A 144,179-nucleotide genomic window follows, 5' to 3' on the forward strand; every position below is an offset into this window, starting at 1 on the left:
GGAGGAAATGCTAGTTCAACTTTAACTCTTGGTATTATTTATATACATACATACATACATATATATACATACACACACACACACTTATATAGATATATACACACACAGATACACATACATCCCTGGACATGGCACCTACCTGCTGAAAACCCTTCCTTAGCTTCCCGTTGCTCTGGGGGCAAAAGCTAAAATTCCCATCATGTCGCGCTGGCCCTGTACTCTTGTTGTTGTGTAGTCGCTAAGTCATGTCCAACAGCTTTGCAACCCCATGGACTGTAGCCCGCTAGCCTCCTCCATCTGTGGGATTCCCAGGCAAGAATACTGGAGTGGGCTGCCATTTCCCTCTCTAGACAGCCTTGCATGATAGAGCCGTATTTTGTTTACCATCTTACTTTGGACCACACTTTGTCCTCTAACCACACAGACCTTTCAGTTCATCAGTGATATGTTCTCATTTTTTCTACAGAGCCTTTGAGATAAGCAAGTAAAGCCTAAAGAAGTTAGCATGTTCTCCAAGGTTACACATGGATACTAAGTGTGCTACCCACTCTAGAGTGCCAGCCTCCTAGAATACCGCCTGACACGTATGTGTTCAGTAAATATTTGCATGAGCTTGTCAAATGTGTGGTTTTAAAGCAAGAAATGATGTGACCAGAATTGTGCTCGAAGGCTGATTCTCATTTGAGAGGCCGAACGACTTTTTCAGGCTGTATCCTCTCTCCATTCCTTTCCTATCAACTCCTGCCAAGTAAATATTCTCAAATTGTGATCCATAGACCATTTAGATCAGAACCACAGGGATAGGGCAGGGACCTGAAGCTCACTTGTTTATAATTCAGATTCCCAGAGCCACTGTATTCTAGCACATCTAATTGATATGTAACATGGAAAGCACATTTCGTTCATTTTAAAACTACCCCCAAATATTTATGGAGCACCATGTTAGGTATTGTAGGCCAGAAAACATTTAGTTGGGCATACTAATCTTGGCATTTACAGTCTAGGGGGGAAGCTAAGATAAATGTAGAAGATAATTCTACATTTAGAATGTAGAAGAAAAAATGTAAGATAATGTAGAAACTACTAAAAGCCATAGGAGGGATACAAATAAAACATTGTTAGAGTTTAGAGGTTGGGGAGAGCCTCAGTGGTGTGATCAGGGAAGTGTTTATGGGAGACAGGGCATTGGAAAGTATCACAGTCTTCTGTGATACTGAGTTTGAAAGTAGATAGTTGGAATTGAAAGGCATTCTCATGGAGAGAGCTTTGAGTGAAGACAACAGAAAACTCTATAGTCAGAATGATGACACCCTGGGCCCATAGAGAACTGGAAGTGGGGAGCTTGGTTCAGAAGTTAGAAAGGTGGACGGGAGCTATTAGGAGATCACCAGGAGTCTTGAATGTTAATTTAAGGAACTATAAGATTAAAGTGAGCAGTAAGGAGCTATTTCTTTATATATATATATATATATATATATATATATATATATATATTTGTCTGCACAGGTCTTAATCGTGACATGTGGGATGTTTAGTTGCAGCATCAGGGATCTAGTTCCCTGACTAGGTATCGAACACAGGCCCCCTGCGTTGGGAGCTTCAAGTTTTAGACACTGGACCATTAGGGAAGTCCCAGGGAGCTATTTCTTTCCTCTCATGATAGTAAAAGTTCTTGAAAACCTTGTCAGTATCTCCAGGTTCTCTCTCCCATCCTCCTCCTAACCCATCTGCAGTCAATCTTTGACCTCCTGCACTTCATCGAAGCTGCTCTTGTCAAGTACTCCGTGTTGTTACTTCAGCGTTAGCTCCAAGTCCGTCTTACAGAACCTACAGCAGCATCTAACAGTTCTTCACCCAGCCTCCAGAAGCGAGCACTCCTGAGTTTCCTCCTCATCTCGCTGGTTGCTCTTGAGAGCCTGACATCTCCTTGCTGTTTTTCCGCCCCTGCTATTTCATGCTGGAATGTCCCAGAGGCGAGTCCTTGATCTCCTTGCTCTTTATCTAAACTCACTTCCTCTTTCTTGATAATCTCATCTGATTTCGTGGTGACATACACCCCAGGTTATTAACTCCAGTTCAGACTTCTTCTCAAACTCCAGACTGTGTACCTGATGTATGCACGTCAACATCTAATAGTAGGCATATTAAAATTCACTTGTCCAAATAGAAACTGAACTTCTGATTTCTATCCTAGGTCCACCTGCACAACATAGATTTTTAAAAAAATAGATAAAAATAAAGCATAGAATACATTTTAAAATAAGTGAATAAAAAGTTTATTCCCTACCCTCAGTGTTCTTTGTACCCATTGATCAGAAATTTAATCCTTTCCATTACTGAGGCCAAAACTTCAGAATTTTTTCCTGATCACTTTTCCCCATAATACTGCATATTCATTTCTTTGAGAAATCCTACTGGCTCTATCTTCAGAGTATATACAGAAGTGACTCGTGGCCACCGTTTTTGCTGTAGCCCCGAGTTACATCACTTCTTGCCTGCATTACTACAGCCCTCTTGTTTGGTCCCCTTGCTTCCACCCTCACCCAGTTACAAGCAGTGGAGTAATCCCTGTACGAGGCAGATTGAATCACAGCACTCCTGAGCTCAGGAGTCCTCCAGTGGCTCAACATGTCACCAGGGGAAGAGGCGAAGCCCTGACTGGCCTGCAGGGTCGGGCTGGCCGCTTGCCCTGCTTCCCCCTTGATCATCCCACACACCCTGCACACTTCTGCCTCAGGCCTTTCCCTGCCTGTTCTCTCTGCCGAGACCGCTGTAACCCCAGAAATCCACAGTGCCTTTCCTCCCAGCTTTCTTTGAAATGTCCGCTTCTCAGTGAGGCCTGCCTTCATCCGCATTTTGACAGTTGTAACATCCTTTTCTTGCCCTTTTCCTCCTCTTTGCCCCACACTACGTTTTCCCCCATAGCTCTTACCGCCTTCTAACATACTGTGTTATTCATTCATTGTGGCCACTGCATGCTGCCTCCCTCTCCACCCCATTAGAATATAAGGTCTGTGAGGGCTCTTTGTTCTGCTCACTGATGTGTCCTAAGCACCTAGAACGCTGTCTAGCACGCAGTATATATTCAATAAGTATTTGAATCAATCTGTTGAGTGGAACTGAAGGGATTTTGAGCAGAACATGATGTGATCCGGGTTGTGTTTGAAGACTGATTCTCAGTTTGGGGGCATGTGGACTTTCTCAGGTTACATCCTCTCTGCTTCACTCACCAACCCCTGCCAAGTTCGTGTTCTCAAAGGGTGGTCCACAGACTGTTCACATCTGAATAAGGGGCTGCGGTGGGAGGAAAGGGTGGTGTCCAGGGATAGTGTGTTGAAAATTCAGATGTCTCATCTCAGACCTTTTAAGTCAGTCTCTGAGAAAGAGAGTCCTGGAATCTGAATTTTTGTCAGGTTCCCCAGGCGATTCTCACACAGACATGCTGCAGTTTGGGAATCATTTGCTTGAGGAATCTTACCCCCATTATTCTATTTTGCCACCTCCCTCAGGTATACGTGGGTGTGAAAGTTACAAAAAAGCTTGGGCATCTGTTTTATACTGGGCACCCTGGGTTTGTATCCTGAGTATATCACTTGTAAGTTACTTTTCGCCTCTTTGGGCACATGTGTTCCTAGTGTCTCAGTTTCATTGTTTGTATTCTGATTGGTTATAGTACAGTGCATACCTCCAAGTATTATTATGAACACCTCCAAGTGTTATGATGAGGATTAGCGGAGTTAATCATATAAAGTGCTTAGAATTGTAATTGACACATAGTAAGGGCTCAGTCAATGCTGGCTATTCAGAAATCCTTGTAAGGAGAGAAGCTATTGGTAGGGAAATGTTACCAGTCTGCCTCTCTCTTCTACATCGTGCGTCCACGTTAGGACTCTGAAAACGATAATCTCTTTGCCAGCCGACTTTGTGTTATGTTCTGCCAGCAGGCTGGAAGGAGGAGGGGAGAAGGGCCTGACTCCATCCTGCCCACCAGCTGTTCCCCTCAGTGTTGTTCAGACAATGGCCTTCACCCCGACGGTGACAGCTGGAGTCAGCGTCTAACTTTAGCTCCATGGTGCCCCTTGGAAGCGACAACTGTCTGCAGACCAAGGCTCTCCTCAGAGGCCTGACTCCAAGCCCCTGGGAGCGCTGTCCTTGAGGCATGTAGATGAGGGTACCACCACCTCTTCTCTTTGTTTCCCAGCCCCAGGGATAGTGGAGCTGTGTCCTGTATCCCTGTGTTAAGTCAGTGTGTGCCTTGTTAATTTTTCAAAAGTCTAAGCACTCGTTTAGCCAATTTCTGTTATTTTCTCTCTTTTTTTTTAAAAAAATAGCGTGATTTGTTTTTCTGACTGGACCCTGGCAGGTAAAAATTGTTAGAGATAAACTTTTAATTGTGGTCTAGGTCACAAATAATGAAGGAGCAGGAGAGATCCAGCCAGCTCCATTACTGATTAAATGTAGGCAGAAGAGGAGGAGCCAAAGATGGCTTTGCAGTGTTGAATCCAGTGAATGACGGGGGGGCAGTGGTGCAATTTTGAGAAGTAAGGAAACCAGTGCGGAAAGACTGGGGGGTGAGTTTGGTAGTTGGGTCTGTTTGAGGTGCTTGCAAACTATCCACTGGAAGAAGGTAAGACAGCTGGAAAGAGGCCAGGGCATGCATGGGAGTCACCTGTACAGATGGGTGAGATTGTCCCAGGAGAGAGGTAGAAAAATGAGACGGAAGTAAAAAGGGAGTCCCCTCCCAAAATGGGAAGGTCAGCTCTAAAAATGGACCAAAGATGAAAACCAGTGAAAGCGAAAAGAGAGAGGAGGACAGGAACACGACCTTAGGGAATATGGATCTAGGGAGCTGGAGAAGAAGGGGATGGGCCGAGAGGAGGTTGGATAGGAGGGTAATCAGGAGACGGTCATAGCATTCAAGGGGGGAGCCTTCAAAGAGAGAGCAGTGGTCAGGAGCTAAGGCGAGGCTGAGAACAACTGAGGCAAGACCAGAGAGTTTGGGATCAGTGCTGAGGGGGAATTGGAAACCATATACCGAGATGCTAAGGAATAAATGAGTCTTAGTCTTAACAGTTTGGCCCTGAAAGAGAGGAGAAGGCTGTAGGTGAATAGCAAGGCTTTGTTTTTGTTTGGTTTTAACACCAAAGCAAGCCCAATCCTGTGACTCTTATGCTATCTTCCCATAGCTTCATTTCTTTTCCCAAATGCCTGTATAGTCACACTGGAGATGACACATCTGAATCATTTTCACAAATATTAGGCAAAATCCTGATGATGCTCCCTGTGACTGAAATGGATGAGATGGACACTGACGGTGAATGTCTTGGATGCAGCACATCCAGTATTTCAGGGACGTATTTGTCAAGGGAGTGAACACAATAATAAGCATCCCCCAAATCTCAGCGGCCTAACACAGCATCAGGTGTAGTCTCCCTCTTGTCACAGTCTATTTAGAATTAGCAGGTGTTCTATGCTGGGACCCAAGCTGCTTCCCAGCTAATGGCTCCACCATTTCCTAGGGCCTCAGTGTCCACCAGACTTTCTGTATCCACAGATGTGCGAAGAGAGTGGAGATTTTCCTGGGGGTCTTGGGGGCTGGGCCTCCATTGGCCAACTCTGTCATGTGTCCTAGCTGCTGACTGGGAGCCTGGGAAATTCAGCAGAACCACGTGCCCAAGAAGCAGAGGAGAAACACAAACCCTGCCAAACCATAATAGAATTCTTGCTTTTTTTTTTTTTTCATTTCCAAGCTCCTTTGCTCCCATATATAATATTTTGTTCTAAATTTTAGCAGAATTTGCTTAGTTCAGCCTACAATCTCTCACACATCACTCACTCCACACGTTTATTAAATGCCTGCTATTTTTTAAGCACAGTGAATGCAAGTGTGTCATTCTAACAAGGAGGCAGATCGAAGTTTAAAAATTCAGTGCAGTGAGACAAGTGTTATGTTTATTACAAACCGGCTGTGGGAACACAGAGGTGGATTCATTGGCATTTGATCTGTGGCTTGATTTCTAGGAGTTCACCAGGCTAAGGAGTTGGGAGTGGGTTCCATGTTCTTGGCATTCCAGGCAGAAAGAATAACATTTACAAAAGCATGATGGGGTGGGGGAATCAGTGTATTGAGAAAGCTTTGCATCTTTGAGTGTAACTGGGCTCACATGGAAGAGATGGTCTAAAGCTAAGTTGAATGAGTTAAGTCTGAGGCAGTTCGTGTCCTTTATATGACATACTGTTACAAACAGAACGGTGCTCCCCACCCTGCCCCCCAAATTCTGTGTTCAGGTCCCAACCCCCAGTATATCAGAATGTAATGTATTTGGAGATGGGGTCTTTACAGAAATAAGTCTAAATGAAATCATTCAGGTGGTCCCTAATTCGAAATGACTTGTGTCCTTATAAGAAGAAGTAGTTATGATAATTACAAAGCAGACACACGCAAAGGGAAGGCTGTGTGAAGACACAGGGAGATGACAGCCATCTACAAGCCAGGGAGAGAGACTTCAGCAGACAGCGACTCTGCTGACACCTTAATCTCAGACTTCTAGGCTCTGGAACTGCGAAAAATAATTTCTGTGGTTTAAGCCACCTATTCCATGGTACTGCTACTGTAGCCCCAGCCGTATATCAAAGAATGGGGATATCATATCAAACATATCAAAGAATGGGGATAGAGGGGGTGTATTCTAGGGACATTTTGAAGTAGAATCAGGGCGGCTTGGGGAATGAGGCAAGGAAGGATGTCAGAGAGGGCAGAGCTGAGGATGACTGAAGTTTTTAGCTTTTTTTAAAAATTATTTTTAAAAATTTTAATTGGAGGCTAATTACTTTACAATTAGCTTTCAGCCTCCCAGGTGGATGGATAGAGATGCTGGTAACTACACTGCAGTGGAGGAGAAGGTTGCATTGTCTGGTAATCATTTCATGTGTGTGTCACCCCTCAGCAAACCTGGAAGTCCCTGATATGGGGGACTTCCTAGTGAAAGGGCCAAGGTAGTGTATGGCTTTTAAAGTCACTTCATATTAAAGAGAACTTAGTTTAATTAATTCAGTTCATCACTGGCGTTTTCGTTTGATTGACAATGATGGGAACTCTGATAGAGCTCTGGAAAAAAGTTTACAAATCAAAAATACACTGTCCTGGGCTTCCTTCCCAGAGAATTTGGAATGTACAATATTTCTATCCTCAGGCTATTTGAATGGAACCCAGTGGCTGAATCACCCCAGCAAGAATCTCTGGGTGAGTGAAGCATCCTTATGTATCACTTGTTTGAGGGTATAATGGGATGCAACTCCTGCCAGCTGTTTTTCTTTTTTTTCCTGAACTGTTCTGTTTATGCCAATCAAACAAAATGTATTTGCATTGTGAACGTCAGAAAATAGATAAATAGGTAAATAATGAAGTCAGTATTATGAAAAGCTGGCTTAAAACTCAACATTCAAAAAACTAAGATCATGGCATCCAGTCCTGTCACTTCATTGATGGGGAAACAATGGAAATTGTGAGAGACTTTATTTTTTTGGACTCCAAGATCACTGCAGATGATGACTTCAGTCATGAAATTAAAAGACGCTTGTTCCTTGGAAGAAAAGTTATGAACAGCCTAGTTAGCATAATAAAAAAGCAGAGACATTACTTTTCCAACAAAGGACCATCTAGTCAATGCTATGGTTTTCCCAGTAGTCATGTATGGATGTGAGAGTTGGTCTGTAAAGAAAGCTGAGCACTGAAGAATTGATGCTTTTGAACCACGGTGTTGGAAAAGAGTGTTGAGAATCCCTTGGATTGCATGGAGATCCAACCAGTAAATCCTAAAGGAAATCAGTCCTGAATATTTGTTGGAAGGACTGGTGCTGAAGCTGAAACTCCAATACTTTGATTGCCTGATGTGAAGAACTGACTCATTGGAAAAGACCCTGATGCTTGGAAAGATTGAAGTCAGGAAAAGAAGGGGATGACAGAGGATGAGACAGTTGGGTGGCATCACCGACTCGATGGACATGAGTTTGAGCAAGCTCTGGGAGTTGGTGATGGACAGGGAAGCCTGGCATGCTGCAGTCCATGGGGTCGCAAAGAGCTGGACATGACTGAGCAACTGAACTGAACTGAATGAAGTCAGGGCAGGGCCTTGTCCATGACAGCAAGTTTGCAGCCCTGAGCAAATGCTCATTTTAAAAACATCTCTTTGGGTCTTGGAGCACAGAAAGCCCCACAGTTTAGTCTCATGTTCCATAATTTTTGTCAATAGATTTTCATTTGCTGTAAAGAATTGAGAATTTCACGGTAGTGGTAGAAATGCTGTGACTGTTAAAAGTGGAGGTGAGAAAAATACCCCTGCTTGAGCCGCCAAGGTCTTGCTGAGGAGGCAGAGGCAGACGTTTTTAAATGGCTGCATTTCATTTGTGAGGCTGGCAGTTCGACAGAAGTTTTAAGAAAATTGCTAAACCTTAGGGAGTTGCCCTGGAATGAAAGAAAATCATGCTCATGTTGTGTTTACCACAGAAGCAGACTCCACATTTTGTTGCCATGGCTGAGTCTTCACGAAATGTGTAATATTGCAAAGCCCGTGGTAAGGAGAAAAGGATGAGGTCTTCAGCAGTTTGATTAGTGTGATATTCCTTTTAGAATTCACTGCCACGTTGTCTGTTTCCTCGGGGACCCCCTACTTTCTTCTCCATTCGTGCTAACTAGAAAGAAGCTTAGCTGACAGATTCTAGAAGACTGCTTCCCGCTGCCTGTTGCCTCCTCCTCCTCTTCACTCCGTCCTCAATTGACGCCAAAATCCATTACATCCTCTGCACAACTTGTTAAAAAACTTTGTTTTATTTTTTTTAATGTCCCCCTATTCGAAAGAAAAGATCCAGAGACATACAAGGTGTCACTTAAATTTTATTTCTGGTCTCTCCCACCCCAGGTATCATAAATAATAAAGCATCTTGTTTTGGACTTGACTGTTAATAATTTTCTTCCGAAGAGCTCTTCTTTTTTTGGGTGGGGGGGAACCTAGTTTATTTTTTATTTAATAATAATATTATTTCCTTTTTTTTTATTGGAGGCTAATTACTTTCCAATATCATATTGGTTGGTTTTGCCACACAGCTCTTCTAACTTCAGGTAAAGACTGTGATCCCTTCTGAGGAGAGATACTGTTCGGCTACCAAGGAGGGAGGTTGGGGTGGGGTTTCCGTCTGGGCAGGGTTACTGGGGAAATGCTGTAGGCTGGTGAGAGACCTGAGACTTGGTGCGGGCGCTTCAATCTTTCTTTTCCACTTGGTGCGTAAGGCCCCCAAACCCGATGCCTGTAGGGCCAAAGTTTTTGGCATAGCACACTGTGAATGAGAGAGGGGAGGGCGGGGGAGGATGGGTCGGTCAGCACCATTAGTTCGGTTCCCTCCATCTGAGCACAGTTATTGCACCTGGGGCAAGCACCCTTTTTTTTCTTTTTCAGGCATCCTTTTGATAAATGTGTTTATAAGTTACCTTTTCAACAAACTGAACTGTATTTTATATCTGCTTATAAAACTGTTGAAGCACCTTTGCACTCTCCTAAGTGTGTTCAGAGACGTTTTCTCTCGAGTCCCCATAATCTGGCTGCCAGGTGCTTGCCCAGCCCCGTTGCTTCCCGCCTCCTGCATCCCTCCCTGCACTCCAGGCCCACACAGTACTCGAAGTGCCTGGAATGAGCCATGATGTCCCAGCCTCGGTGCCTCTGCACTCACTGTTCCCTGTTCCTGGGACACCCCCTCCCAAAGCCAGAGGAAGCTTCTCTTCTAAGAAAGCTTTCCTGCATCACTTTCCCCCTTGTGTGCCCTGCATTAGAGCTTGCAGCACTTGGGAATGCAGTGATTACTACTTCTCTGCAGGTTGACCTCCCTACCAGCGGCCACAGCATTTTAGAGTTTTCTGGCCCATGAGTGCTGAGGACCCTCTGTGTCCTATGCTACCGGGGAGCAGGCAGTCCCTGTCAGGTACTGCATCAGCTTCCACCCGGTCTCATCCTTGGAGAAGCCGGGCCACCTGCGGTCTTGATGAGCAATGTCCTCCCTCTCACCCCTCCCCAGCTCTAACACACACATTCAGAGATCCTGAGACACCATCATTGCGTGAAAACGGTGAGAGGGCCCTGTGGAGACGCAGAATAGGGCTAGGAGAGGCCCTGAGGACGGGGACACACTGCCATGGCCCTAAAGCATCCCTCCTTCTCGGCGTCAGGAAGGAGCTAAGCCTCTCTTCCTCTCTGCAAGACAGAGGGATGATGGAGGCAGTTTGGGGCAGACCTGTGAGGACCAGAAGGCAAACCAGCTTGTCAGTAATGTGTGATCACTAAGTGATGTGAAACTTCAGAACCAGACACGTCAGGAAGGAAGGAGGGAGGGAGGAGACACGTGTGTCTTGATAAATTCAGCAGAGGCCAGACAGAGCTCATCCTCCCCAACCTCCCATCAGCCCATCTGCCAGTGATGTGGACAGAGCATTCGGGTTTTTGCAAGGGAATGTGATGATTTTGTCCAGACCTGAGGCCCCTTCCAAGGCCAGTCAGGACACTGCTGCCTCCTTAGCCTCCCTCCCGCCAGGTGCCCAGATGCCCTCAACTCCCCTGAGCATCTGTGAAGTGTCAGGTCCCCCCACATGTTGCTATGGAGGGGGCCAGAGGTGGGTCAAGCGGGAGGTTACTTTCCTTTTGCTGGCCGGCTTTGCCCTGCATCCTGGGAGCCCAAACCTGGGTCAGGCTGAGAAGCTACGCTTCTAGGAAGGCGCAGGCCTCTCAGCAGGGACACAGCCTTCCCTCCCAAGGACCGTCCCTGGGAAAATGTCTCAGGAGAGTCTCTGGAACCACTCACCTTTGCAGTAAAGCTCCCCATCTTTGTCAGTGACGTTTGTGGACTCTAGACTCTTCCCACAGATGGCGCAGCGAAAACAGGTCTTGTGCCAAGGCTGTGGGGCACAGGAGAGCAGGGCAGTTGAATGTTTAATAGGGCAGGCAGAGCATTTGCTTCCTCGTTAAGCCTCCTGACCAGCAGCATAGAAAGGAGTGCCCTTGTCTTAATCATTGACCCACCTAATTGGCTCCCAGAATCATTTTTCCAGGGGTTTGAGGAAAATGAGATACCAAGACTTGGCCAGCGATTCTTAGGACCCCTAAAGCTGGATTTATCAAAGGGATTTCTATATATATCCCTTCAGAACAGACTAAATAGAAGAGGGATTCCTCTTTATAGAAGATAAAAAAAAAAAAAAACGGGACAGAGGGGAACTTGGACTTGAGGCAGTGGGTAACATGCTGAATATAAACTGAAAAAAGAAAGGTGAAGAAATGGGCCATCATCTAGGGAATTCAGCCTCATTTTTAACTCTCTGTACCTCTTCTTTTTTTACTGGAGCAAGTTGATTTACAGTGTTGGTTTCAGATATGCAGCAAAGTGATACGTGTGTGTGTGTTCTTTTTCAGATTCTTTTCCATTATAAGTTATGAGATACAGAATATAGTTCCCTTCTTGTTTATACAGGTAGGTCCTTGTTATTTGTCTATATATAGTTGTGCCTGTCTGTTCACCACAAACTCCTAATTTATCCCTCCCCACCCTTCCCCTTTGGTAACCAGAAGTTTGTTTTCTGTGTCTGTGAGTCTATTTCTGTTTTGTAAATTCGTTTGTAACATTTTTTTTTAGATTCCACATGAAAGTGATATCCTCTGATGCTTGCCTTCTCTTTCTGACTTAGTATGATAATCTCTAGGTCTATCCATGTTGCTGCAAATGGCACCATTTCATTAGATGTCTGAGTAATATTCCATTGTGTATGTGTGTGTGCATTTGTTATCCATTCCTGTGTCGGTAGACATTTATGTTGCTTCTGTGTCTTAGCTATTATAAATAGTGCTGCAATAAACTTTGGGGCGGATGAATCTTTTTGAATTAAGAGTTTTCATCTTTTCTGACATATGCCCAGGAGTGGGATTGTGGGGTCATATGGTAACTCTCGTTTTAGTGTTTTAAGGAACTTCCCTACAGTTTCTCAGAGTGGCTGTACCAATTTACATTCCCACCAACAGTGTAGGAAGGTTCCCTTCTCTCCACATCCCCTCTGGCATTTGTTACTTGTAGTCTTTTGGGTACTCTCCTTGTATTTCTCATGGAAGAAAGTTGTGTGGCTTAGATGATCCAGAAGATTGCCTGCCTTCTGGGTATTTGCATGTCTCCCATGCACAGCCCAGGGTCCTCACCTCTATTTAAGTGGCCAGTCCTGGGGTGGAGACAGTCCCTATATTTGGAGTCAGACACTTTCTGTGGCCTTCCTCCCCCTGTTTAATATAAACAGGATCTTTGTCTGCCTTCAGGCTCATATCCTTGGGCGAACACCCTGGCTTCAGGCCTGAAACGAGCTTGTGGACAATGCGTTACTGTCTCAGATGTCGAGGACTCTCCCTGATGCCACAGCGTTTCTGAGTGAGGATATTTCTAGCTGCTGTGGGGTGTTTGCTGTGCCCATCAGTGTGGTGCCAATAGCAGGCTGAGTTATGCAGTGGCCTCAGCTTCCAGAACTGACACTTTTCTGAAGGATTGTGGATACTGAAGACAAGGGAGCTCGTGTATCTTTGTATCTCCAGAGCTCCTAGCTAGGTGCCTTCCCTCTAGTGAGTTAATGCATATTGCATCAAATTCCACTAGGTCTGGTTTCCTAGGGCACTGCAGGGTGACAGTCACAGTCCAGGAAGGCAGGTGAGGATGAGTGGCTCCTAAGTGGCTCCTGGGAGCTAAGGAGGGTCTGCCTCCTTCTCTCATTCCTCCCAACCCAAGGGGTGGAGGTAGACACATCCCCATCTGGCTCCTGTGGAAGTTCTTACCTTACCACCTCCCATCACCTTCTCAGCAGCATAGACTGACTTTCCGCATCGAGGGCACTTCTCTGATTCTCCAAACTTCGCAAACTTGGAAGGGTTGCTGCTGGTGGTGGCTGAACGTGCCTGCTTTGGGGACCTGGTGGAAATAGACAAACGAATGAAACCTATAGACTTCCCTTGGCAAATAGTATGAGCTGTGTGACCTTGAGCAAGTTACTAAACTTCTCTGTGCCTTAGACTCCTCATCTGAGAGTGGGAATAGTTACAGAGCCTTCCCCACTGTAACCTTCCTCACTGTTGAGAAGGTTAAATGAGGCCAGGTAACTAATGCACTTGGAGCAGCACCTGCCTGGCATGCTGTAAGGGCTAATGAATGTTAGCCAGAATTCATTTACATCTTTCGTTTCTGTTGTAAAGCACTTAGCAAGTGTTCCATGTATGTAGCGTATATTATTGCTATTGTTGTGTTATTATCCTGATTGCACATTTAGGGTTATCTGTACCATCTGGAAACCCACAGGTCTGCTTTCCAAAATGAGTAAAAATATTACGAGGCAAGATAGCATCTTGACAGTTGATGCTAAACAAACCATAGTCCAATGAGCTGAAGCATTCCTTGTCACAATTCAGATTGCCACCCTGCATCCAAAGGTCACCTGCCCTCTTGAGAACCATGTCTAAGATAGAGGCACACTAATAACCCTGCATTTCCTTATCTTTTGGTGTTTGTTTCCTTGTACATTTATCATTTGAGTCTCATCATAACCCCCTAAAGTAGGTAGGAGTAGCTGGAGAGTAAGGGCCAGAGGGGTAACTGCCCAAGGTCAGCAGCTCATAACTGGTGGAGCTGGGATGAAAGCCAGGTCTCCATACTCTTTCTGTCTGCACAGCACCCCAGAAAAGCCCTAGCATAGAACAGTGAGCTTTGGGTAATGTGAAGCAGAGATTGCAGCTGGTAGCATCTTTCTTCTTTAAATAGCATCTCCAGTTGGAGTTGAGTGATGGGAAAAATTTAAATGACAAATCACACATCCCTGCACTTTTACAGGCTCTACCATGGGCTGCGCTCTTTGAAAGGGACCAGATGACTCTTCAGATGCTCTCACTGATCTCTGGGGGACGCTGCCTCCACTGGGCTGGGCCTTTCTGCCAGTCCCACCGCAGAGCTGAGCCCGGGTACCAGCTGGCCAGACAACAGCTGCAGGCCAGTGACTGTCAGTCTATATACTCAGTTTTGGGCTGGAGGTCAGCACGATCATCAAGTAGAACAGACTGGTAGATGGAGGTGGCACAGTGTGAAATCCCTGCTTCCCTAGGATAATGCTAGGGAAACCTCAACACTGTCCTGGTAACAGACAGGGCAGCTAGGAGACCTGCAGAATAGCCATAATTGATTGTTTGCTCAGCGTAGTCCATCCCCACAGACCCACTCCCCGCTACAATGCAGACATTAGTCATCTTACAACCCAAGGGGAGAGATCTTTCAGCAACACACACACAGAGAAGGGCCATTGCGTCCCTGCCATCTATATGTAATTTACACAGAAATACTCAGAGGGGAAGGAAAGAGACTCCATGCAGTTTTGTAAAGGTCAAACAATAGGACATCTGTACATTCTGGGTTTTCTCTTGACATGCAAACCAAGAGCTATGGTGTAAAAGTAACTGCCCTTTAGAAAGGCAGATAATTTAAAGAGAGTCTTCGGAGAGATGACACATTGTTAAAACTTGGTCAGACTGAGTATTCCTGTTGTTGGCAAGCCAACAATGGGGTCCATTCTCCCATCTCCAAAAATGTTGCCATGGGAACAGAATGAACTTCCCTGGGAGCTGGGGCTTTACTGGCAGGGAGAAGTGGGGCAGTAACTCACTGTTGGAACTGGAGGCCCAGGTGTTCGCCTGTGTCCGTGCTGAGGCAGCCAGCGCCTTGTCCATACCCGATCCCTTTGGGGCCGTACCTGCGCCCGTAGCAGACCTTACAGTAGATCTCTGACTCGTGAGCTGCCACCGTGGTGCTGTCCAGCGCCTTCCTGCAGGCCACTGCCAGGAAAAGGAGGGTCAGGGAGTTAGAGCTGTGATTCTTTCCTCCTTCCCTGCACCACTAGCGCAAGGGCCCCCTTGCCAAGGGCCAAAGTTTCCAGCACAAGGGGCCCCCCAAGCCGAGCACACAACTTTGATTCCTGACCTGTGCATCTGTCCTGAGACATAGATTTCCAAGACAGTCCTGTTTCACAGATGAGGAAATGGGAGCACAGAGAAGGGAAGTAGTGTTTTCAGCGGTGCCCAGCTGAAAGAGGCAGCAACCAGGACTAGAACCCAGTGTGCGGTCTCAGACCAACTAGGAATAGTTGTCCTTGAGCGTGGACAACCTGCGTTTCCAAGTGTCTCACCCAAATGACATCAGGAAGTATGAGTGTTTATGTGGGGGTGAGCAGGGGTTGACCTGCCTCTTGAGAAACCTGTAGGCAGGTCAGGAAGCAACAGTCAGAACTGTACATGGAACAACAGACTGGTTCCAAATAGGAAAAGGAGTGTGTCAAGGTTGTATCTTGTCACCCTGCTTATTTAACTTCTATGCAGAGTACATCATGAGGAATGCTGGGCTGGAAGAAGCACAAGCTGGAATCAAGATTGCTGGGAGAAATATCAATAACCTCAGATATGCAGATGATACCACCCTTATGGCAGAAAGTGAAGAAGAACTCAAAAACCTCTTGATGAAAGTGAAAGAGGAGAGTGAAAAGGTTGGCTTGAAGCTCAACATTCAGAAAACAAAGATCATGGCATCTGGTCCCATCACTTCATGGGAAATAGATGGAAAAACAGTGGAGACAGTGTCAGACTTTATTTTTTTGGGCTCCAAAATCACTGTGGATGATGATTGCAGCCATGAAATTAAAAAATGCTTACTCCTTCAAAGGAAAGTTATGACCAACCTTGATAGTATATTAAAAAGCAGAGACATTACTTTGCCAACAAAGGTCCATCTAGTCAAGGCTATGGTTTTTCCAGTGGTCATGTATGGATGTGAGAGTTGGACTGTGAAGAAAGCTGAGCGTCGAAGAATTGATGCTTTTGAACTGTGGTGCTGGAGAAGACTGTTGAGAGTCCCTTGGACTGCAAGGAGATCCAACCAGTCCATTCTAAAGGAGATCAATCCTGGGTGTTCATTGGAAGGACTGATGCTGTAGCTGAAACTGCAATACTTCGGCCACCTCATGCGAAGAGTTGACTCACTGGAAAAGACTCTGATGCTGGGAAAGGTTGAGGGCGGGAGGAGAAGGGGACGACAGAGGATGAGATGGCTGGATGGCATCACCGACTCGATGGACATGAGTTTGAGTGAACTCCGGGAGTTGGTGATGGACAGGGAGGCCTGGCGTGCTGTGATTCATGGGGTCGCGGAGAGTCGAACACGACTGAGCGACTGAACTGAACTGAACTGAACTGAAGCAGGGGTTGTGGCAGGGGAGGAACTTATTTTTTTCTTAATCACATCAGAATCGGCACTGAGCAGTTTCTCTATTTAAAATGGACTCTGAAGAGCACTGTTATATTCAGGGAGATAATTACTGCTGCGACTACTTTTGATCCAGTTCTGGAAGCAGGGGACGTAATGAAAGGATAGACCTGCTCTTAGGCTTCCATTGACTCAAGTCACTGTGTATCTACCTAATGTAAAGTATGGGTGATACTTTACATTAGTATGGTTATTACATATATTATACATAAGACTATTTTTCCAAAAAGAAGATTCATAGAAAATCTTCTATTAATTAAAATGTTCAATTGATAGAAAAAAATTTTTTGTCAACTTGAATAAATAAATGTTTAAGGATGTAAATGAAGGTGTCAAATACCCATTTATAATATTTAATAATATAAATAAAAAATATATTGCTTTGGAGACATTACATTTTTTCTAATCTAATACAAATTCAGGAAATAAATTGCATCCAAATTATTTCTCTGCTTCTTCACCTTCAACATCTCCCTTCTCAACAGTGTCTTCCTGAGGCAGCTGATCTAGCTCTCCAGAGCAGCTCATCCCCACAGCTGTCTGTTTCTGAGAGGCAGTCCTGTCTCCTTGAGCAGGAGGTTGTCACCTTGAAATCTGTGTCTTAACAAGAAGTACCTAATAGCAATAATTTAGGGCAGTTTTAAAAGTATATAGGATTTCCACAGCTTAATACCTTGCTGCATCGCATTGTAATGATGAGCCTTAAAGACTGTTTACGGTGATACGCAGTGCTTATAATAGTGAGGTCATATCCCCAGGAATAATAATACATGTGCATACAATTTGTTTGCCTCCTTTTTAGAAAACCAGTTCCATTCAGTGACCTCTATAAGCAATCCAGCATTTAATGAGATTGTTTCAATCTAATATGTCTTTCTCAAATGGTGATTTTTTTTTAAGTAAGTGAATACAAGAGAGAGAGAAGATAAAGTTGTAGAAGTGGTGGGGTTGGCCAGAGGTCGGTGTTTATGTGGCTGGAGAAACAGGCATATGGGAGATCATTAAATAATTATCTCAATATTATGTGTGTTAAATTTTCTGATTAAAAAAGTTTAAATAAACTGAGAGACTGTCCTGTAGCAAGAGAGACTTTATGAGGCTTTGAAGCCAAGGTGAACCCTTTCTGTGAGGAATAATTTGGGAGGGGAATGCCTCATATTTCAGCATGTTAGGTATATACCTATCTCTGCCCTTCTTGTCGCTCTCATTCCTAATCTCCAGAACAACTTGTTGAATATTTATTGATGTTATAGACTGAGTTCTTTGAGGGGAAAAACTGTTTTAATATCCCCAGAACACAGCACAGAGCCTAGTCCAAAGTTAGTCCTCTGTAAACATTTGTTGAGTGATTGAGTGAGTGAATTGATGCATGCATATCAGTGACTTGTCTGTGATTAAACAGCAGTAAATTGCAGAGCCAGCCTCAGATCCCTCTGACCCTACTCCAGTGCTCATTCCCATCACTCCAGGACTTCCTGGGCCCTGTCTTGTCCTGGCCAATTCTGTAGCCACTCCCTGGCTTCTGACCAACTTTCACACCCAGGCACAGCAGAGTTGTGCTTGGCAATACCATAGCCGCCTGCCCAATACATGAGGTAATAATGTGTGTATTGGTGACACATTGAAATTATTACTTTTTATATATTGGGTTGAATGTTTAAAATTTTCGCCTGTTTCTTTTTATGTTTTTAAAAATAGAGTTACTAGAAAATTTTTCTATATGTGGCTTGCATTATAGTTTTTTTGGATAGCACTGGTAGGGAGGATTAAGATTTGTCTAGAAGTTTGGAGAACACTGGCCAAGGGACAAACTAAGGTAGACTCTGCCTCTATTTCCAGCAATTACAGGGTGACCTGTGAACAGCTCAGTCTTGGATAAAACTATAGAAAAGCATGCGCTGCTCCAGAATCCTTCTGTCTACCACTGCTGAAACCTGCTCAGACCCCCATCCCACCCGCGAGTTCTAAGGAGAATATTCAGGGGTTGAAAGGGATATAAATGCTCACATCCTTTCTACACGGTCCATTAAACAGGGCATCTTCCTGCTTCCTGGGAAAGACAAGACACCCCTCACCATGGAAAGCATTGCTGTCATTGTCTGCTCCCACTCAGATATCCAAGTTGATGAAAGGAATATAAAGGCCTACAGAACTGGACTTCAGGTGAAGAACCCCAGCTTTCTTCTTATAACAACTTGTGTGGCAGGTATATACATCTCTGTTTTATAAATGAGGAAATTGAGGCTCACCAGGAAAGTTATGACCAACCTAGATAGCATATTAAAAAGCAGAGACATTACTTTGCCAACAAAGGTCCGTCTAGTCAAGGCTATGGTTTTTCCCGTGGTCATGTATGGATGTGAGAGTTGGACTGTGAAGAAAGCTGATCACCAAAGAATTGATGCTTTTGAATTGTGGTGCTGGAGAAGACTCTTGAGAGTCCCTTGGACTGCAAGGAGATCCAACCAGTCCATTCTAAAGGAGATCAATCCTGGGTGTTCATTGGAAGGACTGATGCTGAAGCTGAAACTGCAATACTTTGGCCACCTCATGCGACGAGTTGACTCACTGGAAAAGAGTCTGATGCTGGGAGGGATTGGGGGCAGGAGGAGACAAGGATGACAGAGAATGAGATGGCTGGATGGCATCACTGACTCTATGGACATGAGTTTGAGTGAACTCCGGGAGTTGGTGATGGACAGGGAAGCCTGGCATGCTGTGATTCATGGGGTCGCAAAGAGTCAGACACGACTGAGCGACTGAACTGAACTGAACTGAACTGATGGTGAAATGACTACATGGTCACACAGTTACAGTGCATGGCAGGGTTCAGACTCAAACCCTAGTCATTTTTACTCCAATTCCAATGTTCTTTCCACTATTTCTTATCCCTACTCTTTTAAAAGAACATTCGCTATTTTGGACAAAAGTCAGAGGGTAATGGAATAAATCCTCCTGAGCAATGACTTCTGGATAATTGTGATGATCATGGTGAATCTGATGGATGTGTATAATGACTTAAAATTAACTACCCATCATTAAAACCTAAAATGTTGGTAAATTCGCCAATCCAATCACTCACAGCAGCATTTTCCCCTGTTCCTCGGTGAGAATTATGTTTGTTGTGGGAGGTACAGGATAATGGAAATTTCTGCAGCAGATAAAACATTACTGTTACTGGTGATGAAGGGTCTCTATGCCTTAATGGATGAAGCGCAACACTTGAAGTTCTGTTTGAAACAGTTTGAGGCAGCGTGATGCCTTGTGGCTGCTGGGTAAGACGTGGGGGTGGATGGAGCACTAGGCTGGGAGAGCATCTGCCAAATGTCGAGGAAGACTAACCCTTAAGCCAGACCTACTGGAGGGAAGCAAAGAAGGTGAGTGCCCAAAACAGAACTGCTCTCTTAAAACAGGAAAAAGCTGCTAGAAGACTAGAAGGCAGTCGGGTTGAGGAGACTAGACTGGGAGTCTGAAGGTACAGACTCTGCTCCTGGCTCTGTTGCAGATCCCTGTGACCCAGGCTTAGAGATGAGAAATGACTTGTCCAGAGTCACATGAGTTGGGCAGAGCCTGACCCTCGGGTGGACCACAGAGTCTTAAATGTCCCCCTAGTTTTGACATTTGTGAAACTGTGTCCAGCAGGGGACAGTAAAGATTCCCCTTGTCAAGTTGATGGCACCCCAAATTCTTCCCTTTCTGACCCTTCTAGAATCGGCCCCTGCTGTCCCCTGCTGTCCCCTTGCCTGACACTGGTTTTTTCTTAGGAAAGGCCCATTGCAGCTGGCTTCAGCAACCTCTGGCCTGTGGGAACAACCCATTGAGCCAAGTCCACCCTGGCTACAGATAAGTGATGGCTTCCTTTCTCTGCCAAGTCACACTTTGTAAATGTCACCACGGGGTCAGGGTTTTCACCACTGGGAGCTTGTTCTGATTCTGAGCTGCAGGGAAACTGCCTCTGAGCTGGGCACGTGGTTGGAGAGGGTGTGCTTAGGAGAGCACCGTCCCTTCTTTAGGCCATGCCCCAGCATGGTAGTCCTAACAAGGTCCCAGGGGATGCTGATGCTGTGCGTCCCGGGGCCATCCGCTGAGAACGGCTGATACACAGTATCTGTGGCTAAGGGTGAGCTTTGGCATGCCCTTGGTACGCTGAGGGACTGTCATGGTATTCACATCCAACTCACTGCAGTGGAAACAGGTCTTGTGGAAACTCCTCCCATTGCACTGGATTTCTTCCGCGTGGTAGACGGTCTTTTCGCAGGCTCCGCATTTCGCTCCTCCACCCCAGTTTGGCATCTTGAAGACTCTCTGATCGAGGTAAAATCTAGCAGGATACAAAGCAAATACCCTAAGTTTAGGTGGCCTCCAGAGTGAACCAATCATGGCCTACATATACACACTGCTGCTGCTGCTGCTAAGTATATATAAAATAGATGGCTAATAAGGACCTCCTGTATAATACAGGGACCACCACTAGGACTCTGTAATGACCTGTATGGGAAAACAGTCTTAAAAAGAGTGGATTTATTTATAACGGATTCATTTTGCTGTGCAGCAGAAAGTAACACAACATTGTAAATCAACTGTACTCCAATAAAAATTAAAAAAAAAAAAAAGTGAACCAATCCTTAGTAGTGCTGTGGTCTGCAGACCAGGATCAAGCCCCAGGTTGTTGGTGGTTCATTCATTCATACAACAAACGGTTACTGTGCGCACATCAACAGATAAGCTCAGACACTAAGAGCAAGCACCGAGCCAGTCACTTTGCTCCTGTGGGTCTCAGTTTCCTCTTTTGTTAAAAATTAATAGTCCCTCTTCCTGAGAACCTCACAGGGCTCTCAGAAAGAATGGATAAACTGGTTTTGTGTATCTGAAATTGTATGCAAATATTCAGTATTGTTATTTTCCTCCATCTAGGTGTTTTTAAAACTGTTCCATCAGAAGTGGGAATAACCTATGAGAACGGGATCTTATCTAGCTAAGTGTTTCTTAAGTCACCTTGGATCTTGCTAAGATGCAGATTCTGCTCTGGTTGATCTGAGGAGGGGAGGAAGTTCTGCATGTCTCAGACTCCAGGATGAGCTGATGCTGCTTAGGAGTGAACCACCCTTTGGTTAGCAAACCCTTCGCCAATCTTGCATGTGTGCTGAGTCACTTCAGTAGTGTCCAACTGTGTGCAGTTCCATGGACTATAGCCCGCCAGGCTTCTCTGTCCACAGGATTCTCCAGGCAAGAAGACTGGAGTGGGTTGCTGTGCCCTCCTCCAGGGAATCTTACCCACTCAGGAATTGAACCCACATCTCTTAGGTCTCCTGCATTGGTAGGCAGGTTCTTTACCACTAGTGCCACCTGGGAAGCCCAAATAAAAATATATATACATATGTAATATTTTAAAACTCTCTTCAGATTCATTTCATCTATCCATTAATTCCTTTTTAAGAAATATTGCCCAGGCAATGAGTTGTATTGGTACCACACTAGGATCAGTGGTTTGGAAACCTACCTCCTGCCTTTAGTGCTACCGACAACCTGCCGTGTGCATGGAAATGAACTTCATAGGGTCTCTTTACATCTGTTTCCCCACCTGTGCTATGAAGAGAGTCCTTCTTTTTTTTGCTGCTTCACAGTGTTGTTTAGAGGATGTGCAGGAAGGTACTTATCACTGCTCTCAGGGACAGGTGTGGTTCCAGGAGCCAAGTGATGTTCCTGTGAGTCTGCCCGCATCCTTTAAGCACCTTCTGTTGCCAGGAGCTGCTGCCAGCCAGCCCCAGGCCACCCTTGTCCCCTCACTAGAGAACTATATTTAAGAGATACCAGGCTAGGAGAGACATCAAGAATTTTTTTTTTCTCTTTCCTTTTGTGTCTGTGTATAAGAATGAATCCAGTTTTCAGTTTCCCCAGAGCAGAACTAAAATAAGCTCTCAATGCTCAGTGAAATCTCTGAAATCCTATCAGTCCTAGGGGCCTGAATTTTCTCTGGGATCCTTTGGTTTGTAAGAAGCCTGGGGTGTCATCTTGTCATTGGCACCAAGCACTATCAGACCATTCCAAGTGGCTGCTTCGACTTTCTCCTTCCCTTCCAGGAAGCCAGTCACCTTCTTATAATAGTTGGCGATTAACACTAAGCCTCCTGGGTCACCTGGTATGGATTGTGTCTTCCAGCCTCATAACAGAGACAGGTTTTGCTAAGAAACAGAAGGTAAATAGCAAACAGATCATGAAACTCAATACTAGGACAAAAGGGAGACTCCATCTAAACGCTTTACAAGCAGCTTTCCTTGCTTCCAAAAATGGCTTAGGTTGGCCAGAAACATCCTACTTCCTCTCAGAGAAACAGGCTCTTTTTTTATCCGATAAAATGTTAGAAAATATAACCACACCATGAGGTCTGTGGGATCTGAGTTCCCCAACCAAGGATTGAACCCTTAGCAGTGAAAGCGCCAAGTCCTAACCACTGGCATGCATGCATGCTCAGTGGCTTCAATCATGCCTGACTCTTTGTGACCCCATGGACTGGTAGCCCTGCCAGGCTCCTCTCTCCGTGGGATCCTCCAGGCAAGGATACTGGAGTGGGTTGCCTTAACCTCCTCCAAGGAATCTTCCTAACCTGGGGACTGAACCCACGTCTCTTTTGTTGCCTGCATTACAGGTGGTTTCTTTACCCACTGAGCCACCTGGGAAACCCCCTAACCACTCCTCCAGGAAATTCCCCAAAATGTTTTTTAAAAAGGAAACCTTTAGTGCTATTTCTATAGTTCAGGCTGTTTAATACAGTGGCAAGAGTAGTGGATTTTTAAATGAAAGGCTTGAGGTCAAGTCTGCATTCATTCCTTTAATGACCATGCATTTACTACCACCTATCATGTGTCAGTGTATCATGTGTCACGTACTGGGCTTCCCTAATAACTCAGTTGGTAAAGAATCCACCTGCAATGCAGAAGACCTGGTTCAATTCCTGGGTTGGGAAGATCCTCTGGAGAAAGGGATAGGCTACCCTCTCCAGTATTCTTGTCTTCCCTTGTGGCTCAGCTGCTAAAGAATCCGCCCACAATTCAGGAGACCTGGGTTCGATCCCTGGGTTAGGATTATCCCTTGGAGAAGGGGAAGGCTAGCCACCCCAGTATTCTGACCTGGAGAATCCCATGGGCTGTATAGTCCATGGCGTCGCAAAGAGTCAGACACAACTGAGTGACTTCACTTTTACATTTCACTTTCCGTCATACGTCAGACACTGCACTAATTTCTTGGTGAGGGAATCAAGGAGGAGAAAGCTTATAAAGATAGATACTTTGTGTCCCATTCCCTAACCTTGAGAAGCCTACATTCTAGGAAGGTATCTAGGAAGACAGGCAAGAACCAGAATACTCTGTACCAGAGAAGAGTCTTCTGGGATATGCTATGCAAATTTAAAGGAGGAAATGACTTACCCACTTACCTACATTTAGATTGGGGAAGAAAGCAGTGAATTGTTAGAGGATCACAGAAAACATCACATCTACATGGGGATTGGAAGGTGAATAAGAGTTTACCAGACAGAGAAAAGGAAAAAGGGCATTTCAGGCAGAGAAAAGAGCACACAGAAAGGCTTGGTGATCTTAAAACACCTTGAAAAAGCTCAAATCGTTTGTATTTTACTTTCAGGGACAGAATATATTTTTAATATTGCAACCTCATGTACACAGAAGATGAGGCATAAAAAGTAGACATTTGGGGGTAATATTTTAGCCAGCTTCTTTTTCCAAGATCCATCCTTCTCTGACTAAAGATGATACATTTTTGGAAAAGGATAGAATCATGTAATTTTGCTTGTGTTCATTTTGATCCTGAGTGTCAACATAATATAAAATAGAGAACAAATGTATTGCATATCTAGAAATACGACTTGTGAAATTAATGACATGAAAATTTTCAATGAAAACAACCCCAGGTCAAATTTTTCATTTCACATCTTCAATGGAGATTTCATTGGCATGTCTTGCAATTTAATGGGAGACAGAAATGCCTCTTAGGGGGATTGTGTGTGCGTGAGCGTGAGTGTGTGTGTGTTCAGCAGTTGTCTACACATGGTACTTTTCAAAGTAAGTATAAGATTACAGATAATAGCTAGTCACATGGTAATGGAGCCTGCACAGGTTATTTTTAAGTGATCATAAATATCTGACATACATTTATCAAGATGTCGGGACACAAAATGGAAATCCATAAGCGTTCAATTAAACAGGTGCTCAGGTCCACTTCTAAAGATGGAAGTGTAGCTAGGGGGGCTTAACGTAAGAGACATCTCTGATTTCTTCTTTGGATGCTCAAAGGCCAAAAGGCAGTGTGTGTTGTAAAGCAGCCTGAATGGGAAGACACAGGCTTTAATCTTGACCTTGCAGCCTTGAAAGTGGGAGAAAAATGACAGTGTTATGTCCTGCACTTTCTTCACAGGATCCTTGTGAAGGTCATGGAAAGGTGATGGAAGTTAAAGCAGCATTGAGAAGCTGTTCAGTGGCAACTCATTGTTACCCACTTCATTTCAGGTTATTCAACCTCAATAACCATCTGCTAATTAAGTCACTATGATTTGAAAGAACGTTTAGGTCTTGGCTTACATACCTAACCTTCTCAGCCTCTTGTGTGGCTTTGGAATTCCTGTGTCTCATCATTCCCCGAGCCAGGCCTGGAGTTCAAGTTTACTCTGGCAAGGTTCAAGGGGTGGGCCACGTGTTTATCAGCGTTGCCTGGCACAGGCAAGGGTCATTGAAGGTGGGATACCAAATATAGGCTTGCCCGTCACTCAGCCCCATTTGTCACCTGGATCAGAGTCTCCATCACATCACCTGGCGCTACTCCCTGGGCCAGCCCCAGAGATGGTCTGGTCTGTGAGTCAGGATTAAAACGGGGGACAGTCTGGGATTTAGGAGGCTGAAAGAGAATGCCAGACCCTGCCATGTCAACTAGGGAGAGGGTGGACACCAGACTGCTGAATACCCAGTTCCCAGTGAGAGCTACCTGGGTGGATTTCTTAATGAATAATGCTGTGAAAGAGATTCTACTGGGAATGCACTGTTGTGGGGACTGGAGAAGAGAGGAAACCAGATGCAGGAGGCCAGAGTTCTGGTTCTGCCGGGCCTTTTCGAAGCTGTGTGATCTGGGAAAACCATGCAGGCTCTCTGAACTTCGATCTCGCTCTCTAAAATAGGCATGATAGTCTCATCTATTTCACTCTTTCGGGGAGGATGGTAGTTGTTTGAGTGAGTGAAATTGCAGAGTATTATAAAATGTGAAAGCTGATGAGTCCTGCAATAACTCGAAGTTGTCACATATCTATCTTAATTTTTTAAAATACTGTACTGTGTATTTTGGGCACATTCTTCCTAATTCAATACTTGCTTTTTCTTTTTTTAAACTACCAACTGTAGAGCTGAAAGGTGACACCTTGGGGCAAAAGTGGGTGGGGTAGATAAAATGGGTGCTCAGTGATTGTTTTTTCTTTATTAGGGTTCCATTAACGAACCAGGGAGGGAGCCTTAGGCCACGGGCTTTGAGCAGACACCACCAGTGACAACGCTGTTTTCATCTCAGCGTTGGCTGTTCTGTTAGAGGCCTGATTCCACATAGTGAGTTAAATTGTCTACACTGACTGAAGCAAAGATTTTGGATCATAGAAACACATATCTGGAATCTAAGTGATAATCAGTACTAATATAATCATGTTGTTACTGAGTCAAATTGTCTGGAGCCTGGCCCTTGGACCAGGCCCTGTGGCAAAACTCATTTAATCTTTACAGCCACTCTTCAAGATAGGTGCTTACAACATTCACTTTAGAGACAGAGAAAAGGAGTCTTAGGGAAGTTGCATTGCTCAGGTGGCTCGTGGTTCTGGCCATACTTGGTTGGTTTGTGTCACATGGCTAGGTTGGAACTTAGGTGGCTCTAACTCCAAAGCTGTGTTCTTCTGTTAATCTTAGCTACTATTTATTGTTTACTGAATGTCAGTTGCTTTATATATACTACTTTTAATACAACAGCCCTGTAGAGCAAATGTTGTGATTCCCATTTTGTAGATGAGAGAACCGAGGCACATAAAGGTACAGTGACGTGTCTGAGGTCCCATAGCTAGTAAGCAGCAGAACCACAGTTCAAACCCCAGTTAAGCTGGCTCGGTGTCCCATGTCCCTGCTTACAACACACTGGAGAGGGGTCCAGGGTCAGCAACTCCATTAACCAAACTTCACAGGTGATAGGAACTGGGGTCTTCCAGACCTGTCATCTCTCCGTGGGGCAGAGAGAGTACTCACGGGTGGGAGTAACGGGGCAACGGAATTCAATTCAGTAAAATAAAGGATTTTCTTAGAGTCAGTGCTTCTCACACATGGAAAGAGCTCCTTCGGGGCTGGAGAGTTCTTTCTCCCTCTTGACTTAGCTTGGGATGGATGGCCAAGTGGCTGCAATGTAGTGAAGCCCTTTCAAGAGTACTTCAAACCCTGAGACAGATTTAAGGATCTGATTGGTGACTGGAACCTCACCTGGCAGAGAAGCTGCCCAGAGGTATTTCCTCTTAAATACTGCCTCTTTAGTTTCTTCATCCAGGTAAAACAGATAATGTGGGAAAGCAAGGGCTTTGGAAAGAACCAAACCAGGGTTCAAGAAACACTATCTATTCAACTGTGGGCAAATTACTCAAAATCGTTGAGCTCAATGTCATCATGTACATAAAGAGAGGATGAGAAGGCTTTTCTTAGAAGGTTGTTTTTGGTTAAATAAGACAGCAGTAATAGCAAAGATACTATATATAAATGCTTACACATAGCAGGTGTTTAGTAATTTTAGTTGCTTTCATTATTACTGTTAGTGTTTTTAGTCTCCAGTTTTAAAATCCATTTTCTTTTCTTTTTTAAAAATGTATTTATTAGGTCGAGTCAGATCTTCGATCTTTGTTGCAGCATGCAAGATCTTTAGTTATGGCCTGGGGGATCTAGTTCCCCAATCAGGGGTTGAACCTGGGCCCCCTGAGTTGGGAGCACAGAGTCTTAAGCCACTGGGCCACCAGGAAAGTCCCTGAAATCCATTTTCTTAAATAAATCTGTCCCACTCCTTCTTCATGGCTCTTCTGTTCAGACTGTGAACCCACCCTGTTTGTCAGCCTTCAGAGTGTGCTGTATCCAAGAACAGATGAAGCCTCTTTGGGGGGCAGGGAGCCGGGGGGCAGGATGCCTGGCACCAGGGACAGCACATTGGCAGGGTCCTGCCTGTACCCCGGGTCAGCCACTTCCTCACTTGGGCAGTTCTGGTGCCTAATACCCTCTGACCTTGCTGGTGCTCTGGACTTGGAAGGGAAGCAGTGAACCCAAACGGAGTCCCTGTGGCCCAGGGAGACTGTGGCTCCCTCTGGGTAGGACACTCAAGGTCAGCAGCCTCCTGCTGAGCTTCTGAAGAGATATATGAAGTCCCCCTTCCAGAGGCCCTTTCTCAAAGCCTGGGGAGCATAGGTCACTTAATCCCAGTACAAAAATAAACCCAGCTCTTTTAAAATTCAGACAGAGTAGACACACCTGCCCCTCAAACTAAAGCTGTAGCGCACGGGTCATATTCTATCTTTTCTGAAATCGTCTCTGAGATGTGGCCGACTGTTACTCTAAGAAACTCGCTTGGTTCACTCCTGACCTTTATAATTTGTTTTTAAAGACCATGTTGCACCCTCGTTTGCATCCTGATTCAGCCACTTCCTAGCCATGTGACCCAGAGTGATTACTTTCCTTCTTTGAACTTCCGTTACTTCCTCTGAAGAATGATGTCTGCGGGACTTTTGGTGACAGTTAAATAGGCTAACTTTGTTCCACACTCGCACAGGGCAGCAAACAACCAGCAAATCATGATCCTCCCCCTTTCAAGTGATGCGGTCCCTGTTCAGGCTCAGAGAAGCTTCTGTCTTCTTTGGCCCCAATAATAAGACAATGATTGTCTCTTCTCCCGCTTTCCTTCATCTCAGTGAGTAACTGTGATTCTTCACAGTTGAAGGCATCCCATTTCTCTTTGGCTGTGAAGTCCAGCTCTTGAATATAGTACTCCCGAAAATCTGAGCAGTACACTTATAATTGGGAGTCTGCCTGCCTCAGGAGTTCTACTTCCTGTGTATGATATTCCTTGTCTGTATCCTTCCTCTTGTAAAACAGATTAATAATCTAACTCTTGGTCAGCTTGTTATTTGCTCCGACCTCTATCATCACACTTGTAGTGGCTCAGATGGTAAAGAATCTGCCTGCATATGCAGGAGACCCTGGTTCGATTCCTGGGATGGGAAGATCCCCTGTAGAAGGGAACAGCAACCCACTCCAGTATTTTTTCTTGGAGAATTCCATGGACAGAGGAGCCTGGCAGGCTACAGTCCATGGGGTCACAAAGAGTCGGACACAATTGAGCAACTAACACACTTGTACTTAGCAGGAAATCCTCTTGCAGCCCATGGCGTTTGGCCCTGTGCCTTTTCTCCGGGGCCTTGACTATTTGTACAGTTTTACTAAGCTTACAGACTAGTTTCTCATACTTTATTCTATTTGTTTCTAACAAATGCTCTTGGGATAGGTGGCCTAAATTTAATTTTTACTGTTCAGAAATGGAAACTCAGAGAAGTGATATTCAAAGCTAGAATTTGAACTGCTTAGGCTCTTCATTTGTTTCTATTTCCTTTTTCAAGTTCGAAGAATTTCTTTCTTTTTTTTTTTAAACATGAACTTTTTTCTTTTGGCTGCACTGGGTCTTCTTTGCAGCACGCAGGCTGGCACAAAGTTTTAGTTGCCCTGTGGCATGTGGAATCTTAGATCCCCAATCAGGGATCAAATCCACATTCCCTGCACTAGAAAGCAGACCACCAAGGAAGTCCCCCAGGATTTCTGAATTTGTATTCTCCCAAGAGTCTGTCTCTTCTTCTTCCAGGAGGACTGTTGTAATTTGCCTGTTGAAAGATCCTGCTCGCTCTTTCCTTCTCCTTCTCTGCCCCCCAATCCCCTCCCTCTCCAGTGGATGGCTTGTGTGGGGGCTGCAGAGCGCTTGTCTGCCCGTTAGAGAGGGTGCTGAGCCTAGGGGTCACCTGTACCCCTACCAACAGGCAGGGCTTGTTTTAAGGACTGAGTTGCTCAGAATGGAACCAAAGTCAAGCCAGAAGAATCTCTGACTTTTTCTGGGTCATAAAGAAGTTTTACATAAATTGCAATGAATTGAATGTACCCAGCATTGCAGTTCAATCCCCAAAATATTATGAACTGAGGACACAGGTGTTCCCCATTTTCCTGCCCTTTCTGTATTGATGCCCACCTTTCCTTGTGTTCAGGAGATGGTCAATACAAGCTCATCAATGGCAATGCATTGTAAATTGTACTGCAGAGACAGGGGTCCTCAGACCTGTTCGCCAACCCTTCCTTCTTGAGGAGTCACCACCTTGGCTCAGTGAAGGGAACAGGAATTAGAGGCGGTGGCTCTGACCCGTGGACGGCACTGTTACTTGCTTCTCATTCTTAGTCACACTCATGCCTGTCATTCACTGGGATGTAACAACAACAGCGACAACAAAATCCTGCGCTGAAATCTAGACGAAACAACGGGGATCACCCCTCAAGCCCCAGCTGGGAATTATCTTCCCAGTAAACAGAACTTTTAATGGATTTTCAACACAGCCATGTCTTTCGGGGGGATTGTTTTGATTAGTTTCAAAGGATTAAGAGCAAGCCCGTTGCTGAACATCCTTGGGATATAAAATCAGTTTAAAATCAATGACTCTTTTGAGTTTTACCGAAGTGCAAGACAGGATAAGGTGAACTGTAGAAATCTGAGTCACTCACTCACAGCTTTTGAAAAAGAACAAATCCTTGTATTTTAAGCACTGGAAAGGTGGCTTCTGCTGTAGCGTGTCTTTTGTAACCACTTTGTGCAGTGCTTTACAGTTTAGGAAAATGTCACCACATCCATATTGATCCTGGCAGAGGAGACCAAGACCCTGAAGGCAGGAACTTTCTCAAAGTCGCACGTCATTCATTATGTGATCCTAGGACTAGAATGCACATCTTTTGACTAAGACAATAAGGAACAGTATTCCATCAAAATAGTTTTAGACCAAAAATGATCCCTTACGCATTCTCTGTGAGCTTTCCTTACACCCCCAAATGCTAATCACCCTTTGAGGAGTGTCCTAGACAACTGGGTCTACCCCAGAATTGAGCATAACTTGAGCCTCCTCACACGGAACCAGAGTGGCTGGTGGTGCTTGAAAGAAATACACGCTTACTCTATGAAACACACCCTTATTCTACGGGACCCTTCCTAGTACCAACGTGCCCCCCAGGCCAGCCCACCCCCAGGCCTGATGCCCTTCGCTCCACTCACCTGTCTGTGTGATCTCTGTCAGCTCAGCTGCATAAGGGGGCTCACGTCCGCTTTAAATACATGGGGGCCGTCCCCAGCCTTGGCCCGCAGTTCAGGGAAGGGGAGGGAGGCTGAGGGGAGGGGGTGAATGAGACATGAGTAACACAACTGCTATCAGAGGCCGAAAATAGCCTGTGACCAAAGCCCTGAGTGTCGTTCCCCCCACACCAGCTGCGAGGCCCTTGGAGAACCATATTGCCTGGGTGTTGTTGTATTTGCCAATCGCCTTTGGCACGCGGGGATCAATTTGTGGAGTGTGCATTTCCGATCATTTGGTGGGAACAGCAACAAAAGCAAGGAAGGATTTTACACCTGAAATCATTTTCCCAGGCTCCCACTCCCCTGACCTTCCTGGAAATCAATGCAAACTACCTGCACATGAGTTATGAACCATATCTGGGCGCCCTCTGGAACTCTAAGACACAGGTCACTGTTCTCGTGAAGGAAACTCAGAGCTAAAAATAAGAGTGATGGGTGTCTGGAATGGTACTTAGATAATCTCTTCAGAGCAGCTTGGGAAAATAAGGTCAGCTTAATCATTCAAGTCCTGTCACTTCATGGCCCGCTATCTTATGCGGAAAAGTTTTCTCTCCAAAGTTTTTAGTTACTTTGTTATCTTTTTCAATTTAAGAATTTAACATGGCTGTGCTTCCTATTTAAGGTAAGTCTTGACAAGTCTCTATAAACCCACATTTTCTTTGGAGGTCTAATATCTCGCTGCCTGAAGTGCTCATATGTTTTGATCAAGCATCAGGACTTAATGAATGATAGAATTTGATAGCTGACAAGCAGTTCAGACAAATAGACAAATTGCTTTCTTTTTTATAAATTATATATCTATATATTATATAAACATGTATTTATTTGGCTACACCAGGTCTTAGTTGCAGCATATAGGATCTAGCTCCTTGTCCAGGGATTGAATCTGGGCCTCCTGCATCGGGAGCACAGAATCTGAGCCAATGTGAACACCGGGGAAGTCCCAATAGACCAAGTCTTTATGCTATGCCTAAAGAAACAGGTGCCTAACTTGTTCAAGGCCAGACCATAGGGTCTGGCCATGAGGTCAAGGCCAGATCTAGGACTTCAGTTCAGTCGCTCAGTCCTGTCCAACTCTATGACCCCATGGACTGCAGCACGCCAGGCTTCCCTGTCCATCACCAACTCCCGGAGTTTACTCAAACTCATGTCCATTGAGTTGGCGATGCCATCCAACCATCTCATCCTCTGTCGTCCCCTTCTCCTCCCGCCTTCAATCTTTCCTAGCATCAGGGTGTTTTCAAATGAGTCAGCGCTTCACATCAGGTGGCCAAAGTATTGGAGTCTCAGCTTCAGCATCAGTCCTTCCAATGAATATTCAGGACTGATTTCCTTTAGGATGGACTAGTTGGATCTCCCTGCAGTCCAAGAGACTCTCAAGAGTCTTCTCCAACACCACGGTTCAAAAGCATCAATTCTTCAGGGCTCAGCTTTCTTTATAGTCCAACTCTGACATCCATACATGACTATTGGAAAAACCATAGCTTTGACTAGATGGACTTTTGCTGGCAAAGTAATGTCTCTGCTTTTTAATATGCTGTCTAGGTTGGTCATAACTTTCCTTCCAAGGAGTAAGCGTCTTTTAATTTCATGGCTGCAGTCACTATCTGCAGTGATTTTGGAGCCCCCCCAAATAAAGTCAGCCACTATTTCCACTGTTTCCTCATATATTTTCCATTAAGTGATGGGACGCCATGATCTTAGTTTTCTGAATGTTAACCTTTAAGCCAACTTTTTCACTCTCCTCTTTCACTTTCATCAAGAGGCTCTTTAGTTCTTCTTTGCTTTCTGCCATAAGGGTGGTGTCCTCTGCATATCTGAAGTTATTGATATTTCTCCCGGCAATCTTGATTCCGGCTTGTGCTTCTTCCAGCCCAGCATTTCTCCTGATGTACTCTACATATAAGTTAAATAAGCAGGGTGACGATATACAGCCTTGATGTACTCCTTTTCCTATTTGGAACCAGTCTGTTGTTCCATGTCCAGTTCTAACTGTTGCTTCCTGACCTGCATACAGGTTTCTCAAGAGGCAGGTCTGGTATTCCCATCTCTTTCAGAATTTTCCACAGTTTACTGTGATCCACACAGTCAAAGGCTTTGGCATGGTCAATAAAACAGAAATAGATGCTTTTCTGGAACTCTCTTGCTTTTTTCTATGATGCAGTGGATGTTGGCAATTTGATCTTTGGTTCCTCTGCCTTTTCTAAAACCAGCTTGAATACCTGGAAGTTCATGGTTCATGTATCGTTGAAGCCTGGCTTGGAGAATTTTCAGCATTACTTTATTAGCGAGTGAGATGAGTACAGTTGTGTGGTAGTTTTAGCATTCTTTGGGATTGGAATGAAAACTGACCTTTTCCAGCCCTGTGGTCATTGCTGAGGTTTCCAAATTTGCTGGCATATTGAGTGCAGCACTTTCACAGCATCATCTTTTAGGATTTGAAATAGCTCAACTGGAATTCCATCACCTTCACTAACTTTGTCATAGTGATGCTTTGTAAGGCCCACTTGACTTCACATTTCAGGATGTCTGGCTCTAGGTGAGTGATCACACTATTGTGATTATCTGGGTCATGAAGATCTTTTTTGTACAGTTCTTCTGTGTATCCAGGACTTGGCAGATCCTAGATCAAAATTCAAGTTATCTGTTTCTTAGGGAAAGGTACTTTCCACTAGTGTTGATCTGGATGTTGAGATTAGGTGTGGGTAATACCCAACCAAGAGTTGTGTGAAATCCAGCCCTCCAAATCAGTTGTATTAGCCTGTTAATTACATGACCCAAAGCTGTTGGTTAATTGATGGAATACTTCACTGTAAAGAAGCTTGCAATAATTTCACAAATATGAATACAGCAAAACTCAATATAAGATTTCCTTAGTCTGTGTTTTCATACAAAAATGTATTTGTTATCGTAATGGTAAGTACTCTAGGATGTTCAAGTTAGAAGGAACTTAGAAGTCATCTAGGGAAAGCAGCTTCCAGACTCTGGTGTGTCTTTTTTAGAATTATAATACTATTTTCTATAAATAGTGTTAAATGGGACACAAATACAGTTAGTGAAAGTCACTCAGTGGTGTCTGACTCTTTGCGACCACATGGACTGTATAGATCATGGAATTCTCTAGGCCTGAATACTGGAGTGGGTAGCCTTTCTCTTCTCCAGGGGATCTTCCCAACCCAGGGATCTAACCCAGTCTCCCACATTGCAGGCAGATTCTTTACCAGCTGAGCCACAGAGGAAGCCCAAGAATACTGAAGTTGGTGGCCTATCCCTTCTCCAGGGAATCTTCCTGACCCAGGGATTGAACCAGGGCCTCCTGCACTGCAGGCAGATTTTTTACCAACTGAGCTATCAGGGAAGCCCCAGTGGGACATAAATATATGAATCAAATAAAATAGGAACTTCACTGCTTGAAAAACATAGGTGATCTACTTACATAGCCTTTCTCCGAACCTTCAAAATAAGCTTCTAAAATATTTCTTTGAGACAAAATTTGAAAGTCAGCAATGTAGTCCACAACTTTCATTTTATCAGTCCAAATATTAAGGCTTAAAGAAGAGATTTAGTTTGTTCAAGGGGAAATGCAATGTGTAGAGTAGAGTAATTTCTGGAGCCAGAAAATCTAGGTTTGACTCTAATGTTTCTGATCTTAAAAAAAAAAAAAATGTCTTCTAATGACACAAGTAACACAAGAATGTATTTTTATTGTGAAAGACTAAATGATAAAGATGTAGTTGGGGTAAATAGTAAAAGTGCCCTCCCAGGACTTCCCTAGTGGTCCAGTGGTTAAGACCCTGTGCTTCTACAACAGGGGGCACAGATGCTATCTCTGGTCCGGGAACTAAGATCCCATCCCACAAGCTGTATTTATGGTACAAAGGCCGCGAATGTGCTCTCCCACAGTCCTCCTCTTTTTCCCAGAGTTAACCCGTGGTAATATTTTGGGTTTTACACATAATTGAAAAGGTCTGTGTATTAGTTTGCTAGAACTGCTGTAACAAACATACACTGGGTGGCTTAAACAGCAGAAATTAACTTTCTCACAATTCTGGAGCTAGAAATCCAAGATCAACGTGTCAGTAGGGTTGGTTTCTTCTGAGACCTTTCCGCTTGGCTTGTTGATGGCCATCTTTCTCACATGTTTGCAGATGGTCTTCCCCCTTGTGTGTCTGTGTTCTAATCTTCTCTTTTTAAAAGGATACCAGTCATGTTGGATTTAGGGCCCAGTCACAGGACCTTATTTTGCTTTTCAAGGCCTTATCTTCAAATGTAGTCTCATTCTGAAGTTCCAGGGGTTAGGTCTTCAACAGAAATTTGGGAGGAACAATTCAGCCCATCACAGTCTCAATTTTGCCTATACCTGAATGCTAGCTCAGCAGTCTTCAGAGTTGTACGGTCCAATACAATAGCCAATAGTCACCTGCAGCTGAGTTGAAATTATTTAAAATTAAACAAAATGAAAAATTCAGTCCCTCCGTCACAGTAGCCATAGTCCAAGCACTTACGGCCCACATGTGGCCCCTGCCTACACCTTGGACAGTGTAGGTATAGAGTGTTTCCATCAGTGCCGAAGTTCTGTTAACTAGCACTGCTCTAGAGTTTCTTCGTCTGAAAAATGAAGCAAACACCTTTTGGATTCTGCAAGGACTAGATAATATTAAGCCTGCGTTGGATACATGGCTGGGTATCCAATCAATGCTAGCTGAGTGTTGACTCAACAGTGAGTAAATAGTAATACAAGGATCAGAACCCACTGTTCCCGCTCCATTGTTCCCCCAGAATAGTCATAAATGACTCACTTGTGAAACATAGAACACAAAGAACATTAGGCAAGAGATGGGGCGATGATTTTAAACACACTCCTGGAAACACTGTCTCTATACCTAAATCAGGATAAGCTGTATTTATTTAATTCTCTCAATGACTTTGTAAAGCAGATATTTCTATACCCATTACTATACCCATGAGTGAGGAATGAAATAAATACAGCTCTTGAAAGCTACTAAGTGACTCCCTCAAGGCCAGACAGCAGCGTCAACAGTGAGTCAGTAGCAATATCGGGACTAGAATCACTGTTTCCTCCCTTCCATTGACCTAGGATAACCAAAAACTGAGAAGTCATTGGGAAACAGATCTCTAAGGAGACAGGAAATTCAAACCCAGATTGAATTTCAAATCCCTTCTACAATGTTGGTTCCCAGATTCACTGAATCATTGTCCCCTCAGTAAACATTTTTGTTTACATGCTTGCTGCTGTGGCTAAGTCACTTCAGTCGTGTCCGACTCTGTGCGACCCCATAGACGGCAGCCCACAAGGCTCCCCCGTCCCTGGGATTCTCCAGGCAAGAGTACTGGAGTGGGTTGCCATTTCCTTACACACACATATACATGTAAATTATAGATGTATTACTGTAATATACAATATAAAACACACTCCATGAAAAAGTGTTAATCAGTCAGTAATGTCCTACTCTTTGAGACCCCATGGACTGTGGCCCACCAGGCTCCTCTGTTCATGGAATTCACCAGGCAAGAATACTGGAGTGGGTGGCCATTCCTGGTCTTCCCGACCCAGGGATCAAACCCAAGTCACTTACATTGCAGGTGGATTCTTTACTTTCTGAGCCATTGGGGAAGTCCCAACATATTACTATCATATGTACTATAAAACACACTCCATACCATGCACTTAAAATCATAAAAATAAATGTTCTATTCTTTTTCTCATGCTCTAGTATGTCACATGCTCTCTAGGAGGCTGGCCTCCCTTCCGCTTTGGAAACCACTGTTCTAAACTATGTCAAACACAGAGAAAATATGCAGTAGGAGAACTTACAGGCCTGGGAATCTTAGCTTCCATCTGCTCCTCCAAAGCACCCGGAAAAGAAACATAATTGGACTATAATGTATTCAACCTCAGTCACATTCTTAGAGTAAATAGGGCTTTTCACTATTTCTCTGCACCAGTGGTCTGACATTTGTCATTGGCTCTTATTTCCAAGAGAGAGTTAATTTAAAACTACCATTCAAAGGTTGCCCCTGGCCATGTGGTTCTTTCATGAAAGGCAGAGAAATGGGCAAAGCAACACTTAAGGGCACCAAGATGGTTCCTTTTTCCCAAGATATATATATATAGCCATCCTCACTGCAATGAACTGAGACTTGGAGAAACAAATAATTGATGTACTTGCATCATTCAGATTTTTTTTTTTACTGGCCTCTTTGTTCTTATGGCCATACATCACTGCTGATTGTAGTGATGACAGGGTTCCTTACATAATGCTTTTAGCTTAAAGGCATCACTGAGCGTTTGATTCTCTCTCAGATGTGATTCTCCTCTCTGTCCCTTTCTCTCTGTTTATCAAGCAATGGGAGGGTATAGGTAGGTGTTATTATTCCCTTTTCTCCTTTTAAAAATATTTATTTTTATTTATTATTTGTCTGTGCTGTGTTTTAGTTGGGGCATGCAGGATTTTTGATCTTTGTGGTGGCATGCAAAGTCTTAGTTGCATCATGTGGAATCCAGTTCCATGACCAGGGATTGAACCTGGGCCCCTGCATTGGGAGTGAGGAGTCTTAACCACTGGATCACCAGGGATGTGCCTATATTATTCCTTTTTTTTTAACAGATGAATAACCTGGTTTGAGAGGTGAGGTAAAGCCAGTAAATGGTAAAGTAAGAACCTGCTCCAGGTTCTCTGCCTCAGAGCCAACGCCCTGAGGGAAGTTTCAGCTGATCTGATAGCACTTTGTAGTTGGGAGAGAGGACAGCGCAGGGGCAGGACCCTGCAGGTCAGAGCAACCCTGACGTCAAAGCACCGACTCAACCTCATCTCGCCCTGAGAGATTAGCAGGGCTTAATTTGCACCAATGGTCCCCGGGATTCATTACAGGCTGTTGTTGTATTCACTGTTCAGCCAGGACAGAGCCTCTAGGAGGAGCCCGAAGCAGTGCAAACCTTTAGGTGGGTCTCACAGGGCCAGCAAATTGACAAATGCAGATTAACACATGGAGGTTCAGAAGAGGATCAGTGGGATGATTTTAGGAGTGATTGCTATGGCTTGAGTGGCATCTAGCACTGCTCACATGTATCAACAACTTGATGTTGCTGTTGTGTTGCTAAGTCATGTCTCACCCTATGGATTGTACGCCACCCAGGCTCCCCTGTCCATGGAATTCTCCAGGCTAGAATACTGGAGTGGGTTACCATTTCCTTCTCTAGGGGATCTTCCCGGCCCAGGGATCAAACCTGCATCTCTAGCACTGTAGGCAGATTCTTTACCACTGAGCCAGCAGCGAAGCCCTTGTATCAACTATAGAAATGCTTTTGAATCCAGTTTTTCTTTTTATCCCTATCCCTGCTTCTCTTGCTGCCTTAGCTCAGAGGTCTTGCCTAGCTTTTTTTTGGAAGCTTCCTGCTCAGTTTTCCCCACCTCTCTTCCATCTTTCATGCTGCTACAAGAATGTCTGTCTGGAAACACAGATCTGAGGATGGCAACTTCCAACTTAAATACCCCTGCCCCCATTAACACCCCATTAGTCTGAAGTCATATTAAAAACTTTGACATAGCATTTCAGTTTCTTCTTCTAGCCGCAAATTAACAGTCCAACATTTTCTCCCACCACCCGACTTTCCTTTATCCTATCTTCCAGCCTCTCCAGGCTAATCACTCTTCTCCAAAAATAGCCAGCCCTCTATCGGACCTCTCTGCTTTGCTCACGCGCCATCCTCTGCCTGGAATGTCCTCCCCTCCTTACCTGCCCCCTCGGATGGAATCTTCCTCGGCCTTCCAGAAGCAACTCAAGTGCCGCCTCTTCAGTGCGGGCCTCCTCACCTGCCCCTTTCCAGGTGGGATATGCCGCTCTCTGGGCTGGCCCCCAAACACTCCTTTCACGTGCCTCCTTCAAGGAATTTTGGTTGGTTTGTCATATGTCATTTTGGCTCATGAGATGGTGAACTCCTTAGGGGAACAGAGAGCATCATATTTATCTTTGTGTCCTCTGTGTTGGCACCTGCATGCATTTGAAAATTTTTGGTTGAATTTATTCATCTAACTGAGTGGTTTTGAGAAGTCTTAAAAGGGCTACACTCCTTCCAGATCTTAGATAAACAGCGAAGGACGCAGCGCAAAATCAGCAAGAAGAAATTCCTTATTTAAGCATGTAGCCACTCCATACAGCCTGACGTTGAAATAGCACCAGGTTGGAATGGACTCTTGGGTTTCTAGTCTTACCTCTGCCATGAACTGAGCCGTGTGCCCTTTGGCAAGTCAGTCCCCCTTTCAGATTTCTTTATTTACAAAATGTTCATGCTGGGGATTCCCTGGCAATTCAGTGGTTGCGTCTCCATGCTTTCACTATCGAGGGCAAGTGTTCAATCCCTGGTCGGGGTTCTAGGATCCTTAAAGTCGCACAGCACAGCCAACAGTTCATGCTGGACAAAATGACATTTAAGGTGTCTTCTAATTCTAAAATTTGAACACTCTTCTTCTCTAGTTAGGGAAAGTAAGTCTTTATTTCCTTTTGTGTCTGATGGTCCCTTAGCAACAAGAGCAGGCATTCTATATTGTCATAGAAACACCTTTCTCCTACTGTGGCCCTATTACATAAAATGTAGGTACTAGAGATAGTACCAAATATTTTATGAAGCAAGAGTTCTTGATATAGGGTTAAAAAAAAAAGCAGAATTAACTAACAAAAAAACTCCTTACTGACAAAATGTTAGGGCCTTGGTCCTTTGACGTTGAAAGGCCATGCATAGGCCAAGAAAAAAACCTCAGAAAGATTAGTTGATCTGATGGGTTCAAAAAGATGGAGGGGAGAATAAAGTAGTTGGGTCATACACAAAGATGGTTCGGAGAAGGAGAAGATGCTTGGAGGTGGGGTTTTAAACTCAAGTCTTTGGGGAAGGCAGTCTACAGTATGTCATAGGGGCAAAGAGAATTGGAAATCCTCAAGGTGGAGAGTGAAGTGATGTCACTGGCATCTGTTAGGTGCTGTGACAATTTCCTTCTGTGTACAGGAAACATGAAAGTCCTCTAGTATTCTGAGATGCTATTTTTTTAAAAACTAGGCTTTATTTCTTAGAGGAATTTTAGGTTCATGGTAATGTTGTGTGAAAGGTACAGAGAATTTCATATACATGCACAGCCTCTTCCAATACGTGTCCTGCACAGAGTGGTGCATTTGACTGAATCAGTGGACCTGCACTACACCTCATTATCATCCTAATTCCATAGTTTTACATTAGGGTTCACTCTTGGTGTTTTATAATCTATGAGTTTTGACAAACATATAAGGACATGTTCCCGCAGTAATATTTTCATACAGAATAGTTTCGATGTCCTATAAATTCTGTCTGCTATGTCTATTCAACCTCTTTCACCCACTAACCTCTGGAACTTTTTATTGCCTCCATAGTTTTGCCTTTTCTGGATTGTCATGTGGTTGGAATCACATAGTATGTAGCCTTTTCTGATTGGATTCTGTTACTTCATAATATGCATTTAAGCTTCCTTCATGTCTTTTCATGGCTTGATAGCTCTTTTTTTTTTTTTTTAACGTTGAGTATTATTCCATTGTCTGGATGTACCACAGTTTATTAGCCATTCTTCCACATCTTGAGTGCTTCTAAGTTTTGGCAGTTATGAGTAAAACCACTTTAAACATCCACGTGCAGGTTTTTAAAGTCTTCAGTTCTTTTGGGTACATACTAAGGAGTGCAATTGCTGAAGCATATGGTAAAAATGCATTTAATTTTATAAGAAACTGCCAAACCATCTTCCAAAATGGTTGTATTATTTTGCATTCCCACCAGCAATTAATGAGAGTTCTTGTTGTTCTATATCCTTGTCAGCATTTGGTGTTGTCAGTTTTCTGGATTTTGGCCATTTTAAAAGGTGTATTGTATTGATTTTCAGTTCCCAAATGACCTATGACATTGAGCGTCTTTTCATATATTTATTTGCCATCTGCATGTCTTTATGGTGAGGTGTCTGTTCAGGGCTTTTGCCCATCTTTTATTTGGGTTGTTCATTTTCTTACTGTTAAGTTCTTTGTGTATTTTGGATAACAGTCCTTTATCAGATATGTCTTTTGCAAATGTTTTCTTCCATCTGTGACTTGTATCCTTATTCTGTTTTCAGTGTCTTCTGTGGATCCAGTCTCATTTTAAATAGATCTATTCAAGCAAAATTCTACTTTTAAATTGTTTAGCAGAAATCCTTTTTATCCAGAAATTTCTTTCTAACCTGTAGAAATAGACTATTTTTATTTGTATTTCCTTGATTTAGGAGTTATAAATAGAAGTTGCGAAAATTATCTGTCATCAGATTTGAGTTATAACTTGCAGGGTGTGTTTCAAAGATCTATTGAAGGGATGACTTGTAGTTGGGAGACTTCAACCCAATTTCTTTTTCTAGAAGATTGTATTAACTTATTTTTGATTGATTGATGGATGATTGCTTTGTAATATCGGTTTGATTTCTATCATACATTAACATGAATTAGCAATAAGTGTACGTATGTCCCCTCCCCCGCACCTCCTACAGTTTCTCGCATCTCTAGGTTATTACAGAGCCCTGGTTTCTGTTCAGTTCAGTTCAGTCGCTCAGTCGTGTCCGACTCTTTGCGACCCCATGAATCACAGCACGCCAGGCCTCCCTGTCCATCACCAACTCCCGGAGTCCACTCAAACCCATGTCCATTGACTCAGTGATGCCATCCAACCATCTCATCCTCTGTCGTCCCCTTCTCCGCCTGCCCTCAATCTTTCCCAGCATCAGCTCTTCACATCAAGTGGCCAGAGTATTAGAGCTTTAGCTTCAAAATCAGAGCCCTGGTTTGAGTTCCCTGAATCATACAGCAAATTTCCATTGGCTATCTGTTTTACATATGTTAGTGTGTATGCTTCCATGCCACTCTCCATTCAACTCACCCTCTCCTCCCTCTCTCCCGCCTTTGTCCATAACTCTGTTCTCTATATCTGCATCTCCACGCTGCCCTGAGAATAGGTTTATCAGTACCATCTTTCTAGATTCCATATATGTGTGTTAATATGCGATATTTGTTTTTCTCTTTCTGACTTACTCCACTGTGTGTAATAGGCTCTAGGTTCATCCACCTCATCAGAACTGATTCAAATGTGTTCCTTTTAATGGCTGAGCAATATTCCATTGTACATATGTACCACAACTTCTTTATCCATTCATCTGTCAATGGACATCTAGGTTGCTTCCATGTCCCAGCTACTATAAATAATGGTGCAATGAACATTGGAGTACATGTGTCTTTTTCAGTTTTGGTTTCCTCAGAATATATGCCTAGAAGTGGGATTGCTGGGTCTTATGGTGGTTTTATTCCTAGTTTTTTAAGGAATATCCATACTGTCTTCCATAGTGGCTGAATCAGTTTACATTCTCACCAGCGGTGCAAGAGTGTTCCCTTTTCTCCACACCCTCTCCAGCACTTGTTGTTTGTGGATTTTTTGATGATGGCCATTCTGACCAGTGTGAGGTGATATCTCATTGTAGTTTTGATTTACATTACTCTAATAATGAGTGATGTTGAGCATTTTTTCATGTATTTGTTAGCCATCTGTATGTCTTCTTTGGAGAAATGTCTACTTCGGTCTCTTGCCCACTTTTTTGATTGGGTTATTTATTTTTCTGGTAATGAGTTGTATGAGCTGCTTGTGTATTTTGGAAATTAATCCTTTGTCAATTGTTTTATTTGTTATTATTTTCTCCCATTCTAGGAGTTGTCTTTTTGCCTTGTTTATAGTTTCCTTTGCTATGCAAAAGCTTTTAAGTTTAATTAAGTTCCACTTGTTTATTTTTGTTTTTATTTCCATTATTCTAGGAGGTAGGGTATCACTGAATCGAAGGACATGGGTTTGAGTAAACTCCAGGAGTTGGTGATGGACAGGGAAGCTGGGTGTGCTGCAGTCCAGGGGGTTGCAAAGAGTCAGACAAGTCTGAGCGACTGAACTGTTTATTTTTGTTTTTATTTCCATTATTCTAGGAGGTGGGTCATAAAGGATCTTGCTATGATTTATGTCATACAGTGTTCTGCCTATGTTTTCTTCTAAGAATTTTATAGTTTCTGGTCTTATATTTAGGTCTGTGATCCATTTTGAGCTTATCTTTGCGTATGGTGTTAGGAAGTGTTCTAATTTTATTCTTTTATGCTTGGTTGTCCAGTTCTCCCAGCATCACTTATTGAAGAGACTGTCTTTTTCCCATTGTATATTCTTGCCCCCTTTGTCAAAAATAATCTGGTACCCATAGGTGTGTGGGTTAATTTCTTAAATCCATTTTTGTTATATCTGAGGTCACAGACCAAGGGATTAAACTAAAGTCCCAAAAGCCCACAGTAGATAAAATTTATTTCTGACTAAGTATATATAATATTAAGGCAATGTCTGTCAGCTGGAATGTGGGTTAAGTAGATGGTGAGTTGATGTGAGTGAGGAACAGTTTCCTAAGAGGATTAGCTGGAACCCAAGAAAGGTCTCCTGTTTCCTGGACGAGAGGAGAGCTTTGCCCCATGAGTATTTGAAAGAAAGGGGTCAGAGCAATAAGGAGCTCTAGTTACAGAATGACACCGTGGTGGAGGGTGGCCAAGTATATGGTGTGACAACTGTGGATCTTTTTATAGATGTGGATCCTTTTATAGATGCTGAGATATGGTGCTGGTGGTTATGTTGTAGTTATTGTTGACTTGCTTGGTGATATTTTGAGTCTATGAATTCCTTCTAGTGAGTTGTCTCCAAATGCTAGAATTTGAAAGTGCTCCAAGAACTCGTAGAGGCCATAGAGCCAGTACAGTTAAACCACAAAACTCGAACATCGTGAGACACTGTAGTATTTTCAGTCTGCAAAGAAAGATTGCAGTATTCATTTTCTGATGGATATGGGAAGATAGATAGCAGGGGACCAACTTCAGTAAAAAATGTTTTCCTTGTAGATCCTACGCTAGCTGAAATTTGAATACCATGTTCTGGAGATTGGGAAGCAATACTGAAAATAAAAATCATGTTCCAGGAGGTAATAAAGAATCTTAGAATGTGCCATGTGAGGAACAGCCCAAGGAACCAGAGAAGAACTGGTGATTGTGGGAGCAGGAAAACATACAGCAAATCTTCAAATACCTGATGATCTTCAATATATATAAGGAAACAATACATTTGTTTCAAGAAAAAATTAGGACCAATAAGAATAGACATTATAGATAGGCTGATATTGTTTCAATGTATAAAAAATCTAATAACAGTGCATCTTTTTTAACTTTATGGCAATTATAGAAAATGAAATAATTTTTACAGCTCATTGTTGAAAAGAGTGGTTCAATGACTCCCGCCTGCCTGAGGGCTGAGATGTTTAATATCTTGACAACCTGTAATCCATTCATAGCACATTTATGGGGAAATTCTTTAATAATATGATCAGTGGTCTCTGAAAAGAGTAAATTCCTCATCATAGGAAATCTTCAGGCAGAGGTTGGAAACAATGTAGATGGGCTGCTATAATGGCAATTTTAAAAATTATTTAAAATGTATAAACTTTTTATTGTATTGTTTTATGAATTCTGACAAATGCATAGACTCCTACAACTACCACAACAATTAAGATACAGAATCGTTCAGTTCAGTTCAGTCACTCAGTCGTGTCCAACTCTTTGCGACCCCATGAATCACAGCACGCCAGGCCTCCCTGTCCATCACCAACTCCTGGAGTTCACTCAAACTAATGTCCATCGAGTTGGTGATGCCATCCAGCCATCTCATTCTCTGCCTTCCCCTTCTCCTCCTGCCCCCAATCCCTCCCAGCATCAGGGTCTTTTCCAGTGAGTCAGTTCTTTGCATCAGATGGCCAAAGTATTGGAGTTTCAGCTTTAGCATCAGTCCTTCCAATGAACACCCAGGACTGATCTCCTTTAGAATGGACTGGTTGGATCTCCTTGCCGTCCAAGGGACTCTCAAGAGTCTTCTCCAACACCACAGTTCAAAAGCATCAATTATTTGGCGCTCAGCTTACCATCCTTCAAAATTATTTTGTACTTGCCCATTGTAGTCAAATCAACACCCATCCCTTAGCACTGGCAACCACTGATCTGTTCTCTACCCTGAAGTTTCTACTTTCCCAGTGAAAGTGAAAAGAAAGTGAAAGTCGAAGCCACTCATGTGTGTCCAACTCTTTGAGACCCATTATGGACGATACAGTCCATGGAATTCTCCAGGCCACAATACTGGAGTGGGTAGCCTTTCTCTTCTCTAAGGGATCTTCCCAACTCAGGGATTGAACTGGGGTCTCCTGTATTACAGTTGGATTCTTTACCACGGAGCTATCAGGGAAGCCTGGGACTTTCCCAGAATGCCATGTAAATGAAATCATACAATATCCAGCCTTTTGGAATATGTTTCTTTCCCTCAGCATAGTGTATTTGAGATTCATCTGTATTGTTGACTCATCCAAGGTTTGTTCCTTTTTATTCCTGAGTAATACTCCATTGTATAGATCTACCACATTGTCCCTCCATTCACCAGCTGAAGAATATCTAAGTGACTTATGTTTTCCAATATGGCATGTAAGGTGCTTGGAAGTTATGTCTCCATTCTAACAACAATTTAAAAGCTGAGCAAACTGAAAATCAACAACTTTTCTTATATTCATCAGAGAATTGAGATCACAGGAAAGACTACTGCCCCTGAAATTAAAGAGAGAGATAGGTGGATACAGAGAATCACAATTTATTGAAACAGAAACCTACAAGTAGTGACCTTCATGAGAATGATTACTGGGTTTCTTTAACTCAGTACTCATATCCAGCTTTCGACAAAAATTACAAGGTATATCAATAGGCAACAAACAGAGTTTGAGGAAACAGAGCCAAACTTAGATATGGCAAGAATGTTAGAACTGTCAGTCCAGGAATTTAAAACAACTATGGCTCAGTGGCTCGGTGGTAAAGAATCTGCCTGCAATACAGGAGATGCAGGGTCAACCCCTGGGTTGGGAAGATCCCCGCTGGAGGAGAGTATGACAACCCACTGCAGTATTACTGCCTAGAGAATTCCATGGACAGAAAAGCCTGGTGGGGTTACAGTCCATAGGGCTGCAAACTTTAGGAAGTGACTAAAGTGACGGAGCACACATGATTAATATGCTAAAAGCTTTAATGATAAAAGTGGACACTATGCAAGGACAGATAGGTGGAAATCCAGAGATGGAAATCCCAAGAAAGAATCAAGAAGAAATGCTAGAATTCAAAAATACCAATAGAAATGAAGAATGCCTTTAATGGGCTCATTAGTAGACTGGACACAACTGAGGAAAGAATCGGTGATTATGAGAACATGCTAACAGAAATTTCCAAAACTAAAGCAAAGAGAAAAAAGATGGAAAAAAGCTGGAACAGAATATCCAAGAACTGTGGGATAACTACAAAAGGTATAATGTACCAGAAGAGAGAAAGGAACAGAAAAAATATATTTGAAGCAATAATAACTGAGAATTTCCCAAAATTAATGTCAGACACCAAACCACAGATCGAGGAATCTCAGAGAACATCAATTAGGATAAATTTCAAGAATATTTGGGTTGTTTCCAGTTTAGAATGAATAAACTACTAATATTACAAGCATTAGCAGCATATAGGTTTTTGTGTGAATGTAACTTTTCACTTTTTGGAGTAAATCAAGGAGAATTTCTGATCATAAAGTAAGTCCATATTTAATTTTATAAGAAACTGCCCAATTGTTTCCCAAAGTAGCTGTACGATTTTGCATTCCCATCAGCAATAAGTGAGAACTCCAGATTCTACATCCTTACCAGCATTTGGTATGATCAGTTTCTTGATTTTAAAATTTTAGTCATTCTAATAATGGTATTTTAATCAGTTATGCTAATAAGTGGTTTTAATTTGCATTTGAATAATGATGTTGAAAATCTTTTTATGTGCCATCCATATATTTTCTTTGGTAAACTGACTGTTCAAATCTTTTGCCTATTTAAAAAATCGGATTATTTTCTTATTGAGTTTTGAGAGTTCTTTATATATTCTGGATGTAAGTTCTTCATCAGTTATATGATTTTCGAATATTTTTGCCCAGTCTGTGATGTTCTTTTCATTTTAAAAACATTTTTAAAGCCTTTTATGAATGTGTGTGTGTGTGCTCAGTTGCTCAATTGTGTCTAACTCTTTGTGATGCCATAGACTGTAGCTCCTCTGTCCATGGGACTGTCCAGGAAAGAACATTAGAGTGGGTTGCCATTTCCTCCTCCAGGGGATTTTCCCAACCCATGGATCAAACCCTTGTCTCCTGCATTGCAGATGAATTCTTTATTGCTGAGTCATGGAGGAAAGACTTTTTTTTTGTCCCAAAAGCCTTTTATGACTCCGTATTTTTCATTTTTACCAGGTTAATAATAATGTCTTTTGTTACTTATGGATGTTTTAGGGGTTGTATTTAAGAACTTATCCTGACTCAAAATAACAAAGATTTCCTCCTATGGTTCCTTTAAGGTGTTTGATAGGTTTATACTTTATATTTCAGCATATTATCCATATTGAGTTTATTTTTGTATATGGCATAGGGTGTACATTGAGGTTGACTCTTGTGGGTAGGGATGTCTAACTGTTCCATCACTACTTGCTGAAATGACTATTCTTTCTCCATTAAAACTTTTTTGCACTTTTATCAAAAAATTGTATTGAGTTAATTGACCATATTTGTAATGGTCTATTTCTGATCTCTCTATTGATTCTGGGTACCTCTAAAATCTCTGGAGAATGTTAATTTTTGTTTGTGTTATTGAGCCCATCCAGTGAATTTTCTCTTTCTAAAACTATTTTAAGGGTCTAAAATTTCCACTTTGTTCTTCTTTATCATTTCTATTTTTCTGGTGAAAACATCTATATTTCCATTCATTTCAAGACTGTCCAACTTCATGGAGGATGGTTATAATCATCACTTTAAAATCTTTATAATTCCAGCACCTGGACTGTCTTGGGTTTGGTGTCTGTTGATGCTCTTTTCCTTTGAGAATTGAGCAGATTTTCTCTTTTCTTTGTTGCTTTTTTTGTGAGTCAAGTAATTTTGAATTGTATTCTGGAATTTTGAATATTATGTTGTGAGACTCTGAGTTGTATTAAAATCCTCTGGAGAACATTAATCTTTGTTTGTTTATTTTAGTAGGCAATGTACCTGGTTAGGCTCACACCCCAAGTTGTGTTTTGCCTTCTGAGAGTGGTGGTTCCAATGTCAGTTCAGTTTTCAAAGCTTTTGCTGTATATGTCTACCCAACATATACACCATTCAGGTGTTTATCTGTTCCTTGGGCAGTGATTTATATCATAATTTAGTTTTCAAAACCTTTTCCATTATTCTTTGGGTCTGTGTTGTACAATGTGAAACTCAGGAGTGAGTCTGAGACTGGTAATAGTTCATATTCAGAACTAATGGATTTCCTTCTCCAGCTTTCTCATTCTTGGACTTTCCCTGATTCTCTCTGGCTCCCCAGTGTCCTTTTTGGCAGTCTTCTGGCTAGAAACCCACTGTTTCTCCCAGAATTTTAGCCCATGCACTTTCTGAGCACCCGTGGTGCTTCCTAGGCAACATGAAGAGAAAGAAGAGAGAAAAAAAACAGGAATCCTGCCACACTCTTCAGACCATTGGACCTTCCTTTCCCAATTTTGTGTAAACTGAGAGATGGTTGTTTGAGTTTTAGGTGCTCACACCTCTGCGGCCACCATCATGACAGTGAAGCATTGAGGTCTTGGAGGGAAAGAAAAAGAAAAAGGGATTCTCTCCCATCTCCTTTGCTTGACAAGCACCCTTTCCTGATCCTCCAGTTAGAAAGGGGGCTTCTTTTTGATTTTTTTTTTTTCTTTTTTGCAGTCCTGGTGGACAGTTGCAGGACTTAGCCCATCCTTGGATCAAAGCCAAGAGATACAGGAAAGAAAAACCAAGTAATCTCACTACCAGTTGCCCTTCAGATTTTGACTTCCCTTCTCAATCTACTTGCTACTGTTCATTTTTCAGAGTCCTCAGCTAGTGGCCACTGTGTTTTCTCCGGAGGTTTTAGCTATAATCAATGGGAGAGAGAGGCTATAATGGGCTCGTTGTCTTGATCAGCACCAGAAGTTCTGTAATGACAATTTAAATGCTGAATGATGGTCCTTCCAGAGAGTTATTCTCAAACCTAGCCACGAATTTGAATTAGCTGGCAAGCTTAAGAAGAAAATTCCAGAGACGCAGACATAGAGCACAAGTGTATGGGTACAGGGGGAGGGGGAAAAGGAAGATTGGGGTTAGTACTATTGCTACTATGTATAAAATTGATAACTTATGAGAAGCTACTGTATGGCATAGGGAACTCTATTGTGCTCTGTGGTGACCTAAATGGGAAGGAAATCCGAAAAGGAGGGACTATATGCAAACATATAGTTGATTCACTTTGCTGTATAGTAGAAACTAACGCCAATAAAAATGAAAAAAAAAAAAATCCCAGACTCATCTCTTGAAGACAGGAATCTAAGAATTTGTAAAAGATGCTTCTGAGTTTCTGATACAGTCAAACTGGCACCAGTTTTGGGGGTGGGGCTCTCAGATTTAGGATCTGAGCTGGAAGTGTGAGAAGCCCTGGATGAGATGATTTCTAAGGTCCTTTTCAACCCTGAGATCCTCAGGCTCTATGTTGAGAATATTCCATTGAGAAAGCTGCTTGTTAAGGGAGGTGCCTGTCTGTCAATTTCCCTCAGATACGTAACTGTTGCTCTGGATCACATAGGTCGTCTCAAATAATGCCACAGAACAGACCAAAAATACGTAAAACTGATAGGCAAAATCAAATAGTAATACCAACAGGAAAACGAACAGACTTTCAACCTGTAAGATGAGTTTCATTGGAAATGAGAACTTCTTGTAATAACAGCAGTAAAAAATTCTCAATCTGCTTTATGTGGTGTTAGGAGGGGAGACCATGTATTTTCAGGTCTGAGGATTAGTAGTTTCATTAAGTGGCTCCTTTTCTCTCTAGGATTATCCCTTTCCCGTATATTTGACAAACTTCTTTTGGTTGAGTGCAGTTTCTGCTTATGTGCTAGGAATTGCTAGTGACTTTCAATTTGCTTTTCATAACACACCTTCAAAATTTATTTCTAAGGGACCTCAGAAATCATTTCCTTGGGCTTACACCTCTAATGATACAAGAGGAAACCAGGCCTGCACAGTTATGTGTCTTAATTAGGGGGTCAGAGCTGGGGCCAGAAGCCAGCCGTGGGCTCCCAAGCCACGTATTTTCTGTCTGACTGAGCTGAGGCAGGTGAGATCTCGGATGCAAAGTCTCCTGGCATCGTAACTGAGCCGGCTCAGATGCTTCAGTGACTAAGTTACATGCAGTGCATTTGTAAAGGGCACGTTGACCTAAAAATGCTTTAGCTCCTGGATTTGCAGTTACGAAAATCTTGGCAACCAAAATGAGCCACAGTTTATAAAGTGCCAACATACTGGCACATCCTATTCTCTGCACACTGGGCACTAGACAGCCCTTGTTCACCTCTGGAACTCCCCTGACCCCATTTCCTTTTAAATGTGCTGCATAGTGTTTTATAGTCAGGTTAAATCAGAGAAGCAGAACCTCAATAGGAGATATATATATATATATATATATTTTTTTTTTTTTTACAGGAATTAGACCTTGCACCATTGTAGGAGGAGCTGGGAGAATGAAGGTTTGAAAGGGTGAAATGGAGAATCAGGGCTGGCACCAACCAGACAGTCCCAGGAGCCAAGCACTCCTCTTTTGGTGAACTCAAAAGCATAGCCATTACATGAAGGGGTTTTTGTGAAATGGTGTTTTGGCTTAAGCAGCTTGGTACAGCATTAATCACTATAGGTAGGGAGCCTAAAATAGAAATAGCTGTCATGCTTTGAGAGTAATGTTCCTGGCTCTGTTCTCATTTGTCATGAACGATCTGGAATTGGCCAGTTTCACCACAGTCTGAAAATGTGTGACAGCTTTAGTGTGACAGAGCACTGGGACATGGGGCCCTGGCATCAGAATAGCTTTGTCACTGGGCTGATCTGCACGTGCATGCTGGCTTTGCACACTTACTGTGGGATTGGAGCTGTACTTTCTGAAAAGCTATGTATTTGCTTTCTCATTTGTAAATGGGGCCCGTAGTAATCACCCCATAATACTGATTTGGTGTAGGTATACTAGTAGATGCTCTAATAAAAATGATTCCTTTTGTTTTATCCAGTTCCAACCTTTCCCCTAGTACATCTAAGACATATACTATTTCTTAGAATATCTCCATGTAGGAATGAACTTATTGTCTAATTATTGGATTTTGATCATGAATCTAGGTATATAATTTATATTCAGCATTCCTGGCACTCCATCATGTCCCAGATTCTTAGTATCAACAATTTTGGATTTGTATCAACAGTGAAAGGACCACTATTTGGCAAGAGAAACATCTGATGAAGCTCATGGACTTGACCCCACAGGAGAGAAATAGAGCGCTCTGTAAGTAGTTAGGAATCTATTGACTTGGCTTATTTATTTTTGAACTTTTTATTTTGTTTTGGGATATGGCCAATTAACAATGTTGTGATAGTTTCAGGTGACCAACGAAGGGACTCAGCCATACATGTACATGTGTCCATTCTGCCCCAAACTCCCCTCCCATCCAGGCTGCCTCATAACACTGAGCTGAGTTCCATGTGCTATATAATAGGTGCTTGCTGGTTATCCGTTTTAAATATAGCAGTGTATACATGATCATTCCAAACTCCCTAACTATCCCTTCCCCCTGGCAACCATAAGTTCATTTTCTAATTCTGTGAATCTTTCTGTTTTGTAAATTAGCTCATTTGTATCATTTCTTTTTAGATTCCACATCTAAGGGATGTCATGTGATATTTCTCCTTCTCTGTCTGATTTACATCACTCACTGTGACACTCTGAGTTCATCCATGTTGCTGCAAATGGCATTATTTCATTCTTTTTGATGGCTGAGTAATATTCCATTGTGTATATGTGCCACATCTTTATCCATACCTCTGTATTGACTTTGTTTATAAAAGTAAGTGGGGTGACATCAGCTCCCCTGGAATCCTTCCATTTTCCTAGATTAGGAGAGATTCATTATTCATGAAGTTAGAAGGAAAAGGCAAGTTGAAGCTGATATCAAAGTTGGAGAAAGAGAACCAGAAAAACAGAACTTGAAAAGCATAATTATTCTTTAGCCATTAATTTTAGGAGGATACAGACCGATATATTTGATAGCCCTTGGGGACATTACTGTATTATAGATGCCCAGAATTGTTTGTTGAATTTGAATTTAATAAAATAATGCTCATGAACTTCTAAAACATGAAGAAAAGTCTTAGTTATATTCAAAGTACTCTGTTTAGGAATATGGAAATATTATCATTTTAGAAAGACTTTAATTAGTAGTAACTAAAAAAAAATTTATGCAGGATAAACTTTTAGAAGAGTCACAGAGGATATTTTATTATCGAAAGTAGGATAATTGGCATTGTTTTACCATAACAATGCTGAGCATATGGTAAAAATTGAATAAATGCTTTTTGGGGGGGGGAATGAAACCTGAGATTGAACTAGAATAATGCTTTTAAAACAGAAATCAGATTATGCAGGGCAGATTGGACTCTGAACTTAATTCATGGAATATGGAAGATTCTCTTGAAATCTCTCAGAAATGTAGTTAATTACCTGACTGTTGAAGGACACTGATAATATATTCCCTACCTACTTTTCTACAAATGTTGACAATCACAATAAATCTAATTTAGTTACTGATCCAACTGAGCAAGTAATTGACCTGAATGCCCTCAACAGAACTTTGAGATATAAAATCACTCTCTATAAGTTGATTAAAAGGTTGACACTTTTTTTTTCAACCTAGAATAATGATAATTTTCTTTCCAGCTTATCTTTTATTTTAGGTTCTCAAGATTTAAAAACTACCAGTCAGTGGTAAATACAGTAAAGAGTCTGCAGTCAACCCATACTCTTCAGTATAATTAATAGGATTGCTTAGGCAGCTTATCTGCTTAAACTCTGAAAATCTCTTTATCCTTTATCTGCAGAAACACTAATCGCTTGAAAAGGACAAGGCTGAGGAAAACTTGTTTTAAAGCTGGGTTTAAACAATTTTTTTTTCTGCAGCAAATTCTGTTGCTCTAATTCCCTGGGTTACTTGCATCTCTTCTTCATACTATCTCTACCCTCCTGGGTATTTTGAACAGCATGTTGCATTCATTTGAGAATATGTGAGTTGCTTATGTTTTCTGGTGAGATAAGCATTTCTTAAAGTGAAAATGTAGTTGCTCAGTTGTGTCCACCTCTTTGCGCCCCTATGGACTGTTACCTGCCAGGAATTCTCCAGGCAAGAATCCTGAAGTGGGTTGCCATTCCCTTCTCCAGGGGATCTTCCCAACACAGGGACGGAACCTGGGTTTCACGCATTGCAGGCAGATTCTTTACCATCTGAGCCACCAGGGAAGCCCAAGCATTTCTTAGGGTCTCTTCTACTCAGCCTTTGGCTGGATTTCACCAGGCCCAGGGAACAGGGAACTAACTGGTCTGGGAACTGGGATACGCTCTGAGTTTCACTCTGTGATTTGATAAGGGTCCTTTGTTTGCCAGTCACAGGTGTGATCAGTAACTTGCAGCAAAGGAAATTTCTTGGAAGGATAGCAAAGATGTGCAGAACCAGCGGAAGACTGAAAATCAGGTTTGCACTCCAGCAGGTGTCGTGGCTTTTCCAGAGGCTGGGAAGCAGGAACCCAGCGACAGTCTTGCGGTGGGGACATAGTAAGGACGCTACTGCAAGGATGGAATGAATGTCAAATTCCAGGGAGGTTGGTTCCACTGGGTGACAAGCCTGCTCTTAACTCGATATGGGTTGGGAACCCGTTACAGTCTGCTGGGCTCCACCCAGTAATTCCTTAAGAGGAAAATTAGGAGGCAGTTTGAGGAAGAAATTTCGTGCTGGGCAGGAAACTTTATCCACACTACTATCTGGCATCTTTAAAGTTGCTTCCAGCTTTAAAAATGGAGAGTGATTCTCCCATGAAACCCTTTGGGGTTTCCATGTCCCAGTGATGTTTGCTCCTATGAATGCCTATAAAACCAGTGAACAATAATAAGATAAACAGGAAGAAGACATTTAGGAAGACCAGTGGGTTATGTAGCTGTGTTGGTTATCTACTGCTGCATGACAATATCACTGCAAACTTAGTGTCTTCAAACAGTGTGATTTATCTCTTAGCTTCTGTGGGTCAGGAGTCTGGGAATGGCTTAGATGGGTTTTCTTATAAGGCTGTAGTCAACGTGTCATGGCTGAATATTCATTGGAAGGAATGAGAGTTGGACATGACTTAGCAACTGAACAACAATGCGTATGAATAACAGATACACTTTGCTATACACCTGAAACTAACAACATTGGAGGTCAACTATACTCCAATAAAAATTAAAAAAATGAAAGAAAATCTTCCTTCTTAGCTGGACTTGGTTGTTCAAACAAAACGTATTTGAAAGGGGTGAGTTTATAAACATTCAGATTACCCTGAAATGATGTGCCTGGTTCTCCTAGAGCTGCTGGGCACACATCAGGAGGCAGATGGGTCATAAATGGATAAAGACATGGGTTAAGTCCTTGCATAAACTCACAGTGTGACCCTGGGCTTGCTGCTTGAATCTCTGGTAGCCTCAGTGACCTTGTCATACTAGCTTGTAGAGATAATGCCTTTAAAATGTGTAGGGTGATGCCTGGCATGTAGTAAACATGCAGGAAATAGATATTATGATGATCCTTTAAGAACCCCAACCAGAGAAGGTGCGTGTCAATTCTTATAGTACAATTCGTCACATAACCAGAGGATCAAGAAAATGCATGCTAAACACATTGTAGCTCATTCCTTCTCTTGAAGCTCATGGAGGGTTTGATGCGGTAATTCCTTGTGTGTATAGGATTCGAAGTCAGAATCCTATTTGCCCATCTCTGGAGCTGGGCCATTTGGAAAGAGGACTGTAGCTGCAGCTCCTCTTCTGTTGACAGTGGGAGATCCGGGGTGGATGCTGGCCAGGCCAGGGCAGGGCAGGGAGCACCCAAGCTCCCACCTCTCATTTCCAACCTCCCAGGGTGTGGTGGAAAGCACACAGGGCTAAACTGGTTGTCCTTGGCCAAGCAGCGGGCTTCTCTGAAGCCATCTCATTTCTGTAAAAGTGGAGCCATACGCAGGATCAAAAGAGGGGAAGAATATAGGGGATAAGCTTGGCATATCTAAGGGGAACCAGGATGCATGCTCCATACCAAGACTTTCTTCCAACAGGCCAAATGAAGATGGTAAATACATTTTAGAAAAGTTTTAATTTGAACAACTTATGATTAAAAATACATTTTATAAATAATTTTTCCATAGACTTGATTAAGGATTGTTGCGAACTTTACAAAAAGCCATACTGTAACAACAGCGGAAAGAAATTACAAAAAAATATAGCTGCAGTCCTCCCATTTAAAAATACATTATACATCACAGCATTTTCTTTGTGCAAAGTTGAAGAGAGTGCTGTGTTAGGCCTGTCACAGGTTCACCCAAAGGGAAGTAAACTTTAACACAGTTACTCGACATAATAGGATAGGCACAGCTGAAAAAACGAACCCCTGCCCCCAGAAGTTAATATATCTTAGTTCAACATTTTATTTTGTAGGACTGATGGCTGAACTTAGCTTAATACAAATATATATTTATATGTCTGTGTGGATATATATATATATTTAAGTATGAAAATAAGTGTCTGTTTTGCAAATAAGTAAACCCTCAACGTATTTACAGTATTTTCAGAGAATGTGTTCTCCAAATCAGTCTGAGGCTATCTTCTCTGTTAAACAACTCTTCAGAAGATTAAATGAAGCCAAATATGTCAATTAATGGACATCCTCCGTTGAGACTTCCAGTTTTCGCTGTGGGACGAAGAGAGTTCCTATGGAGGTGTGATTAGCACCATCAAAATCTATGCAGGTGGAGCCTCTTGGCTTTGTTGGTCCACCTGGAGTGCGGAAGAAGCTTTCGGCCACTGGCTGGGACCCTTTGGGTGTCACAGGAACAGGCTAATTGGAAAGACAGGAACGGAGAAAAGTCAGACCCAGACAGACAGGTACATGTCCTGGCAAACTCAGCAGAGTGGACTGGAAGGATGTGTCACATGATGGGAACCTCGAATGCCCTGAAATCTGCTCAGTGAGCCTGCCTGAGTTTCACACTCTCCACTACTTTTGTTAAGGGGAAACAAAAGTCCATGATAACCCCATAATCTGGACTCCTTGAGCACTCCTGCTGGATTTACAAGGCAGGCAGGCCTTTAAGCATTTCCTTCTCATCCTTTCCTTGTCCGAAAGCAGAAGTGAGTCTCCCATGATACTGACATTTGGGACTTAAGAACTAAAAGAGAAAAAAACATCAATGAATGGACACCGTCTCACCTGTTGTGCCCCTGTCCCTGCAAATGATTGTCCATTTGTTTGGTTCTGGCTCAGGATGGATGCGTCACACTTGGTGGCCCTTCCTTGCTGAGTGCCTGCATTTTCGGGTGTGACGCTAACAGCCTCTATTCTTGGCGACACGGCAGCAGTTCCGGGTGCAGGGCTGGCGGACACCTGCACCCCAGGGGAGATGAGGCCCAAGTGCTGCAGGGTGAAGTTTACAATGGCTGAGCTTGGGTTCTGGATGGGAACTGGGTGGCTCGAAGAGAGAGCCGGGCTGTTCCCGACAGGGACGGCTGCCATGGAAGTTGGTGAGACCATTAGCTTCAAAGGTGTTACATGAAAAGAGGGAAAATTAACAGCAGTGAGTTCAGATGATGTCACTGGAATAACACCTGGAAAGAAAAGGCAGGAGAATATCTTAAAAGCACAGGCATTTGTCCAAGAAGTAAATAAGGCTCAAGTGAGCTTAAGAATGACTGTGTTTGACGGATGTTTTTAAGTACACTGACCTGCAATCGGGGAGCTGTAGATCCTGTGATTTGGGGAAAGTGTACCTGAGTTTTCATTACTGGAAAGAATGGACTCTACCCCCAGGGTTGAGCACTGGGTGAGAGGGATTAGGTATCCTGATGGGAACAACGTCTAGAAAACAAAGAGGAAGGGTTTATTTGACACACGAACACAAAAAAAAACAATGGAATCAGTGACTTTATTTTCTTGGGCTTCATAATCACTGTAGATGGTGACTGCAGCCATGACATTAAGACGCTTGCTCCTTGGAAGAAAAGCTATGACAAACCTAGACAGCATATTAAAAAGCAGAGACATCACTTTGCTGACAAAGGTCCGTATAGTCAAAGCTATGGTTTTTCCAGTATGGATGTGAGAGCTGGACCATAAAGAAGGCTGAGCACCAAAGAATTGATGCTTTTGAACTTTTGGTGTTGGGGCAGACTCTTGAGAGTCCCTTGAGCAGTCTTCCTGGGTTTGCAAGGAAGGTAGGCCTTTAATCACTTCACTCTCCCATCCTTTCCTTCTCCTGAAGAAGGCGCTCAGCCTTCTTTATGGTGAGACAAGTCAATCTTAAAGAAAATCAATCCTGAATATTCATTAGAAGGTCTGATGCTGAAGCTCCAATACTTTGGCCACCTGATGAAAAGAGCTGACTCATTAGAAAAGAGACCCTGCTGCTGTGAAAGGTTGAAGGCAGGAGGAGAAGGGGACAACAGAGGACAAGACGGTTGGATGGCATCACCGACTCGATGGACATGAGTCTGAGCAAGCTCTGGGAGATGGTGAAGGTCAGAGAATCCTGGCGTGCTGCAGTCCATGGGGTTGCAAAGAGTCGGACACAAGTGAGTGACTGAACAAAAACCTCTTCTGGGACAAATATCCCCTGGTGGTTGTTTGTCTCATCAGACCAAAGGCTCCAGTGGTTTTAGCCACGGGCAGGCCCGCTCTATGACTCTGTGAAGACAGTATCCCTCCTTCCCATCCCAACAGCTGTCCTGAATAACCACATATTTCTTAAATGCTAGCTGGGGTCTTAGAAAGTGTCCTAAAGTTAGCACTGAGTCTGCTTAAGGGCAAGATTTACCTAGCACCCCCCACTACCCTCAATGTCCTAAGTCCGCTTCCAGACTTCTTGGTATGATGTGGTGCTGTCAGAACAAGCTGAATGCAGCTGGACACCGCAGTGGCACTGCTGTGTTATTATCTGATTGTTCTTGAGTTATGTGGGATGGTATTTCCCAGAGACTATTCTGAGGGACCCTCGTTCTTTCTATGGGATGCAAACAGGTACAACTTGAATCATAGTTAAATTATGTTTGGGGAAATGCTGAATTCAACAAAGGAAAATGGAATCTTTATGACAGAATTTCTAAGGGACTTTCACGATGGCATACAATGTGAATCTCCAAGAGAGTGTTCATCATGTAACATTTCCCAGGCTATTCAGCAACTAAATGTTTGGTAGTATTGGTATTTAAGGGAAAAAAAAAACAAACATGTTAAGAAATGTTGATCTAGAGAAAGGGAATGTCGAACCACAGGCCCAAAATATAGCCTCTTGGCTGTTTTTGCAAATAAAATTGTACTGGAACATAGCCATGCCCATTTATTTACATATTGTCTGTAGATGCATTCCTACTTTTTAAAAAATTTTTACAATGGCAGAGTTGAATAGGTATAACAGAAACCATGTGGTACACAGAGGCCAAAGCATTTACTCTCTGGCCCTTTACAGAAAGCTTCGCTTGTGGCTCAGTTGTTAGAGAATCCGCCTGAAATACAAGAGACTGCCTGCAATGCAGGAGATGCGGGTTCAATCCCTGGGTCAGGAAGATCCCCTGGAGATGGAAATGGCCACCTAGTACAGTATTCTTGTCTGGAGAATTCCATGGACAGAGGAGCCTGGCAGACTACAGTCCATGGGGTCGCAAAGAGTCGGGCACGACTTAGTGACTAAACCACACAACCTGTACAGAAAAGTTTGCTGACTCCTGATTTGGAATAAAGGAATTATAGAACTATAGATCTTTTCCCCCCTAGTACTTTAGGTTCCAACGATACCAAGCAAACACTCTTATAATATACGAATGAAAGGGCAGGGTACCAGGTTTCAAAAATGACAGATAAGAGAACTGATTAATTCATATTAGATATCCAAATATCATGCAGAAAAAGCTTTAGGGAATAAAGTTACATTCCACATGGAAATGGCCAGAGTGGTGGGCTGTGTGTGTCTGCAGCACACCTGCTCATCACGGTACTTTTCCAACAGAGCCTACATGGGTGGCTGAGCCGCCTGCAAAGTCTGATCGGTTTTACAGGAACAGGACTGGTAAAAGCGAAAAGCAGCTCTTGTAAACCAGAGGCCCACCCTTCATCTCCCTGCAGATCTTTCTTCTCACCACTGTCAAAACAACGACCTATGCTTTGATCTAGCTGTTAATAGGTCTGGTCAGAATCCCCAGTGCTAAGGGGTACCACAAACTTTCAATTTTGTGTCTTAGTTGCTTGGTTCTGTTCGATATCTTTACTAGCAGATTCCTTGAAGCCTGCAGGAATAGAGAATTTTCACGGGGTAGATTTAGGTGTTTTACCAACGGCTGCTCTTTGGCATCTTACAGTACAATGTTTTCCGGTTTAACTATCTTCAAATCTCCAGCAAAACTCTAATAATAATTGCTTTTTCTTTTCCTATAAACTATATTCATCACAAAATTGTTTCATCTATAATGCCAATCCCTTTTTTAAAATTAGAACTATTAAAGTAGCAGGATGAAAATAATTTGACATATTGACACTTGTACGTCTTCTCACCCAGACTATGCACCAGCACTCCTACCCCTCTTCCGAGGACACGATCCTCTTTTGTTTTTGCTATATTTCTCACTATTGACTGCCTGATACGCTTGTGTTTGTTTGTATACTCTCTTCTCTCCACCCCTAGAAGTGTAGGTTCTCAGTAAATGTGTGTCGAATGAATTCACATGTGAATCTCTCCCTTTCTTTGTTCTGTTCAGTCCATGCTAAAAAGAAATAGTCAAAATGAAGTCAGACATGAAAAAAAGGAGCAGGGGGTGTGAGGAATCTATCCAGTGAAAACCCTAATCCTGAATTACTAAGTGAGCAACAGGAGACCATTATTAAATCATACCCATTGCCCCAAAGAGATTATAGACCTCCCAGAAAATCAAATCAAGCTGAAGCCTTGTGATTTTCCCCCTAGCATGTGTATTAAATGCAAAATGATACTATGCTAAGATAATGGATGTTTTGAATGGTTACCATGAGGCCATCCTCAGGGAAGATCTGACAGACGCTAAAGCCTCCTTAATAACAACAGTTACAGATAATAGCCTTCAGCTTCTACAGTGCCTTGAAAGGATCACACACCCCTTTATATATACCATTATGTAATAAACTCACTTAACCTCACAAAAACTGTAAGATGGCCCTGGGGTAAGTGCTCAAAAGCAATCATCCCCAAAGGCAGGTGCTGATTTGATCCAGAGCACCAGTGCTTCATACTCAGTAGACAATCAGGAAAAATTGGCAGAACAAATTCTTTATAGATGTGGGAAAACAAGATGGAGAGAAGTAAAATAACCTGAGTTAACAGCAGGGAGAAAATGAGAGATTAACTTCTGCTTCCACGTTTAGTGATGTTTGTTTATCTGGTGATGCTGTCTTTCATATACAATTGTCCCGAGAGTGGAAAACGAGATAACGTATGCACCTAACACTTCTGCCACCTAGTATGTGGGTAGGCAGCCAATACATCCCGAATTAAACTCCAACCAGGAAAAAAACTGTCTAGAACATCAAAACATCTAGAAACCAATGCATCAAATACACCTAAACCCTGCCAAGCTAAGTCTGAGTTTTCTATTTGCACAACATGGAGATTTTGGTTTAAATTTGACGTAGAAAGTAAAAACAGGGGGGAGCCATTTCTCTGCTAGGCCACAGATGCTAATTACATGACGTCAAACAAATATTAAGTAATGACTCAGAAAGCAGGAGTTAGAGGAACCCTATGCGTCCATCCATTCATTTGGGGCCACATCTGCTTGTAAATTATTTAAGACTTTCATGGCAGGTGTTTGCATTCCAGTGTGGGACAGAGAAATGGACTTAAGGACAGCCACCCACAGTGCCTTAAAAAAAGAGCAGATAATCCCTTCCTCCAAAGGTTAAAAATGCCCCTGCCGCCATCCCAGTCAGGGGATTAGCTGCCTGAGGCCTTGTTTGGATTATGGGACGCTAAGGAACAGTTCCCTGTTTTCTGGGAGACTGCTCTTTGCTCTGGTAAATTTCACAAGCCAGCAGAGTCCCTCCTAATTAACTGGGGAGTACGTAAAACTTTGCGCAGTTCAAGGTGGTACTTACTGTGGAGGCATTTTCAGGTGCTTTCAGGTCTTCTTTAAATTTCTTTTTGGAACCACTGTCCTCGAGCATGCTCACCCTCTTGGAGCCTTTTTCTCCAGCTGGCTCCCTCTCTCGGTTCTTTGCACCTTGTCTTTCCGGCCCTGGCAGCAAACTTCCAGGCCTGGTGGATGCACTGGACTTGAGGGCGTCACTGTCTGCATTCTCGCCAGTGGCATCAGTGGAGTCTTTGGATCTCATAGCGTTAGAAGAGGTGGTGGGGCAGATGGTGGGGCTCAGGCCTGGGGGTGGCGTTATAGTTTGGGGCTGGGCAGGCTGCAAGTAGATGGCATATGGTGGGCCCGAAGGGGTCTGAGGTAGGATCACGGGCACTGCTGGTGACAGCGCGCTCGGGAGGAGGGGGAGCACCCCCAGGGGCTGGATGAGGGACGGTGCCGTCATCTCTAGCTCAGCATTCGCTGGAGTGTCCAGAGGGGCCACTGGTTTGCAGTGCCCAGATCCTGCCAGCTGTACTTTCACTTTCTTTCTGGGTTCACTAAAAGACAAGATTGAAACATGAGACAATGGAAACACATGTTCTCTAAAATGTTCTACCATTTTAGATTGCCTCAGATTGAAGCTACACTTTTATGAAACTAGCAGATAGTTTCTGTAATGATTCCATATTATGAGTTACAGAGAAGATTCTCTCACCAGTTTCCAAGGTTATTGCCTATTCTTACATGAAATAAGTAATCCTAATGATGCAATGTAAAGTAATGCATCCTGTTCCTGAAGAGCGTTGCCCACCTACCTTGATTGCTCTTCTAACTGCATTTTGCAGATAGCTGCGAGCTGAGCCATTTTGCTTGGGAAAGGTGCAGAATTCTGAGTGCTCTCAGCTGGCAAAAGAAGAAGGTGGGGGAGGGAGTTGGTCAAAGCAAAAGAATGAATCTTCACAGGTGAAACACCACTGAGGTCAAAGGAACAGAAAACATGCACTGCTCCCTCCCCCAAATCACACAGCAATTAAATGATAAACCCCATGATTCACATTTTATCCTTTAATTCATATGTAAGTTGGGCTTCAAGTGTGTTTGGGACTATGCAAACAAACAATTCTCTAGCAAGTCCCGAGGGATCAAGGAAGCTAAAAGTCAGATGAAGACGGATTCTTTCAAGCAGAGCCCTGACATGATAGTAAACATACCTTTGTGGGTTTTGATAGGGCTACTGGGAGCAGAATTTATCTTTCTCCGGTCACTCTCTATGCTCTTTACCAGTTTGATGAGAGATGGGTGTCGAGTGAAGTTTGGTTTCCCACGTGTGGAAAAGAGGTTTTTGGCACAGTTCTCTTTTGAAGACCGCCTCGCTTCCAAATCAGAGGCAGCAAAAGGAAGGACTGGGCTGAGACCTGAAACAGGAAAGGGCAATGTGTTAAGACATGAATGGCTCAGCCTCCTTCTGTGGGGTATGAGGTCAGTGCGTGCGCGCTCGCTCGCTCAGTTATGTCCACCACTGTGTGACCCTATGGACTGTAGCCCGCCAGGTTCCTCTGTTCATGGGGATTCTCCAGGCAAGAATACTGGAGTGGGTTGCCATTTCCTCCTCCAGGGGATCTTCCTGACTCAGGGATCGAACTGGCATTTCCTGTGTCTCCTGCATTGGCAGACGGGTTGTTTACCACTGAGCCACCTGGGAACGGTTCTAAAATGATTTCAGATTAAAGTGGCAACAGTTATGTGCCTACTATGTGCCAAATACCATTTCAAGGGCTTTACCTAAAAAAACCCTGTTAATCTTATTCTCAATGAATTCTGAGATAATAATTCACTTTAACATCTCTGAAAGACTTTGTCATCTTATAACCAGTGGTGTGCTCTCAGGGTGACTGTCAGTGGTTTTTATTTCTTATTGAAATAATAAAACATCGGGTATCTCAGCATCAGTGGAGACTTCATCTGATGAAATAGGGTGACCCTCCCTGCTATGGACTGAATGTTTGCATCCCCTGCCCCATCCCTTCTCCTCAAATTCACATGTTGAAACCTGATGTCCAATGTGATGGTACTGGGGCCTTTGGGAGATGTTCATGAGGGTGGAACCCTCTTGAATAGGATTAGTGCTCTTACAAAAGGGACTCCACAGAGCTCTCTAGTCTTTTTCCACTATGTGAGGTTACTATGAAAAGACTAGAAAAGTCTAGAAAGTTCACCAGACACCGAGTCTGCCAGCACCTTGATCTTGGACTTCCCAGCCTCCAGAACAATGAGAAGTAAATATATTGTTTATTATCCACCGAGTCGATGGTACTCTGTTGTGGCAGCATGAACAGACTAAGACACTCTCTACAACTCAGGCAGGTACTTCTCAGGAAGTGCACCCCCAATTCAGAGACATTTCAGACATTAACTAACTGGTTCAGGGTCTCTCAGCTAGAAGAATGTGGGCCTGGGATAGGAACTTGATCAGTCTATCCCAGAGCCTGTCCTCCAAATCCCTGTACTGAAGGACCTCTCATTGAGGTTATATCCAAAACCAGAATAACCTTGCAAAGGCGCTGTCATTCTTCCTACTAGGGGTGAGGAAACAGTCTTAGAGAAGTCACCTGCCCAAGGCCACACAGCTGGAATATGTGACAGAGTTGGGACTGGAACCTAAGCTTCCCTCTGCTTCCGTGGCCCGTGTTCTTGCCATCTTCCAGAACTGCTGTGTGTGGGGTCTTGTTAGGACACAAAATGTAAGAATCCCAGAGTTGAGATGGAGACAGAATATTCATTCTGGAATGAATCCATTTCATATTCTCTACATGCACAGGCTGTTTCAGCTTTGTCAAATTCTTTTACACACAGATTCTACTTCTTACACGGGAGCTATGGTTACGGACCTTGAATTGCTGATGGAACCAAGGGCCAAACTTTCTATATTGGTGCTCATCTTTGTCTTTTCAGTCACTTATATATATGCTCTTCCCATGTGGGAGTATGGGTAGGAAGAAAAAGGAAGAATATTTCCAAATGTGCATTAATTCAAAGTAATGAAGCAACGAATAAAAGGAAATAAATACATACCACTGGGATTTGGACTGATTTCTGGGCCTGTCCATTTAAAAGCTGGTTTTCGGCCTCTTTCCTCTGTAACGTGAACTTTCTTGATAAGATCCAGGCTACTCAGAACATTAGCTATATCATACAACCTCCTAATTTTTGCTGGGGGAAAAAAGTATATATATCGCTTAATGGAATAATGAAAGATCAAAGGACTTTGCTTCCTAAGGACTTCATGTGTACAGTGTACACTCAAAGAGCTATCCTAACCATCAATGTCAGAGAAAAATGTGACTTTTCTTGAGTTATTCTAGTAATACTGCTTTAATGAAACCAAAAAGAGTTTTAAATATTGAGACTCAATTACTGCTGATACTGGATTTTGAAACAAAAGCACATGTTGAAAAAGGAAAAATGACTCAATGAGATCACCCTATTGGGAAACATGTTACAGATTTTTTAATAAAAAGTTACCACTGCTGGGCATCTCCTAATGAGGATTCAGAATTTTAGGAACAAATAGAAATAATCGATCATAAATGTACTATTTTCCTGCTTGTGATAGTTTATGAAAATAAATATATTTAATTTCATAAGCATGGAAAATTTTATACCTATCAAAATTTATAAACATTTATACTGTCCATATTTATATGCAAAGCATAGATTTTCTAATTCTATAAATCTTACATATCATGAAAAATTCTGTTACAGAAGTCTGCCTTTATTTCAGCTTGTAGTACAAAGCTGCAAATTGAGCCTCGCCTTCACAGCCATGCCAGAAGGTTCTGAATTCCCTAGGGATTCAGCAAATTACACATTTGCAGTTCCTGGAATAGTTTCCAAGGCTGTGACTAACCAGTGAAATAGAGAGCTGAAAGCTGGTGACTCAGAGAGAGCAGGCAGCCCATCGGTAGGACTGGGATGTGCTTTCTGAAATGACAAATCTCCTAAGCCAAATGCTAGCCTTACTGCCTTAGTCTCTACTCATTTGTCTTTATGGAGACACCATCAAACTGGAGGTGTCTCAATACTTTCATGGGACCAGTACAGCTTCACAAGGATGGGAAGGGGTCTGCATGACACCTCCCAGGCATTCCCCTGCTATGCCTCAGGATCACCAGTCAGCCAGTCCCCTAAGTGATCCATTTCCAGGCCAGCCTAATGCCCTGCTCGGAGGTCAGCTAATGCCTTCAACACTTTCTCTCTGCTCCTCTGTATGTGTGCGTGGGGCAGTTCCTGCAAAGTCTTTTCTAGAGGCAAGGGCAGAGCTGTTTTAAGACTCCAATCTATGATTTCTTCCCAACAGAGAGCAGATATTCTGGCTAAAATCATGTTTTGTTTTTTTTTCCATAGTGAAATCAAATAGTTTTATTTAAGAATTGGAAATAGTTAGTAGCCGTGAAAGAAAATCCAATATTTAAATAAACATTTCTACATGTAAAAAGAAGAGCAATTACTCTGTTAGGTTACTCTCCTCGCTTAGCTATGGGACAGACTCTCAGGAGCAAGCCCTTGGGACCGCTCCTGACGGTGGTCATCCTCACACAGGACAGGGTGTCAGGCTTTGGTTTCAGGGCAGAGAGAGCAAGGCTTGCCTACCATGCTAGACAGGCTGGATTGCCTGGCCCAGCCAAGTCACTGTGGAAGCAAACTGTCTAAGGCCGTTAAGTGCAGAGAAGGGACACCGTAAAACCACTCTTTGAAAATGTCCAATCCACTGTGCTGCAGGTCACTTCTGGAGACAGTGTTAGAAGTTATTTACACCCTCAAATATGAGAGTCAGTGGAGAGAACAGAGACTTGGGTTCCAGCCCCACTTTACTGCTTATTTAGACTTCAGACACTGTAAAATGGAGACAATGTTACAGTATCAAGTGCGGTAGATAAATCAAAGTGTCAGGTAAGAGTAGCTATATGCATATCTTTGAATCCTACAAGGTAGCTCAAGCAGTATCTTCATGAATTCTGGGGAGAAGTGAAGATACAAAAGCCTAACTAGAGATGATCTGTTTATATAGCCGAGTAGGTCCAAAAGTCCAGGGCAGTTGGGCGACTTACTTTTAAACTTGCTTTTATCCAAATCTTCTACGTGGTCCTCCCCAATCAAAATCTTGGCAGCAATTTCCAAGCTTACTATCTGAGGCGTTGACACCAAAAACAGCATCACAAATTTTTGGCTCATCACTCTCAAAGACTTGTCTTTGCGGCTGTTTACAGAGGCTTCGGAAAAGGAAGAGGATTAGAGAATTAAAATTCATGAAGGGACAGTGCTTTCGAAAGTAACAAAGCTAAAAATACTGCAACCTGATCCCACGGTTGACATGCAGCATTTTCATACGAAAAGCAGCAGTAGCTTTGAGCTGGGTTCCCTAAGGAACCTGGTCTCTAGACCTCTGAGAGGTTCCCTGCCACCTGAGCTTTCCGACACCAGCTCTCTCACCTGCCCGAAATTCCACTCCAGGGAGTTCGACAAAGCACATGTCTGGGTGTCCATTTTGGCCAGTGCTTGATTTGATGATGGGATCCTCTATACTGTAACTCTTACTGAAGTCAAACTCTTGTTCATATTCTTTCTTTTTGATCATCATAATCTGCTCAGCGTACTTATTCTCCTCTCCGACGCTTTTCAAAGTCCCAAGGGTCTGGTTGAGGTTGTGTCGTCCATGCCAAGTGTACCTGTTTTTGGCGAGCCGGCTCACCATGTGTAGACTTTCTAGGACGTTGACGATATCATAAATGCGTCGGCGCTCAACATCTGCAGAAAACAAGCAAGGGCACCTTACTAGGATCAGATACTGTCATGCGCATAGAATCAAATACCTTTCTTGTCCCCAGGGATTCCTAGTCCATAGGTTCTGGATTAAATAACTTTAGTGGCTCAGATGGTAAAGAATCTGCCTGCAATGTGGGAGACGTGGGTTCGATCTCTGGGTTGGGAAGATCCCCTGGAGGAGAGCATGGCAACCCACTCCAGTATTCGTGCCTGGAGAATCCCCATGGACTGAGGAGCCTGGCGGGCTACAGTCCATGGGGTCACAAAGAGCCAAATACAACTGAGCGACTCAGCACAGCACATGCTAAACAGAGTATGAAGATGAGAAAGGCATGTCCCTGCTCTCAAAGGGTACAAACAGTTAATATAAATTAGAAAGGTGACGTTTATTGAGGGTCTTTGATGCATCATACAGGTTTAGGAAGATTTTACCCTAACTTGTGAGGTAGGTGATTATTATCCATGCTTTTATATTTAACAATAGTCTTTACTTTTACACAAAGCAGTACAAAATGAGGCAGTTCCTCAAAGGGTGACTTGGAGCTAGAAAAACCATCCTGAGTGTGAAGGTTAGTGTTAGTTGCTAAGTCGTGTCCAACTCTTTGCGACCCCATGAACTATAGCCCACCAGGCTTCTCTGTCCATGGGATTTCCCAGGCAAGAACACCGCAGTGGGTTACCATGGTGAAACTTCTCATTATCCATGCGTTAATGATGATGAGATAAGAGGGTCAGGCTGGCTAAGCTGCTCACCCTAAGGCACAGAGCTAGTAAGTGGCAAAATCGTCTTCAGAGCTCTAAATTCCACACCCTATACTCCATTTCTTACATTAGTTCCCAACACACACACACAGACATGGCCGTCATATGATGGGTACAAAGCGCTGAGATTCCTTGGTTCCTGGAACTTGCCAGAGGGCCTTTGTGTGCTAGTCTGTTCCTTCTAGCTGGAATCCCTCTCCCAGGTGTCCTCATGGCTCCCCACCTCTATTCTTGAGCCCTTGCTCAGATGTCACCCTCCTAACAAGGCCTGACCCAACTACTTAACTTAAAATGAAGTTTAAAATTAGAGAGCTCACTCTTAGCACCCTGGATTCCCATCTACCCTGGTCTGCATTTGCTTTTCTTTCGCACACATTACCTTCTTACATCTTAATTACCCACTTATTATGCCCTTTGCATATTGTCTACTGTCTCCACTGGAAAGCAGGTTCCACAGGAGCAGGAACTTTGTTCTTTCTGTCCACTGATGTTATCCCAGCTGCTATGACATTGCCTGCCACATAGTAGGTAATCCATAGGTACCTGCTAAATTAAATGGTACACCCTCCATAGCTATAATGAAATGTATGTGAAGAGAGGAATCCAAATGGCATTTCTCAAAGTTGATATGTATAAACATGTATTAGAAGGGTAAAATTTTCTTCACGGGGTGATAGCTATATACTAAAATATCCTGTATATCTCTTCAGATTCAGGTCGTAATATTTTCATGACTCCAAAGGTATCCTACATTTGCCACGGATTCCTCTTTTAGCTCTAACTAGATTTGAGTCCATGAAGAGAGGAGGAAAAGAGGGCAGGGGGATGCAGTAACTTTTGGCAAACACAAAACATTCAGAAAGTGCTGAATGGCAGAGAGGGCTAAAGCCTGGCTCCCACGCCCAGAGGCCGATCCTCATGTCCACTGTGAAGAAAGCATTTGGCAGCCTGGCTCCTCAATGAGAAACAAGATGCAAGTTCAGAGTTGTAGCTATTTGTGAAATAAGTCAATGAAACATTGTTGCCTTACGTTAGCGCTTCAGAGCTTTCACAGTGCAGTCAGAGCAGTCTCCATTGTGATTTTCTGTTTCTGTTTTGAGACTTAAATGTGACTGGGAACTACATGCTGTTATTCTGAAATTAACAGGGCTTGACAGATGGATAATTTCCGGGTGGTCTTGTGTCATTACAAACACTGGTTAGAAGGAGCTTGGGTCTGAAGGACTCAGTCTGTGAAGTGCCTTTAACGAGGGACCATTTCAGAGAGCTCTTTGCATACTTACTAAGTTCTTCGGCTACTTCGTCAAGACAGATGTCATTATTCACAGCAGGGTTGGGATAGTTAGGGTATCGAGCTAAAAACTTATGACACAACAATCCTAAACTTTTCTCTTTTCGACTGGGTTGGGATTTCTCATATTCATCTCCAGAGAAGTGTTCCTACAAAGAAAGATGTAAATAATGTCTTATTCAGAAAGATTTATTGGAGGCATTAATGCTCAATGACTAACACTTATATACATAGTTTGCTTCAGTGGCTGCAAAATTGGGAAGATAAGTGGGGAGAAGCCAGGATAAACTGCTTGAAGGGTCTGAAAGGGACGAAGCTCATAAATAAGCGACAGGTTCAGATTTCCTAGAGCTGTATTTGATGGGGTCCAAACCTTTCCAGCGCTCTGACTGGGGTGATGCTTTATACTACTCGTGCCTGCTCAATAGCCACCCCCCTCCCTGGCTCCCCAAATCCCCCAGTTTCCACCCAGTCCTCTGCAAACAAACCTACATGTAAACAATCTTTGACCTCAGGTAATCCGTTTCTGTTGTCAAACAAACCCCTTTTCTGATCCCTGTCGCGGATCTCGGGGCTCACGGCACTGATGAGCATTTTTAGGTTGGCTGTTGGTGTCCACGGTTCTCCCTGGGAGATCTCCTTGGGCTTGGTGGGTGTGGTTAAAGGGCCAAAGTCAGGCTGGATCTCCGCCAACACTATATTTGCTGCAGTGGATTCTTTCAGAGGTGTTTTCATTAGTCCCCTTTTATGTGGCTCGAAAAAGAGATTTACCTGGTTTAAAACAAATAAATTATTAAATTCAGTATAAAAAAAAGATTTATCAGATAGTTTTTGATTCTAAGAATTGTATAAATAGAAATAGTACTTAGGAAACATGCTCAGTGAGGTTGTAGAGATGATTAAATTAGTGACTATATTCCAATGATCACTTTGACATTTGTCCATAACAACTAAATTCCCCATTTTTAATTCTGCAACAATGCATGGATTTAAAATTTTCATCTTATGTTCCAAGACTTTAAAAAGAAAACTTTAAGACTTACAATTTAAAAATTTTTATTTTGAAATAATTTTAGATTTAGAGTTGCAAAGATCCTCCAGAGAGTTCCCATATACCTTTTACTTAACTTCCCTTAATAGAACTGATAATTTTAAGTGACCCCAAACTCCTTGGAGTGACTTTGACTCATGACACTGTAATAAGTAAAGGTCTCCATTCACCTGTGTATACACCCAGCACAACAGTTGCATGCAGTGGGTACTCAGTAAAATACCACTGAGGAAGAAAAGTCAGAGAGACAAGGAAACAAGGGCGAGGGCTAGCCTGTGGTCAGACTTGTTAGCAAAATCCACTGGGGAGCAAAATCCAGAGTGGCTGCTGCTGCTGCTGCTGCTGAGTCACTTCAGTCGTGTCCGACTCTGTATGACCCCCTAGACGGAAGCCCAACAGGCTCCCCCGTCCCTGGGATTCTCCAGGCAAGAACACTGGAGTGGGTTGCCATTTCCTTCTCCAATGTATGAAAGTGAAAAGAGAAAGTGAAGTCGCTCAGTCGTGTCCGACCCTTAGCGATTCTGCTCATTGAATATTTACCCTTTTCACTTTACAGATGGAGAAAATGGAACCCAGAGAAGTAAAATTAGTTAACCCGAGACCACAAAGCTGGTTCCTGGCAGAGGCTAGGCTGCCACTGAGACATAAGAGGGTAAATTAACAGCAGTTCATACTTAAGATTGCTGCTGCTAAGTCGCGTCAGTCATGTCTGACTCTGCAACCCTATAGATGGCAGCCCACCAGGCTCCCCCATCCCTGGGATTCTTCAGGCAAGAACACTGGAGTGGGTTGCCATTTCCTCTTCCAATGCATGAAAGTGAAAAGTGAAAGTGAAGGTGCTCTGTTTGACTCTTAGCGACCCCATGGACTGCAGCTTACCAAGGCTCCTCTGTCCATGGGATTTCCCAGGCAAGAGTACTGGAGTGGGTTGCCATTGCCTTCTCCACATATCTAAGACTAAAGGAGACTATGTTTCTTCTACTTTTGGCCACTGGTGACTTCACACATTCTCGCCATCTGTATCTATTCTAAAGAAAATGCTTGGGATAGCAGGTAAGTGCACCGAGATGGTACACTTGAGAGGTTCTGATCCAAGAACAGGATTTTTCTCAGGGCTGCTGTCCTTTGCTTCTGACCATCAGAAGCAACAGCAGTTCTCTTATTTGTTTACATCTAAAATTTTTAGGAAATTTGCATACTTCATTTTTTAACCCTATCAATATTTAGAAATCAATCAAGATATCCCCAGTGACAGTGGCCCCTATAGTTAAAAGAAATTGGTGATTTGGTAGAAAATTATCTTAACAAGAGGTCCAATGTCAAATCATGTCAAATGCCCCTTCTGAATTCTTCTCAGAAATACCATAAAGCAGCTAACAAATTTTATTATTCTTAAAAATATCTTTTCTCTCTACTTATCTCTTTGAAACTTCCACCAAATCACTAAAAACTAGAAATTTTAATCCTGGGTAACTTTACCCCTCTTCAAAAACTAAATTTCCCTTCCTTCTAGGTTTTTAATAGAGGTTAACCAAAAAAGAATGTGGCCTTAGTAAGATGTTGGATACTGAAAAATTATGCATTAAAATCAGGATAATGTTGCATTTAAAACTGCAAGGATGAATATTGAAGCTACAAAAGTACCTTTTCGTTCTCCATTCTGTAAATTTCTCATACATTTAGTTTCTTTAAAAATGAAAAATCTGGAGTTCTTTATCCTGATGGTACAAGTGGTCCAGGCAGTCCAATTAAAAAGTTTAATATCCTTAAAGAAAAAAAGAAAGTAAAAAAAGTTAAGGAAAAATGCAGATCAGTTGAAAATACCTTTCAATACGGGACGCCACAGTCTGCTGAAACAAAGGCTAAGGTAAAGAAAACGGACCAACTACACTTAAACGTTTTATTCCCGACCGGAGATAGCCCCAAAGGGCACAGAACTCCCATCAAACGCCCGTAAATTACTTCAGCAAGCCGATCTGCCGTCAGTAAGACTTCAAGCAAACCACAGAAATTCCAATGACAGCCCTTGCCCACCTTAAGAGAGGGCAAATCATTCTCCGGACCCCACCGAATGGACTCCAGCGAGCACGAGCACCCACCTGTTCACAGATCAGAGTTCCGGACTCAAACGCATGAGCCCAGGTTCCGGCTAAGGAGCTACAACTCCAAATATCTGGATAAAAATCTACATCTAGATGCTTGAATTTCTCCCTTGACACACACGTGCATGGGATCAGCAGCAAAGTCTTGGGGAAAAAGCTTGATAGGTAACTTCCAAATTCAGTCCTTAAGCTCCTGGGCATTTAAAGAGCGCCTTGCGATTAAAACTCGTTTGTTTTTTTTTTAAGACTTCCTTAAAGATGCGACTTAAAAAAAAAAAGTTATGTACTTGTTATTCAGGTGGCCAGTTCACGCCACAATCCTGGACCCTACCATGGAAGGCTGCATTTGCTCAGCAAGGCAACCAGGTACAGTCGCCACCGGCTCCCGCGCCCGGCGCGCTTCCCCTTGCTCCGGGCCAACTCCCCTCCCCCCTGGGCCCAGTACGCGCGCCGCCAGTCAGGCAGTTCCCGGACGGCATCCTCGCGGTTTCTAGGGCAACGATTCCCAACCAATCAGAGCGTTGCCTGCAGGCCTGCGATTGGCTGGCGGCGCCAGGGGCGGGTCTGGACCTTCCGCCTTCGATTTAAAAATTTGGCGCGGAAAGCCATCCCGTGGTCGGCGCCGCCCCTTGAGCTGCGCGGGGCTGGAGCGCGGGCAAACCCGCGCCCGGAACCACGGCGTCCCCGGCCCTCCCCCTCGCTCGCCCCCTCCCCTCTGCGCGGGATCTCGGCTCCTCCCTCCACGGCCCCCGGCGGAGCGAGAGGCGGGAAACGGCCGCCGCTGCCTTCCCGGCCCCTCTCCCGGTGCCAGTGCGGCCCGGCGCCGTGCCCCTCTGCGCCCCGCTGACCTGTCAGTTCACCTCACACTTGGAGCCGATGGGGGCTGAGCGGGGACGCCTCTGCACCCCTTCCCCGCTCAGGCCCGGGAGCCCGCGTGTCGGGCCGTCAGTCGGTCCTTAAACGCCGCGCTGAGGTGGGTGCCCGAGGGAAACTCCGGGACCGGGACTGGCGGGCCGGCGGGCGGGCAGAGTGGACGTGACCGTCCAGGAGCAGTCAAGCCCCCGATTTGAAATTAACCCGCTCCCGGCGCGAGCCGATCCCGCGGGCGGGGAGGGCCGCTCCCCTCCCCCACGCCCGCTCTTCCCGGCCCCGGACCACGCGCGCCAATCCGAGTCTCCAGACGGGAGCCGGCGGCGAATCAGGGTGCAGGCACCGCCCTCCGGTGCCGCCTCCACGGCAGAGTTGGGGGAAAAGTTCAGAAAGTTTTTTTGGGGGGGCAAACACCCCCTCCCCTTGCTCAAGGTTGGGGAATTAAGTTTAGTCAGCCGAGGACACGCGGGTTGAGACGCGGGCGCTCCGCGATCCCCATCCTGGGTCCGTCCCACGGCCTGCCCAGTCCCAGGTCCGCTCACCTGTGCTGCAGACCCCAGCCAGGACCATTACCCCTTCCATCCATGGCATGCATTATTGTGCTGCCCACCATCTGCCCATGGCTTCTAAGAAACTGGGGCGTGGAGGGAGAAGCTTGGCTAACTGGCGCTCCCATTTGATGGGCGCCGCGTCTTGGCCCAAACGTGAGAACTCAGGTGTAGGAGGAGGAGGAGTAAGGTTGAAAACCCGCCAAGCCTGTTCCGGGCGTCCCCTGTCTTCCCTCTCCAGGTCTCCCACCGGCTCCTCCCTTCTCCCCTCCCTGTCGTCTTCCCTCGCTTTCCTCTCTTTTACCGATTTCAAACCCTCGGGCAACTCCAGCATGGAATATTGTTGACTTCTAGATTAATAGGAGTTTTGGGAGACACTCTAGTCCAACGCTCTGCTTTGCAGATGGGGAGATCGAGACGCCGCGCGGCAGCGCTGCCCTTGGTTGCGCCTGGATTGTTTTCGCCCGCGTTGTCTTGCTTGGCTGTACGCGGCTTTCTAGCGCTTCCCTTTTCTGGGGACCTGCGCCGGAGTTGCGGGACCGCACTATTGCCCAATAGCGCCCAGATCAAGGGGCCCATCTAGCGACAGTTTGGTTTGAGCTCTTCCTTCTTTTTTGTAATCTCGCATCTTTTAAGCTCCAGCAAAGCCCGGGGCCGCGATCCCCTTGTCCTGTCTCGTATTAATGTGTCAATGACTTGCAGCGCCGGATAGTTTATATTCCCTGTCGCGATATAAGGGCGGGGATACTCTGGCCACAGTAGAGGCCAAGGTCGCCGTGCTGTAGCTGCAGGCAGTAGGGCCGGGGGGCCCCCGGTGGCGAACGGTGCCTCTTTCTTTCGCGGAACGCAACCTCAGGGCTCGCAGGGTGGCTGACCCGAACAGTTAGCGCCGCGCTGGCTCGGTCCTTGCTCTCCACTACCAAGCTTCAGGCAAGTGTCGCTCAAGAGCGCGCCGCCACCTGAAAACCGGCCTTAGGATCAGTGCTGTGCAGAAACCAGCGGTCACCTAGAGCCCTCAGATTTAAAATAAAGTGCGGTCACCGGGCAGGGCCCCACCCTAGACTGCAGGGAGCAACTGTTTCTTACTGAGCCCCGTGCCCCTTTTCTGGAGCAAGGTGTGTTTTTAGATACATCAACAAAAGGTGCGCAGTTGGCGCTTCTGAGTTAGCCTTTGTTTCACAGATTGTTCCCCTTTCCTCATCAGGGTTTATAGCAGTGCGTGGTGTCCCCCTCTGCCCAACCTACCTTAATTTTTTATTAATGGAAGCTGGGAATCCTTTAAAGCCACAGTCTGATGCCACTGTGTTCAGAACTGGTGACTGCCGTGCTGACGTCTGACTACAGGGTCTTTCCTTCTCCCAGGTGTGTGAGTGCCACGAATAATGCTTGGAGCAGCCACCTCTCCCTAGGCTGCGCAGATGGCATCACATTCAGTACTCAGCATAGCTGTTAACTGGGTTACCATCTGGAAAGTGAAATAGAGCTCTTTTTTTAAAAAAAATTTAAGTTTTTAATTGAAGTTTAGTTGATTTACAATGCTGTGTTAATTTCTGCTCCACAACAAAGTGACTCAGTTATACGCATATATACATTCTTCTTTATATTCTTTTCTGTTATGGTTTATTCCAGGATATTGAATATAGTTCCCTATGCTATCCAGTAGGACCTGTTGCTTGTCCATTCTATATGTAATAGTTTGTCTCTATCAACCCCAAAGTAGAGCGTTTTTAACTTACAAACCCCAGTCTTAAGGTGAGTGACTGGTCTGGGATTTGAAGCCAAGTCTCGTTAACTCTTAAAGGCTTTCCATGGAAAGCCATGCTCTCCGCTCTGCTTGGGTTGGTCCTTACTTGCTTCACAGTTGTGCCTTGTTTTATAGAGAAGAAAACTGAGGCCCCAAAAGGTTTAAGTGATGGCCAAGTTAGCTATGGAGCCAGGAGTATAATCCAGGTCTACCTGCCCCCACTTCACATATCCCATTCCCCTGGCTCAGAAAGCTCCTAAGAAAGCAATGTTGGTGACACCTTAGACCACACTTGTAACCACAGAACCCTTCCTCTAACATAACAAAATGCAGAAACAATGGGATCTGTCATCCTTGTTTGAATGACAATTGTTTTACTGAAGCATGTCAAATATAATCCGGCTTACTGACTAGGATGGAAAGTGAAAAAACCAAAAGTCGCTTAGTTGTGTCCAACTCTTTGTGAGTCCATTGACTATACAGTCCATGGAATTCTCCAGGCCAGAATTCTGGAGTAGGTAGCCTTTCCCTTCTCCAGGGGATCTTCCCAATCCAGGGATCGAACCCAGGCCTCCTGCATTGCAGGCAGATTCTTTACCAGCTGAGCCACAAGGGAAGCCCAAGAATATTTGAGTGGGTAGCCTATCCCTTCTCCTGGGGAGCTTCCTAACCCAGGAATTGAACCGGGGTCTCCTGCGTTGCAGGCGGATTCTTTATCTACTGAGCCATCAGGGAAGCCCGACTAGGATGGAAAGTGACCCTATTAAGAGGGAAATGATGTAGTTTTAAAGTTTTAATAACTCTTTCATGGGTTGAAAGGAAATGAAAAAAGAAACCAAGTTGAAACAATTCTATTCAACACTGTATCATGTGTTTGACTTGAAATTCAGCCTGAATGGAAAGGAAAGATACAAGACTGTTGAAAACTGATGTTTACTGCACATCCATGAAGAAAGGTTGAAGGGACAGATTTGAAATCTGTTTTTCTTGTGTTACCATCAGTTGTTTTCCAGTTATGTAGTCCAAGGGATTATTTGTGCATTTGTTTCTGGTCTTTTGTTTACCATGTGTGTAATCTGTGTCTTTTGATTTTCTGCTGCCACGGTTATGCTAGCATAACTTGGAGGGTGAGATGGTATGTAACACATTCAGCATTAAACAATGTAAAAAAGAGATCCGCAGTAAGGGGGAAGATGGGGGTCACCTGAGGTGTCTAGATTCAAAAGTATCATTGGGGATTTGGAATCATATCCCTTTTTATTATCACCAGAGCCTCACACACAGAGTGTAAAAAGAACAAGTTCTTCCCTGTTGACTGGGGCAGGCTAAGGGGCTAAGAATGGGCTCCTAGGACTTCCTCCTTGCTCTCTCACTGCCTTCACTCCCACGCGCTTCTATCACCAGCTCTACTTCCTGACCCAGTGAGGGGCAGTTCGGGCTTGTGCTTTTCTGCAGCACACGTTGGCATAGGCTCTGCAAAACAGCTGTCTACAGCTTTCAATTGAACAAATCCCCATGTGCTGGGTTAGATCGCAGCTGCTCCCAAGCAAATCTCAACCCTCCCTGGGCTTTTTAACTAGTTGGTTACTCTTCCTGAAAATAAAGGGTGCTGCGTCCACTTTGGGCAGAATTTAAGGAGGGAAGATTTAGCAAGGGATGCAGGAGGGTGGGAGAGCTTGGAGCTGATTTATGCTGACCACGGGGTGGAGCCAGAATTGGTCAGAGCCTGTGGGGCTGTGTGTGAGGTTGGTTCCAACTCTCCTGTGACTTCCTTTGTGGAACTCCACTCAACTTTGAGCCCTGGAAGGATATTTGCAGTTCTAGATTCAGCTGCTGCAGCAACAATTGTTGCTGCCATTTATTGAGCAATTATTGCACCTAAATTTTTGCAATGCTTTGGGGATAACAACACAAAATCCCAAGGACCATTTTTATAGAACTGGAGTCCGAGTTCTGTCCTCATTGCCTTACTGCATTGTGTGCAGTAAGATAAGCCTCTTCAGTCCTGTCTGACTCTGTGTGACCCTATGAATTGTAGCCTGCCAGGCTCCTCTGTCCATAGGATTCTCCAGGCAAGGATACTGGGGTAGGTTGCCATTTTCTTCTCCAAGGGATCTTTCCCACCTAGGGACTGAGCCCATGTCTCCTGCATTAGCAGGCGGATTCTCTACCGCTGAGCCACCGGGGAAGCCCCCTTACAGTATCATCTGATCTTAAAATAGTTGTAAAGCTGAGGGTCTTTATGGTTAGCACTTATCCTGGATTGAAAGAGCCCATTTTCCAGGTTCCAGACTATTGGAAATATATGCTGATTCCTGGGAGTAGGGGCAGGAATTATTACATGAAAAAGTCCCAGTCAGTGGAAGAATCCCATAACCTCCCTGATGAGAAATAGCTACCCTTTGCTTGAGGTCTGGTAGGGAAGGGTGGCTGTGCTGGCCCCTTTTAGGTAGGTTCTTCATGCCCCATCCTGACCATAACCCTGTGTGTGCATCTGTGTTACACACGCCCCACCTTCACCACTGTGAACTCCTGAATGGCAGGGAGAGGAACTTCCTTATATCTCTGTCCCCCCAGTGCCCAGCTGGATGCCTGGCCCAGAGCTGAGACTTGTTAAGTGTTGGTTGATTGAATAAGTGCCATTTCACCAAGCCCAGAATATACCTTGTCTTAATCTCTATCTTCAGGGCCAAGTTCAATGCCTGGCACTCAACTTTGGTGCTCAATAATGTTAGAAAAAAAATGAGCTCATAATTACCATCCTTTAATTATTATTATTACTTTTTACTTTTAGCTAAATGCTATTTCCACCTCCCCTCCCCTACCCATGACTTCTATTTTATCTGTTCATTCACTTCATTTTCTCTGTTCATAGAATCCTGAATGCCTATTATGGCCCCAAGCCCTGACGTAGGTACTTGTTGTATACAGGTGAGTGAAAGAGGCAAAGTCCTTGCCCTACTGGAATTTACGGTCAAGTAGTAAAACAGTGTTTGGCACAAAGTGTTAACTGCTCTCTCTTATTATTACTACTATCATCTTATTTTTTTTCCTGTAAGTGTGAGACTTCCCTGCCACCCCTCAGTTTACCAAATGTCTTTTTTTCTACCTCTATAGTAGTTTTTTTTTTTTAAGTTTTTTGTAAGTATTTTTCTTCCTTAGGAACCCAAGTTCTGATTTTTCTTTCTTTCAGCTCGCATGTACAGGTCTCTTGCTCTGAGCCTAGGGGCCAGGCTGGGCACCTGCTACAGGACCCAGTGCCTGCCCTCGGATCACAGCAACAAAACCAACCTTTCACGTACTCACCACCGTCCTTTCTCTTTCTCTTTCTGTCTTTTCCAGGGACACAGACGTCATCTGGACAGGTTGTCTGCTTTTCTGAGGCTTTCAGTCTGCTGCTCCAGAGTTCCTGGAGGCAACCCGATTTCTCCTGGAATGGTCACTGAAGTCAAATTTAAGTGGGTTAGTTAAATCTTGGCTTGCTCTTGTTTGCCAAGTCTTGGAGATGGGAGCCAGGAAGACAGGCCAAGTTGGGCTGAGGGCATCTGCACTGGGTTACAGGCAGTCCCCAAGCCCTTTAATAACCCATTTCTTCCCCTTACTCATTTCTTCTAACTCACTGGCACTTGTGAATTCCCCTCAAGTCATGGTTTTTAGGCTCTGACTTGACTTAATATACCCTGGTACCCCGACATGGTTTAATGGCTCACTACGCTGCTTCATCATATAGTACAGAGATTCGATAGGACGTACATAATTAATTTTGTTGACAAAATGTTTAGTGCATACCTGTCCTCTTAGCTTTAATTGCAAATGCTCAATAAAAGCTCACAGTAGTTTTCAGTATGGAAATTGGCTGGCGTAATTGCCTATGAATGTGCCCACAATACGAGTAGTTCTGCATATGCATTTATAAATAGAGCTAAGCTTTAAAGTTTAACTCTTTCAATAAATCATAGAGCTAAGCTTTGTTTCAAATTCTGTCTTTGGAATAAAAATGTACAATTGTTTTAAAGTTAATTTGAATAAAAAGAAATGACATTACTTTTTATAAGAAAAGGGAAAGGTGGGAATCAGAGTTTTAGATGCCGGTTATCTTGGTGTCATTGTGATATGTGTATGTATGTGTGTGCCCGTGTGTGTGCTCAGTCTTGTCCAACCTTTTATGACCCTGTGGACTGTAGCCCACCAGGCTCCTCTGTCCATGGAATTTTCCAGGCAAGAATACTGGAGTGGGTTGCCAGTTCCTTCTCCAGGGGAATCTTCCTGACCCAGGGATCGAACCTGCATCTTTGGTGTCTCTTGCATTGACGGGCAGGTTCTTTACCAGCTGAGCCACCATCATTATATGGTGTCCTATCTGTAACATACCATCCATGGCCGCTTCTTAGTGAAATTCAGGGTTTGGAGAATGGAGAGGCATCTTGTAGTTAGTCATCTTCCTTGAGAGAGGATACAATGTGGATACAAGTTAGGACTTTGGAGTGAAATAAACTGTATAAGCTTAAGCAAATTATTTAACCTCTCTGAAACTCACTTTTCCCTCCTCACTAAAATGGGGATCAAAACACCCACCTTGAAGGGTTGTTGTGAGGATGAGGTGAGGTGATAACTGTTAGCGAGTACTTCCTTCAGGTGCTTAGCACAATGCTGAGCATGTTACAGTAAGGTCTCAGTATCAGCTACTGTCATTCAGTCACTAAGTTGTATCCAACTGTTTGCGACCCAATGAACTGCAGCACACCAGGCTTTCCTGTCCTTCACTATCTCCCGGAGTTTGCTCAAACTCCTATCCATCGAGTTGGTGATGCCATCCGACCATCTCATCCTCTGTCATCCCCTTCTCCTGCCCTCAGTCTTTCCCAGCATCAGGGTCTTTTCCAATGAGTTTCCTCTTTGTGTCAGGTGCTCGAAGTATTGGAGCTTCAGCTTCAGCATCAGTCCTTCCAATGATTGTTCAGGGTTGATTTCCTTTAGGATGGACTGGTTTGATCTCCTTGCAGTCCAAGGGACTCTCAAGAGTCTTCTCTAGCACCACAGTTCAAAAGCATCAATTCTTCAGTGCTCAGCCTTCTTTATGGTCCAACTCTCACATCTGTACATGACTACAGGAAATGCAATAGCTTTGATTATACTGACCTTAGTGGGCAAAGTGATGTCTCTGCTTTTTAATATGCTGTCTAGGTTGGTCATAGCTTTTCTTCCAAGGAGCGAGTGTCTTTTAATTTCAAGGCTGCAGTCACTGTCAATAGTGCTTTTGGAGCCCAAGAAAATAAAATCTGCCACTGTTTCCACTTTTCCTCCCGATCTATTTGCCATGAAGTGGTGGGACCAGATGTCTTGATCTTAGTGTTTTGAATGTTGAGTTTTAAGTCAGCTTTTTCACTTTCCTCTTTCACCTTCCAGAGGCTCTTTAGTTTTCTTTGTTTTCTGCCATTAGAGTGGTATCATTTTCTTATCTGAGGTTGTTGAACAGTTATTATTACATGTTATTATAATCCAAACAAACCCAGACAGAGCAATGTTCATTTTTGTTTTTGTTTTTTCCTGGTTTTAATCACTCTGGGGAAAGAGAGTCCCAGTACCCAGATGGTTTGGCCAGGGAATTGTTCTTTCTACCAACAGCGTCTGCATCTTTCCACGCTGTTCTTCTTCCGCCCACTGCCCCTGCAGGAGGGGCAGCTGGTTCTGTGCTCAGTGTTGGGGGCACATGTCCAGTGTTCTTGGAAGCCCTAGAACTTGAGGCCTTTTTTAAGGACTTAATTTATAGACCTGCTTGAGAAAGATACTTGGAAGAGGAAAAATACTCAACGATAACACACTCTTATTCTGATTAGAATCAATAAATGCATCATCATTGAAGGTTTACTGTCTAGTTTACTGGCTCTGCTAGTACACATTGTGTCTCCTGCTCTTTGTTTTCCTGTCTGTCTGCTCCCAGCACACAAACATCTTAAAGGCTCTTATCCTAGGCCTGGGCATAGAGTTTGCCAACTGGATTAGAATACAAGGACTCAGCCCTAGCCTTGGCTGTGGCACCTTCTGCCTCTGTGCCCTAGTGTAGACCAGTTAACCTCACTAAGCCTCAGATTCCTTCTCTGAAAGGGGCTGGTAATGTTTGTGGCCTAAATTTCACTGATTGTGAGAGACCAACCAAAGCAACATATATAAAAAATATTTGAAAACATGAATTGTGATTTTATTACAAGGAAATGGTCTTATTAATATGAGCAAATCGCTTGTGAGCTTATTGGTTTCTGTGGTAGGAGCTACCATGCATGGTGTGATCTTAAGCAAGTCACTCAACTCCTCTGAACTATAGTTTTGGATAGAGCATAACCTACGATATGGAGAGAGCGGACTTAATTACCTACATCTCCCAACGTTGTATAATTTTATGCTAATGTTGAGCTTCCTTTGGGAACTGGAAAAAGTGCAGGCTTTGAAGGCTGATAGACCTGGGTCATTCCCCCACTTCACAGCTTGCTGTCTTTTTGTCTTTCTGGACCCTTAAAAATTGTCTCAGGGAACTGCAGTTTGACTGGAGGGTAGTTTAGCCTGCAGGAAGACATCAGCTGTGAGCAGTGCTCCGCAGTGATGAAACGGATCAGGCCAAGGTTCAGGTCTGGAATTTCCAAAAGCCAGTGGCCCATTTGCTAGGACCAGTTTGCTTTTCTTCATGTTGAATTTTTTTTTTTTTTTTGAATAAATGACAGCGCTCCAAGAGCTGGGATGGTGTATCGGTCCCCTTGCTGTTGGTTCTGCTGCTCTCGAGGAGTGACCCAAGCATTTCAGACAGGCCTGTCTCCCACCATCAACCCCCAGCCCAGGCGTGTGCCTGCAGCATGTCAGCAGGCTTCTGAAGTCCACACACCCCAGTGTATAGGTCAGCAGCCCTGGATCACCTCCATAACCTTTGTCCCAGGAAATCAAGAGAAACATGTCAAAGCTGGCATTGCCTGATAGGCAAGAGAAGGAAATGGTGGGGGATCCTTGACAGAAATTTCTCAGGGGAGAAATTTACCCAAAGTCATGGTCTGAGTCCATCAGCAGGATCTGGGATTGGTGCTCACTGCTCTCCCTCCTTCTGGCTCAGAATCAATACAGTGAGCTAGTTTATCTTTACTCTGACCCGTGCTCACCGTGTGTCCGTGGGGGGATACGTGCGACTCCTGCACAGTGAAGGTACCTTTCCAGAAAGAGCTTCTGAATCGTCAAGATGTGAACAAACTACCTTCAGGAGAATTTCAGGGTTAGGTAGGCTCTTTTATTTTTGTCTTTGCTAGTTTAAGACATTGGTTTCCTTTTTTTCCAGCATGTAATGAGAGTCCCTTGGACTGCAAGGAGATCCAACCAGTCCATTCTAAAGGAGATCAGTCCTGGGTGTTCATTGGAAGGACTGATGCTAAAGCTGAAACTCCAATATTTTGGCCACCTCATGTGACGAGTTGACTCACTGGAAAAGACTCTGATGCTGGGAGGGATTGGGGGCAGGAGGAGAAGGGGACGACAGAGAATGAGATGGCTGGATGGTATCACCGACTCGATGGACATGAGTTTGAGTGAACTCCGGGATTTGGTGATGGACAGGTAGGCCTGGAGTGCTGTGATTCATGGGGTTGCAAAGAGTCAGACACGACTGAGCGACTGAACTGAACTGAATGAGAGGTCCCCAAGGGGGCAGACACTTTCCAGGTGGTTTACATTATCTTCATATTATCTCATTTAATCTTCACCACATCCCTCAGAGGGAGGTTGTTTTTAATCCCTATTTTGCAAATGAGGAAAGCTCTAGGAGGTGAAGACTGGCTGAGGGTAACACAGTTAGCAAGCAGCAGAGCAGGGACCCTCTAATGTGGCCTCTCAAACCTGCATTCAGAATTTCTACTCTACACTCCCTCCTACTGGTAAAGGTTTGCTAGGTTAATATGCCGGGGGACTGGGAATCAATCTTGGCTTGACTAACAAGCCTCCTTTTCTGTCCATGCTCCCTAAGTTCAAAACCTTCTGTTATCTCCTCCTTTCTCTCCTTGGTCTGCATGTCCTCTTGGTCACTGAATCCTGTCAGTTTGTCCTTGGCTTGCATTTCTTTTCATTTGTATCCTCATTACTTCACACCTGGACCATTGCAGTAGCCTGTCAGCTCCCGTTGTCACCACTCTTTCCGTTTTCCATCCTTTTGGCTCACCCTGCCAGATTCATCTTCCTTTAACACCGCTTTGTCCTAGAATGTTTTATCTAAAACATTTAATCTAAAACAAAGTCGATACTCAGGACTTGACATTAAGACCTCCCCACCCTTCTCCTGCCACAGTTGACCTCAAAACTTGCCAGTCTTACCCATCACTTTCTGCTGTGATTTGATGTTCTGACCTCGGCATCTTTGCTCACGAACATATTCTCTGCCTTGAATGTTATGCATCTTTCTACCCCTCCTGTCATCCATTAAAATCTCACCACAGCCCACCCGAAAATGGCCTGTCTTCAATGAAACTTTTTCCAGTCGCCTTGCAGAAATGATGTGCCCTTGAGCAGTCCATGACACTTAAGCAGTGTACCTACATGTGGCTTCACTGCTGTTATCTGTGTGCCACTTCCTCTCTATTCCCAGTGTGAGGGTGGAAGCCGTGTGTGTCTGTCCCCTCATCCCACCCTCATGACCATCCTCATTAGCACAGTGCTTCACAGGAGGCCCTGGTTCTAATCCTGGGTTGGGAAGATCCCCTGGAGAAGGGATAGGCTGCTGCTGCTAAGTCGCTTCAGTCGTGTCCGACTCTGTGCAACCCCATAGACAGCAGCCCACCAGGCTCCCCGTCCCTGGGATTCTCCAGGCAAGAACACTGGAGTAGGTTGCCATTTCCTTCTCCAATGCATGAAAGTGAAAATTGAAAGTGAAGTCGCTCAGTCGTGTCCGACTCTTAGCAACCCTATGGACTGCAGCCTACCAGGCTCCTCCGTCCATGGGATTTTCCAGGCAAGAGTACTGGAGTGGGTTGCCATTGCCTTCTACGAGGGATAAGCTATCCTTGGGCTTCCCTTGTGGCTCAGCTGGTAAAGAATCTGCCTGCAATGCAGGAGACCTGGGTTTGATCCCTGCGTTGGGAAGATCTGGAGAACGGAAAGGCTACCCACTCCAGTATTCGGACCTGGGGAAATCCTTGGACTGTATAATCCATGGGGTTGCAAAGAGTCAGACACGACTGAGCAACTTTCGCCTTCGCCCAGGGGTCCTTACTTGTTTGAATGAATGATCTAATGAGTAGGGGAAACCAGAGAGTAAGAAGCAAGGTACTAATCGAGTGTGTACTGTGTGCCAGCCATGTCTGCTATTGGTTTAAGCCCTTTAATCCTTGCAGCTACCTCAAGAGGTAGGTGATGTTATTGTCCCCATGACAGAGATGAGGAAGCCAGAGCACAGCAAAGTGGCCAACTTGTCAGAGAATTAGCGGTGGACCCAGGATTCAAAGCCAAGCTGTCTGCCTGTAGAGCCCAGGCTTTCACTGTAGGTACCTTTCCAGGACTCTTTGCCCTTCCCTGAAATGTCCCAGCCGGCTGATAGATACATTCTTGTAAGAGCCGCTTGATGGGCTTATAGGTTTATGACTTGCAGCAGGTACAGGAGAGTCTGAGAACCTTTAGGATCCAGCTTTTCTTCTCTGAGCCAGCACACGAAGCCTGGCCCACCTTGGCAATGTGTACTGGGCATATTGACCAATGGAACCAGCTCTGAGTGCTGGGCTCCCTCAGGTGACTGGTGCTATGTAAAAATGAAGTGTGTTTTCCGTGTCCTGTGACACATGGTAACTTGTGCCCTGTAGTCCAACAATGGGCCTGGGACTCCTGTAACACTCCACTTTCGGTGAGAGATGATTACTTGGTTAATAATCCTAATCGGCCTAACGCACGTACCCTATGTTTATCACTCCCATCTCATAATTAACTTTGATATTTTCCTTAACTTTACAACTCAATCTGTGCACCAGAGTGACTGCAAACCCATATTTATCTAATTTAGCAGACATTTGCATGTGCTGCAATTAGACTCCCATGTTCTGTGATCAACGTCCTTTGCTAATTGCATAATTCCTTTTGCATTCAATCGTCGGATGGCATCCTTTTCCCCCCCCCCCCATCTCTGTGGTTTGTTGCTGGTTATGAGCTGCATGTGGAATTTCTGGCTAAGGCACCTGCAATCACAGAACCAAAGATATTCTGGGAGGAGCTGCCTCCTTTGTTTACATGTGAAGAAACGGAGGCCCATGAAAGTGAAGGGACTCACCTATACAAACAGCTTGTTTTTAAGAGTTCCTGCAGATGTGAAAGGATGAATACGTCTGCAAACAACATCTTCCAAACCATGTCATTGTGGAAATTCCATGAATAATTCAAGCTGGTCTTGACAGCATGGGGCCCGAGTCTGGGCAAGATTAGTGAAGTCGCTCAGTCATGTCCGACTCTTTGCGACCCCATGGACTGTAGCCTACCAGGCTCCTCCCTCCATGGGATTCTCCAGGCAAGAGTACTGGAGTGGGTTGCCATGGGCAAGATTAGGCTGAGCCTAAAAGAAATCAGGTTAGAGGCAAGGAAGAATTTTTGTATATTCTGAAGTTATAATCCTTAGCATTTGTTTTAGCTTCTTCAGGCTGCTTCTTGCCAGTAGGCACTTTATTGGAAGGGAGTCTGGCAAAGCTCTTCCCTTCTGCCTCTTTGTGGAAATTTTTTTATTCCTCTATAAAGCTAGATTTTAGAAGAGAGTGGAGGATTTATCAATGAATTTAGGATTAGCATAGAAAGAATCAGAATATTAGAGTTGAGTGGGAACTCAAAGATCTGGGCTACTCAGCTTGTTTTATAGGCCATTGCAAAAGTCACAAGGTTGCTTGGTCACAGATCTGGGACTCAAGTCTGGATTTCTATCTGTGTCCAAGTTTTACTCACAACGGTACTTTGCTAATGAAGAGACCAAGAGTACAAGGTGTGCCTTAACTCCCTTCCTTCCTTCCCTCCCTCTCTGGTACCTTTACCTCTGCCTGGAGGTATCAAGCCAGGGTATGAGGAAGCAGAAACTCTGAGCTTGATCTTGGCTGGGATGAAAGATCTAGGGAAGGGGATCTGCCCACATGGAGAAAGCACCGGCTCCCCAGTGTGATTTTGAACTCAGGATTTCAGAGAACGCAGTGTTGCCCAGCAGAGCTGGTCCATCGCAGTAACTGTCTGGGTGTTTGCAGAATGGATGTGTGTATTGGCAAGGGGATGAGGATGGGGTGATAAGGTTAGTTGAATAAAGGCAAGCTAGCTGTTGCCAACCTGCGGTTTCTTTTGCTTGGAAGGTAGAAGAAACCATGAGAAGCCTTTCAGAGTGGACTTCATCTCTATCTGCCTAGGGAGAAAGATGTGGTCATTAATGTAGAAGCATCACAAATTGTTAGGGCTGAAAAATACAGACCAGTGGTTTGTTCAGAAAGAAGAGTCAAGTGGTTAGTGGCCTCCACCATAGCTCCTGAACTGAGAAACCTTCCCACGCTGCTGACAGCAAAGCACGCCCTGCTCTCTGAGCCTCTACTATGGCATTTGCCACCCTCCATCAAATATATGCACTGAATCTCCTGGTTCCTAACAGTGTTCAGGGAATAGTAGCTGCTCATAAATGTATACTGAATGAACAAAGGCGTGGATTGTACACTGTTGAAATGTATGATTCTCACCAAGTCAGCAGGGAGAAAGATGGCCAAGGTAGTATTAAAACTATTTTAATAGCCTATATAGACAGATGAGAGCAGTCAGATTAAATTTTCCTAGTGTAAATATGGGCTTCCCTGGTAGTTCAGATGGTGAAAAATCAGCCTGCAATGCAGGAGACTGAGGTTCAATCCCTGGGTTGGGAAGAACCCCATGGAGAAGCGAATGGCTACCCCCTCCAGTATTCTTGCCTGGAGAATCCCATGGACAGAGGGGTCTGGTTGGCTACAGTGCGTAAGGTCACAAAAGAGTCAGACACAACTGAGCAGCTAAGCACAAACTGTAAGTGTAACACGAATTCGACACTTAGTTTGAAAACGCAGTTGCCCAAATAGGAAGTAGATGATGCTCAAATGGGTGTAATCCTTATTTAAAAATCCAGCGGGGTAGGTATTGGCGAGCCCTAATTGTGATGTAGCTGCTGAAACAGGATTGGATTCCACTAGAAGAAGCCAGGTCCAGATCAATGCAGGTGAGGCTCCCAGCTGTTTGAGCTAATACAGGTCACCCAGGCGTGATGCTCGTCTGTGGTTTCATTAATAGCCACAGCTTAACCTGGTCCAGTACTTTAGTTTACAATGTTTTTCCAGGCATTATCCTGTTCACAGTACTAAAGACAGTTTGTATACTAGTAAGGGCAAGCTAACTTGCTCAAGGTCACCTGGCTAGTAGGTGACTGAACCCAGCCTTCTGACCCCTTGTCTGTATTCTTTCAACTGCCCCAGGCCACTTTTTTTGTTTTGCAGAGCAGAGCCCCTGCTGGGTGGCATGTAAAAGCAAGACTGGTGTGATGCTTGTCAAGCATTGGCTGTCAAGAGTGGACACGCTCAGATGGGCACCTTGCCATCCGGCAGCCTGACAGTGATGGCTCAGAAACCACTTTTCCTGACACGGGACTTTGACAGGCCAGCTCACACTGCAAGCACAGTGATCCTACCCTGTTTCAAAAACTGACAGCAGACAAACCTGGAACATCACCTCCCCTCTGAGTGAGCCCAGGAAAAAACAAATCTCCGTGCTTAGCTACTCATGTCTTGCTCAAGGATTTGTGAGCTGGGTTGTACAGAGGAGGAGGGAAGGGGAAAGAGCTAACACCTGGCAGGTGCCTGTTGAGTGTCTGGCTCAAGACATTTCCCATTTCTTTGAGTTTCCTGTTTCTCATGAAGCACCTGTCTCTGCAAGCTCGTGGCTCACTCTGGTCAGCGCTGGACTCTTCTACCCCCTGGCATTGGGTTGTCTTGATAATCCCTCACATTTGTCTGGTCTCCTCCAAGCATCGTCTTATTCACTCTCCCCAAAAAAGCCTATGAGGAAAGAAAAAAAACTGCAGGCTGTTATACATGGACTCTGAAACAGTTGAATACATAGGAGCAGACAGAACGGTGTTTACTGGGAGTGGGAGGTGGAGGAAATCAGGAGACTTTGGTCAAAGGGTACAAGATTGTTGTTATGTGGGGTGAGTTAGTCTAGAGATCTAATGCTTGGCATGATACCTATTCTAATAGTGCTGTGTTGAATACTGGAAACACGCTAAGAGAATAGAATTCCGGTGCTTTCATCACAAAGGTAACTGAGATGATATGTTAGTTAGCTTGACTGTGGTAAGCATTTCATTATGTGTATCAAATAAACCCAAAAAGTCCTGTGAGCTGAGGAGAGCAGAGATTATTTCCTTATTTCACAATGACCCATAAGAGCGTCTGTCCGTTTGATCATCCATTTATCCATTCCTTCATTCATTCAATAAATATTACACTATGATATTCTAGGACCTTTGCAAGTCACTAGTGAAGCAAAGGTATCTAGAAAGCTCTTGGGAGAGATATATACATACAAGAAAAGGAGGTATCATTTTGAGGTTTTTAAGTAGAAAGCCATGTATTTGGATCATGGGGTAGTGGAGTGTTATTGCAGATTGTGACCAGTAGGTGGCACTCTGGGTCACAGGAGGCTTAGAGCCCTTTAGCCTTCCACCGCTAAGCTTTCATTTTATAGTCATTGCTGCTGCTGCTGTTGCTATGGGGTCGCTTCAGTCGTGTCCGACTCTGTGCGACCCCTTAGACCCCATAGCTCATGAGGCTCCGCCATCCCTGGGATTCTCCAGGCAAGAACACTGGAGTGGGTTGCCATTTCCTTCTCCAACGCGTGAAAGTGAAAAGTGAAAGTGAAGTCGCTCAGTCGTGTCCGACTAGTAGCGAACTCATGGACTGCAGCCTACCAGGCTCCTCTGTCCATGGGATTTTCTGGCAAGAGTACTGGAGTGGCTTGCCATTGCCTTCTCCGTTTATATTCATTAGTGTATTTAAAATCAAATTCTAAGTCATGTCCCTGAAAGGCTTTATTCAATTTGATTTTAATTCCATTTATTTGCCGTTAATTGTTCCATGCTCTTCTAAAATAGTCAAATTAAATCTACTTGTGTCAGGGCTTTGTGGGTAAGTGAAAGATGTCCAAGAAATTCAGACTCCAAAATAAACGAGCACCTCCCGTGATTGGTTCTAGGTCCCAAATTCCTTTCTTAGGAAATGCTAATGAAAAGTTAATGCTATTGGGAAAAGATCTGGAAGGATACACTCTTAAGATGTTAGTGGTAATATCTCCTAGTGGTGGGAATACCGATGGTTTGGTTTTGTTTCATATTGGGTTGTCCTTTATTCATTTTTTACAGTGGGCATGTATTAGTTTTCTTGTTTGTTTGTATTTAGTTTTCATTGAAGTACAACCTACAAAAGGAATATATGTAAATTGTAAGCAGTTTGGATTTGTATGTTTATATACATAACCTCCACTTAGATCAAGATATACATTACCTAAGCCCCTCACATTTCCCTTGGATCTCTTCCCAGTGACCTCTCCCTGGCTAGGAACCACTCTTCTATCACCATGGGTTAGTTTTGAGTATTTTGTACTTCATATAATTGGAATCATACAGGCTGTCTTCTTTTGTGTCTGACTTTTGTTCAATATTTTTTAAGTTGATGTATGTAAATACAGTAAAGACTCACCAATCTTTTCTACTGTTTTGTGTAGCAGAAGTCTGTTCTTCTTTGTTGGTGTGCAGTATCCCATTGCAGGAATATGTTGCAGGTCTGTGTTTTTATAATCAGAAAAAGATTTACTTAAACTGCTTACATATAGACACAGAAACTTGCTGGAGGCCAAAGAGACATTTCAACTGCAAGATAATCCTCATAGTATGCGAATTTAGACAGCCATCCAGGAACTGGCTCAGGCCCAGAAGCGCATGGCATCATCAACTCAATGGACATGAGTTCGAGAAAACTCCAGGAGACGGTGAAGGACAGGGAGGCCTGGCGTGCTGCAGTCCATGGGGTCGCAAAGAGTCAGGCATGACTGCGTGACTGAACAGCAGCAACAGAAGTGCAGGGTCTTTGAGTGAATGCGGACATAGCTAATTGTGGGGCAGCAGATAAGGCTAGTTCTGGTTCTCCCACTGGCTGTGTACCCTTGGGGCAAGTCACTTAAGTTACTTGTTCTCACTGAGCATCAGTTTCCTCATCTGTAAAATGGGTAATGTTACCAGACTTAGAGGAAGAAAAGAAGGAAAACCCCAGAACATCCAGTCAAATTTGAATTTCAGATAAACAGTAATGTCTTAGAATAAATATGTCCTGACTATCCTAAAGAATTCAGTTCAGTTCAGTTCAGTTGCTCAGTCGTGTCCGACTCTCCGCGACCCCATGAATCACAGCACGCCAGGCCTCCCTGTCCATCACCAACTCCCGGAGTACACTCAAACTCATGTCCACAGAGTCGGTGATGCCATCCAGCCATCTCATTCTCCGTCGTCCCCTTCTTCTCCCGCCCCCAACCTTTCCCAGCATCAGAGTCTTTTCCAGTGAGTCAACTTGTTGCATGAGGTGGCCAAAGTATTGCAGTTTCAGCTTTAGCCCACTGTTTATTTCCGATTCAAATGTAGTTGTGTTTTATCTGACAAACACAGGTGTAAAATATTCCCTGCTACATGATAACACAATTGTGACAAAGTGTGGGCAGAAAGCTATGTACAGGTGAAAGAAACGAGAGAGGGCCAGAAGGGCAGAGAGGAGGACCCCTGGGTTTGGAAACGGAGCCCTGTGAGCCTCCGTAGGACAGGGACCTTGCTCTCACCCACCCCAGCGCCCGGCCACATGGCTGACCCTGGGAAAGAGGCGCAGATGTGCTGTTGAACTAATGACTGAATGGATTTGCTGTCCAGTTCCTGCACTTACTTGATTTTGACCTTAAGTAAGCTAGTTAACCCCTCTGTCTCTGTTCTGTTTTTGTGTTTTTTTAATGCGTTGCTTCAACACTTCTTTCAGGGAGCCTAACTCTGTGCCAGGTACTAGGCAGAGACTATGAGCCGAGGAAGTTTCTGCCCTCCTGGAGTTTGTTTTATAAAGAGGGAAGAGGGAAATTAAACAGGTAAAGCACGTAGGAAAAAAGACACTTTCTGATAGCGACGAGTGCTGTGCTAGAAATAAATCGGATGTGTAACACAGAGGGGGTTGGGGGAGGGGCGTCCTGAGAAGGTGATGCTGAGCAGAGACCCCCCCCACACACACCTGCACCCCCCGGGGCTGATGAGGAGTCAGTCCAGGGGAGGGGCCTTCTGGGCTGAGGGAAAAGCAGCTTTTCTTGAATACTGAGGATGAGATAACCTACTTCCCACCTCACAGAACTATAAGGGGTTGAATGAAGGAAGGTTGATGTGTGAAATCTTCAAGTTCTCTATGTGTGAAAAGGATTATGAACTTTTCTCATGGAACCTCAGCCCTACACCCTAGGCCCCCTGGAAACTCAGGACTGCTTGATTCTTTAGCTGTGAGTGCAGACCTCCTCAGTACCATCTGGATGGCACGTTTCCACCAGTCTGGTGAAATAGGTACAAACTCTGAAAGCGTTCGAAAACTCTGACACTGCAGCGACATCCAAGTGCAGATGGTATCTTATAATTTTTTTTTCATTTTATTTTTCTATTATCGGTCTGGGATGGACCGAGAAAGAAACAAACACCCTAGTTGTCCTTCATCACAGACAGTTTGAAAAGCACTGGTGTAGAAGCTATAGAATGAGAAAAATCTGGGCTTTATTGCAGCTCAGTTGCTTACTAACTGGTTGATGTTAATTCAAGTGTATTATCTCCCTGTGCCTTGGTGCCTTCACCTATAAAATGGGCTTAAGAGTGCACATCTATTAAAGCTTTGAGACGTCAGTGAAGAAACAAGCATAAAGCACTTGGTACAGTGAGTAATACCAAAATGTTCATTCCTATTACTATACTCGGAGAAGGCAATGGCACCCCACTCCAGTACTCTTGCCTGGAAAAATCCCATGGACGGAGGAGCCTGGTAGGCTGCAGTTCATGGGGTCGCTAGGAGTTGGACACGACTTAGCGACTTCACTTTCACTTTCATGCATTGGAGAAGGAAATGGCAACCCACTCCAGTGTTCTTGCCTGGAGAATCCCAGGGACAGGGGAGCCTGGTGGGCTGCCATCTTTGGGGTCGCACAGAGTTGGACATGACAGAAGCGACTCAGCAGCAGCAGCAGCATTACTATACTACTAGTATCTGACACTAATTTATTTCATTCAGATGGGGAAACAGTGGAAACAGTGTCAGACTTTATTTCTTTGGGCTCCAAAATCACTGTGGATGCTGATTGCAGCCATGAAATTAAAAGACGCTTACTCCTTGGAAGGAAAGTTATGACCAACCTAGATAGTATATTAAAAAGCAGAGACATTACTTTGCCAACCAAGGTCCGTCTAGTCAAGGCTATGGTTTTTCCAGTGGTCATGTATGGATGTGAGATTGGACTGTGAAGAAAGCTGATCGCCGAAGAATTGATGCTTTTGAACTGTGGTGCTGGAGAAGACTCTTGAGAGTCCCTTGGACTGCAAGGAGATCCAACCAGTCCATTCTAAAGGAGATCAGTCCTGGGTGTTCATTGGAAGGACTGATGCTAAAGCTGAAACTGCAATACTTTGGCCACCTCATGCGATGAGTTGACTCACTGGAAAAGACTCTGATGCTGGGAGGGATTGGGGGCGGGAGGAGAAGGGGACAACAGAGAATGAGATTGGCTGGATGGCATCACCGACTTGATGGACATGAGTTTGAGTGACCTCTGGGAGTTGGTAATGGACAGGGAGGCCTGGCGTGCTGTGATTCATGGGGTCGCAAAGAGTCGGACACGTCTGAGTGACTGAACTGAACCGATCAACAAATATTGAATGCCCTGTGAGTGCCTAGCATGGGTTAGGCCTTCTTTTAGGAATGGGGGATAAAAAAGAAAAAATCCCCTTCTTTTAGCTTCTGTTGGGAAAGATAGCAGTAAATGAACAAGCAAAGTGAATGATAAGTCAGATGATAATGGCTAAAGAAAAATGAAGATGAGAGAGTCGAGAGATGGGTGAGAACAGGCAGAGAAAGCCTCACTGAGCAGAGAGGAAAGAGGTGATGGAGAGAGCCATCGACTATTTTGAGAAAGAGTTCTAGGCGGGGTGGACAGCAAGTGCCAAGGCCTTGAGGGGGGGTCATACCCTGCCTGGCGCATTCAAGGAAACAGAAGGGAGGCCAGCGGGACAGACAAGTCTGAGGGAGTGGGTGCAGGAGATAAGTCATAGTGGGAGAAGGGGCCTTGGCCTCCAGGCCGACCCAAGAGCCAAGGGTTTGGCACAGACTTGAGGAGGGCTTGGTCCTTGGGAACTTTGCCCAGAGGACAGAGCCTGGAGTCTGTGAGGGGGCAGAGGAGCCTGTGCCTGGCTTGATGGTGCTCCCCGTCCCCAAACCCAAGTGGGGGGCCTTTAACTCTCCTACTGCATTCTCCGCCTGAAACGCACAGTGGTTCTCACCAGGCAAGCCCTGACTGAGATTCAGGTGGATCTTTTTCAGCTGAAATGGGATCCGTTCAGTAGGTACTTGTGAAATCAAGTCTAAATTTGTGTCACCTGTCCTTTTCAAGATACCTGCGCTTTTTAGGATATTACTAGATACTGTGGCTCCTCATTTTTAGTAGATTTACAAATTCACCTCCTGCTAAAATTTGTTGGTAACCTCCAAGTCAGTGCTTGCTGGGCTTTTCCAGTTATGCACTGACATGCACAGAGTGGAAACATTTGAGTCGCCATCAGACTTATTTCCAGCTGAGATGTCCTGCCTTCTCATTTCCGTTATACCATAAAGAAGTATCCTTCACATGGTCTGCTCAAGACCATGCGTTTTGGGGGTTTTTTGTTGGTGATTTTGCTGTTCAGTGTCCCCCTCCTGCTGTGCTGGTTTGCTGTGATGTGCTTTACACAGGAAATATTTGTGTTTGGTAAGCTTCACTTAGGCCTGGCTTATACTGCTGCTGTCTGTGAGTTCAGTACTAACAAGTCAACTATATCCAGTATATTGAATGAAAGTGAAGTCAAAATGTTAGTCGCTCAGTCGTGTCCAACTCTTTGCAACCCTGTGGACTGTAGCCCTCCAAAACTTCTGTCCATGGAATTGTTTGGGCAAGAATACTGAAGTGGATAGCCATTTCCTTCTTCGGGGATCTTCCTGACCCAGGGATTGAACTCAGGACTCCTGCACTGGCAGGCAGATTCTTTACTGTCTGAGTCACCTGGGAAGCCCAATATTGAAAGAGGTATCTTTAAACAAAGACACATGTAAAATATGTTACGTATTGATTGGTTGACAAAAATGTCATGACCAGAGGCACACAGTAACCTAACCCTGTATTCCCCCTAGGAACTGTGGTTCAGTATTCACTATAATTCAATGTTCGTGGTGACTTTATAAAATGTAACTATGGGGAATAGTAAGAATTGACTGAACACGGCCAAACTGTTTTCCAGAGAAGTACAATCAATGCACCCTGTTACCAGCAGGAGGTAAAGAGGCCTGTTTTACTGCACACCTGCCAGCGTTTGATATTATCATTTGAAACAATCTTTTCTAATTTGACAGGTGAAAAGACTGTCTAATTCTAATTTGTCTTTCTCAACTCCCGGCGAGGGTGAAGATTTCTCCTAGCTTGTTAATGTCTCTTTGTGACTGTCCATCACACTTTAGGACAAATTTCCTTGAGGCCTTTGTGAGAGAAGGGGAAGGAGGGAAGTGTTTCAGGTCATCCCAACAACAGGAAGCTGGGACAGGGCTGAAGGTGGTTAATTTTTTTTATCACAGAATTTTCTTCAGGTTAAAGGAATCCACATTTGATTGCACCCTTGGTGTGTACAAGCCTTATGCCAGGCTTCTCTGGGTGACCCCAGTGCTTCTGCTTAGGTATCTAGAGCAGAGCTTTGCAGTAAGATGTCTCAGTAGAGAAATATCACCAACCTCCTGGCTGGGTGATATGGACCGGTTTCTTAACCTGGACCTTGGCTGCCACACCTGTAATAATGGAGATAATAATACTTTACCTGATAGATTTCACAGGTAGATAAATGAGTTAGTGCAGGAAGATCCCTTAGAGCAAAGCCTAGCCCCATTTAACAGCTCCATACCTGTTGTCTTTGTTGTTAAATACCCTGAACCGTGGAGAGCACATAATCCTTGTCCCAGAGAAACTTTCTGAGGAGACAAGACGTGCAGTGAGGGAAGGGTCGGGAATTCTGCTTCTGTTTCCTTTTGCTGATTTCTTGGGCTAAAATCACTTCACCTCTCAACATTTTTCTGGGCTCCAAAATCACTGCAGATGGTGATTTCAGCCATGAAATTAAAAGATGCTTACTCCTTGGAAGGAAAGTTATGACCAGCCTAGACAGCATATTAAAAAGCAGAGACATTACTTTGCCAACAAAGGTCCGTCTAGTCAAGGCTATGGTTTTTCCAGTAGTCACGTATGGATGTGAGAGTTGGACTATAAAGAAAGCTGAGCACCGAAGCACTGATGCTTTTGAACTGCGGTGTTGGAGAAGACTCTTGAGAGTCCCTTGGACTGCAAGGAGATCCAACCAGTCTATCCTAAAAGAGATCAATCCTGGGTGTTCATTGGAAGGACTGATGTTGAAGCTGAAACTCCAATACTTTGGCCACCTGATGGGAAGAGCTGAGTCATTTGAAAAGACCCTGATGCTGGGAAAGATTGAGGGCAGGAAGAGAAGGGGACAACAGAGGATGAGATGGTTGGATGGCATCACCGACTCAATGGACATGGGTTTGGGTGGACTCCGGGAGTTGGTGATGGACAGGGATGCTGGCGTGCTGCGGTTCATGGGGTCACAGAGTTGGGCACGACTGAGCAACTGAACTGAACTGAACTCAACCTCAGTGCCCTCACCTGTTACAAATATAGGCACACGCCCAACCTTTCTGATGCAGTTTCGCATCTCTGATAGAAGCTTCCCAGCAGTCATGTTCTATCGACCTCACTCTTCCTGTATCCCTGATGAAGATACTGCCGCTTGGAGGCTGAGGGGATTAGCAGCTAGTGAGAGGAAGCACTTTTGAATCCCAGCTTATCCTACCGTGGGACGTCCCGGCTGACTCAGATGGTAGAGAATCTGCCTGCAATGCAGGAGCCCAGGTTCGAGTCCTGGGTCCAGAAGATCCCCTGGAGAAGGGCATGGCAACCCATTCCAGTATTCTTGCCTGGAAAATCCTATGGACAGAGGAGCCTGGTGGGCTACAGTCCACGGGGTCGCCAAGAATTGGACACGACTGAGCGAATGACACTTTCCCTTTCATCCTGCCACAACACCGTGTCTCTTGTGGAAGATGAGGGATGGGTTTGGTTTGCAGGACTGTCTGGCCCTGCCAGCTGGAAGTCAATGACCACTTAAAGAGGTGTGGTTTAGGGGACCTAATTCATTTAATGGGTGCATCTTCACAACCTGTTAAGTCTATACGTTCACCTTGATGACCCCATTGCTTGATCCTTTACCTTTTCTGAGTGTCACCTCTCTTTTCGTTTCTGCCCAATAAGTGGCTTTCAGCCACTATCTTTGCATGGGCTTGTTTTCTGGCTGGAGGCTCCTCTGCCTGCCTGTGTGAGCAGAATCAATGCACGTCTCTCTTCCCTCGAGTGTGCGCCTTTCTCTGACGTCTGTCTTGAAGCTGTGATAAATACATCTTCCTTGGGAGTTGTTTTGTATTTTGAACACTTAGGCAGATCCCATCTTTTTATTTACAGCCACCTGGGCAACTGGCTGCGGTGCATGATGTCTGCACCAGCGTCTCTCCCCTTGGAGAATTAACTTCCCTCCTTTGCTCCCTCTCTGATCCTTTGCAAACCGAGTTTGCCATGGCTGACACGTTCTCGTGACACAGTCCATATCGTTTGGCAAGGTCAGACCTTACTTTGCCATTTGATACTTGCAGACCCAAGGCCCCGATTACCTCTCTGGCTCAGGAATAAGTGTTAAGTGTGGTGTTAAGGTGTACACTTCTCACTTCACTTCCAAGTCATGGCTCTTCGATTGTCTCGAGATCCCCCAACCTAAGCTCCTGGAATGGGAAATGAGCATTATTTGTTCCTATCACGGCCTTCCAGGTGGCGGCTCTGTAAGAGTGGTCTTCTAGGCTCTGCAGCTGTTGCCTTAGCCTGTCCGGGTCCTTGGCTTGTTGGGGGAGGAAAGTTTATGGGTGGTGTCTACCTGTCCTTTTTGTGCAGTGTTCTTCTCACTGTCTGGTTAATGTATTTGCCCTATGGCTGGTGCCAGCCTGTTCTGTCTGCCAATGTCCAGGCAAATTGAGTGCAAAAATTGTGTGTGTGTGTGTGTGTAGGGGGGGCTAGGGTGGAGTGGAGGATCTGAACCCTTCCAAAATATATGGCCACTTAAAAGCCTCAGCTTTTTAAGTCTCCCTGTTCATTGTCAGATAACTTCCTCCTTGTCAAACCCCCTGCCCACTGGTTTGAGCAGCTGCCCATTCCTGGGCCAGCCCACGGGATTTCTCTTCCAGCATCCGTGGACACCACCTTCTTTGTCCATTTTAATTCCTCGAAGTGAGCACTTTGCACATGCTGCGCTCCTTGATGGTAATAGTCGTTTAAGTCGTTTGACAAATACGTGCCGTTCATCGTTCTGGGTTCTCGGGGGTGTAGCAGTGAGACCAAGTCCCCCACCTCACTGTGTGGATACTCTGTGTACCCTGGTGCATACACACATGTGCTTGTGCAGAAATTAACACACTGGTGAATAAGAATCAGAGTGTAGTTACTGTCGTTTAGCTGGTGAGCCTCAACATACATTTCATGATACAGACTAGGGGCCCCCTCCTCCAGGAAGACTTTCTGGACTGCACCACTGCTTCGATTCTTTGTTCTGCTCCATGCATAGGCCTTGACCATCGCTCCTGACATGCTAGGTTGTAATGTATTTCACTACAGGCTTGTTTCTCACCTGACCATGAGATTAGATACTAAGCCTTATTTTCACTTTCCTAGCATTAGGGGGAATGCTGGTGCAGTGGGAGTTTAATAAATGTTTGTGGATGAATGGGTGAGCGAATGAGTGAAGCAGTGGGTGAGTGCTTGCCCTGTGTGTCTGGGTGATTGGCTCTGCTGCTTATTTTCTTAGTTCAGTTCAATCGCTCAGTCGTGTCCGACTCTTTGCGACACCCTGAATCACAGCACGCCAGGCCTCCCTGTCCATCACCAACTGCTGGAGTTCCCCCAACCTCCTGTCTATCGAGTCGGTGATGCCATCCAACCATCTCATCCTCTGTCGTCCCCTTCTCCTCCCGCCCCCAATCCCTCCCAGCATCAGAGTCTTTTCCAATGAGTCTTCTCATGAGGTGGCCAACGTATTGGAGTTTCAGCTTTAGCATCAGTCCTTCCAATGAACACCCAGGACTGATCTCCTTTAGGATGGACTGGTTGGATCTCCTTGCAGTCCAAGGGACTCTCCAACACCACAGTTCAAAAGCATCAATTCTTCAGGGCTCAGCTTTCTTCACAGTCCAACTCTCACATCCATACGTGACCACTGGAAAAACCATAGCCTTGACTAGACAGACCTTTGTTGGCAAAGTAATGTTTCTGCTTTTTAATATGCTGTCTAGGCTGGTCATAACTTTCCTTCCAAGGAGTAAGCGTCTTTTAATTTCATGGCTGCAATAGCCAAATCTGAATGTCATCTATCAAACAGATGCTGACTGCAAGCCCTAGAAAAGCGTAGATGACAAGTGTCACTTGCTCAAATGCCATTGCAAAAGGCTGCTAAGTCACTTCAGTCGTGTCCGACTCTGTGTGACCCCATAGACAGCAGCCAACCAGGCTCCCCCGTCCCTGGGATTCTCCAGGCAGGAACACTGGAGTGGGTTGCCATTTCCTTCTCCAATGCACGAAAGTGAAAAGTGAAAGTGAAGTCGCTCAGTCGTGTCCGACCCTTAGCGACCCCACGGACTGCAGCCTACCAGGCTCCTCCATCCATGGGATTTTCCAGCCAACAGTACTGGAGTGGGGTGCCATTGCCTTCTCCATTGCAAAAGGCTGCTGCTGCTAAGTCACTTCAGTCGTGTCCGACTCTGTGCGACCCCATGGACGGCAGCCCACTAGGCTCCGCCATCCCTGGGATTCTCCAGGCAAGAACACTGGAGTGGGTTGCCATTTCCTTCTCCAACGTGTGAAAGTGAAAAGTGAAAGTGAAGTTGCTCAGTCTTGTCCGACTAGTAGCGACCCCATGGACTGTAGCCCACCAGGCTCCTCTGTCCATGGGATTTTCTAGGCAAGAGTACTGGAGTGGCTTGCCATTGCCTTCTCCTGCAAAAGGCTAGGAGGCCCCAAATGTAACAGATTCTAAACCCAAACCAGGGCAAACAGTCCTCTGGCTTGGAAGCTTAACGTAACCCATATATCTGCCACCTATTGAAATTTGATTTAAAGTTGTCTCCGTGCCCCCTGCTGGGAAGGATTGAGGGCAGGAGGAGAAGCGGGGATAGAGGGTGAGATGGCTGGATGGCATCATGGATTCAATGGACATGAGTCTGAGCAAACTCTGGGAGATAGTGAAGGACAGGGAAGCCTGGTGTGCTGCAGTCCATGGGGTTGGCGCAAAGAGTCAGACACGAATGAGCGACTGAACGACAACTGTGCCCCCACCGTCCCTGACAAGTCAAATTTTGCCTGATAAAATCATGGGAAGTTATAATGGGACTCAAACCTCTCTTTCATTCCAGAACAAAATAAGGCATTTCGAAGTACGTTGAATTCTGCTTATGTCAAGAATTCATGTCGCTGCCTGCCCTCCTGAGAAGTCTGGTTATCTTACAGGTCAAATGATGTCCCTTTTGACAAATTATTACAGACACTGAGGTGGGCAGGACCACGTCTTCACTTTCGGAGGGCGAACCCGAGACCAACCATCCTTGCCGCGATGCCAGATGTCACCAGGTGATGGCGGTTCGTCATCTCAGACTCCCGCTTCCACAGGGAGCTTCATTGGTTCTGGGGCACATCACAGCTGCCATCTCCTTTGGCTCCAACAATGGCCCTTTGTGCTGTTCAAGCCCAGGATGCGATCCTCGCTTCTAAGATGAAGAAACAGAGGCCAAAAGAGAATAAGCGACTGTGCCCAGAGTCACACACTCACTTGTCCTAGGGGTTAAAGGCGGGCTTCAAAGTTTATTTGGGAGTCTCAGTTCAGTTTCTCTCACCTCCGTGATTCAGCCACATGCTGTGATCGAGGCTCAAGGGGGGCACCACAAGCTCCCAGCTCCCTGCTCACTGGCATTTGCAGAATTTTGTTCCCCAAGCAATTACATTATCCCTGCATGAATCTGTACTCCAAGAAAACTGTTCAGTAGAAAACATATTTAATGCCATGCCATCCATTCCCCACCTGTCTTTCCTTCCATTGTCAATACAAGAAAATCCTTGGTTTTATAATGAAGGGCCTGGTGCAGGGCAGGAGGATATGTGGTGGGGGAAACACCCGGTCTGCAATGTGATGCAGCTGCAGAGGTGTGGTTTACACCCATTATCCTAAAAGCTCCTTTCTGGCAGGGTAGCAATGCCAGCACCCACTCTTGCCTACCCCAGCACCTGCCCCTGGGGCTGGCGTTCCCTGAAGGGCCCCAGTGGACCAGGGACAATTGCAAATTGTCCATTACTCTGGCAGGAGGTTGGGCACATCTCCAGTGGTTTGTCTTTTGAGAAAGCAGAGTGCAAAAGGAACCGAGGGCTGGGGCATCACCAAACCCTGAGTGGGAGCTTCGCCCACGGGGGGAGGAGGCAGGTGAGTCATCAAAGTTCCAAATTCCCTGGAAGTCCTCAGACTCTGTGCGGCTGAGTGGAATCCAGTAGGTGGGAGAGGAGGGCCGGAGAGGAAAGGCTGCCTCAAGCCCTCCTCCTGGGGAAGCATGCAGTGCCTTGAAGTGACAGAGATCCCAGTGTAATGGGGCTGGAAAGGCCATTAGCACGTCCCTCCCAGGTGTGTCTGAGCGTCCCCTGGTGGTGTGAGAAATGATCTTAAGAGTCACATGGAGAAATACTGAGGTTTTTAAAAATTGAAGTGTGATTAATTTACAAAGTTACATTAGTCTCTGGTATACAGCAAAGTGATTCAATTATACATTTATATGCTTGTGTATGTGTGCATGCGTGCTCAGTCGCTTCAGCCATGTCTGACTCCTTGTGACACTATGGACTATAGCCTGCTGGCTTCTCTGTCCATGGGACCCTCCAGGCAAGAAGACTGGAGTGGGTTGCCATGCTCTCCTCCAGGCGATCTTCCTGACCCAGGGATCCAACCCACGTCTCCTGTGGCTCCTTCACTGCAGGCAGATTCTTTACCTCTAGCCACGGGGAAACCCTTACATTTGTATATATGTACATACATTAGTTTTCATATTCTTTTCCATTAACGTTTATTACAACATACTGAATATTGTTCCCTGTGCTATACAGGAGGTCCTTGTTTATTTCATAGCTTTGCATCTTACATATTACAACAATTCCCTCCCTCCCTCGCCTCCATTTTCCCCTTTGATAATGGTAAGTTTGTCTTCTGTGTCTGAGTCTGTCTCTGTTTTGTAAGTTCATTTGTATCACGTTTAGACACCATGTGCTGTGTAAGTGGTATCACATGGTATTTGTCTTTCTCTGTTTGACTTATTTCACTTAGTGTGATAATTTCTAGGTTCATCCATGTTGCTGCAAACGGCATTATTTAATTCTTTCCTGTGGTTGAGTAATATCCCATTGTACATATATATGTTTGTATATAATATATGCACCACATCCTTCGTCCATTCTTCTATTGGTCATTTGGGTTGCTTCCATGTCTTGGCTGTTGTAAATAATGCTGCAATGAACACTGGGGTGCATGTGTCTTTTTGAGTTATAGGTTTTTCTGGATATATGCCCAGGAATGGGATTTCTGAATCATGTGGCACCTTTGTTGTTAGTTTCTTAAGGAATCTACATACTGTTCTCCATAGAGGCAGCACCGGTTCCCACTCATACCAACAGTGTAGGAGGATTCCCTTTTCTCCATACCCTCTGCAGCATTTATTATTAGGTCTTTATTTTCAGCTGCATGACACAGCATGTGACAGTTAGTCCTGATGAGTTCCCCAACCAGAGATTGAACCCACATCCCCTGCAGTGGGAATCTTAACCACTGGACCACCAGGGAAGTCCATTTGTAGACTTTTTATTGATGGCCATTCTGACTGCTGTGAGGTGATACATCGTTGTAGGAAGTATTGTGTTTTAAGCGTAATAATCATGCATTTTAATGTCTCTTCTACTTATGGCAAGTCATATAGCTTTTCAATTGATAGCCATGATACCAAGTTTTTGAAAAAGAAGTTGACATAAAAGTGAATTGGTTTAAAAAAAATATTCAGAGGAGCAGCAAACCGTAATAGTTAAGAAAGTGAACTCCGAAGCCAGATTTCTTCGATGGGATCCTAGATCTATCCTTACTGTCTGAAGAGCGATGGGCGGAGATCTTCACTGTGGAGCAGCTTTCTTATCTGCAAAATAGGAGCCGTTTCATAAGGGTGTTGAGATAGTTACATGAGTGAGTACTTATAAAGCACTTAGAACATTTTCCAGCTCATACTAAGCACTGTTTATGTAACTGTCAGATAAAATTAAGGGAGTTGAAGGTGGAAGGGGTGTATGGGCACAAGTCATGAGGATGGTTTGGGGAGAGCTGAAGGTTTAGGACAGCTTGGATTCTGCTGCCCTTCCTGTGACAGACTGGGGGCCTGAGACCCAGAGGGTGGAAGGCATGTGTCCAGGGTTATGAACCAACCTGGCATGGCACAGCCAGGACGGAATCGCTGGTCTCCTGGCTTGCTGTCTGCTGCCGGGCGGCAGGGGTGGACACTTCTGTGGAGAAAGGCAATTTGTCCCATGATCCACTCCACAGACCAGCAAACGTGGTGTTCAAGAGAGGGGAACCAGACATTTCCTCAGAGGAGCGCTAGCCAACCCTGACCCCTTGGATGGAAACAGTTGAGATTTCTGGGTGCTGATAAGCTGACCACAGCTGTAAGGCTAGTACATTTGAGTAAGTGCCCCATAGGCCGGGCCCAGACCTGCATGCTTCACTGATGGAGCCTCGGGGCCTAGCCATGGAACCTGGCTGAGCTCTAAGCAAATGTTTGATGACTGACTGAATGAATGAGAAAAGGAAATGATTCTCCATCATCCCCACTGCATGGATCAGCTAAGCAGAGGATAGGGGTGTGAGCAAGGGCTTTCCTGACTCTGTACCTGTGTGTGTGGGGGTGGGGGGAGTATGTGGGTGAGGCTGTGGATGAGGTTGTTGAGGTGAGTATCTGGAGGAGGTCCTAGCACACCACTCGATGTGTGAGACACTCAGCAGTGCCTTAACATGTCATAGATGTTCCCTGTGACCTTTGGTATTTCAAAGGTCACTCTTTCCTAGAAGCTGAGATACACTGAGGTCTGGGAAGTTTGGAGGAGCGAATGGAGGTGAGACAGTCCTGGGGCCCAGGACCCAGGGAAGTCAGGAAGGAAGGTATGAAGGCACTTAGCTGCCAGGGCGAGATCCTGTAGGCAGGCTCAGGGTTGAATGATCATAATGAGGAGCTGACATGTATGCATTGCTCTATACTTGACCTGAAGCACTGTTACATGGGATCCTCACCCCACATTAGTGAGCAGACCAGTGGTTACAGTTGCCAGTTAAAGACAAAGACCCACAGGGAACTGTATTCAATACTCTGTAGTGACCTATATAGGAAGAGAATCTAAAAAAGAGCATCTATATGTATAATCGATTCACTTTGCTATACAGCAGAAATGAACACAACGTTGTAAATCAGCTATACTCCATTAAAAATTAATTTTAAAAAAGATAAAGACAGCCCAGAGAGATTAAGTAACCTGTGCAAAGTCACACAGCTATTAAATGGCAAAGCTGTACTAGAACCAGCTCCTGTGATCCTGTGCCTTGTCTCTACTAAACCAGGCTTTCATTTGATTACATTTATCTGAGCACCCAACCTCAGATATGGCTTGGTGCTTGGCAGGTGATGGCCATCCCCTACTTCTAGCATTGTTGCTGATGAGCAACATGAGCAATGGGAATGAGAGGCCACAAGAGACCCTACAAGGGTGGGTGAGAAGGGTGTCAGGTATGGGCTGGAGAATATAGGAAAAAGAAAAGTCTGGAAGGAATTCTCTGAAGACAGGCTGCCTCTTTTATGACTGTGTGGTTGGTTGGTCAGGCCAGGCTTCAGCTCCTGCCTTCCCTTGCTTTTGATTTATCAGAAAATTTCTTATTGATTTCTTAAATACTCAGAATAAATCCACAGTCCTCAAAATTGTCCACCAGGGCCACGTGAACTGGTGGTCCATTTTCCTTGCTCTTGCCAGTCTGCAGCCATCCAGGTCTTACTACTGTCGTTTCTAAAACATTCCAGTATGCTTGGGCCTCAGGGCCTTTGTACCTGTTGTTCTCTCTGCTTGGAATGCCTTTCTGCCTCAAATATTAGCTCCCCAGAGAGGCCGTCTCTACCACCTTACTCCCTGTTCTGCTTTGTCTTCATAATACTTCTCACTCCCTGGCAGTATATCATTTATGTGTTTGTGTCTGTCTATCAGAAATCAAGCATCATGGGGGGCAGGTATTTCACTTCCTTGTTCATTGCTGTATGCCCAGTGCCTCTCACCAAGACTGGTGTATATCAGGAACAAATTAATTTGCTGAATGAAAGAATGTATCTGGAAGCTTACTCCTCTACAGCTTCAAGGCAGGTAACTTTAAGCTTCTAAGAGGAACAGTGGTCCCTGGCCTAGCTCTCTGGTGCCTGCCAGGCCTCACGACTTGTGCCTCGCTGGGTTCCTGGGAGCGAGGAGGCATGCATGGCAAGAGGCAGCCCCAACCTGCACATCCTTTGCCCAAACCAACGTGTTCTGGTCCGGAAAGAAGATCCTAGGGGGTGGGGACAGTGGAGGAAGAACTCTGAGCTTGGACAGTGGACCCAGAGACCAGAGCAGGTGAGGGCAGGCAGGGCTGAGAAAAGTCAGGAGTGAGAAGGCTGGGTTCAGGGAGCAGGGGCAGGGGAGGCCAGGATGCCCCCCATGGCCAGCCTGTCTGGAGTGATGGGGGTTGTCAGTTCACGAGGCTCCCTGTAGGCACTGTGGGGCTTCCCATCTGGCCCTGGTGGGGCCAAAAGTTCCATTTCCTAGTGGAAATCAATGCCAACAACAATATTGAAGTGTATCAGGGGCCTTTATATCTATTACCTCACAGCCATTCCTTCATTCAGCCAGCAAACACTTCATTGAACCAGGTGCTGTGGTCACTGCCTTAGTCGCCTACAGCAAACCTCCATATTTATAGGGTTAACACTCCTTCAACCAAATTGATTAATTATTTATTAAAACACACCATCTCCTTTATCATCAGTGCTAAGAATAGCACAGAGCAGTGTTCAAGTGATATTTTTGTATTGCTGGATTAATATATAGGTTAATCAGTTTCGCTACTTAATAAACAGGGAAATAGCCCAGAAAAATCAGATTTGGAAGTCTCCAGGCTGAAGGGCTCTGGTTTAAAGCAGAGGTTCTAGGACTTTGGAGTTTCACAGACTGGTCAATTTCTAAACGAAAAATGCCCCCAAACGTTAGAGTTGGCCAGTTGTTCATTTTCTAGGTACAGAGAGGGAGAACAATATGACCAATGCTCATTATTTCACAAAAGGATGTTTTGAACATGCCAATTGTGTGAAAGATGATCTTAGAATTTTTAAAAATTGGGGTGCATTTTGGCTCAGGAAAGCTACTGCGTTGTTTTGATAGATCTCATTTCGCTGAGGATTGGTGAAAACATCACTGGTCAACCTGGAAGAGACAGGCTGGGATTCAGATGGGAGCCTCTGGCCTGGAAGAACCCGTCCTTCAAATTCTTGCTCCCATTCTTTTCTGTCTCTCCAGTTCCTCTCTCAATTTCTCCGTTTCTCTCCTTTTACCTACACACACGCACACGCACACAAACATGTTTCAAAGCTCCAAAGAGAGGTGTGCTATGTATCAGAATCGGGTCTTGGGCAGAAAAGAAAGGCAATCTCTCCTAATCCAAGTCTGGAGTCCCTAACTCTGAAGGGAGAAGGAGCGAGGGGGTGGATTACAGGAGAATCTTTCCTGCCTCCCCACTGACCCTCTTTATTATATTCTCAGTATTTGTTCATGATTCCTATTAATCACATGGAATAACCCTCCCAATTATCCAATGATAGAGACATACATTCCTTTAAACAGAATAATTATTGACTAAAATGAATTAACATGTAGAAAAGCCTTAGTTCTGTGGAGGCTGGAACTTAGCATAATGAGTTTATCAGGCTTATAAAGAAGCTCAGACAGGCATTTTTTGGGCAAAATAAATACACTGATTACAGTGAGATTCATCCATGCTGGCATCATGCCATTGGTTATTTCTTTAGTAAACACAGCTCGAGTTGATCATCTGTTTTCAATATAATTTATTGAGGCTCCCCTTCATAATTAACAGCCGTGGTGGGGGTGGGGGCGGGGAGAACATGTTCTTACCAGCCTCCTCCTGCAGGTCCCCAAAGTTGCTCATTTGGGGCATTCTTTGTGATTTAATAGGCCTGCAAATCAGTGAGCCTGGTGGATGGATCTGATCTGGTTGACAATATACTTGTCATTCAGAAAAGCATCTCCAGGAGATCAGCCCTAGCTGTGAGGGGAGTTCAGTGAAGAGGAAATCATTATGCAAATTTAAACTCTCCTGAGCCCCTCCCCTGAACTGGCAAGAGGATCAAGGTCAGCCTTCTGTCCCTTCTCTACCAGCAATGGACCTTCTTGCCATGTATCTTCCGGAGAGATCCCTAGGTTATTTAAGCATCTTCAGAATGGCCTCATGGACACATGGTTAGGAAACAGGATTTATGGGCATCTAGGACTGAAAAATCTTAATTGTTCATGGTACCCTCTAAGCCACTCAGTCTATTAAATTTATTTTTAATAGTGATAGTGTTGAGTGTTCACCAAGGGACATTCAGATCATTCACTCATCCATTCATTTAATGAGAATGCATTCCACAGTGTGGTGCTGGGAGTACACAGAGCTTGGGGTGTACCTTGTTCATTCATTCAAATATATATGTTGAGTGTCTACTATGCGTCAGTCCCTAGGGTAGGGAGGTGAACAGAGCAGATGAAGTACTTGCTGTCGTGGACCTTAGCTCTGGGATGGCAGCTGTGACTCCTGCTGGTCCCAGCCCTGTGTGATGCCCAACTCTTCTTCGGTGTGGCTGGCCTGGCAGCTCATGTCACTTCTGATTAGGTCACAGAAGACTAACTTCCATCTTGCCGGCGCGCTCTCTCTGCCCCAGTCACTCTCTGCCTTGCTCACTCCAGTGAAGGGAGCCATCAATGCCATGAGATGCTCTGTGGAGAGACCTCCACTGCAGGAAATGAGGCTGGGCTCCAGCTAGCAGCTTCTGAGAAGCTGAGACCTCAGTCTCTCACTGTGAGGAACGGCGTCCTGCCAGCAACTGCATACTGGAGCCAGAAAGTGGACCCACCGTCTTGAGCCTTGAGGGGTCTGCAGCCCCAGCCAATACCTTGATTGCAGCCAGTGAAACTCAGAGCCAGAGGACCCTGCTTCCCCTGGATTCTTGAGCCACAGAAACAGATAGTAAATGCTGTTCCTAAGCCGCTGAGTTTGGGGACAGTTTGTTATGCAGTAAATGAAGATAATATGGGGGAAGAAGTTATAAACTAGTAAACGAAGAAGAAAATCTCAGCTAGTGATAAGGCAGTGCTGAATATTAGTGAAGGGTGACAGGCTGAAGAGGGGCTTCCCTGGTGGCTCAGATAGTAAAGAATCTCCCTGCAGTGTGGGAGACCTCGGTTCGACCCCTGGGTTGGGAAGATCCCCTGGAGAATGGAGAGGCTACCTACTCCAGTATTCTGGCCGGCGGAATTCCATGGATGTCCATGGAGAAGGGAAATGCTACTCCAATATTCTTGCCTGGAGAATTTGAATGACAGAGGAGCCTGGTGGGCTACCGTCCATGGGGCCGCAAACGGTCATTGGTGAGAATTGGTGTCTCAGGGAGGAACGGACCCTAAAGGTTCATTGGTCCAGTGCCCCAGGTGAAGCTTCTGTGTGCTCTGCATGTCCCTTCCAGGAGACATCCAGCATGGGGTCAAATAAGCCCAGTGATGGGAAATACGTACATTTCCAGTTACTCTGTCACATCTTTGGATATGAAAAAATATTTGCTGCTGCACTGAAATCTGCATCCCCCTCCCTCTGGTTTGTCTCCCTGGTCCTGGCTCTTCCTGTGGTGCCCACATGCCTGTTCTTGTGTTGTGAGCCCCTCTCTTCTGGGTGATCAGCCAGCCCTTCCCTTGCTGCCCTCTCCTTCCCTGAGCTGGCTCTCTCACCTTCCCTTCCCAGACTCCTGGCTTCATCTGTTTTGATCTGGATTTTGGCTTTTATGATTTGACTGGCTTTCCAGCTTCCCTCCCTCTTCTCCCTGATCTCGCTCCAGTGGTCTTGGTGTCCCTGTAGCTTTAGTAGGAAACCCTGCACCCCTGGGGCGGGTTGACTGCCCTCAAATGCATCATGCCAGACCAGGCACTCACAGAGGAGGTCCTTCCCTTAGCTGAATGTGGTGCACTCCTGGCCAAGAAGCTTGCTCCTTGGTGTTCCACCTCCTCCCGGGTGACTTCCTCCCTGCCTCTTGCCTCCCCGAGCCTCAGTGATCACTTCTGCAGATGACTCACTGAAGGATGGCTTCTGTCTCGCCAGCTACCTGCTGGACAATTTCCTGTGGCCATCCTTCTGGTCTCTCAGGCTCAGCATGCCTTCCCTGCCCTCCTACCACAACCGTGTGCTGAGCTCTCACGCTGGGCCCATGCCCCTCCAGTCAGCTACCTGGTGGGCCAGAGCCTCCTGCACCTTCTGGTGTCCCAGGCTCTGAACTCAGGAACAGCCTGGCCTCTTTCTCCTCCCTCCACCTTCCATACCAAATCTGTCATCTGGTCCATCCATTTTTTTCCTTCTCGGGTCTTTTTCATCTGCCCCTTTCCTCTGCCACCCCTGAGACCTGGGTGCTCACTCCTGGATTATAATAATCTCTTTCCTCCAACTGTGAGTACAGTGGTGGGCAAAGCGGACTTGGAGTCTGTCCTCATGAAGCTTACAGTTTAGTGTGTTCATCCATGGGTCCAATCAAATGATTTCTGAGCACCTACCATGTTGACTGTGTCAAGTTGACCCAGATTGTTGATGGTTGGAGGTGATTTCCTTTCAGCTTAGTTGGATGAGGGGGACACTTTCCAATAAACAGCTTGACAACTGCTTTGGTAGTTGGTGGCAGTAAATGAGAAGGACTGTCTGGAGAGACAGGCAGACTGTCATTCTCCACCCCAGGAAACGTGGTTCTGAGAGTTTCTTGGCTGGAGCCTCACCCGTGGGTTGGAGCCCCATAGTGACTTCCCAGGGAATGCCAGGGCTGGGAAAGTGCCCTCAGGAACTGCCTTTACATCCTCTGTTCCCTTATCCCAACCCGTCTTCTCTCCATCACCTTTAGTCAATCCACTTCCAGGACCTGCCTCATCCCAGGTAGCCTGGCTATTGGGGAGAGGGGTGTCCTGCCTGCTGGGTGGGGACCAGGCAGCAGTGGAGAGATCTGTGTCCAGACAACTGCCTGTGGAATCTCAGGGAAAGACTCCAGGCTAGAAGGAAGAGGGAGGCAGTGGGGAATGACCTGATGCAACTGCAGGCTGTGGGGTGGGTGTGTGCGTGCCCCAAAGACCAAGAATGGTGTCAAGGCCAAGAATATGCAGACTTTAGGGGTCCTAGAGCCTTGACTACTAGTTTGTTGGTAAAGTGGGTTTGTGCTGTTGGACTAGTGATTTGATTTTTCCATGTGGCATGTATTTCATCTTAAATGGGACCAATGGTACCAACCTTGGAGGAGTGTTGGAGGTTTCCATGGGATAATGTGAGGAAGGGCCTGGCATGGAAGGTCCACCAATGGTATCTACTCTTTGTTAGTATGGTTAGGCATGTGTTGAATGGGGGTTGAGCGAAAGAACCAGGAAATGGGAAGGAACCAGAGTCCTCAGAGAGCGTTTAAGTTCAAGCTGGGGAAACTGAGATCGTTCTGCAAATGCGAAGAGCAGGTAGTGAGATAAACGCGGGACAAAACTCAGGGCAGGAGCAAGCGGGAGGGCAGGGATGTGGGGAAGCAGTACGCAGCTGCCAGGGATTTTTCAGGATTCTCAGCATCTGCCTTTATTAGCTGTCTACTGAGGAGGACAGACAGGGTAGGCGGCAAGTGGGCCAGCAAAATTCCTCTTCCCCTGGCTTAGGCCAGAATTGTTTCCAGGGAGAAGCCGAAGCTCTGGATGACTGTCAGGTAGCCACTGGATCGAGGCTGCAGGGGTGTGGGGGCAGGCACCCAGGCAGGCCCATCCAGACCTGGCTCACACTGGGGGTGCTCCAGAGAGGTCACTTTCTGGGTCCACAGGAAGCTTCGTATTTTCTCTCTGATGGTCCCAACTGTTCAGGGCCATGCATATCTCATCTCATCTCTTTCGAGGATGCTCCTCAGACACCTTTAGCCCCCATGTTGCTGCTGTTGCTGAGTCACTCAGTTGTGTCTGATTCTGTGCGACTCTCTGTGCTCCTCTGTCCTTGGGATTCTCCAGGCAAGAACACTGGAGTGGGTAGCCATTTCCTCCTCCATCGAGCCCCCATAGTGACCCCTATGCCCAGTCTGCTCACAGCAATTTCCCTTTTTCCCACGGTACTGTAATAGTTGCTTTATATACACATGGTGGCATTTATGCCTCAAATCATCCACGTGAGGTAGATGTTATTCCCATTCTTCAGAAAGGAAAAGTGAGGCTCAGACTGATTAAGTAACTGGAGTGCTGTGGTTCATGGGGTCGCAAAGAGTTGGACATGACTGAGCGACTGAACTGAACTAAACTGAACTTCTCACAACTGGGAAAGGGCAGAGTGGGGATTTAAAAACAGGTCTGCCTGGCTCTAAAAACTCAAATTCTGCTCAGGAGACTAAGGTATTCCAGTTATTATGACTGTGTAACAGGTTTCTTCAAAACATAGTGGCATAATCAGTTCAGTCACTCAGTCATGTCTGACTCTTTTCGACCCATGGATTGCAGCGTGCCAGGCTTCCCTATCTATCACTATCTCCCTGAGTTTGCTCAAACTCATGTCCATAGAGTCAGTGATGTCATCCAACCATCTCATCCTCTGTCGTCCCCTTCTCCTCCTGCCTTAAATCTTTCCCAGCATCAGGGTCTTTTCCAATGAGTCAGTTCTTTGCATCAGGTGGCCAAAGTATTGGAGCTTCAGCATCAGTCCTTCTAATGAGTATTCAGGGTTGATTTCCTTTAGGATTGACTGGTTTGATCTCCTTGCAGTCCAAGGGACTCTCAAGAGTCTTCTTCAACACCACAGTTCAAAAGCATCAGTTCTTCAGTGCTCAGCTTTCCTCATGGTCCAACTCTCACATCCATACATGACTACTGGAAAAATCATAGATTTGACTAGACAGACCTTTGTCAGCAAAGTAGTGTCTCTGCTTTTTAATATGCTGTCTAGGTTTGTCATAGTGGCATAGTACAACCATTTATTGGACTCACGTATAAATTCAAAGAGGATACCTCAGGGATGGCTTATTTCTGCTCCACAGTGACCAGAACCTCAGCTGGAAGACTTGCAGGCTGGGGTTGTGCTCATTGGAAGGCTTGTTCATTCCCACATCTGCCAACTGAGGCTGGCTTGAGGCTGGGGGCCTCAGTTCCCCTCCACGTGGGCCTCTCCATGACCTCTGTCCCCATGGGCTAGTTTGGGTTTTGTCACAACACGGTGGCATTGCCTCCCCCAACCCATGAGTAAGGGTCCAAAAAAGAGATGGAGAACCAGGATGAAGTCAGAGCAGTTTTTATGACCTACCCCCAAGAATGGGCGGTATCAGTTCTGCAGGATTCTACTTGTCAAGACTGTCACAAAGGCCCATCTGGACCCAAAGGGAGAAGAAATACACTCCACTTTTTGATGGACAACTGGCAAGGTTTGGAAAGGAATTGTTAAAAAATATAACTAGCCACATGAAGGAACCAGAAGGAACACATCCTTGCGATGGTGACCTCACCAGGGCTGACCTTGTCTTCACCTCTGTAACCCTCATAGACGAAGCCCACGTAGACACACAGGGTAAGTGTTTGTTGAGTTGAATGAATAAATCCAGAATATCCAAGTCAAGCTGTTTTGAGGGGTTTTGTTATTCTTCTCATTTCCTGTTTACTGCTTTCTCTTTTACCTCTGTGGCTGAAATGTTCCATTTCATAGTTGCTTTGCTTCAAGGTTTGTTTCTTCAACCGGAGATTCACCGGGATGCCATTTCATTATGGACACCTGCTCATGCCTTGTGGGAGCCTCTGAAAGAAAGCTTAGAACACAAACTTCCATCAGAACCTTTGACTCTTTGGAGATTATCACCCTCCTGCTTTGCCTGGCTAGGCTCAAAGGCTGTTTGTTTTTCCCCCGTTGAACTTTCCGTGGACTGCATGGAGGTGACGAGGGAGCCTGAAACCATGGTCTTGAGGTTTGTCATGGGACTAGTTTAGGCTTGAATAGATAAAGGGATAGTGTGGGTAAGACTTGAGTATGATCTTTTGCCCATATGTGCTTTTTCTTGCTTGTCTGTCTTTCTTCCTTTGCTTCTTCCCTCTCTCCTTCCAGGCTCCTCCTTTCTTCCTATCTTGACCACAATGCAAGTCTGGTTTTGTCTGTAGCTCAGTACTCCCCAAATGGATCCTAAACCCTGTGAAAAATCACACCTCTGGTTTTGTCTTGTGGTACGGTGTGCTGCCAGTGAGAGTTGTTGCGGTGGGAACTTTAGACTGTCGGCCTACCTCAATAGGAAGGGCGTGGCATTAAGTATCAAGAGGCCTGGGTTAAGATCTTCACCTCCCAGCCTCATCTCACTTTCTTCATCTGTAAGATGGGGAAATAGCATGACCTGTCTCCCCACCAAGGGCCCTTGTGAAGATTGAGGAGACCCTGGAGAGAAGGGAGTTTTGCAAACTGGGGCTTCCCTGGTGGCTCAGCTGGTAAAGAATCCGCCTGCAATGCAGGAGACCTGGGTTCGATCCCTGGGTTGGGAAGATCCCCTGGAGAAGGGAATGGCTACCCACTCCAGTATTCTGGCCTGGAAAATTCCATGGATTCATGGGGGTTGCAAAAAGTCAGACACAACTGAGTGACTTTCACTTTCTTTTGCAAACTACACAGAGCTGTATAAAATTCTGTGATTACTCTTCTTCTAACTGCCCACTGAGGTGAAGGGTGGAGAAAATTCTTGGCCCAAACCTTAACTTTGCAGCAGTTGACTGATCACTGGGCCTTTCAGAACTAGGATAATTAAGTGGGTGGATGTCAGCGAGAGAGGCTCAATCCATGAGGCTGCACTCTTTGCCAATGCAGACAGTAGCATCAGGACTGGAGTCCAACACAAGTAGAGAAGGCAGTTGCTTATGGAATATTTGGGGGTTCTCCTGACTCCCTTCTGACCGAATCTTCTTTGCTGCCTTAAAGGTAGAGGTTGAAAACTCAAATATTTCAGTGGCCAGACAGATATCATCCATGGGTGAAGCAGGCTTGGTAGGGACTGGAGAACTCAGGTGCTTGCCCCTTTCCAAAGTGTGCAGGCCCCCTGTCAACCAAAGCCACGTGCTGTCATGTAGGAAGACAAGCAGCTGGGGTTTTCCCCAAAGCCAGATTTCACCTTTTAATTTTTCTTTATTTATTTTTGGTTGCATTGGGTCTTCGTTGCTGCATGTGGGCTTTCTCTAGTTGCAGTGAGCGGGGACTACTCCTCACTGTAGAGCACGGGCTTCTCACCATGGTGGCTTCTCTTGCTGTGGAGCTCAGGCTCTCGGGCACATGGGTTTCAGGAATTGCGGTCCGCAGGCTCAGCGGCTACTGCGTATGGACCCTAGAGCTCTGGCTCAGTAAGCTGTGGTACACAGGCTTAGCTGCTCGACAGCCTGTGGAATCTCCCTGACAAGGGATCGAACCCGTGTCCCCCGCACTGGCAGGCAGATTCTTATCCACTGCACCACCAGGGAAGTCCTCACCTTTTAAGGTGAAAATTTGAAATACAGAGAGGCAAAAGGAGAAAATAAATGCTCAAAAAATTTCTGATCATAATTCCAGAAATATTTATATATGTGTGCATATATATATATAATATATATGTATATATACACAGAGGTAGAAAGTATTTTAAACAAAATAGATACAGCTTATACTTTATAAACTGATAACTGACTTCCTACACTTTGCCAGCCCCATCCTCATATTTTCATCAATAAACATTTTCCTGTGACATCCACTTGGAAGAGTGATTAGTCATTTTATTGGTGTACCATAATTTCTTTTACCAATTTGTAAAATAAATTTAGGAATTTATATAGGTTCCTTTTTTCTGTTAGAGCTAACAGCATGGTTAACATTCTGACAGATCATTGTTTTCATACAGCTCTTATTCTTTAGTATGTATTTCTGAAAATGGAACACATTTAGTTGAAACTTTAAAAACAGCTTTTGAAAAAGCTGAAAAAACTGAAAACTTGTAACTCATAGAGTAGCAGTAGTGATTGGTGCTAACAAACCATCATCCTCACTTGGTATTTTCCATATGACAAACACTATAAAAGTTTTATAGACATCATGTCAACCAACCACTCACTGACCTTATGAGATTATGATCATCCCCATTTTACAGATGGGAAAACTGAGGACCAAAAGGCCAAAGTACTTTGCTTAAGGTTACGCAGTGGGACATAGCAGAGCTGGGATTCGAGCACAGCTCAGACTACCCCAAGGCTCCTGCTCATGTCCTTATGCTACTCCTCCAGCCACTGGCACATTCACAAAAATCGATGTCTTAAAAAGTACCTGATTGTTTTGACTACCAAGCTCAGTGTTCCTGTTTCTTTTGGCTGCTGTTTCCATGGGCTGCAGAAGCTCTGAATGACTAGGAACAGTTTTTGATTAATTAGATTTTTGTTGCCAAGGAATTAATTTGGTCCCCCCTCCCACTTCTTGCTCAAAAAGCACACAAGAAAATGATTTTAGCAGCAGGGATACTTGAACGGAATGCAGATATTTTAGGTGTTTCATTGTTCTCCTAGAGTGGAAAGAAAAGAGTTAAACAGGCCTCAGCAGACGTTAGAAGAGAGCAGACTCCAAGCTGGGAACCTCATTCCCTTTCTGTGGATGTCCTCTGACAATCTCAAAGGGAAGCCAGGATTATAGTGGGCGGGCTGGGGCCCACTGGGACCCCTAGGTGGACTCACGCAGATGGGAGAGGCCCAGCAAAGACATGGGAGGAGCCAAGTCTTTCCTTTTTTGTGGCACCTTCTTTGCCTGGTTGTGGTGGTTTTCCTGACAAGTGCACGTATATGTCAGCCCTGTCGCAGGGATACACCTGTGGGTTTAAACGTTAGAGGCTGCAGGAGATACCTGTTCAGAGACAGGAGTGTGTCACAAGGGGACCTCTCCCATCAGAGGGCTGGGCTGAATGGAGAGACGGGGACTCCATCGTTTCACTCCTCCTGATTGGACTTGTCTTAAACTTTTCTGAGTTACTCGTTTCATTTTGCTCGAACATCTCTTAGTACTTCCTGGGAAAGGAGTCAGGGAGATAAATTGTCTTCACTTTTACAAATCTCAATATTCCATTATTCTGCTCTCATCATGATTGATAGCTTGGAGCTCACTTCTGGGCTGACACCTCAAATCTTAAATGCATTTCTTCTACTGCTTTGCTGCTTAAAGTGGGGTCTGTGTACCAGTGTCATTCTGAAAATTATTTGTCATTCATCTGGGATGAAATGAATGCAGAAATTGAGAGTAAGCGTTCCAAAAACATTTATACTGATTTGACTGTATCTTTATATGTTTATTGAAGCTGATAATAAGTGTTGGTGGATTTTAGTTTGTATGTCTTTTTTGAATTTCTCTTTCCTACTAGTTCTTTTCCACTCGATTTTATAAAAGTGGCAGTCAATGACAGATTGAAATAAAGTCCTTCACCCCGTATTTTGAGAAGCCCTGTTGTAGTAGTATACTATATTCTTGAGAAGTCCTTTGTCAGTGTGCTGCTGGAGTTTTCTAAGTAATCTCTCTCTCTTTCTGACACATTTTGGGTTTTCTCTTTATCCTGAGTATTCAGAGTTTCAGCACTTGAAGTCTTAATGAGAACTTTCATCACTCATTGTGCTGGGCGCACAGTGGGTCCTTCAACCTGGAGACTCATTCACTCATATTTCTTCCCTCTCTTTTTTCTCTGTTCTGTTTTTCTGGATTCCTCAGCAGGTGAGTATTGGGCCTCCTGCTTCGTATGTGGGATCTTATATTCTGCCTCTATATTTTCAGTCTCTTTTATTTTTTCTACCTCATATAAGATCCTTTAATTTTTTCTTCCAACTCTATCATTTATTAATGTAGACTATCACTTATTTATGTATACTATCATGTTTTTAATTTTAAAATCTTATGATTACCTCTCTTCTGTAATCTCTTATTTTTTTTTGTATGAAGTGTCAGTTTTTTTTTTTTTTTTCAGGGAACTGACTGGTTGTACTTTTATTTGTTTAACTGAGTCTTTACTTCCTATGTTATATTGATGTTTTCTTTTTTCTATTGATTGAATTTGGCCTCTCTTCACATTGATAATTCTCATCAGAGATCCTGGTAGGGTGGTCCATTCCTATCTGATAATAGGATTAAAAAGCTGATGGGGGGCTCTGTGCATGAGTATGAATATAAGGGTTTGTCATTTGGCAAATTTCACTCCTGTGATGGGGTGGGAGGTAGCACATGGGGAAAAGCCAAATATCAGGTGTGACAGTCTTTTCTTTGGGACTGTTCAGATTATCTAGAGCAGAATCTCCTGACATCCTCCCCGGGGAAGGGTGGTGATGTGCGAGGGCTGTGTGCCTATCTGGTTGGTATTCTGCATGCTGCATGCGTGCTAAGTCACTTCAGTGGTGTCCGACTCTTTGTGACCCTATGGACTGTAGCCCACCAGGGTCCTCTGTCCATGGGATTTCCCAGGTAAGAATACTGAAGTGGATTGCCATTTCCTTCTCCAGGGGATCTTCCCAACATAGGGATCGAACCTGCATCTCCTGTGTCTCTTGCGTTGGCAGGTGGGTTCTTTACCACTGGAGCCCTCTGGTGTTCCACGTATCTGGTGGGAAAGAAAGACTAGGGATCCCAGTGTTCCGATACAGAGGGCCTGCAGCTCTGTACTGCTGCTGCCCTTCTCCTTGGCAGTTTGGGTCAAGTCTTGAGCATCTCCAAGTTTCTGGAAGGCAAACTGGAAATCTTTTGGCTTTCGCCTCCTCTGCAAACATTTTATTTCTTAAGGTTTTTTAAGATTTTTTTTGAAATGGACTATTTTAAAACTTTTTATTGAATTTGTTGTAATATTGCTTCTGTTTTATGTTTTTGCTTTTTGGCCACGAGGCATGTGGGATCTTAGTTTCCTGACCAGGTATTGAACCCACACCCCCTGCTTTGGAAGGTGAAGTCTTAACCACTGGACCACCAGAGAAGTCACTGCAAGCATTTTAATTTGTGCCTTTCTCTGCCCTGCCACAGCAGTCATCACTCTTTCAAAAGTTTTTCTTCTTAAAATCTGTTGAAATCTCTCATTCACTGATGGCTCTGTTCCCCATTCTCTTTGCTTGAGAGGGAAAGGAGATGTGTCTGTGATCCACTGACAACTTTTAACTAGAAGTCTACAACCTGCACTATTAGAGTTGTGCAGTGTTAAACATTTATTCATATTCAGTTTCTTTTCATTAGCTTCAGCCCATTTTAGACTCCATTGTGTGATACATAGGTTGATAGTCATGCCTTTCATATCTGCATCCTACTTAGTGATGTTGAACAGAATAGGATCAAGGGGAGAACCTGTGGCATATTCCTAAAGACCTCCACGCAAGTACACATACACTGTGTCTGTCTGGTTTACTGCAATAGCCCTGGTATGAGAACTTAGTTGTTGTGTAATAAATATTTGTTGAATGTAAGCATCCTATCAAAGAAAGAAACGGGGGTGACCCCGTGAGCTTTGTTCCTAGCAACCCATGCTGGTTGTCATGCTCACCATTTCCCTCTTGCTCATGAAATGTTATTATTTGTTTATTCTTTATAGGATTTTTCTAGGGACTGATATTCAGATCGTGGGTTGTGGCTTTTGGAATATGCCTCTTTAGCTTTTCTGAAAAGAGCACCGTTACCTTTTCTGGCTCCTCTCTTGGTCTCACAGATTCCAGTTCATTATCACACTAGTCCCAGAGATGCCTCCCACCCTGGATTTATTGGTGTGGGCTTGGTTTGTCCATCCAAAATAGCTTAAGACTGTCTTGCTAGTTTTCGTTGCCTTGTGTTTCAGTGTCTTTCTAAACATGCGTATTCTGTATTTTCTAGTTTGAAGATTATTGTCCTTGATAGACATAAAGAAGTTAAGTTCTTTTTTCTTTTGAACATAGCCCTGAAGTTTCCAGCCAGTCACTTCTTATTTTTCTTGGTCTGAGCACTGATTTTAAGAAAGAGGGATGCTAAGAAGACTGATCAGGTGCCTAAAATCTCTTCGTTGTCTGAATTTACTTTAATCTGTTTTCTGTTGGCTCCAGCTTTTTTTTCCCCCCTTGCAAGGGGGACCTGTTCCATCTACCTTTAGAATACATCCAGGACTAGCCATACCTGATGGAATCAGGGGAACTGAGGAAGGTCCAGGGCCTGGGAGTGCCCAGGTGAGGTTACACTGAGAGTCAGGACTGCCGGATGGTGGCAGAAGGTGAGGTCAGGGTGAGGCCATGTGGTTCAGAAGGGCCTGCCTGCCTCCACCCTGGACTGCGTCTTCAGCCTCATTTCAGACCATACTCTCCCCTGTTCATTCTGTTCCAACTAGACAGGCCTTTCTGTTCCTCAAACCCACGAAGCCTGTTCCTGCCACTGGGCTCTTTGTGTTTGCCATGTCTCCACCTGCTAGCCTGCTTTTTGCCCAGGTTGATGCATTTACAGCTGTTTCTCTTCATTCCATTGTGAGCTCAGAACTGCCTCAGGGGCCTTCCCTGACCTCCTCATCCCCTCTCCCACCAAGGAAAACATTACCTATATCTGTCATCTTTATGTCACTCCTTGTTACCAGGAAGTTTGTTTTTTTGTTTACTGGCTTAGGATGTCCTCCTCTGTCAAATGACTTGATTTGCTTTTCTACTTCTGATACACAAGGTTTCATCCAGAGCCTGACTCACTGAAGGAATGAAACCATGTCTATTAATAATAAGTGAGTTTGAGAACAACGTGGCCAACTTTCCAGTTCTCCTGAGTGGAGATCCTTGACTCTTACAGAGGCACTTGAGGATTCTCAGGCTACACTTTAGAGCAAAGGCCTGCGAAGTATGGCCCATGGGTCAAAGCTAGCCCACTGCCTGCTTTTATTTCCTGATTTATTTTGTTTCTGGCTGTACTGGGTCTTGGTTGCCACAAGGGCTTTTCCGTGGTTGTGTCTGGCAGGGGTCACTCTCTAGTTGCACTGCACACACTTCTCATTGCAGTGGCCTCTCTTGCTGAGACACACAGGCTCGAGGGCACACAGACCTCAGCAGCTGCAGCACGTCAACTCAGTAGTTGGGGCTCCTGGGCTCTAGAGCACAGGCTCAATAGTTGTGGCGTGGGGACTTAGCTGCCCTGCGGCATGTGGGGTCCTCCCTGATCAGGAATCAAACCCGTGTCTCCTGAATTGGCAGGTGGATTCTTTATCACTGAGCTGCCAGGGAAGCCCCTACAACCTGCTTTTAGAAATAAAGTTGTATTGGAACACAGCCATGCTCATTCCTTTCCTTATTATCTACGGCTGCTTTTACCTCACAGCGGTAGCTGACTAGTTGAGACAGATACCACATGGCCTGCAAAGCTGAACCACTTTTACTATCTGGCCCTTGACAGAGAAGATCGCTAACTGCTGCTCCAAAGGGAAGGTTCCTGGGATTACGTCAGACCTTCCTCTCACGTGAACTGACGCCATGATGGCAAGAGGCTTTGTAGCTTCCCAGCTCAGGGGCCTCTTTCATGCCAATGTCTTTAGAGACGGGACTAAATCTCCCTGTTCATGAAATTGTTGGCCTTGGCAATCCGCTTAATTCAGGTGGAGAACTACTTTGACCTGAATTATCTGGAGAGCAGCTATCAGTGTGTTTATTCTAATTGTTAATAATCAGGGTGACACATGGTATGAGCCGCCAAGCTGCCTGTCTGCCTTTTTATCTAGAGGAAAGGTTTAGCAACGCGCTTTGGTGGCATGAAAGATAGACTTCAACTGTAAGATTTTATTATTTTTATTATTTCCCTTTGCTTAGATCTCTATAAGAATCATGATGTTTCCAAGGCAACACATGGCTTGGGGAAATTGGAGAGAATACTCTCGATGCAAAGGGATAACATCACAGCTACCACAACAATGCTACCAGCGCGCAAATGTCGGGCGTTCAGAGGGACCAAGTCATCTTGATTAGAATCTAGGCGGCATGAGTTTCAAAGAGGCATAACCACGCTTACGTTCTGTAAACTTGAAAACCCTCCTTACAGTGTAATGGAGAAGGGAACCCTCTTAAAACAATGCTTGGGACTTGACCCTTGGATGATTGTCAGGGAGCGTTTTATCACCTTGCCAGGATGAAGTAGATGCTTTTGAATCCCTTTTCTGTTGTACTCGTCTAAATTTCTTTTTCTTAACCACCCAGAATATTAGAAAGATTTTCAAATTGTCAGATAGTTTCCCCTGAAATGACACTCATTTCTTAAAAAAAATTCTTAAAATACTTTTTAGAAATGAACATGTTTATTGTAGGAAAAACATAACATACAGTTATTTAAAAATAAGAAAGCAAAATATCAAACTACTGCCCTGAGATAACCAGTGTTAATATTATTAACACTTCCAGACTTTCCCTTGTGGTCTAAAACATAAATATGTGGCAAACTACTATACACACTAACCTGTAATCTGATTTCTTTTTAATGAATTGTATCTAATGAAGATTTTTACATTTTGTTAAGAGTCAGAATACTGTGGTGTCAACATTATGTGCTCTGCACCCTGACTACCTTTCACATACTGACTTGATCAATTACTAGCTTGAAAGTGAAAGTGAACGTCGCTCAGTTGTGTCCGACTCTTTGTGACCCCATGGACTATACAGTTCATGGAATTCTCCAGGCCAGAATTCTGGAGTGGGTAGCCTTTCCCTTCTCCAGGGGATCTTCCCAACCCAGGGATTGAACCCAGGTCTCCCACATTGCAGGCAGGTTCTTTGCCAGCTGAGCCACAAGGGAAGCCCATTAGTAATATGACCTTGGACAAGTTATATAACCTCTCTGGTGCCTCAGTTTCTTCATCTTTAAAATGAACAGAATAATGATGGAATCTACTGTACAGAGTTGTGAGAATTAAATATATTAATACAAAAAAGTTCATACTACAGTGCCCAGTGCATGAGAACCTCTCATTAAATGTTAGCTATTATTATCTTTCCATGTCAGTCCATGTATTTCTACATCATAACTTTACTATCTGCATATTAATATTACATTAATATATAATATAATATACATAATATAATATATAACTATATAATACATATAATATTAATAATATAATATTACAATATTACACTGGAAGGTGGGCACTCTTTTCTGCTTTTCCTTTGGTTTTGTGGTTGTATGTATGTGCTTTAATACTATGCATGAATTATTACTGTGTTTTTATATACCATGGGGTTGGAGTTGTACAGTGCATCTGAGCAGAGACCACTGAGGATCTGTTAGCTGGATGTGATCTTGACAATATTAGTGGAAGGAGAAAAGATGGAAGACTTTTTAGTTATGGTGTCCAGTGGATAAGAGCTGATGCAAAGACTGGGCTTCCCCAATGGCTCAGCAGTAAAGAATCCGCCTGCAATGCAGGAGATGCAGAAGATGTGGGTTCTATCTCTGGGTCAGGAAGATCCCCTGGAGGAGGGCATGGCAACCCACTCGAGTACTCTTGCTTGGAGAATCCCTTGGACAGAGGAGCATGCAGAGTCAGATACGACTGAAGCGACTTAGCCCGCGTGAACACAATGCAAAGCTACACATGAACTTTATGGTCTCTGGTCTTAGATCCACTACTTTCTGAGCATCATAAGCAAGCTGCTTAACATCTCTAAGCCTTTATTTCCACATCTTTAAAATTAAAATTCTTCTGGCATCTACACGTGTTTTTAGAAGTGCTAGATTAGATCGTTGATGTGGAGAGCTTAGTACTTGCCTCATACCTGGCAACCTCCTAGCAAGTATTAGATACAACTATTAGAAATGAGGAGGTCCACGCGGCGGCGCTACGCTGCGCGGCGAAGATGGCGGCCTCCGGCTGGGCGAGCGCCGCAGTGGTTTTTGTCTGTGCCTGTGACCTGATGCTGCTTCTGCTGCTGCCGCCGAGGGCCTTCGCCGCCGAGGGCCCGGCCGAGACACCCGGCGAGGCCACCCCACCTCCCCGGAAGAAGAAGAAGGATATTCGCGACTACAATGACGCCGACATGGCCCGTCTTCTGGAACAGTGGGAGAAAGATGACGACATAGAAGAAGGAGACCTCCCAGAGCACAAAAGACCCTCTGCACCGATAGACTTCTCGCAGATAGACCCGGGCAAGCCTGAGAGCATACTGAAGATGACAAAGAAGGGCAAGACGCTCATGATGTTTGTCACTGTATCAGGAAACCCCACCGAGAAGGAGACGGAGGAGATCACCAGCCTGTGGCAGGGCAGCCTTTTCAACGCCAACTATGACGTCCAGAGGTTCATCGTGGGGTCAGACCGTGCCATCTTCATGCTGCGTGATGGGGGCTACGCATGGGAGATCAAGGACTTCCTGGTCAGTCAGGACAGGTGTGCCGACGTGACCTTGGAGGGCCAGGTGTACCCTGGCAAAGGGGGAGGAAGCAAAGAGAAGAATCAAACCAAGCAAGAGAAGGGCAAGAAAAAGAAGGAGAGAGACCCGAAACCCCGGGCTTCGAAGGAAGACAATCGGGCTGGGAGTAAGAGGGAAGAGCTGTGACGGGGCAGCCTCGCTGTGCAGAGGAGGGCATGGGCGACCACACCCTCAGAGGCTTCCCATCTCTGCTGAGAAAGGTCTGTCACGTGGCCAGTTTCTGGTCAGCAAAAGAATTACTGTTTAAAAGTCTTCAAGTAAGAGGACAGAGGTTTTGTATTAACCTGGAACAGTGACAGAGTCATGTTTACCATAAAGTCACTTTCAGTGGAAACCTGCAGGTGTGGCTTTTTCCCACTGAAATGTGGAGGCGTCTCTGACTGGACCATGGCACCGCACCCCTGGCCATACCTGCTCTGACCTGCAGCCTTCTGTATTGTTTCTCTTAAAAGGATACCAGGTTCTCATCAGACGAACTCGAGACTCTCAAATGCATTGAATCAGGGTCTTGCAGACACCACGTCCATTACTGTGACATTAAAAACAGGCCACAGGAGCACCACTCATTGCTCCGACATCTACATACACAGTCAGGACGCCAGGACACATGAATCCCAAACGTCTGCAGAAGACACAGAACAGAAAATCATGCAGCTTAAAAATCCCGAGTAATCTCCTGAAATTTATTGGATTTAAACCCCTCTCATCAGTTATGGAGAACTCTTGATATCAGTCAGATTTTGCGTGGTCTGTGAATCCAGGGGTTCTGTCCAAATGGGACCTTCCTTAGGAAAGTCGTGCCAGTGTCACGAGTCACGTGCTCCATCTAATGTGATGATTTTCCAGGGTGTGAGTCGGGCATCGGCCAAGCTTCTAATCACGTTCCTTTGATAAAGTGCCTAAACTTGTGGTGATTTTGTACGGTACTAATATGATGTGCTACGTGTTACTGTCTGATGTTGCTGTTCCTGTGTCACAGCCTGCTCTGAGTGAGAGTTACAGAATTTTACCCAGCTATCATTTCTAAGAACTAAAATTATTTGTTAAAAAGAAAAAAAAAATTAAAAAAAAAAAGAAATGAGGAGCCTCCAGAGAATATGACATATATTCAGAGATGCTTATTTTATCCATACACTCACACATGTGAGTACAATCACACAGTCTATCTATGGATAGTCATTCGGTAAATTATAAATTCATATTCTGCTTCCTTATGTTTCTATTGTTAGGCTATTGGGTCTCAAATTCACACCTACTTGTTTTATGATGCTGGGTTTGGGGCTGAGTCTGCAAAGCTCTATCTGCTTTGCCAGCTGGATGCATATTAGGCTTCACCAGTACATCTCCTTTCCCTGCTCTAGATGGAGACTGGAAGGCTAGAGCAGAGAAAGGAGATGTACTTCTTCCTATTTGATTTCAGTTTCTGGAAGGCTACCCACTTCAGTATTCTGGCCTGGAGAATTCCATGGATCGAATAGTCCATGGGGTTGCAAAGAGTCGGACACGACTGAGCAATTTTCACTTTCTGCCAGCATCACCTGACTTTCCTAGGCAGTGGCAGCTGATTTCAATATGGCAGCTGACTCTGGTTTTCGTTTTTTTCTCACTCTTAAAACTAACCTCATTGTCCCTTCTTGGAGATCCCAGCCCCGGCTCTTTGGCATGCCTTCCTTGGAGGCCTGGGTTCCATCTCTGTAGGGGTCTCCTCAGTGTTTCTAGGTCCTAGCAGCCCCAGACTCTTCCCTTCATTCTTTCCTCCAGACATGGTGGCAATAGCTGCTTCCTGCATGCTATATTCCCTCTTCACGTTTTTAGTTCTCTAGTTCCTGGCACACAAAACATATATAACACTGTTTAAGGCTAAGGTACAAGGCGCTTCCCAGGCGGCGCAGTGGTAAAGAATCTGCTTGCCAATGCAGGGGATGCAAGATTCGTGGGTTTAATCCCTGAGTCAGGAAGATGCCCTGGAGAAGGAAATGGCATCCAACTCCAGTATTCTTGCCTGGAAAACTCCATGGACAGAGGAGCCTGGGGAACTATAGTCCATGGGGTTGCAGAGAGTCAGACATGACTGAACACACAGCACACACAAGGTGTGCAATGTAGTATTTGATATATATATATATATATATATATATATAGTGAGTTGATTACCACAATATATTGTGAACAATTATACAACATTGTCTCTGCTAAAATTGCTGATGTGGGTTCTGCTTTCTGACAAGACCCTGTCCGACCCTGTCCAACACGGCATACAACCCCACTTTCTCTGAAGTCATTTGACGAATGAAGGTGTCAGCATCTCTCCGGATGAAGGATGCTGGGATTCTGGTCTTCACCCGGATGCCCTGTGCAGACTCTGCAGAAGCACCTCGGGGGGAGGGCCACCTGGGCCCTGCCCGTGACTGTGGGCAGGGCTGTTCCCCCTTCCCTACAGTGGGGGTGGTGGGGGGAGGGCTAAGGCTTCAATGTGAGTGGCTGCATTGGGGAACTAGACTAATCCTTGCAAACAGGCCTAGAGGAGAAGGACGAGGAAAGGAAAGTCTGGTAGAGGAAGGAGGGTGGAGAAGTGTCACGGGGGCTGACGGAGGCTGGTGGAGGGGGGGTGAGCAGGGAAACAGGAGACCATTAGTCCCTAGGAGGACGGGTCAGCCTTTCATTTATTTACACACAGTGAAAACGGTCTGCACAATAGCTTGGTCAACACCACTTTCCTGCTTCATTGGTTTCCAAAAGGACTCGCTGCGCCCCTGCTGAGAGATTCTTTCCTGGAGCCTGTTTCAGGCCACTCGCCCTAACCCCCTCCTCAGGGCTCAGTTCAGTTTGGCTCCCTGTCTCCCTGTCTGCCTCTCATTCTTGCACACGCACACACATGCACACGCACACGCACGGACACTTAGTCACAGGGAGTCCTGGAAATACCCTGGCTTCAGAGGGGGCACCCCTCCCCATCCCCCTGCACAGCAGTGGTCCTGCCCAGAGTCCATCTAACCAGTGGGGCTGCACGAGAGCAGTGGCTGAGGCTGCCGGTACCCTCTGCCTTTTAGTTGTCCGGGTCCGTCCGTGACCAGAATGCCTTTATTGAGTTCAGACTGCCGATGGGGAAAAGGCTCTAGTGGGGAAAGATTTCCTCGGCTTGGAAATTAATTTTTGGCTAAAAACTGAAATATACCCTTTACTTCTTAGGAGAAGATTCAATAGGAGGAACAAAAGCACCTAGGGCCTCCACTAAGATTAAAAAGCAAACAAGCGCAAAACTTTATTTTGAAATGAGTTCAGTGTTACAGAAAAGTTGCAAAGATAGTCCAAAGAGTTGTCATCTCCTCCTCTCCTGGTTTTTCTTCTCGTTGACATCTTACATCACCATGCTGCTTTCATCAAAACTAAGGTATCGGCAATGGCAATGGTACATCACTGTTGCTAATGAAGCTTCAGTCTTTATGCAGAGTCCACTCGTGTTTCCATCAGGATTCTTTTTCTGTGGCAGAGTCCCATTCGGGATATCATATTGTATTCAGCTGTTGTGCCTCTTTAGTCTCCTCCGGCCTGAGACACTTTCTCAGTCTTGCCCCTCCTTTGTTTTGAGGACCTTGACAGTTTTGAGGAGTACTGGTATTTAACAGAATGTTCCCCAGTTTGGGTTTGTCTGATGTTTTTCTCATGGTGAGACTAGGGTCCTGGGTTTTGGGGAGAAAGACCACCAAGGTACCCTGCCTCCTCCAAATTCCCTCATGCTCCTTTGTCCTCACTCCTTTCTCCTATCCCAGCCCCTGGCAACTATTGATCTTTTTTCCTTTGCCTCTCTTTTGCCTTTCTCAGAATGTCGTATAAATTGAATCATATAGTATGTAGCTCTTCTTTTTTTTTCAGTTTACGAAGCAGCACTGTTGAGCTGTATAATTGATATACAATGTGCTGTGCGTACTGAAAACATACAATCTGATAAGTGTTGACATATAGACATATAAACTGGTGATATCATCAATATACACTCCAGATGGGGCGCATAGCCAACACCCTAGAAGTGTCCTCACGCTCTTCGTGATCTTTCTCTTCCTTCTCTGATCCTAATGTATTTATGTACACAACCTCCCAATGTCTCGCTTACTTACTTGTACAACAACATTTGTATTTTACTGTCCTGAGGTGCGGTGGCCCAGCGGATGGCAGCGTGGTCTCTGGGGGCTGAATACCTGGGTTCATATTTTAACCTTAGGCTCCTGCTTAAGCTCTCCATGCCTCATCTTTCTTATCTGTAAGATTGGGAAGATGATAATACCTGCTACATAGGCTTCTTATGAGGATTAGCTGGCTTTATCCACAAAAAGCACTTAAAAATTTTTTTTATACAGAGAGCACTTAATAAATGTCAGCTTTCATCATCAGCATCATTATTGTTGAGAGCCCTTAAAGGGTGGAAAGTACAGCTCTTACCGTGCTTATATGACCATGGTGTCCAGCACAGTGGTAGGCATATGGAAGGGCCTTGGATATTTGCTGGATTTTTGACCCAGTAACCACCTCCGTGAGTAAAAAGTTCTCTTGCTTATCATAATACATGCTTGCTTGGATCTGTTGTTAGACCAAACGAAACCAAAACAAACCAGACTACCAAACCGAAAAGCTGAGACAGTTTTGTCTGGGTAAATATAGCCATGACATGTCTATTTCCGTGGTTTAGAATATCACCAGTGGAAATCTACAGTGGAAAATTAAGTACAAGACTTTCATCACATGATTTGTTTTGCTTGTATTTGGATATGCCCCTGGCTTAGGAGCCGGGCAGCTGACCCCACACAGGGAGGAGCCTGTTCATAATGCAGTTAGCACAGAAGGCAAGCATTTAGTGAGCATCTACTTCAGTGGTGTGCTACAGCTGGCTTCTTTGGTCAATTTTCAGGAGTTTTACAAGCTAGTTATTAAACGCAACCATTGTAAAAAAAATCATATAGACTTTGTTGTTGTTGTTTAGTTGCTAAGTCATGTCTTAGCAACTAAAGACCAAATCTTTTGTGACCCCAGGGACTGTAACCTGCCAGACTCCTCTGTCCATGGGATTTCCCAGGCAAGAACACTGAAGTGGGTTGCCATTTTTTTCTCCAGGGCATCTTCCTGACCCAGGGATAGAACCTGTGTCTCCTGCATTCACAGGTAGATTCTTTACCACTGAGCTACCAGGGAAGCCCAATATTATATAGACTTAACAGCTTAGTTCAGTTCAGTCACTCAGTCGTGTCCGACTCTTTGCAACCCCATGAATCACAGCACACCAGGCCTCCCTGTCCATCACCAACTCCCGGAGTTCACTCAAACTCATGTCCATCAAGTCGGTGATGCCATCCAGCCATCTCATTCTCTGTCGTCCCCGTCTCCTCCCACCCCCAATCCCTCCCAGCATCAGACTCTTTTCCAGTGAGTCAACTCGTCACATGAGGTGGCCAAAGTATTGGAGTTTCAGCTTCAGCATCAGTCCTTCCAATGAACACCCAGGATTGATCTCCTTTAGAATGGACTGGTTGGATCTCCTTGCAGTCCAAGGGACTCTCAAGAGTCTTCTCCAGCACCACAGTTCAAAAGCATCAATTCTTCGGCGATCAGCTTTCTTCACAGTCCAACTCTCACATCCAATAGACTTACAGCTAAATCAGTTCAGTCGCTCAGTTGTGTCTGACTCTTTGCGAACCCATGGACTGCAGCAAGCCAGACTTTCCCGTCCGTCACCAAGTCCTGGAGCTTGCTCAAACTCGTGTCCATCAAGTCAGTGATGCCATCCAACCATCTCATCCTCTGTTGTCCCCTTCTCCTGCCTTCAGTCTTTCCCATCATCAGGGTCTTTTCCAATGAGTCAGTTCTTTGCATCAGGTGGCCAAAATATTGGAGCTCCAGCTGCAGTATCAGTCCTTCCAGTGAGTATTCAGGACTGATTTCCTTTAGGATGGACTTTATTTATTTACAGCTAAATAAATTATGTTAAAAACAAAGGGAACAAATACTCAATTGTACTCACATTGAGCATAAATACTCAACTATTTTACTGCTATCTATGCTCTTGAGGTTATTTATATTGACTGTATATGTATAGTGAAAATACCATATAATGGTGCACAGATCTTCCCATCATGTTCAGTGATGTCACGTTGATAGCTTAAAAGTAGCCATGGTAGGAGTATTTTACACCACATGTATTGGCAAGCACTTCAAGTAGGGGCTTTTTATTCCCAGAGAGTTTATTGTTAATCATTTACCAGCCCACCACTAATATTGCTTACCAGGCATGACAGTTGCATGGTTTTGGTTGCAAGAAGCAGGGGCCCACTCAGGTTAGTTCAACTACAGTGGAGAAGGATTTATGCTAAGGGAACTTATTATGAGAAAAGGGAGACAGAGTATCATGAAGGTTCAAGAACAGGCTCTATCCCAAGGCTCTGTGGAGCTGGGGTCTTAGAGGGGGGTTCTGGATCCAAGGCCATGCCTTTGATCCCAGATCATGGCCTTGGGCGCTGAGCCCTGGTTCATGCTGTTCTCATAATACCTGCTTCTTTCTGTCATGGTTTCAGCTGGGTTCCCTCCGTCCTCCCACCAACCCTGGCCCTGTGTTATCTATCACTTATGCTTCTTATAATTTCTCACATCTTTGGCTTGTTTTGACTTACCATAGCCATTCCCACTTTTCATTATTTGCTCCCTTTGAAGACTGTGTTATTCTCTTTCCTTTTGTTGCTTTAATTTCCAAGCAAGGAGATCTGATTGGTCCAGTTCATTTGTTTCATGCAAAGTGGGATCAGTCAGTAGTTGGTCTATCGTTTACCTGATTTATGGTCAAATGGTTGTATTTGACCACCATTGGACAGCCTGGAAGGTGGGGTCACGCAGTACAAAGTTTGACCTAGAACATGAGGGATGAAAAAATGAATGGGCTAAAGTGAAATAAGCCAGACAGAGAAAGACAAATACTGTATGACATCACTTATATGTGGAATCTTAAAAAAAAAAATCAAACTCATAGATACAGAGAATAGGAAACTGGTTGCCAGGGGGTAGATGGCGGGAGAAATAAAAGGGTACAAACTTTCAGCTCTAAGATGAGTTAGATCTGAGGATCTAATGTGTTGATATAATGTGGTGATTATAGTTGGTAACACTGTATTGTGTAATTGAAATTTGCTGAGTCCCACTTCTTGATTCCTTTGTCCGTCTCCAAAGAGCCCATTTGAAAATTACTATTGTCTCAGATCAAGGGTTGGCAAACTTTGCCAGTAGTGAGCCAGACTGTAAATATTTAGTGCTTTCCAGTTCAGATGGTCTCTACTGCATCTACTCAGCTCTGCTGTCATAGCCCCAAAGCAGCTATAAACAATACAAAAACAAACAGCCTGGTTGGGTGCCTATCAAACTTTATGGACACTTTGAATTTTTACGTCATGACATATTATTCTTCTGGTTAAAATGTAAAAATTATTCTTAGCTCATGAGCTGTGCAAAAAAGGCAATGGGCTGAATTTAGCCCGCAGACTATAGTTAGCCAACACCTCTTAGATAACATTGGGCATATGGAAGTTTTCTTAAGATTTAAAATCCCCAGAACCCAAGGATTGGAGAGGACCACAGAGGAAAATATGGACTTTCCTGATGGCTCAGTGATAAAGAATCCACTTGCCAATGCAGGAGATGCAAGAGACGTGGGTTAGATCCCTGGGTCAGAAAGATCCCCTGGAGGAGGAAACGGCAACCCGCTCCGGTATCCTTGCCTAGAAAATGCCATGGACAGAGAAGCCATGGGATCGCAAAGAGTCTGACACGACTGAGCGACTGAACACGCACCCATGCACAGGGGCGAATAGGCCTTAATTCCCACGATCATATCCAACCTGCCATCACTGCCTCACTGAGTTATCATCCAGTGCCTTCTTGGACTCCTGCAGCTGCAGGGAGCCCCACCTCCTGGGCTAGCTCATTCTGCCTCCCAGACAGCACTGATGGCTGGAGTCCTTCCCCATGCAGAGCAGCACCTGTCTCCAGTGAGAGCATCTACAGGATACAGTTGGAACTGTGAAGCACAATATTAACACATCAGGTTAATTTCATGCTCTACTTGTCTTGGGCTGATATTAACGAAAATTAAATTTTGCGCTAATCAGCCTTAGTGTTCAGCATGCACGACGCAAATTTGTGATTTCTGGCAAGGGTGGTTAAATCATATTTATGCTATTTGTGTGGTGCCTGAATAACAGGGGAATGCTATTATCAACAATTAAACTCCTAGGTTGACAGATGTCACCATGAGCAGACACAGTCCGGTGCAAGTTGGAGATTCTTTTTAGCAAGTTGCAGGCAGGAAGGACACAAACCAGGAAACCAAAGTTAATTTTCAATTTCCTCCTTTCCTTTGGATGGGTAGCTTTACATGTTTGACCAGTACAAATGGTCTTACTCTGTGCCCTGCTTTTTCTCCTTCTCCTCCTTTTTTTTTTTGCTTCAAAAAGTACATTTTAAGAGACAAACAAGAAGGAATATTTTTTCTTCTTCCCTGGGTACCACAGATAGAGGTCTTTGGAGCACCTGAAAATATTCTTGTTAGTTGCAGCCAGCTTGTTGGGTGAGAGCAGTTGAGAGCTTAGGGGGTGGTCTTGTGTTGATCTGCTGGACTGGAGACGGGAGGAGTGGATGAGTGAAACTGGTCGAGTGTCTTCCCTCTGTGGTGGAGAGACGCTTGCCCAGCCCACAGCCAGGGCATCTGGCATTTGAGCTGTGTCTTTGCCTTTTAATACACTGTCTAAGGTATGTCATAGCTTTCCATCCAAGAAGCAATCGTCTTGGTAAGGCCATACTGGTTGTGAAAAGAGTGAAAAGTTTTAATATTGGTTGATTAGAAAGCCAGTGTCCTGAGTCCCTGGAGGTCCCTCCCATTTTCTTCTCCCCCACCACTTACTGCCTTGGCCACCTGCCCTTTCACTCCCAGACCTCAGGTTCTCTACCATTCAGCAACCACAGGGATCATGCCTGGCACAGAGGTGCCACCAGGACTGTTCTGTTGGATCTGCTTTGAAATATCAGCACTTGCCAGTCTTATGTGATGTGCTAGTCCCAAAACCCTAGCTGTAACCTCACCCTTTCTCTCCCACCCGGGAAGACCTATCCAAATGCCTGTGACAAATACTACATATTTTGTGTTTGTATATGGAGACCTCTATCATTCACTGCTTTACTAGTAGCAGCAAGTCATAATGTGAACAAACATATTTACAGGGTTCTAGACATTTAACATGAGCTAATTCATCCCAGCAGCCCCATGGGGTACATGTTATTGTTTTTTCCCATTTTAGAGTTGGGGGAATTAGGCATGGAGAGGTTATATAATTTATGTAATTAGCCTAAATTTACAGTGCCTGTGAGTAGGTATTAAGCGGAAGTGGTCAGAGACAGCCTCTCAGAGGCTTCACAAGCTCACACAGAGCACGGAGAACGGTGGAACGTGTGTCTGTGGACCACGAATGTGGTCCTGCACTCAGGACCTGCACTCAGGAGACCTGGAGCAGACGTTCGTGTGAACAGACAGCCAGAGACCACAGGGCCTGGGGATATCCCAATGGGAACAGTGGGATCGGTGGTGCTTGAGACCGGACACTTTCCCCCATGTCTTGAGGCCCTCCAACAAAACACAATAAAACAAAACAAACGAAGAACATAAAGGAGAAGAGAAACTCCAGATGGAATAAAATTCCCCTGACATTAGATTTTTGCCTCTCTGGTGTGGAAGAACACAGGTTATATTTCTCGTAACTATTTCTACTGAATCTCCCCTTCTGTGCAGGGTCTGGGAGGGAAAACCCCAGCTTACCCAGACGTGAGCCCCAGAGTCTCTTCTCTCAGATGCCTGACCTGTCCTGCCCCTGGGGCCTGGCCTGGGTCATGGATGGGGTGGGTAGACTGGGCACAGACCCCCTTCTCAGAGATCTCCCCACATCTGCGCTCCCTGCTTTCCTTCTCCGTTCTTCTCACAACAGTGTGTGGAATGATCCCGCCTGCAAAGTGGTAAGGGGTGCCTCGGACTGGTCCCATTTTCTTCCAGATCTGTCACTTACAGCATAAACTTTACAACCTGGCTTCTGTAGGACTCAGACATCTGACACTCAGAAGCCCAGATCTTGTGACTTGAGAGCCTTGAAGGCTTTGAGACTTTGAGCACTGTGGTTCTGGCTCTGTGGTTCCTCTCTGGCCTGCTGTCATCGCCCAGCCAGGAGGCAACAGGTGTCTTGTGGTCCGGTTTAGCTGCTCCAAGGGAGTGATCAGAAATCCTGGGGGAGATACATCAGCTAATATCCACATGCTCACCTTCTTGCCATTCCAAGGTCAGTAATGCTTATAAATCTTAACTTATTGATACTTTATCTTTAGTAAATTTCCTAATGAAATAGCTAATATATTTTGAGAACAGAAGCCCAGTGCTGCATTATCGCAGCTCTTCTGTATGCAGACCAGCTGGAGAAAGCTGACACAGAAGCAGCACAGAGCAGGAAGGTTTGGTTTTCATCTTCCTGGCTGCAGGGCCCAGCCTTTGAGCTCCAACCCCTAAGAGGTAAAACAAGCTTCATCTTGTGCACCAACTCTGATCAATGGCTGCTTGGTGTGCAGCTGTGTTAAAAAGGATGCTGAGGCTCCCTGTTCTCAGGTAGGAAGAAATGAAGTGATTGGATGATAATGCTTGACATCGGTCCTAGAATTGAGGGAAAGGCAACACTCCTGCTAGGTTCTTGCAGACCACGTTGAAATCCAACATCTCTGGTAAACGTATTGAAGACCCTCCAAGTAGGTAAAGCATGGCCTGGTTTCCCCTTTATTTCAAAGCCTCAGATTACAGGGTCACCTGAGCCGTTAGCATCCCAAAGCAGCCAAGCATGGCAGGGTAGGACTGGCTCTGGAGCTCATGTCTATAAATCTCCAGAGCTTTTTAATTTATTAATTTTGCTTTCGGAGAAGGCAATGGCAAGCCACTCCAGTACTCTTGCCTAGAAAATCCCATGGACGGAGGAGCCTGGTAGGCTGCAGTCCAAGGGGTCGCTAAGAGTCGGACATGACTGAGCGACTTCACTTTCTCTTTTCACTTTCACGCATTGGAGAAGGAAATGGCAACCCACTCCGGTGTTCTTGCCTGTAGAATCCCAGGGACTGCGGAGCCTGGTCGGCTGCTGTCTATAGGGTCGCACAGAGTCGGACACGACTGAAGTGACTTAGCAGCAGCAGCAGCAATTTTGCTTTGCTTTTTAACTACCAGGAGTAGTCTATCATCACCCAGTAGAAGGTGTAGCCCTGTGGACAAAGTTGGCAAGTGTCTCTTTAGGCTCTAAGCCAAAAGGGGGCAGCAGAGAGCAGAGAAGAGCCCGCCTGGCTTGGGCAGTCCCAGAACCAGGTAAACTCTTCCAGTCTTCTTCCGCTCCCTGGTTAAGTGTGAATCCCATGGACTCACACTGACTGGTAAGACAAGTTGTGCATACAAGTGGTGTGCTTCAAGAGCAGAGTATGAAAGGCCAGAGGGCAGGGGGCTTTCTGGGGTTCAGCTAGAGAAAAGCTGTTGTTGGATGCCAAGCTGCTCTGAGAATAGGAAGGAAGAGAAAGAATGAGAAAGAAAAAGAGCGATAGTTACCATTTGCCCACTCCTTATAGATCTTCCCAACCTAGGGATCAACCTGAGTCTCCTGCACTGCAGGCAGATTCTTTACTGTCTCAGTCGCCAGGGAAGCCCCCTATAGAGGGCCAGGCCCCTGTGAATGTGTATTCTTTTCATTCTATCGAAGACAGCTTGAGGTAGGCAAACCCCTCCTCACAGATGAGGAACCAGGAGCCCAGAGTGGTTGAGTAACTTGCCCAGGATCACATGACTGAGGGGAGGCTGAACTAAAATTTGGACTCTTGTCTGCCCAGGCTTCCATGTTATGGTGCCCTTCCAGGAAAAGAGGTAGAAAGCGTATCTGGCATTAGGATGTCCTGGGGAAGTTCTGTGGTCCCAAGAGAAGGCAAAGGGCCTTCTTGGTACAACTTCCTCTTTCAAGATGGCTGTGAATGCCCCACCATATTTAGCCAGTTCATTGGCTCATGGGTTCATGTGCCATCCCTGGCAAGGCCAGGGTGAAGAGCTGGACCACTTTGAGACTATCTATGAGTAATGGTATGGAGATGGTGTTCTCATGGAGTCTACTCAAGGGAACCCTCCAGCTGGGTGAGTTGAGGGAGCAGAGTGCCAGCTTGGAGGCAGGCCCAAGAAAGCACTCAACCTCTAGCCAGCCATCTCTGAAACCAGACTGCTTATAACCTCTGCCCTATTCAGTTCAGTTCAGTCGCTCAGTCGTATCCGACTCTTTTCGACCCCATGAACCACAGCATGCCAGGCCTCCTTGTCCATCACCAACTCCCAGAGTCCACCCAAACCCATGTCCACTGAGTCGGTGATGCCATTCAACCATCTCATCTTCTGTCGTCTCCTTCTCCTCCTGCCCTCAATCTCTCCCAGCATCAGGGTCTTTTCAAATAAGTCAGCTCTTCACATCAGGTGGCCAAAATATTGGAGTTTCAGCTTCGACATCAGTCCTTCCAATGAACACCCAGGACTAATCTTTAGGATGGACTGGTTGGATCTCCTTGCAGTCCAAGGGACTCTCAACAGTCTTCTCCAGCACCACAGTTCAAAAGCATTAATTCTTCAGTGCTAAGCTTCCTTCATAGTCCAACTCTCACATCCATACATGACTCCTGGAAAAACCATAGCCTTGACAAGACTGACCTTTGTTGGCAAAGTAATGTCTCTGCTTTTTAATATGCTGTCTAGGTTGGTCATAACTTTCCTTCCAAGGAGTAAGCGTCTTTTAATTTCGTGGCTGCAGTCACCATCTGCAGTGATTTTGGAGCCCAGAAAAATCAAGTCAGCCACTGTTTCCACTGTTTCCCCATCTATTTTCCATGAAGTGATGGGACCGCATACCATGATAGTTTTTTGAATGTTGAGCTTTAAGCCAACTTTTTCACTCTCCTCTTTCACTTTCATCAAGAGACTCTTTAGTTCTCCTTCACTTTCTGCCATAAGGGTGGTGTCATCTGCATGTCTGAGGTTATTGATATTTCTCCTGGCAATCTTGATTCCAGCTGTGCTTCCTCCAGCCCAGCATTTCTCCTAATGTACTCTGCATATAAGTTAAATAAGCCGGGTGACAGTATACAGCCTTGACGCACTCCTTTTCCTATTTGGAACCAGTCTGCCCTGTTGGAGGCTCTTATTTGCTCCCTGGTATCCTTCATCCTGTGTATCCGTTTACTCTACACTCAGTGACTTAAATCACGCATCTGCTAAATATAGGCCAGAATCATGGCAAAGCGCAGCCTCAGGAAAGAACAGGGAGAATGATTGCAGAAAGTTGTGTGGAACTTTCAAAGCTCATCATGGAAGTCGTTGAATTTCACCATGCCACATGCCTGCCTTCTCTTGCCAGTGTGTCTCCCCCACCCGGAAGTAGGATACCTGCCCTTCTGTCTGCCAACAGAGCCACGTGGCTGACTCCCAACTGAGGCCCAAGTTGTGAAACAGCTTCAGTTCTTAATTCAATCACTTTTTCAGTTGCTGCTTTATTTAACTGCTTTTTTCTTTCCTGATCACAAATATAATAAATGTTTATTTTTTAGAAGCTGCATTAAAATCTGAAGAAAACAAGTCTCTCCCATCTTTCCTCCTTTCTTGAATCATTTCTCCTGACTGTGCTTACTACCACCTGATACCCTGTGTCTTTGCCTTATGTGATTATTATCTGTCTCCCCCTCCAGAAAAGGAGCTCACCAAGAGGAGGGACTTTCATATTTTGTCCACTGCTTGTTTCTTAGTGCCTGGAACACTGCCTGGCACCTTTGTAGAATGAGTGACTTAATTCATAATGCCATGAACTCAGATCTGATTTTATTTAACATTGCAGAGGGAGCGTTTTTCAATGTCTGTAATATTTTTCAAAAGCATCATTTTATATGACTGGGTAATAATTTCCATATGAACACATAAGCATGTGTTGATTATTGCTGTGGATTTGGACATTGACAGATTACACAGGTTCAAGGGATTCTCTGTTTATCAAGCGATGACAGGGCCAAGTTCTGCTTTGTGGTATGGCTTCTTGGTTCCTTGTTCCTGGTTGAATGAGCAGATGTGAAGGTCTGGTGTCTTGTGGAGGATTCCTGTCTCTGCCCTGTTTAATCATAGTCATAGCACAGCGGCACCTCTCTTCAGGCTTCTGAGTGAGCAGCTGACTGGGCTCCGTGTCCCAAGGGAAGGTACCCCAGGGCAAGGCGAATGAACAACTGTTCTCATGATAGCCGCCCATGTGGCCTCCAGCGTGGAACCTTACCTGTGTTCATATCCTCCGTAAGATGCTGGTTACACCTCACAAGGGTTTTCTGGGAGCAAATAAGAAAGCTGTATGTGAAAACATTTTTAATATGACTCAGAAATCTATCACCTCCATTCTCTTTCATCTCCACTTCTTATTCCAGAACAGCCCTTTCCAAGAGCAAAGAATTAAGTGCTGAAGTGGGAAATGCTGCAGATTGGCACCAGGTTCAATATAAAAAGTACCCTTGAGCTTATTTGGTGAGACGTGATCCGAGAGGAGCACAGGGACTTGATTCCCCATGGAGTCTCCCACCTTTGAACCTTTACTCTGGCTGGTCCCTCGGTCTGGACTGCCCTTCCCTCCATGTCGGCCTTGAAAGATCCTTGCCTTCAGGACCAGGCTTGCAAGAAACCTTTTTGGAACTCTTGTCACGTTGGAATGAAACTTCTTCTTGGCCACTGCACACAACTGTGGCCTTCACCGTGGACAGCTTTTGTGCAGGGCTCTTTTGGCACTTAAGCCATGGAGCTTTTGAATCCATATTTGTGTTGTGTTCTCAGCCCTGGCTGCATACTGGACGCACCTGGCTGTGGGGAAACCAGTGTCAGGATAGTTTACAGGTTCTCCAGGGGATGCACATGCGTGGCCAGGGGTGGGGGCCATGGGGGAGACTTCCCTCCACCCTCAGAAGGAAGGTTTCTTGCAGTCTGTTTCTGCAACCCACAGCCCCCAGGGAGGTGAGTTTCCACTCAGTGGCCTTCCTTCATGAGAAGCATAGCTGAATGGTTTTTCTCAGTGCCAGGGGGCACAGCTGACTTGGCTTGAGGCCATGCTGCTCGCTGTGACTTTGTGTGATCCCAGCAGAGAAGGAGCTGAAGTCCAGCCTGGGCCCCACTAGCAGGGCCTCCGCTGTGGTCACCGTGGTAGATCCTCCTCTGAACAGATGCTGGGCTATGTGGCATTAACTCTGGCCAGGGGGGAAGCTTGGACAACAGATGGCTTCTAACTTTAAGCCCAAGACCTTGGAGGTCCCCTCCTCCATCAAGAACAAAGATGGGACCTGTAGCCAGTTGTGCTGTCCTTCCTGACACCTAAGACCAGACTTTCTAGCTGTGTATTCAGGACCTCAGAACAAGGCTCTCTTGAGTCCCATCTCCCTTGCCCACCTCTCTCAGGCAGATGGCCCTGGAAAGACCCTGCATGTACACCTTCCCCCTCACACCCCACTCTATGAACTCTGTGCCTTCTCCTAGCCTCCATCATTCCCTATTCCTTGACTGGGATGTTCTTCTTACTGCTCTCTGAACCAAACCCAACCACCTCCCAGTTCTTCCACCATCTCTTTCATAGACTTAGAAGTTGTGAGCCAGATCTCGAGGAAAATGTCTTTGGGCACAGGTGAATTTAAGGCCAAACTTCTTGGTCAGGATTCGGCACTTTGGCATTTGACATACCTGGGATTGGGCTTCCCTGGTGGCTCACATGATAAAGAATCTGCCTGCAATGCAGGAGACCCGAGTTCAAACCCTGGGTCAGGAAGATCCCCTGGGAAAGGGAATGGCTACCCACTCTAGTATTCTTACCTAGAGAATTCCATGGATTGAGGAGCCTGGTTGGTTATAGTCATTGCAAAGAGTCAGACACAACTGAATGACTAATACTTATGCATGAATACATGCTAAGTTGCTTCAGTCATGTCCAGCTATTTGCGACCCATGGACTCTAGCCCGCCAGGCTTCCCTGTCCATGGAATTCTCCAGGCAAGAATCCTGGAGTGGGTTGCCATGCCCTCCTCCAGGGAATCTTCCTGATCCAGGGATCAAAACTGCATCTCCTGCAACTCCTGCATCGCAGGTGGATTCTTTACTGCTGAGCCACCCAGGAAGCGTAACACTTATACCTGGGATCTAAATCCATTTCTTCCACTCTCTGACTGAGTGACCTTGGGCAGGAACTTCTTTTGTTCTAACCCCCATTTCTTCTATAAAATGTAGGTACTGGCTGACTCCTGGACTGTGGAGAGAATGAAGAGATGTCAAAAGTAAATAATGTCTTGGGGCCATAGCCAGCCCTCAGCAAATGAAGTTCATTTGAATGTCTTCTTCAAGAGTCAAGTCTTCAGCTCACTGGTGCTTCGGAGTGTCTGTGTGCTCAGGACCCCCTCTGCTTAGGACTTCCAAAGATGCTGGGATGTCACTGATACCCTAACTTTGCTGGCATCATCCCATGGAAAGCATGTGGGGATTATGGTGTGATGCTTGCCCATTTCAGGGAAACTGGAGATGGAGACACGTGAGTTTAGGAGTCAAGCAGACCTGGAAACCTACCGTGTGCTGGTGTTTACCCTGTGAATGTTGCTTGGATGTGTGAGCTCTGTCCCGTTTTACATGATGGGCGAGAAGTACCTGTCGATGCTGGTGAGGACACTAAAGGAATGAACTGTCATACCTTAGCAGGAGCCTGGCCTGATCCTGGAGGGAGACTGCCTGGGTTCAGATTCCTGCTCTTTCAATTACTAGCTCTGTCATTTTAAGCAAGTTAACCACCTTTTGGTTTGAGTTACTCTAATGGAAAGGTAAGGCTATGTTAGTAGCTATCTCATAGTGCTGATAAATACATTTTCATATGTAAAATACTCAAAATATAGTTTGGTGATAGGTAAATACTTAATAAATAATAAGTATTTTATTTTAAAAATAGCTCTTGAAACACCTGTTTCAAGATGGTAAGACCATCTGGTTCAGTACCTGGCATATATTACACTGCTCAATGATGAACTTCCCTTCATTCCCTTCCTGACTCCGAGAGGGATTATGATGCCTGAAATTCCACCAGAGTTAGGGATTCTGATTTCCCAGAGTCTGAGAACCATATGGAAATATCCTAATCTGGGGACAGTAGTACCCTGTGTATTATTCAGTTCTGTGTGTACTGTGCTTAATCGCTCAGTCGTGTCCAACTCTTTGCAATCCTGTGGAGTATAGCTCGCCAGGCTCCCTGTCCACAGGGTTCTCCAGGCAAGAATACTGGAGTCGGTTGCCATGCTCTCCCCCAGGGGCTCTTCCCAACCCAGGGATTGAACCCAGGTATCCTGCATTGCAGGCAGATTCTTCACTGTCTGAGCCACTGGGAAAGCCCATTATTCAGTTCAGTTCCATCATATTTGGCTGTTCTATGCCAAGTGACACTTTCATCAGTGATGTGAACTTGACTGAGATGTGATCCCTGCCTTGGGCTCACAGCTTAGCATGGATTCAGCTGTTTGTACGTTTGTCACTTACACCTTTGTTTAGACCTCACCGCAAGCCTAAGATAATCGTGCACGCATGTGCAGAGCACACCAGGTGTCCTGATCGAAGCTGTGGAGGCGCAGCAGAAGGGGCAGAGGAGCTTTCCTTTGAGGGGATATTTGAGTTGAGCCTTGAGTAACAGCAAAGGTGGAAAGGACACACGGAAAAGCAGCAAAATTGGAACAAAAAACTTGGAAGCGTAAATCCTTCGGTCTGTGTCATTTATCAAGTGATCGTCATGCACTGGTGCAGAGCCAGGTACCGAACACAGGAAGAATGTAAGAACACATCTCTGCTCTTCAAAGACTCACCGTCTACTGGGGGCATTCTCAGCTGTCCAGGCTGGAAGGCCGTGCATCTCCCTGTGACCTCCATGTCCTGTCCCTCTCAAGTCTCGCAGTGGAGTCAGCTGGTGTGGTCAGTGTCGACTGGCCCACCATCACTAAGGACGGATGTGGAGGCACCTCTGAAATTCGGGGTAATCATCAGGTGTGGGAAGGAGAGGTCACTGGGCAGAAAGAGGGATCAGATGGAAGGATCTGGAGGTTTGTGCCAGCCTTGCCCAGAGAAGCTGAGCACACAAGAATTCTATTGTTCTCCTGGGGTTTTGGTAGCGGTCGCTGATACCATTCATGGTCCTGGAGGGGGCCATCTGTCCACTGACCTGCACTTAGTTTGTGAACCCAAAGAGAGTCCCACCTCCAGACCCATCCCTTCTGACTCAACACACCTGGCTTTGGAGAGGAATTAAGAAACCCGTGTCAGCCACCAGCCCCAAGCAACATGTGTCTTCATTTGGAATCAGGGAAAGACAAGAGCACATCAGAAGGACGGAAAATCAACAGCTTAAGGAAGGGGCTCAGGCTCAGGACCTGGAGCAAATATCTCTGACTGAAAACAGAATTAATGTAGGAACAAAAGAAAAAAAAATTGTATGTCTAAAGTCTCAGAAGCATTTTTAGATATTTTTAAAGATGATTTTTAGAGATATTTAAAAGATATTGAGTAAATAAGAGAAGACTGACCAAAAATAGAGAAAATCAGACAGCTCTTAGAAAAGAGTTCTAAGGAAAAAACAAAAGAAATAAGGGGGAAAAAATCAACCGTGATTAGTAGAAGGGACTCTGGCTGAAAGTGGGAGTGGTGAATTAGAAGATAACTTAGAGGAACTTTCCAGAATGCAGAGCACAAAGACAAGGAAATTGTGAGGATAAATAAAAAATATATATAAAATAGAGCTATCAGTCTATCAGCTCCAGGTTTCACAAAATAAGAACACTGAAGTACAGAACAGAGTGAATGAAGAAGAAACAATAATCAAGGAAACGTTAAAAACGTTCTCCTAGTAGAAGAAATACATGAATCCAGATTAAAAGTGTCAGTTTCATCAAGGCACAAGCCTATATTCATCTGAAATTTTGGAATTCTTCACCAAGAGGAAGATCCTACAACCTTTTAAACAGGAAAAGTAAACCAACTATAAATAAGAAAGGGTCATACATTATTGGATTTCTCATCTGCAACATTAAATGCTAGAATATGAGAGGAGAAAAGACAGACACTCTAATATAAATTATTATTCTTATGTGAAGGCATAAGAAAGAGATATGAGAATGCATGAACCCCTATGTTCATCACAGCACTATTTAATATAGCCAAGACATGAAAACAACCTAAATGTCCATCAACAGAGGAGTGGATAAAGATGTACGTATATACAATGGACTATTACCCAGCCTTAAGCGAAAGAGACACAGGTGTTTAGAACAGTCTTTTGGACTCCGTGGGAGAGGGCGAGAGTGGGATGATTTGGGAGAAGGGCATTGAAACGTGTATTTTATCACATGTGAAATGGATCGCCAGTCCAGGTTCGATGCTTGAGACAGGGTGCTTGGGGCTGGTGCACTGGGATGACCCAGAGGGATGGGATGGGGAGGGAGGTGGGAGGGGGGTTCAGGATGGGGAACACATGTACACCCGGGGCGGATTCATGTCAATGTATGGCAAAACCAATACAATATTGCAAAGTAATTAGCCTCCAATTAAAATGAATAAATCTATTTTAAAAAAAGAAGAATGAAATAATGCCATTTACAGCAACATATATGGACCTAGAGATTGTCATACTGAGTGAAGTAAGTCAGAGAAAGAGAAGTATCGAAGGATAGCACTTATATGCAGACTCCAGAAAGAAATGATACAAATGAATTTGCTTACAAAGCAAACAGATTCACAGACTTAGAGAACAAACTACGGTTTTCAGCAGGGAAGGAATAATTAGGGAGTTTGAGATGGACATGTACACACTGCTGTATTTAAAATGGATAATCTACTAACGTATATATATGGAATTTAGAAAGATGCAAATGAGAACCCTGTATACGAGACAGCAAGAGACACAGATGTATAGAACAGTCTTTGGGACTCTGTGGGAGAGGGTGAGGGTGGGATGGTTTGGGAGAATGGCACTGAAACATGTATATTATCATATGTGAAACGAATCGCCAGTTCAGGGTCGATGCATGTTACAGGATGCTCGGGACTGGTATGCGGGGATGACCCAGAGGGAGGATAAGGGGAGGAGGGAGGTGGGAGGGGGGTTCGGGAGGGGGAACTCATGTACACCCGGGGCGGATTCATGTCAATGTATGGCAAAACCAACCAATATAATATTGTAAAATAATTAGCCTCCAATAAAAATTTAAAAAAATAAATAAAATGGATAATCAACAAGGTCCTACTCCATAGTACAGGGAACTCTGCTTAATGTTATGTGGCAGCCTGGATGGCAGGGGAATCTGGCGGAGAATGGATACATGTATATGTATGGCTGAATCACTTCTGTTCACCTGAAATTATGACAACATTGTTAATCAGCTATCATTTCTTATTTGGGTTTAAG

At 44.8% G+C, this 144,179-nt stretch overlaps 2 protein-coding genes and 1 pseudogene across 3 annotated transcripts; 1 reads left to right on the plus strand and 2 right to left on the minus strand.

Moving 5' to 3' along the window:
• Window positions 1-8,873: 8,873 nt before the first annotated feature.
• On the minus strand, window positions 8,874-30,854 carry CSRP3 (cysteine and glycine rich protein 3). Its single transcript, XM_055416028.2, has 6 exons — window positions 30,724-30,854; window positions 20,547-20,686; window positions 14,717-14,885; window positions 12,849-12,981; window positions 10,846-10,939; window positions 8,874-9,333 (listed from the first exon to the last, which is right to left on the minus strand). Exons 2-6 carry the CDS (start codon window positions 20,656-20,658, stop codon window positions 9,257-9,259), a joined length of 585 nt encoding a protein of 194 aa, XP_055272003.1. The 5' UTR covers window positions 20,659-20,686; window positions 30,724-30,854; the 3' UTR covers window positions 8,874-9,256.
• A 24,368-nt stretch (window positions 30,855-55,222) lies between these two features.
• Window positions 55,223-73,202, minus strand: E2F8 (E2F transcription factor 8). Of its 2 annotated transcripts, none has more exons than XM_055415061.2 (13): window positions 73,080-73,202; window positions 71,774-71,894; window positions 69,571-69,849; window positions 69,071-69,227; window positions 66,693-67,007; window positions 66,311-66,472; window positions 64,275-64,412; window positions 62,414-62,617; window positions 62,018-62,105; window positions 61,228-61,759; window positions 56,838-56,970; window positions 56,326-56,720; window positions 55,223-55,953 (listed from the first exon to the last, which is right to left on the minus strand). In XM_055415061.2, the coding sequence occupies exons 2-13, from the start codon at window positions 71,786-71,788 to the stop codon at window positions 55,771-55,773; spliced, it is 2,601 nt and encodes an 866-aa protein (XP_055271036.2). In that variant the 5' UTR covers window positions 71,789-71,894; window positions 73,080-73,202; the 3' UTR covers window positions 55,223-55,770. The 2 variants fall into 2 exon arrangements, with proteins under 2 accessions (XP_055271036.2, XP_055271037.2); XM_055415062.2 differs by lacking the exon at window positions 73,080-73,202 and adding an exon at window positions 72,229-72,613.
• A 49,819-nt stretch (window positions 73,203-123,021) lies between these two features.
• On the plus strand, window positions 123,022-124,284 carry LOC129548548 (LRP chaperone MESD pseudogene; annotated as a pseudogene).
• Window positions 124,285-144,179: the final 19,895 nt, after the last annotated feature.

The sequence above is a fragment of the Moschus berezovskii genome, chromosome 25 (genome assembly GCF_049115385.1).
Source record: "Moschus berezovskii isolate FMDL1 chromosome 25, NW_MosBer_1.0, whole genome shotgun sequence".
Taxonomy (NCBI): Eukaryota; Metazoa; Chordata; class Mammalia; order Artiodactyla; family Moschidae; genus Moschus; species Moschus berezovskii.

Bases quoted from the DNA above. Each gene is read 5' to 3' on its own strand.
- CSRP3 (XM_055416028.2), bottom strand. From the start codon at position 20,658: ATGCCAAACTGGGGTGGAGGAGCGAAATGCGGAGCCTGCGAAAAGACC. The intron at 12,982-14,716 runs GTGAGTTACTGC...TATTTCCACCAG, and splicing joins CTGGGCCTCCAGTTCCAACA to GTCCCCAAAGCAGGCACGTT. The intron at 10,940-12,848 runs GTAAGAACTTCC...TGTGCCCCACAG, and splicing joins AGGTGATGGGAGGTGGTAAG to CCTTGGCACAAGACCTGTTT.
- E2F8 (XM_055415061.2), bottom strand. The intron at 69,228-69,570 runs GTAGGTTTGTTT...CTTTCTTTGTAG, and splicing joins AGGTCAAAGATTGTTTACAT to GAACACTTCTCTGGAGATGA. The intron at 61,760-62,017 runs GTAGGTGGGCAA...CTTGTCTTTTAG, and splicing joins CAGTTAGAAGAGCAATCAAG to TGAACCCAGAAAGAAAGTGA.